Below are 131,220 nucleotides of genomic sequence, written 5' to 3'. Positions count from 1 at the left end.
TATCTCTGTCTAAACATACTCAAATTTACTTTGTGAACTCAACTAGGTCGCTTGTGGGAAATGTGACGAATAACAACATGTACTACTGAAATTCACTATCCCAATACTAAAAAACTCTACAATACCAGAAATTTCATGCTCTAATTTACTTGGATGTCTTTTCTCCTTGCTTACACCCTACTGATCCCTTTGAACCCGGGGGGTTGGATGGTCAAATGGTTAGCACGTGCGCGCTGTATCATAAGATGTGTCATTGAATCAACTGGTAGGGTTTCGATTCCCTGGTTGTACGTGACAAGGAGTAGAGTCGCCTGTCCAACCTCGTGGGTTTTCTCCGAGTCGCTCGGTTTCCTCCCAAGGCAACGCGCAAGCGAATTTTTGAAATAAAATTGAACCATGTTAGTCCCGAAATGACCTAGTATGTGTCGAGTGGACGGTAAACCCCATTCCTTTCTCCCTCTCTCTTTCCAGATGGAGAAGTTAGATTCAGCGTTCGCATCCCTGACTTTGTATGTAAACACGGGGGCTGCTGATTTGCTTCGGTGGTTACAGGTGCCATAATGGCGTTCATCAATCGTCTGGTCCACTCCATGTACAGACGCTGCGCTGCTGTTATTGACACTGCGGTGGACAAACCAGATATTGATGTATGGAATGTGTACAGACTCTAACACTTCTCGTAATGTCTTGGAATTAGGATGAATTAATCACTAATGTGTCAACATACTGTTCACAAAAATTGTTTCATCCATTTAGTAAGTCCTTTACTAGAATGATTTGATTATAGTGCCTCTCAGATTTTGAAATGGTACTGACGTTTGTTTTGATGTTTAGTATATTAATTCGTTTTAAGATTTAATACGTCGTTTAATGATTGCAATGCTTCACACACCCGATTATTAGAAAATAAAATATATATGTTAACCAAAACAAACAATAATGGCCTCTGTCCTTATGAAAACGCTATCGGGCTTTAGGCGGTAACTCTGGATTTGCGACACACAGAGAAATGGGGTTTTACTTCCACAAACTAGGTCATTTCCGGACTAATTCCAACAATTCACTTGCGCGTAGGGTATTTAGCAGTGGGAGGAAACCATGAGACCCGGAGAAAACAAACTAGGTTTCGATTCCCCGCTTATACGTGACAAAGAATGGGGCCGCCTGTCCAACCTCGTGGGTTGTAATTGGGCAGTATGTTAGTCCCGAAAAGACCTAGTTTGTTTCAAGTGGACGAGAACATCTCCCCCCCCCCCTCTCTCTCTCTTTGAAATATAAAAATGTATACTTACACCGACCTTTGTAGACTATTCCGAGTAAAACGTGACATGGCTTAATCAACTAATTACTATTTAACAATTCTCCTTGTTTTGGTTGGCCTATCCGGTTTGGCAGCCACTGAACAGCGCACAACATCAATACTTTACTAATGATAAAGATATTACAAACATCTGTCTTGGGTCCATATAGATATAACTATTTTTCTATGCACAACCTGTTACCATTTGTTTATATATGTTTTCAAATCGTCAAGATAATTATATGCTGCCAATGCAACGAAATGGGGGTTAAAGTCCTACTGCTTTGCAGCAATCGGGCTGATGTAATAGGGTGGTTGGGGGGGGGGGGCAATCTGTCCTGACAGTGTAGGTTCTCTTCAAACTTTACCATGACAATTCGTATATTATTCATTAGCTACAAAATAGAAAACAAATATGTTTCTGTTTTATCCAATAAACAATTTAGTGTCATTGTATGCAGAAGATATGGTATTTTTGTATTACATGGTAGGCCTTAAATTATCATATTTTACAGATCGGGTATTTTACAGCAACAAGAATGTTTCCATTTAAGAGAAAAGTGCAACAGGTGGTAGACAATATTTAAATGCTGTTTAAATGCGTATTTTCATAATGCAGATAAATGTTTATATGGAAGGTCAACTTGGATATAAATAAGATTTTGTGTGAAATAGGCGTCCGGAATACAATGCAACATAGGAGGCTTATGAAATTGGCAGTTTAGTAGTTTATTCATCCCTTGATTCTGTGAAATAGAAACACATTTTGCCACCAAAGCTGATTTGAATACTGTTTGATGCGAAGTGAACGTAACCTTTTCTGCGTGCCTAGTTTGTGATATTTTGGTATGTTTAGGGCAATAACATGTCTTAAAATGTTTATTATAAAGGTAACAATTATTATCGTGATACATATAAATATACATGTTTTATTGACGCTAGGTATATGTTTTTTCTTTTTATTTCGAATCCGGGTGAGAGATTCCGCTCGGTGTATTTCTTCAGTCAGAGAGAAGATACTCCATCTTGTGGTAACTATGTATTGCGACATCACATCTTGTGGTAACTATGCCATATTTGATGACGTCATAGTGGAACAACCTACCACGTGGTGAGTGTCCACCCAAGTTTAAAATACTTACTTCCGACACCCACTAAACATTTCTTCAAAAAGTGTCTCCCTACTCAAACTTTCCTACAGAACCATATAGACTGTGATTTAGCCCCGAAAATCGTTTCATCTCGTCCCAGCAAATTCCGGGTGAAAATCTGACGCTTTGTTACATAATTTAACCAGTAGGCCGTCACTGTCGCATACATTTCTGTTCCGATGCATTGCACAATACGTCTTGCACTCGAATTACGTCTCGAACTATATTTGTCAAGTGTAGCCATAATCGGGTGAAAAAATCAAATTCTAAGCCAATCAGAAACTATAAAAGCATAGATCGTCATTAGGTCAAGGGTCAATAGCCATAAATAGACCGGGGAATACATTTTTTGAGACGGAACACGTTGGATTGTTTACATTTGTCAGAGAGAATTCCTCTGCAAATATGCCGGGATTACTGGATAATACCACCTGTTAAATGTTGCATTGACACGGTCAAGACGACTTACCCCTGATCTGTGGCATAAATATGGCCAATAATTGGGAAATAACACCAATGATTGAATGAATCTTTTATTTTCTGGAAACAAGTATTTCTTCACAACTTTTTGACTGGTGATGCAAGGGCAGAAATAATTCTTCATACATATTTTTTTCAAAAAAAGTAAGTGTACTTGTACCAACTCATCTAATTCGGTTCTAATTTTCTCCATAACATGGGGGTTGGATGGCCGAATTGTTAGCATGTACGCACTGTATCATAAAGCCTGTCATTGAGTCAACAGGTGTGGTTTCGAATCCCCGGTTGTATGTGACAAGGAGTAGGGTCGCCTGTCCAACCTCGTGGGTTTTCCCGGGTCCTCCCACTGCTAAAGACCCCTACGCGGAAGCGAATTATTGAAATAAAAAAAAATAAACCATATGTTAGTCCCGAAACGACATAGTTTGTGTCGAGTGAACGTTAAACCCCATTTCTCTCTCTCCATAACAACTTGGGTATGAGTAGTGCACATTGCATTTCACCTCAATAATGGTGACACCTCTGGATCATATTAACACATTTTTAGATTTTTAAAGTTTTGTTAATTTAGGTGGAAAGGCTATGTCATGCATTTAGGAGAAGATTTTCATCAGCTTGCATTTGCAAGAAAATAGGGAAAATGTTAAGATATGATCTGATCCCCTTAACAAATTAACCAGACCTATTATTTTATCTCTTTCTCTTTTTTTTTGGCTGCTTGTTTCTAAACATCATTTTCTTCAACAAATTTTGGAATCGTGATAATGTTTCATAGTCATACACAGTTTTGTTAACGTTGGTAACGTGGAATGTGAGAAGTAGTAGCCTCTACCATACCCCAGTGAGAGAGTTTTGTCTGCACATTCCTGCCTGGAGTTCTTGTCAAGCAAATAGGCATTTGTCTCCGGCACAACCCTGCCATTTACATCTAATTTGATCCACTGGTTAGCACATACCTTAAATTTTTCCCAGCTTGTCGAAGTGAACGGTTTTAGCTCAGTGTTTTTATACGCCCACATTTTCATGTGGACGTATTATGCCGTCGCCCCTGTCCGTCCGGACGTCCACAATTTGTTTGTGGACACTCTACAGGTCACTATTCTTATCCGATTTTGACGAAACTTGAAATATAGGTTTATCTCCAAAAGATCTCGGTTCCGTTCGATATTGGCATGTATCGGATCGAAACTTCATGGATTATGGCCCCTGTTTGTACGAAAAATCACGTTTTTAGCTTGTGGACACTATAGAGGTCACAATTTTTATCCGATTTTGTTGAAACTTGAAATCTAAGTTGATAATCCAAAGATCTCGGTTCCTTTCGATATTCGCGCATATCGGACCGTAACTTCCTGAATTATGGCCCCTGATTGTACCAAAAATCGTGTTTTTAGCTTGTGGACCCTATAGAGGTCATAATTTTTATCCGATTTAAAAAAAAACGTTCAAGTATATCACCGTTACACCCTAAGGATAGCTGAGTTCGAATTTCGTGAAAATCGGCCCAAAATTGACAGACAAAATGGCCGCCGTTCGTTCTCAAATAGCGTAAAAATATGGTATATCAATGTTGTGGACACTATAGAGGTCGCAATTTTTATCCAATTTTGTTGAAACTTGAAATCTAAGTTGATAATCCAAAGATCTCGGTTCCTTTCGATATTCGTGCACATCGGACCGTAACTTCTTGAATTATTGCCCCTGATTGTACCAAAAATCGTGTTTTTAGCTTGTGAACCCTACAGAGGTCATAATTTTTATCCGATAAAAACGTATAATTATATCACCGTTACACCCTAAGGATGGCTGAGTTCGAATTTCGTGAAAATCGGCCCAAAATTGACAGACAAAATGGCCGCCGTTCGTTCTCAAATAGCGTAAAAGTATGGTATATCAAGGTTGTGGACACTATAGAGGTCACAATTTTTTTCCGATTTTGTTGAAACTTGCAATGTAAGTTTATAACCCAAAGATCTTGGTTCCTTTCGATATTCGCGCATATCGGACCGTAACTTCCTGAATTATGGCCCCTGATTGTACGAAAAATCGCGTTTTTAGCTTGTGGACCCTATAGATGTCATAATTTTTATCCGATTTAAAAAAAACGTATTATTATATCACCGTTACACCCTAAGGACGGCGGAGTTCGAATTTCGTGAAAATCGGCCCAAAATTGACAGACAAAATGGCCGCCGTTCGTTCTCAAATAGCGTAAAAATATGGTATATCAAGGTTGTGGACACTATAGAGGTCACAATTTTTATCCGATTTTGTTGAAACTTGAAATGTAAGTTTATAACCCAAAGATCTCGGTTCCTTTCGATATTCACGCATATCGAATTGTAATTTCCTGAATTATGGCCCTTGATTGTAGGAAAAATCACTTTCTTGTTAGCTTGTTCTCTATCCATCTCTCGAAAATGTGGGCGTATCCTGCCTGGCAGCCGCTGGTTAACAAAATGTTCACGAAGTATGCAGTTTTACTTTAGCTATCCTTCCGTCATGTACCGTTAATAACAAAACGTAAACAAAGAGCAGGTGACCTTTCACCACACGACCTATTGAACTTTTCGTCGTGTATGTTTGATTGGCCAATTATGTCACGTGATCTGTTTAAACTGAGTCACCGCGAAATTCAAATACCATTGCACAATGACAAGTAAGCCGATATTTAACTTACGTTTTCTCTCAAACGTCAAAGAATTGATAAAAGAAAAGTTGTGTGACAATACAAAGTAATACTAGAAGAATTAGTTGATGTATTTTTTTTTCACCCGAAAATGGTCGGGACGGAGAAACAGAAGCAAGCTAGCTAGAAATTTGACACCACGGCCTAATAGTCAGATTCTGGATTATAACCCAAAACAACGCCTTTATAATTGTCCCACGACTTTCGAAGAAAGCAGTGAAATTCACTATACAATACCAGAAATTTCATACTCTAATTTACTTGGATGTCGTTTCTCCTTGCTTACACCCTGCTAATCCCTTTGAACCCAGGGGGCGGGGTGGTGGATGGCCTAATCCTTAGCACGCGCGCGCTATAGCAAAAGGTCTGTCAATGAGTCAACTGGCGTGGTTTCGATTCCCCGGCTGTACGTGACAAGGAGTAGGATCGCCTGTTCTACCTCGTGGGGTTTCTCCGGTTTCCTCCCACTGTTAAAGACCCCTACGCTCAAGCGAATTATTGAAATAACTTGAACCATATGTTAGTCCCAAAATGACCTGGTTTGTGTCGAGTGGACGTTAAACCAATCTCTCTCTCTCCTTTGAACCCCATGTTGGGAAACACGGTTTTCGCGACGTTAATACTTATTAGGTTTTCACACTTTGAAGCTTGTTTGAAACAATATTGTTTTAGTTCAGATTGATATGTTTTTTTCTGTTTCCACCTTGCTTATTTCGCACAAAAATTCTCATTGGATAATTTTGAGTGACTTAAAGATTAAAGCTATTTTGAAAAGTCGGCACATGTCAGAACCATGCGAACTCTCAGAAATAAGTAAATTGTTGTAAAAGGTTAGCCCTTATTTAAATTTGAATAAATATGTCGGATAAAATGATTCCGAATTTTGTTTTCTGGCCCTTTATAGCTCTGATTGAGAGAAACGAGCATTTTTTTTTTACCTTTTCGGAACACTTTTAGGGGTTAAAATTTAGCTGCTGTTGTAAATAAGCAGAGCAAGACTGAAACCAATTTTCGAATTTCGTTTTCCCGCAATTTAGATCTTAAGGCTGAAACACAACTATTTTCAAAGGCATATATAAGTCATATATAAGAGCAAACGAAAATCCATAGATCATTTCAAATTTTTGACATGTCCAGGAAATAAGCAATTTTGTGGGAATCACTTTTCAAATTTTTATGTCCATAAAGGAATAAATAGTTGTTTGATTTTCATAAAAAAAATTGCAGCATTCTGTAAATATTCTTTAGATGTAACCAATTGGTCACTGAAAATGACGTCATTCTGGCAAAAATTATATTTTTGCGAATATATACATAACAGATTTTAATATTCCCCACTGTTCATTACATTATTGATATTCATAGAATTACATTGCAGCTGCAGCAGATTGAATGGTAATCTGATTAAAACACAGATTCTATTTTGCTTTGTTTTTTTAGTTTAAAATTTCGTTTTAATTGTCTTTACTACTCTAGAATCTGGAAGAGTTGTTATTATTGACGTGTTCTGGATGATGTGAGGTATTAGCCATTGAGTTCTTGGCCTTTTGATGTACGGAACTGTGGGTAAACCACTAGAAACGTTAACACTGATTGATTAATCAATGTCTGATGTCATAAGATCAAAAGTCGCGCTGCAGAGGCGGATCCAAGGGGTTGGCCCCTCGCCCCCCCCCCCTAATTTTCGACAGTGATCTTTTTTACTGCTGAAAGTGCCTTTTCTCAGACCCAAATATGTCCGTTTCCAACCTGTTGCAGGGATCCCAAATGGCTCAAACCATCGACTCGAATCAAACACATCAGTCTGGTCTAATTAATGCTTCCACTTTCAAACGAATTCTTGTTGTTTAGCTGACGGTGCCCTAATCCTATAGAGCGACTATACAGACATCAATGATAGCATCTTGTGGAATCACCGGCGTAAACACTAATGCCCATCATCGACGCGCATGAGTTCAACTTGATGTAGTTTACTTAGACAAAAATATCAGCCAAATAGCTCTTGCAGTAGCTACAGATACAAAGAAATGACGGATAATTTTCTTGGCCCCTCCCCCCCCCCCCAAAAAAAAAACTCCTCTCAGCGGCGTGCCCCGTCTCCTCGGTCAGTGCCCTCTTTCAAAATTCCTAGATCCGCCCCTGCACTGTTTACCCCTGATGTGAACTTCCACTATAACTTGTCAGATCTTCAAGTAATGTAGGCCATCGAAAGTATAAAAAACGAAACGAAATATAGATCGGATTGGAATAGTAACCTTTGGGATAAAGTGTAAGATATCTTTAAAAATTTTGGATTTACAATAGTTTCACATACCGGTATTCCTTTTAATATAACCCTTTAGATTTAGGCAGTGAAATGGAGTGAAATGGATAATCGAGAATATTGTTATTATCGTAAAAATGGCAGCAATGGAAATCGAGACTGTGCTTTTCTTATCAAAACTCCCAACATTTATAGCTTCGCTCAGAATTATGTAATTTGACTGAAGTGTCAATATATTCCTTTATCATTATCTGTTTTTAAACTATAATATTTAAACTATCAGCTCTTTATCTTAATCTTTAGATAACAGTCACATATGTCATGTTATTGATTTAATAACTGTCTAAATGATCTTTTATAATAGTATACTATTCAAAAAAAGTAGGGGATATTTGATTTTGGGGGCATAATACTAAAATATGCAAATGACTACGAAAAAAGTCACTATAGAACCTAACAGAAGAAACATTTCCAGTTACATGTGACGCCCAAACGCACCAATAGCTACCGCATGGAATGCAGGTGATGCTTGGGATTATCATGGGGGTCCAACCGAAGATTTGCACGACTCTGACTTTGAATGTTACAGTCATTGTGGCATTGAATTCCAGGGTGGAAACATCAGTTTAATTGTTTTAGTGACCAGAAAACAAATTTTGATATGCGTCGGCTTACCCAAAATGAAAGGTTACGTGCCCTTGGCATGCTACAGATCGGCACAACACAGGCGGTTGTGGCGCGGACGATGAATGTTTCTCAGTCTGGCATAAGCAGGCTATGGTCCAGATACCGTGATACACAATCTGTACAGGACAGACCACGCTCAGGTCGACAACTCAAGCCCAGGATCGATTTATCCGTACCTTGGCCTTGAGAAATCGTGTCATCACAGCAAACCAGATCAGCGCTCGTCTTCAAACAGACACTGGTGTGAGAGTGAGTGGCCAGACGATTCGGAATCGATGCATAGGGGTCACCTTCGCGCCCGACGTCCTCGCGTGATCCCTTGTTTGAGAGATCATCACATTCAGGCAAGACGTCGTTGGTGTAGGGATCGTCAACACTGGGATAATCGACGCTGGAGCAATGTGATGTTTTCAGATGAGTCAAGGTTCACTGTTGATTTTTTGGACAGACGTAGGAGGGTGTGGCGTCGTCGAAACGAGCGCTTCCAAGACGTTAACGTCATCAGACATGATCGATTTGGGGGAGGCATCACTGTTGCTGGAAGAACGGCTTTACATGTTGTTGCAGGGCGTGTTACAGGCCAGTACTACCGGGACAACATCTTGGCAGTCCATGTTGTGCCGTTCGCACGACGTCATGGCCGCCGTTTCATCTTCCAGGATGACAACGCAAGATGTCACAGGGCCAGGATCGTTACAGGTTACCTCCAACAACAGAACATCACCACATTACCTTGGCCAGCACTGAGTCCCGACCTCTCCCCCATTGAGCATGTCTGGGACATGCTTGGACAGAGGTTACGTCAACGTCAACAACGTCCTGCCAATGTCCAAGAACTTGCTGCTGCGTTGCAACGGGAATGGGACAATCTGGACTAAAATGACCATAGACGTCTCATTAGGAGTATGCCACGTCGGATCAATGCTTGTTTGGCAAACAGAGGAGGATTTATCCGTTACTGACTTGGTTGTGATGTTGTGGTAACTTTGCTGTTTGACCCCGGGTATCATTTTACCCTTATAATGGTCAGTCTGTGCCTTACTTAGTCTAACGATTATTTGGAATAAATCGATGAATGTGAACTTCATTTCATTTTGTCATTTGTTTCTTCGTCAGTTTCATTAGGTGACTTTAATAACACTTAAAAATCAAATATCCCCTACTTTTTTTGAATAATTATTATTTTTGTTGTAGGTTTCATTAGGAATTGCACTACATAGAAAATTAGTTGATCACCATGCCAGTCTTAGCTCAAGTTTAAAATTTCCAACAGTTCTCAAGGCAAATTTTAAGCCACTGAATAATGCAAACCGCCATTGCCAATGGACATTGTAGACCGAGTTACGTTTGAGTATGTCTTGCAGCCTCCTTCCACAATTCTATCACATGTCAGCACGGTAGTTTTTTCGATATCAAAAAATTACAACCTTCGGAGGGAGGGCAATTTAATATTCAAGTTAGTGGGACAAACAACCGTGGTCTGGGATTCAGTAAATAACTCTTTGAAAAGAGTTATATTCTACTGGACCGAAACAACCACCAATACATCCAAGTAGGGTGAAACGACTTAAAGCAAACCCAGCACCCCTTGTCCATTTAGGCTCGCCCAGATAACTAGGCCAAACATGGCTGTTTCCAGTAGTAAGATGTCAACATACTTCGATTTTACAAAGGAGAAAGGCTATAAAACTTGACCTGAACTTTGTTCTCACAAGAAAGAAAGCAAGTCGTAGTATTACCTGGAACAGACAGTAGTATGTTTACGGTAATAACATGTCTTACAATGCTTCTATTATAAAGGTAACAATTATTATCGTGACACATATAAATATATATATATAGGTTTTATTGACGCTAGGTATATGTTTGCTAATTTCATTTTGAATTCGTGTGGGAGATTCCGCTCGATGTATTTCTTCACAGTCAGAAGAAACTACATCTTGTGGGAACTATGTATTGTGACATCACATCTTGCGGTAACTATGCTTGACATCATTAATTATAAAAAGACAGAACTTCTTTTTTGAGTGTTATTAAAGTATTCTTATTGTTATAGCATTGTAAATGTGCTAATTCTCTTATATTTTTTTAAAAACTTTTCCACGTTTTCGCTTAAAAATGTGGTATGTGTTTTCTTAAAAATTAATAAAAAAAATTACCAAAAATATGTTCTTCAAATCCGTTCAAATAAATAGCTTCATTCTGGCCTTCATTTCATAGAAATTGACGAAAAACTAGAGCGGGTAGGATAAAAATGATATAATGTCGGCGGCCATATTTGATGACGTCTTTGTGGAATAACCTACCACGTGGTGAGTGTCCACCCAAGTTCAAAATACTTACTTCGGCACCCACTAAACATTTCTTCAAAACAATTCTCCCTACTCAAACTTTCCTACAGAACCATAGTCAGATGCTGGATTAGATACCCTGACGTTGACGATAGCATCAAACGGTACGAGAACGGGTCAGGGCTCTAAGGCCTTGGCAGGTGACTTATAGTTTTAAATTTACCAATTTTCCCAAAAAAAGGTGAACTGACAGAATGCGATTCTAATCTTACCAATGGAACTAGATACCCACATTCAGCAAAGTTACCTGTTTTCTTCTGCTTTACGATCAAGTAACAGTGTATTTATTTATTACTTTATACCAACAAATGTTTTTTTTAAAACCTTACCATTACGCGGCATACCTCCGGGCCCCTGGACAAGTGTCCCAGTTGCCCCCCCCCCTCTCTCTTACGGGCCCTGCTTTATTTCCATCGCACGGCTTAACCTGGTGTTTGACTACCGGAGTAGTACCATTAGCCATGCTCATCAGGAAAAATACATCCCAACAGACTTTCAGCTGAAACGTAAAAAATCGGATAGACCAGTTTTCATATTTTTGAACTCTGTGGTATTGACAACCAGGGGGCGCTTTTCGCATTACAACCCAAATTGTTTTTTTGTAACACATCTCGAATACCCCTGTGTCAAAATATGAATCCTTATGATGATTTTGGGGATTAACCTACTTCTGAGTGGCCCAAATGTGAAAATTGGTCAGCCCCTACCATTCAACCTTTAATGCACTTCTCCAGTAAAAGAACCCTGTGCAGTTGGAATACGATATAATAGTGGTTTTGCGCCACTGCAGGGCAAAATTCCCCTCATACTGATGAAGCCTATTTTTGTCAACAATTGAAATGAATCTGTGTTCCTACGGCTACTGTAATAGTATCACCTTTCGACAATGCAGCAATATTTATATACTTTTAGCTTCCTTCTACGTTATTGTAACACATTGTTCTTGTTTATCAACCCATAGTGGGCAAAGCCTCTTCTCTGAATCAGCATTCGTTTCTACTGCTAACATGCATAAATGGACTAATTTTGGAAGAAATGCGACGTCTGATATGCCGTTGTGACGTCACAGTAACGTCATGACGTCGTAGAGACATAACATCGCCATTTTTTAACTCGCTGGTACCGACTTCCTATCTGTCCGCAATACATTTATGGTATCTAAATCCAATAGCTTTAGAGATATTTGCAATTTTTGATAGACAGCCGCCATCTTGGATTTCGCCACGCCCCCTGTCCTTATTTGGACTCCGATTTTGGTAAACTTTCTTTTCCTTAATAAGGACATTATAATGAGTCAATAGAAAACAAAAACCTTTTGTTGCAATTTGTTCTACGTACGACATCATTTAGCCGTCGTTTGGCCCGCCTATTAGACTAAAACCCCGTAGCTAATCGAACAGATATATTTAAGTGTCGCTCCTCGTTTATTTAACTTAATAAACTTGCTTCAGGCAAATCGTATTAAAATTTATATTAATAATAATATTCGCATAGCCTTCGGGTGGAGGTCAGGGTTTCGATCCAGGTCTTGGCCGAGAGGGTATTCCTTAGGCCTTGTCAAAGTGGTGTCACTTTATCAGTGTGTGTGTGTGGAGGGTGGGGTGGGGTTGGGATAGAACAGCGTCTTGTCGTTCGGGTTGGATGACGCATGGGAACCATTTCACATGAAGCACACTACATTGCGTATGCCCGTCTTCATTGGGACCCTAGAGCCCATTTCATTTTACTTGCGTTGCCTTGGGGGAATCTGGGTCTAAATGCCTAAAATATCTCCCCTTGATTACTGATTTGGGGTCTGAGTGGCCACTGTAGACCATATGGCCTATTGTCAGTGCAAATCATGGCGTGGCCGAGAATACATATTTGGTGATTGTAGAATATAATGTCTATTTTCTGTTTAAGGCAACGTCTCGAACCCACAACAATTTCAGTATCAATTCAAATGTTTTGACTAATCAAAAGGTTTTTAAAAGAACTTCTTTAAAGTACTTAATGGGCGTATTGCTCTATTTTTTGAAACTTTGAAATAGTGGAAAATGGTTGTTAAAGCACAAAGTAATGTAATATGAATGCTGTAAAGTGATTTATATTAAATTTTTTAAAAAGGATATTATAATTTCTAATCAATATGTTCGGTAAATATGTGACAAGTTCAAATTGCTTAGTCCATTCTACACGTTTTTATTATTATTTTTTCGTTTGCAAATCAGTCATTACTAATTACATGTACTTTCACATTGTCTTGTAGGATATGATTTTGTTTGTACATTACAAAATGACACCCGAAATCATAGAATACACGACTAGTGTACCCATAATAATATATTAATTGTGTCTTAAATATTGGATATTAAAGGATCCTATATTTTTACGGCAAGATAACATCACTATTGATTGAAATGGCCCAATATTGAATTCTAATTCTTGTTTTTAATTTTGAATATTTTGGAAAATATTGAGTTCGAGGCTTAGCTCCTTTAAAATAGCCGCGTGTACCATAGCATAATAAAGGTGCACACCATGGACGTTACTAAGTAAACGCGAGTACTTCAATTCAATTGGTGACAGAGTACATCTCATCCTGGTTACGTAGAACATCGCCAAAGGGATAACGCACTTGATTCGGGACTACTATTGCGTTCGAATCCAGTGAACCCCTAGTATGAATTATCATCGTCTGAAACATATATATACAGATATGGAATCAGATCATACGGTCTGTTATACTTCCCCGTGTACTAGTAATTAATATGTCTTTATTTTTTCATTTATTCTAAAAGTACCCACCAGGAGTACAACTTCACAAGATATGAGTTTAACGTCCTACTTTTCTGCGCCGACTCGGCTATCGGCTATGCTATGAGGGACAGTTGTCTGGACAGTGGCGCTACTCTGCCTACTCTTGTTTCGAAATCCATGTTATTTCGGAAATGACCCAGTTCGCCAGTTTGTGTCGAGTGGACGTTAGACCCCCGCCCCACTCTCTCTCTCTCATTTATCAGATATTATTAACAGAAAATAAACTTGTTTAGAATTAATTTCAAAATGACCCTGTATGTATTAAAAGTGTGCTATGTTGTTGGTTCCTCTATCACGTCCTGTGAATTATCTCGATACAAACAGTTTGCAATCTCACCGTGTACTATTACCGGAGTGGGATTTCGTGTAAATGGTTTAAAGATACATTGTGTAAAGAGCGGTATATATAATAAAATGAGGTTTTACGTCCTATTGTTCTGCACCGACTCGGCTAATAAACACTGGCATACGTTAAACAGTGTCTCAAGTGTGCATTTTTGCACGGTCCACCCTTACTTCGAATTCCAACGTGCCCGCCAATGTCTCGTTGTTATCTCCCTTGGCACCCCATTATGTTATTATTTATTAATAAATACGTATGTATTATAGACATGTTATATTCGATGTATCACTGAATAAATTATTATTATTATTATTGTGCAAAGACCTAAATCTGACTTCATATTTAACATAGCTGATTATTTAGACATTGTTTCATATTCCATGGCCATAGTCATCTCTCTGGGCGATCGGATGGCTAAGATACATACGGGATTATTAAATTTCTGCCATATCTCTGTATGTTAAACATTAAAACGAACATCACCCACGGAAACTGCCGACTGAAGTACTGGAAATCGAGTCCGCTGAGTGCTAGTTGACAATCCAGATTATCAAAAATATTCAAAAATTCATAACTTTACTCAGAATAAAGTAATTCGACTGACATTTTCAATATATTCATTTTTATTATCTATTTTTTAACTGCTATAGCAAGAACGGTCAGCCTTTTTTTTATCTAAATCTTTTTACATAGTGTATCTTTAAACATACGCATTCTGGCTTTAATCAACAATATCAGAGATGAAATTTGCAATGTACTTATTTTGCATTTTCTATTTTTGAACTATTATAGCAAGAAATGTCAACTGTCCATACATACTTCTACCACGTAAACATAAGATTTAACTATTTATGTGTTTGGAGTGAACTTATATAGGCCTTTGCCTGTTGTTCGATCCAATTCAGTTTAATGAATAAAACATGGTTCAAACAAATTAAAAAATGTCAACCCTTTATCTGAATCTTACATAATGCATCTTTAAGGTTTGTAACAATGACCTATTGTATGTGTGTCTCCTACGCGTATGTGGCGTTTTCAATGTCTGACAACTAAATCAAAGCAAATTCTTAAATATTTAATATAAAATTTAATTAAGAACGCGTCCGCGAGAGGACCATGCACAAATTGAAAAAAAAAAAACCCGATAACCCCGGGGGGCAGTAATTTTCAATCATACTTTGTCTATGGCGACAGAATTCACGCGATGCAGTGAAATAAAAATTAAATGATAACTTCCGGTATAACTGGAATTTGTTGTTTTTTTGGTCAAAATTTGCCATATTTCGACCAATATTTTGCTCCAATTTCCAAACGCTCCTACTCGAAAATCTGTGACCATAAAAAATTGATATTGGTCAGGTATGATAGAAATTTTTATGGTCACAGAATTTCGAGTAGGAGCGTTTGGAAATTGGAGCAAAATATTGGTCGAAATATGGCAAATTTTGACCAAAAAACAACAAATTCCAGTTATACCGGAAGTTATGGGCTGCCATGACTATCATAAACTTGATATATCTGTTATCCACGTGCGCGTTGTATCATAAGGTCTGTCATTGAATCAACTGGCGTGGTTTCGATTCCCCGATTGTACGTGACAAGTACATGCTTACCATATTGAAATACCTGTGTTTGAGCAGAAGTGTTCACTTACTTAGATTCTGACCTGCCTTCCTATGTTCTTAGTTTTGGGACCCCATTTTTGTAATGATGTTTTTAGCCTATATATGTCATCAGTAGATTTCATTATGTAATGTATGAGGTCTCCTGGTTTTCAATAACTCGCCATGGGAATAAGCGCGGTCTAATTCTTAAAATATGTTTGACCACAAAAACCTATTTGGCACGTTCAGGTAACCAACCATGGAAGAAAAGGTGATAATCAGCGGGTATTTATAGATAGTCGTCAGTGAAGAGACACACCCGTCGAACAATGCCATACTTAACATTCCTATATATGTTTACATATTCAATTCTAACATCCCATCCAATGTTAATTTGAAAAGTTATAACGGTAATCAATTTTAGCATGTGTAGTCATGCTGATCATGTGTGTATGGTTCAATGCCACTGGATCATCTATAATTCCCCCCGTCCTGTTACACGGGCGAACATGTACGTCCCTCAAAAACACTTCAATTTCTTCAAGTCAGGGGCGACGTAACAGATTGTGATTGGTTGTTCGGTTCTCCACCTAACATTTCAAGGCACGCGAACGTACTGGAGATGCTGCTGCGACCCCCCCCCCCCCCCGCAACTATTGACAACCTAGTGATCTTTTACCCGAGAGATGAAATGTGTTTTATTTCATTACTATATACATCATATTTATATACGATTTATTCTAAATTTCATTGGACATTCGTGAAACTTGTCCCTTGGTTAATTCAAAAGTGGTCTAACACATGCGCTTTAGATCATAAGGTATGCCATAAGGTTAAGTGGTGTGGTTTTAATTGCAAGCTTGTAGGTAACATGGTCTAGTGTTGTCTGTCCAATCTCACGGGACGGAGGGCCTGACAAGGACAGCTGTCTAGTCGTTCGGATGGGACGAAAAACCGAGGTCCCGTGTACACATTGGCGTGCACGTAAAAGATCCCTTGGCAGTTGGAATTCGATATAAGAGTAGTCCGTAGCGCCGCTGCCAAGGAAAAATTTCCCTCATAGCACAGTGTATGGCGTATGCCCGTCTTCATTAGCCCAGGTTAGGAGCAGAACAGTAGGACGTTAAACCCCATTTCATTTCATTTCATTTCCAATCTCACGGATTCTCTTTTTTCGCGCACGCGAATTATTGAAAAAAAAATGCATCATTTGTTAATCCGAAAATTACCTAGTTTGTGACGAGTGGACCTTAAACCTCATTTCTCTCTCAAGTCAAAATCATCCTTGATGACGATTGAATGGAATATATAAACTTTGTAAAGATGACCAAACATATGCATCACCATATGTTCGTCGCAAAATGCCCTACTGTCTGTTCCAGGTGATACCTTGACTCTAAATTTGCTTGCCATTTTTTCATTTTTTAATTAAAAAGGCTAAAACTTTGTGATATACCTGGAATTTTCATCCCTTTGGTTTCTTCCCTTAGAATAAATGACTAGACGTCCCATAAAATCCAGTATTCTCTTGAAAATTTCACTTATTTAGACATTGTCACTTTCTTAAAACATAAACATTAAGACTGTGCGTGCGTTAAATGGAACACTTGCATTTCGCATTAGGGTAGACAGGTACTTTACTAATTTGGTGCATTCGGTTAGAAATGTCTAGTGAAGGAGAATTCGCCCGTTTGTTTCGCGACAATAATACTTATTAGGGTTTGACATTTTGGGGCTTGTGTGAAACAATAATGTTTTTGTTCGGATTGATATGTTTTTTTTCTGTTTGACCTTGCTTATTTCGCAAAAAAAAAGAAAAGAAAAAACGCTCATTGGATAATTTGGAGTGGATAAAAGCTATTTTGAAAAGACGGCACATGTCAGAACCATAATCCATAATTCATTTTAAATTTTTGATTTCCATATAAATCTGCACCATTGTGTGAATATTCCTTAGATGTAACCAATTGGTCTCTATAAATGACGTCATTGTGGCAAAAATTGTGTCTTTTCGAACATATATACTTGAGTCATTGCCAAGAAGTAGGCAATTGTTAAAGCGTAACCTTTTACGTTGTTTTTACCACAACCCATTTATTGATAGCTTAATAGACATGCTACCGTTTGATAACTTATACAAACCGCAATTAAATCCAAAATTTCCAGTATTTTGAAAATAAGAAACTATATTTTTTATCCTTTTAAACAAATATTCGTTCTAAAGATTGTTATTCGCTACCCTTTACTAATACTATTTACTAACTTCCTTTAACTAATAGTATGACGATATACGACCATGTTTATATCATAAAATAATTTTTAACTTTGTCCTTTGCCGAGAAATAGACGAATCGTATGCAAATATACGACCAGGCAGATATCACAAAATAATCTCTAACTTTATTCATTGTCGAGAGATGGCCGATTTATCAGTCGCCACTTTGTTAGGTTGTCACACTTCAATATGTGTTGATAGATGGCTATTTCGAGTCCATTTTAACATACATGGGAATCTGTTTAACCGTATCATCATTGCGGTAAGTGACGTCTGCTAAACGATGCGGGCGCCGGTGAAACTCGTCATCACATTTCTGGTTTTCGATTTGTTTCAGAGCTGTTTCTAAATGCAAAATAAATATATTATGTATGTTTACAACAGCACTATTTTTTGATTAACAGTGTTTTAATATTCTTCACTGTTCATTACATCATTGATATTCATAGTATTGCTACCAAAATGTTCCTCATAGAACACTTATTTTCAGCAGCAGATGGAATGATGACCTTTGGGATAAAGTGTAAACATTTTTGGAAGATATCTTATAATTTTTTCGATTTACCTAGTTTCGCATACGGGTATTCCTTTCAAAATGGATCTTTAGATTTAGGCACAAAAGATTTGTTTCTGGTGTTGTAGTAGAAAAGAAAAAAAAACAGCAAACGAATCTTAGGAAAATATAATCCCTTGAATAATGGACTATTGTTATGTACTATTGCTGTGGGTTAAATTCAACTTTGGTCCTAGTCCCTGCCAAGAACGAACTATAGCCTCTCACACTTTGGTTTTCATTAAATTGAAATTTCAGAGCGAGTTGGCAGTAGAAACTTAAACTCTGTGTGTAGGAGGAGCCTGAGTGGTTCTACTAATGCCCGGAATTTCAGCTGTCCAAAAACAATTATTGTCCGAGTAACAGATTATACAAATTTAATTCCAAATTGGCCCATTTTATGAGTATTTTTCTATTACAAAATATTTTTCCAATTTGCCAGGTTGGTATAAACTGAATCAACCTAATATTTTGCGGGGGTGTATTTGGTTACTAACCCATCTCACAGAAAAAATTTGGCTCAATTCCCCGACCCAAGGGTTATCCCCCTCCGTATGGTGCTCTCGTGGACACCCTCTTAATAAGGTCCCAGCCCCGAGTTCTCAGACTTAAGTTAAGAATTTACTCAACTTTTTATCACTGTTTATGGGAGATATCTTTGTTGAGTATTTATTTTGCTTCCATTTAATAAAGTTGAAAAAGTTTATTTAGTCTTTGTGTGTATGACAGATGTGACACCGAGTAGAAACGCATTACAAAAGAATATACTAATTTTTGTATATGGCGGCCATTTAGGTCAGAGATCCCGAATTGTATTGAGTATTTATTCTGCTTCCATTTAATAAAACTGAAACAATTTATTTAGTCTTTGTGTGTATGACAGATGTGAAACGGAGTAGAAACGCATTACAAAACAATACACTAATTTGTGGCAGGAATTTAGGGCAGTGATCTAATCTCGTAGAATTGGGGTGTGACAGAGGCAGGGAACTCTATATCCGAAAAAAGCCACGGGTTGGCAGGAAACTATATCCTGGAAAATCGCTATAAACACAGCGAGGTATAGGCGGGAAACTCTCTATTGGACATAACATTCTTCACATCGAGAAGGCTAGGACAGGAAAAACGCAGATTGGGTTGAGTGGATCGGCAGGAAACTCTTTGGCTAAGTGGGAAGGGTCGCCAGGAAACTAATCAAACAAAGACCAGATCGGTCATTAAATAATTGACACCTTAAGTTTAATTATTGTTTTCCGCTTAATTGTTAAAGGACAGTATTTATGGCAGCCATTATCACATATGAGATAGACCTGATTAAACATATTCCAAATAAAATTTTAACACAGATTTACTGACACTAGATTAGAGAAAACAAAATAAAAATAAAAAATAAAAATATAAAATGTCCGTGCAACACCATGTTTTTATTAAGTATAGAATGAAAAGAAACAGGGGAAAGTAACCAGTATGCCCAGAATCAGATCGTCCAATAACGACTGGAATAGCTATCTTCAACCGTTTGAATTTGAAGTTGAAAATGATATTTTTGCCAATTTCTCAACTTGTCCCTTGGTTAATTCAAAAGTGGTCTAACAGATGCGCTTTAGATCATAAGGTTAAGTGGCGTCGTTTTAATTACAAGCTTGTAGGTAACATGGTCTAGTGTTGTCTGTCCAATCTCACGGATTCTCTCTTTTCGCGCACGCGAATTATTGAAATAAACTGTATCATTTGTAAGTCCGAAAATTACCGAGTTTGTTTCGAGTTGACCTTATATCTCATTTCTCTCTCAAGTCTAAATCATCAATCATTTAATGCTTAAAGGGAATTGATTAAATTTGTAAAGATGTCCATGCATATTCTGCATCTGGGGTATTGATAAACGGTACATTTTATCCCATTTTTTGGTGTTTTCAAAGATACATTATGGGAGATTTTTCTAGAGAGTTGGCCATTCTTGCTATAACAGTTCAAAAGTAGACGATAAAAGAAGAATATATTGAAAATTTCTGTCAAATTACTTTTTTCTGAACAAAGTTATCATCGTTGTAATATTTGACTAGAAATGGTAGTCAAATGTATCTTCACCTTGGCCGATCGTTTGATTGACAGTCGTTAACTCCACCTACATAATCTCGATTATCAAGTAACATTTTCAATGGCTTGAGACGGGGTTGCAGTTCAATTCGTATCACATTTATTTTTACTACAAATTAAAAATAAGACTTTTATTATACACATAAGAAGCGAAAGTTTGAAAGGAATGGACCAAATCAATGAGGCATAATTATAGTCGACTTCTTGTTAGCCTGTGTGTACTCTTGTACTGTAACGTGACTACGTGACTCCCGAAGCAGACAAATAGGAAACACTACAGTGATCCAATGGGGCCGCAATTCAACTACAGACCAATTTCTCTCCTTAGTTCTCTAGGTAAAGTCTTTGAAAGAATCATTTATAATCATATTTATAATTTCATCATCCGTCAAAAGATCATTACCCCCCATCAATCAGGATTTCTGGCTAAAAATTCTGCTACTTACCAACTTCTGGAAATGTACAACTATATTTGTAAGGCTCTCGATGAGGGACACGAAGTAAAATCTGTCTTCTTCGATATTAGTAAAGCTTTTGATAGAGTTTGGCATCGTGGCTTATTACACAAACTAAATAACTATGGTATCCGCCATGACACTCACAAATTAATTACCAGTTATCTACAAGATCGCGAACAATGTGTCGTCCTTAATGGTCAAAAATCATTCTCAAGAAATGTTTCTGCCGGTGTTCCGCAAGGCTCGATAATTGGTCCACTTTTATTTCTCCTATATATAAATGATTTAACAAATAATATTTCATCTAATATACGCCTGTTTGCTGACGACACCTCTTTATTCGTAATAATTGATAACCAAATCTCTACTCAAAATAAATTAAACGCGGACCTCGAAACGATTTTCAAATGGTCATTAAAATGGAAAGTAACTTTCAATCCTTCCAAAACTACCAGCCTTACCTTCTCTAGAAAACTTTCCCCCACCTCTCTCAACTTAAATTTCAACAATGTCCTTCTTACTGATGTTAACACCCATAAACACCTTGGCGTATATTTCAATAACTTCTGTACTTGGGATACCCACATTAACCATATGATAACTAAAATTAGTAAAACCACTAACTGCTTCCGTTCATTAAAATATCGACTTAAACGTAAAACCCTTGAAATCATCTTCAAATCTTTTATCCTACCACTTTTCGACTACGCTGATTGCGTGTGGAATAACTGCACAAAAGAAAAAAGTGACCAGCTGGAATTTCTACATTTAGACGCCATTCGAACCATTACAGGCCTTCCTCGCGGTACTTCGCATAACTTACTTTATTCTGAATCTGGATTCACCAGCCTTATACAAAGACGTTACGAACATAAAATGGTTTTATTCTTCAAAATTATCAATATACAAACACCGTCGTTTCTATTGGATTTAGTACCTCCAACTATAGCGTCAAGCCAACCATATCAACTCAGAAACTCCAACAATCTAATGAGTATTATCTATAAATCCAACCTTTATAAAAATTCGTTTTTTCCATCGTCAGTACTGGAGTGGAATCGTCTAGACGAAAGCATCAAAACTTCTGACTCGATCTCTTCATTCAAATTTAAAATTAGACAAGCATACGGTAAACCTAAACACAACGATCTCTTCAACTTTGGCGACAGGACTCTCCAGATTATTCTCTCCAAATTACGTAATTCGAAATCCGACTTAAATTATCATAAATACCTTATGCATATATCTGACGACCCATCCTGTCTGTGCGGAAACAAATGCGAATCTAGCGAACACTTCTTCTTTCATTGTAGCCTCTTCTTAGAACAACGCAGATCCACTATCGATACATTGGACTACCATTACAAGAACATTAATTCACTTTTATTTGGAAATGACAGTCTTTCTAAAAATAGAAATATCTGTTTACTCTCAGTCGTTCACAAATATATTACTTTGACTAAACGCTTCAATTCTCCGAAATAAAAATTTTAATCGATCATTCTCTACGAGCCACTTTTTAATTACCCTTCAAATTTTATATTGTGAACAACGTTTACTCACTGTCTGAGTACATACAAACTTCCCTGACCTAGCCTCTGTAACCCAGTCAAATGTGAGATATGTGTATACCAGTACCATTAAACTATAGTAGGTTGGTGCGTTTTTTTTTTTTTGTTTTTTTTTTTTTTTTTTTTTTTTTTCTTGGCATCGCGTCCTCAACTTTATTATCCAAATCTGTACTCGGGCACCCGTTCCTTTTCCGATTTTCTCTCTTTTCCTTTGACTATTTTTCTTTTTATTTATATACCTCTGTCATCTCATTGTTAACTAAAACCCTAATATTGATAATCATTCCCATTGTATTACATTACCAGCTGATCATTAAATTTATATTCGTGTCACTCCATTCTGGAAGCAGTTTTATATAAGCATTAAGTTGCTTGTTACTGTATCCAACTTATTCATATTATTCCCTCTATGATTGTATATAAGAATTCTGAATAAATACTTTTTTAAATCAACTGCGGTGATGTTAGCTGCGATGTTTATCAATTTCCATAATTTTTCTGTAAACGAAAGTGACAAAAGAGGGTATAATACCGGCATCTAAACTCTCATTTTACCCACAACTGAACATAATATCAAGACCGTATATATCGAACTTTCAATCAAATTGACTGACATGCGGCATCGCTCAACAGCGGCCTCGCTTCGTGCACTCTTATCATTTTAGCCTCGATCTAACTGATGACGTCCACGGAACGGTTAATAATCTCCGCATGGGGCGCCATTTATGATTTAATCAATCAGTGAAATCCTATTTAAATCCAAGCTGTAGCCCGATCCATCCGTGGGTCTACAGAGTTGATTTTGGGCTTGTTTAAATAAAGATCTAATTTATAATTTCTATAACATCGGAAGCCTAAATTAAGACTTGCAATAATCAGATTTAGCTCTTGCATAATGTATGTGGAGTGAATCAGATGCACCATTGGTAGGGTGACCCACCATAAATAAATATCTCCAAATATCTCGACAATTACGCCACAATATTTATATATATGCCAAGCCTCAAATCAGTTTCACACAATTATAGTCACTAAATAAACGATCATGTTGTACTTAATAAGCTATAACCATTAATCATCTATAAATAATAGACTGAAAACTGGTTCCAAGTTGCGTCCATAACATCCAGACACTTTTGAGTAAAAGATAGGTTACGTGCCCTTGTTTTGAAATTAGTCTCGCTTAACCAGTCTATCGACCATTCTACGTCTGACTGACAGGTCGGGATAATCAAGACTACTTTTTTTACGAAACATAACAGAAAGCTAGAACAAGAAATTGAATTTAGAAATAAGCACTTTAGACAACTCAACAATTGTTTTAAGAAACTTGTAAAAGTAAAATGAAACTACTGCTAGTATCATGTTCCTGCTAAAGAAAGTGATTCAGAGATAATATTTGTACTAAACCAAAAGATGCCGCTCTTAACGGTACAGTTAATGATAAAGCTATTTAAAAAATAAAACAAACGTAATTACTAAAGCTGCTGTAATAACCAAGAAGCTAAATTTTACTGCTATTCAAAATCGTCAACAATAGATTTTTTACGGTTGTAATAGTTGATCTATTTGTAGAGAATTGCACGTGCCATGGCTATTTATCGACTCAAAGCGAGTGCGGGGTAGTCAGAAATCAGTTCGAGACACGCAACTGAAGCGTGCACATTTAGCCGTGTCGAGACCAACTTTCTGTAAAGTGCACGGGTCACCCTACCATTGGGAGGGACTATGTGGCAATGGATGAGGACCTCCTTAAATACGCCATATATTCAAAGACGTTGGTATATATAGCTTTATTCTGTAAGACAAAAATTACAATCATAAGACAATGACAGTTTAGACAATATATAGGCATAGACTTGAAGTACTAAAATGACTAAAGGGAGGTAACCTGTACTTTTAGTATTACAAGCAGTGCGCGAATGACGAAATTCTACAGGCCAGTACAGGTCGAACAATTGACTAAACACAGCGCAAACGAACCGTAAATTTCCAATAAGAACATTGGCTAAACTCACGGGGAAATGTGCATAAAAATATAAGGACTGAACATAAATAATAACAGATGATAACTCAAGAAAATAACGTACACATGAGTCTTCGTGGAAAAATGCTCGTGCGAGAGTTCTAGAACATTAGGACGATATTATGCATAAATAGACTATGGCAGCGGTAAAACAACATGACAATGTATGACAAAGATAAAATGCTACCTGGAATTAGTGATCATCCCGTCCCAAAATGATTGAGGCTCAAATAAATGGACATAATTAAGACGTACCTCCAAGAATGCATAGAACAATGGCGACCATGAAACAAATGACGTTTGACGAGAAAATGCTCTGATTGGCTAAAAATCTAAGTTGGCAGACTAAAGTTAAACGCTCTATAAATATAAATTAAAGGGGCAGTAACAATGGCACAACTTATCAATTCTGCAGTGAATAGCAAAAGAGCTATTCAGAACAGTATGTTTAATTTATTTCTGATTTTCTGATTATGTCTGTGCCGGTCATTTTTATTTTTTATTTTGTTAGTAGGAAGGTTGCTAGTTGTGGGTAATATTCAACTTTGGTCCTAGTCCCTGCCAAGAGGGAACTATAGCCTCTCACCCTTTGGTTTTCATTAAATTGAAATTTCAGAGCGAGTTGGCAGTAGAAACTTAAACTCTGTGTGTAGGAGGAGCCTGAGTAGTTCTACTAATGCCCGGAATTTCAGCTGTCCAAAAACAATTATTGTCCGAGTAACAGATCATACAAATTTAATTCCAAATTGGCCCATTTTATGAGTATTTTTCTATTACAAAATATTTTTCCAATTTGCCAGGTTGGTATAAACTGAATCAACCTAATATTTTGCGGGGGTGTATTTGGTTACTAACCCATCTCACAGAAAAAATTTGGCTCAATTCCCCGACCCAAGGGTTATCCCCCTCCGTATGGTGCTCTCGTGGACACCCTCTTAATAAGGTCCCAGCCCCGAGTTCAGACTTAAGTTAAGAATTTACTCAACTTTTAATCACTGTTTATGAGAGATATCTTTGTTGAGTATTTATTTTGCTTCCATTTAATAAAGTTGAAAAAGTTTATTTAGTCTTTGTGTGTATGACAGATGTGACACCGAGTAGAAACGCATTACAAAAGAATATACTACTTTTTTTATATGGCGACCATTTAGTTCAGAGATCCCGAATTGTATTGAGTATTTATTCTGCTTCCATTTAATAAAACTGAAACAATTTATTTAGTCTTTGTGTGTATGACAAATGTGAAACGGGGTAGAAACGCATTACAAAACAATACACTAATTTTTGGCAGGAATTTAGGGCAGTGATCTAATCTCGTAGAATTGGGGTGTGACAGAGGCAGGGAACTCTATATCCGAAAAAAGCCACGGGTTGGCAGGAAACTATATCCTGGAAAATCGCTATAAACACAGCGAGGTATAGGCGGGAAACTCTCTATTGGACATAACATTCTTCACATCGAGAAGGCTAGGACAGGAAAAACGCAGATTGGGTTGAGTGGATCGGCAGGAAACTCTTTGGCTAAGTGGGAAGGGTCGCCAGGAAACTAATCAAACAAAGACCAGATCGGTCATTAAATAATTGACACCTTAAGTTTAATTATTGTTTTCCGCTTAATTGTTAAAGGACAGTATTTATGGCAGCCATTATCACATATGAGATAGAACTGATTAAACATATTCCAAATAAAATTTTAACACAGACCATTGCTACAACAGATGCCTAACGAAGATTTAAAACGGAAGTGACGAAACCAAAAGAAAAACACGAGTTTTCCTTCGAAAATCAAAAGCTGTTACATGAAACTGTGAGAGGATATTTGAAAATTTATGAAAGGAATTTACTGACACAAGATTAGAGAAAACAAAAAAAAATAAAAAATAAAAATATAAAATGTCCGTGCAACACCATGTTTTTATTAAGTATAGAATGAAAAGAAACAGGGGAAAGTAACCAGTATGCCCAGAATCAGATCGTCCAATAACGACTGGAATAGCTATCTTCAACCGTTTGAATTTGAAGTTGAAAATGATATTTTTGCCAATTTCTCAACTTGTCCCTTGGTTAATTCAAAAGTGGTCTAACAGATGCGCTTTAGATCATAAGGTTAAGTGGCGTCGTTTTAATTACAAGCTTGTAGGTAACATGGTCTAGTGTTGTCTGTCCAATCTCACGGATTCTCTCTTTTCGCGCACGCGAATTATTGAAATAAACTGTATCATTTGTAAGTCCGAAAATTACCGAGTTTGTGTCGAGTTGACCTTATATCTCATTTCTCTCTCAAGTCTAAATCATCAATCATTTAATGCTTAAAGGGAATTGATTAAATTTGTAAAGATGTCCATGCATATTCTGCATCTGGGTTATTGATAAACGGTACATTTTATCCCATTTTTTGGTGTTTTCAAAGATACATTATGGGAGATTTTTCTAGAGAGTTGGCCATTCTTGCTATAACAGTTCAAAAGTAGACGATGAAAGAAGAATATATTGAACATTTCTGTCAAATTACTTTATTCTGAACAAAGTTATCATCGTTGTAATATTTGACTAGAAATGGTAGTCAAATGTATCTTCACCTTGGCCAATCGTTTGATTGACAGTCGTTAACTCCACCTACATAATCTCGATTATCAAGTAACATTTTCAATGGCTTGAGACGGGGTTGCAGTTCAATTCGTATCACATTTATTTTTACTACAAATTAAAAATAAGACTTTTATTATATACATAAGAAGCGAAAGTTTGAAAGGAATGGACCAAATCAATGAGGCATAATTATAGTCGACTTCTTGTTAGCCTGTGTGTACTCTTGTACTGTAACGTGACTACGTGACTCCCGAAGCAGACAAATAGGAAACACTACAGTGATCCAATGGTGCCGCAATTCAACTGCGGTGATGTTAGCTGCGATGTTTATCAATTTCCATAATTTTTCTGTGAACGAAAGTGACAAAAGAGGGTATAATACCGGCATCTAAACTCTCATTTTACCCACAACTGAACATAATATCAAGACCGTATATATCGAACTTTCAATCAAATTGACTGACATGCGGCATCGCTCAACAGCGGCCTCGCTTCGTGCACTCTTATCATTTTAGCCTCGATCTAACTGATGACGTCCACGTAACGGTTAATAATCTCCGCATGGGGCGCCATTTATGATTTAATCAATCAGTGAAATCCTATTTAAATCCAAGCTGTAGCCTGAGCCATCCGTGGGTCTACAGAGTTGATTTTGGGCTTGTTGTTTAAATAAAGATCTAATTTATAATTTCTATAACATCGGAAGCCTAAATTAAGACTTGCAATAATCAGATTTAGCTCTTGCATAATGTATGTGGAGTGAATCAGATGCACCATTGGGAGGGACTATGTGGCAATGGATGAGGACCTCCTTAAATACGCCATATATTCAAAGACGTTGGCATATATAGCTTTATTCTGTAAGACAAAAATTACAATCATAAGACAATGACACTAATGACAGTTTAGACAATATATAGGCATAGACTTGAAGCGCTAAAACGACTAAAGGGAGGTAACCTGTACTATTAGTATTACAAGCAGTGCGCGAATGACGAAATTCTACAGGCCAGTACAGGTCGAACAATTGACTAAGCACAGCGCAAACGAACCGTAAATTCCCAATAAGAACATTGGCTAAACTCACGGGGAAATGTGCATAAAAATATAAGGACTGAACATAAATAATAACAGATGATAACTCAAGAAAATAACGTACACATGAGTATGACTATACTATAACACAAATGACAGTCTTCGTGGAAAAATGCTCGTGCGAGAGTTCTAGAACATTAGGACGATATTATACATAAATAGACTATGGCAGCGGTAAAACAACATGACAATGTATGACAAAGATAAAATGCTACCTGGAATTAGTGATCATCCCGTCCCAAAATGATTGAGGCTCAAATAAATGGACATAATTAAGACGTACCTTCAAGAATGCATAGAACAATGGCGACCATGAAACAATTCCCCGACCCAAGGGTTATCCCCCTCCGTATGGTGCTCTCGCAGACACGCTCCTAATAAGGTCCCAGATGTTGAGTATTTATTTTGCTTCCATTTAATAAAATTGAAAAAGTTTATTTAGTCTTTGTGTGTATGACAGATGTGACACGGAGTAGAAAGCATTACAAAAGAATATACTAATTTTTGTATATGGCGGCCATTTAGGTCAGTGATCTAATCTCGCAGAATGAAGTAGAATTGGGGTGTGACAGGGGCAGGGAACTCTATATCCGAAAAAAGCCACTGGTTGGCAGGAAACTCTATATCCTGGAAAATCGCTATAAACACAGCGAGGGTTAGGCGGGAAACTCTCTATTGGGCATAACGTTCTTCACATCGAGAAAGCTAGGACAGGAAAGACTCAGATTGGGTTGAGTGGATTGGCAGGAAACTCATTGGCAAAGTGGGAAGGGTCGCCATGAAACTAATCAGATCGGCCATTAAATAATTGACACCTTTAGTTTAATTATTGTTTTCCGCTTAATTGTTAAACGTGACAAGGAGTAGGGTCGCCTGTCTAACCTCGTGGGTTTTCTCCGGGTCCTCCCACTGCTAAAGACCCCTATGCGCAAGCGAATTATTGAAAGTAAATTAAACCATATGTTAGTCCCGAAATGACCTAGTTGTGTCGAGTAGACGTTAAACCCCATTTCTCTCTCTCTCTCTATCTCTTAATTGTTAAAGGACAGTATTTATGGCAGTCATTATCACATATGAGATAGAACTGATTAAACATATTCCAAATAAAATTTTAACACAGACCATTGCTACGATAGATGCCTAAACGGAAGTGACGAAACCAAAAGAAAAACACGAATTATCCCTAGGGGATCAAAAGTTGTTATATGAGACTGTGAGAGGGATATTTGAAAATATATGAAAGGAATTTACTGACACTTGATAAGAGAAAACGAAAAAAAAAGTCCGTGCAATACTATGTTTTAATTAAGTATAGAATGAAAAGAAACGGGTAAGTAACCAATATGTGCAGAATCAGATCGTCCAATAACGACTGACGGAACGGGTAAATATGAACTGGTCAGGCATTCCTCAGCTGAGCACTGATAAAATTAATATAGTTAGGGTCGTGCCTGGGAATGGGGCTTCATGTACACTTGTGACAAAATTGGACATTTGGTTCTTTTTGGGGCGGATTGACGGTCGTGTACTTATAATTCACATTAACAAAAACACAATATAATTTAAATATCTTTATATAACTACAATATAATATTGACACAATTCAAAAAAAAGTAGGGGATACTGAAATGCAAATACTTATGCAGGTTTTGATATGATAAATAGTCATAACACTTGACATGCTTTGAGAGTACGTTCACAGATGAAAAACTTATCGCCCCAACAATACCAATAAGCTGCACATGCGACACACAATAGCGACATACACGTGGGAGGGGTTCATTGTCAAATTTGACACTTCAAGGAAGGGTTGATGAAAATTGCCGCGTGCTGGTTTATCTATCCATGTTTGCTTTCCTATCGGTTCTTGCATAAGATTTACTGTTTAGCGTACCTTTGCTTTAGTGTGTTACGGTTAATTTGACCGAGAGACGTGTTCGTCAACGTCAACGTACAACACTGCAAGAATTGGCCGTGACACTGCAAGAGGAGTAGGTCAGATTGCTCCAAATCGTCATTGGACGGTTGATCAGGAGCATGCCAAGACGAACTGCTGAATGTCTGAGGATTGGTGGAGCAATTACTCATTATTAGGACAAAAATAAAAAAACGTCCATTTTCACTTTTAACAGTGTATCTCTTTTGAGGGTGAAATGGGGCCGTCAGATAAGCCGCCCATATGAACTGTTTATGTTCATGTGTAGGCAATTGGCCTGTTATTAAGATACACAGCTGGTTACCTCTAATAAAAACAGCGGTGCGTTCCCGCAGTTTTGTACTGTCATATCATATCACCGATTCAAACAGCACGACGAATCACATTTCTACTTTAATGGGATGACGATGAGTTGGTGGTAAACACGCACACAGCAGTCACTAAACTAAATAGTTGACTCTCCGCACCACATTTAAGAATCACATTTCTACTTTAATGGGATGACGATGAGTTGGTGGTAAACGCGCACACAGCAGTCACTAAACTAAATATTTGACTCTCTTCACCACATTTAAGAAGGTGATTAAGATGATAAGGTTGATGAGTTATTCATGTAGATCTTTTAATCACCTCAAAGTGTAATGATATTGTTGGAATTTTTGCTCTTGAAATTAATGGTGGCAGTATATTTCATTAATTAATATATTTGGCAAATTAATAGTTTCACACATATTCACATATATATTATATATAGTGTGTACTAAATCAACTTAGTCTGTAATTGACAGTTAACACATAAAAAGAGTTATTTAGCCAAAACATGTGTCAATAAAATACCACCAGATTACACGTGAGTGGAATTATTCTAATTTCATCATTTGGCTTAACTTTACCAATCATATCAGAAATTACACAACTTCATCGCCATGAACACGCTTTGTTATGCGTGATTTCCGTGAGTGCTATATAAGATATCTATTTGAACCTTTCAGGCAGACTTCCATTAGATTCCAGAGATGTTCCATCTGAGTTCCTAGACAGCCGCGAGGCTGGCTAGGGTGGAGAAATGGTTTTAGCTAGTATTGTTATATATTATGCTTGTATACATGTATTCGGCTAGATATATATAAAATGTAGAAGCGAACTGTGCTACAAAAGAACAATTCTTGTCCGACTCTGCTGTTTGTTCTAATTGCTCGAAGATTCATATCACTGTTTTTATCTGTCCATATTATAATCAATATAGACTTCATATGTTCGAAATTATTAGCAAAATTATAAATGATCAAAATATTACTAGACATTATTTTACTGGGAGGTGAAAACTTATCATTGGAACCAAATATAGCTGTTCATCTTTTTTTTATCAAACAAAGTCACAGACTTTAAAATCAGTTCAAAATACACTTCCACACAACCTCTGTATACATGTTCATTAAATCTAATGTTGGTTCACTCTTTAAACATATAATTTTGTGAATTAATAACATATTCATCTTTATTACCTTTGTATTTATGGAATGAGCTGATGATACAGGTTTCAAGCCTCTTGCTCAATCCCATTCGTTTGTGAATAATATATTGTTTAAATAAATAAAATAAATAAACACATCTTTTCAATCTAGTACGTTAATTTTTAGCGACAGATCAATTCCTAAACGAGTGCGATCGGGCCAGCAACCGAACACGACGTCATCGCATCCATCTGAAATAGTGACGTCATATCAAAAATTGAAGTCCGCAAATCGATGCGCAGTTGTCCAACAAACAAGTATACAAGTTCCATAATGATTGTACTAGAATTGCCGGAGCATAAGGTTATCTTGAGAACAACGCTCGGGAACAAGAACAATAAGTGTGAGATATCTAAGTTCCTGCTTCAATATTATATGCCATTTGTTTCTTGGTTTATTAAGGTAGAAGGGATTGGGTTAGGTGGGTTTTAGACTATGGGGTATGTTATTGAGTCAAATGACGTGACAAGGACTAGGGTCGACTCTCCTATTATATCCCACCGGTAAAGCCCCCATATGTTAGTCCCGAAATGACCTAGGTTGTTTCCAGTGGGTGGCCCCTCTATCTTTTACGTGTACGCGAATATGTACACTGGTGTTGGTCCAATCTAACGACTATATACTCTCCTGGCCAGACTCTCCGCCCCGTACCACTGATAAGGGGTCACCATGCCGGGAAAATCCAGAGGAACTTTCTCGTCCAACCCAAAACCTAGATATAAAACACAAATTTATATGGAAAACAATCATTGGGTTTATTTCACACTACGTTTCAACAAGAACACTACGTTTCAACAAGTGTGAAATAATGCCAGTGATTGTTTTCCATATAAATTTCTGTTTTATATCTTATGTTCAGTTACTAAATGCCGTATAAGGATTTCATCACCTAGATAGCAAGTCAATTGTGTCACTCATTGACCTACCACGACTCCCTGTTATCAATAGTCATCATACTAAAGTATTCATATCACATCTATTCTTATCTGACACATTTAACATATTTTACTTAATCATGGTCACAAACTTGACCGTGTTTATATTGTATAAAATAACAGGGAGGTTTAAATCATTTTAAATCAGAAAGCTGGCGGCGTAACACGTGTCAGTCATTCTGCACAAAGACATCCATCTACTTTATTCTTCGAGAATAGATCTCTGTCCTAAATGGCCGCCATTTCCAAAACTTAGTATACTGTTTTGTAATGAGTTTCTACTCCGCTTCACATCAGCCATACACACACAGACTAAATAAACTTTACTTTATTAAATGGAAACAGAATAAATCTTCTCGAAGTATACTTAGTGTTTTCGACTAAAATCGTCGATTTAGAACTTAAAATATCGGCCAACTAGCTTAATGTGTATTCTCAAGCGGAGCTAACTAGGCAGACAGACTAAGTATGGTATGCCATGTCAGTATTACTACTTTTTGGACCAGCATCTCTTACTCAAGCGCTACTCTCTTTGTTGTTATTATTCCTCGTCTTAGTTTCTAAGCTCTTCTAAAAAAGAGCTACTATTCAAGTATGAATAACATGAAAGTGAGCATGTGTGTTCCTCGGTCAATTACACATTGATTGATATCAGCTAGTTGTTGTACTTTGCATTGAAGACTCTTCTCTCTTAAACCTCGATATTAAATAGATGGTGTCCTTTGCATTAGGATAGCCTATGCTCTTCCCTTCCCCAATCATTGTTACCTATCTTATGTGGGATCTGGGCGTCACGGTGGCTAAGTGGGCGAGACGCTGGCTCGCTAGCCTGGGGGTCGTGGTTCACCCCCAGTGTTGGACGAGAAAGTTCATCGGGTTTTTTGGACGTGGTTTCTGCTTGTCGGTGGCGCAGGACGGAGGGTCTGACAAGGACAGCTGTCTAGTTGTTCGGATGGGACGAAAAACCGAAGTCTCTTGTACACATTGGCGTACACGTAAAAGATCCCTTGGCAGTTGGAATCTGATAAATGGATAGACCTTAGCGAACTGTATAGCGTATGCTCGTCTTCATTAACCCAGTCAGAGTAGAACAGTACGACGTTAAATCACATCTCATTTCATTTACGATGCCCGGGTGGACAAATTTATATCCAGAAGGCACAGTAGCACACTAAAGTGTGTGTTCGGATTCGATCCCGTTTGTTTGCATATCATTAACAGCGCCTTAAAGATCTCCCGCATAGCACTGTACAGAAACTTAAATATAAAACAGAGACTAGAATTGTTGCTTTAAATGAATAGGAATCGTGGTAAAACTCCTAAATAAAAGAAAATTGACGAAAATCGGACATTCCGTTATCGATATATTTAGATTGGAAAACCCCCTTTGCACCTGTCTGGTAAAATCCAATTATCGTACGAGTCGATATCCGGTAATTCCCTGAAATATTATGTTATGCCGTCATCTAGACCAGTGTAAACGAAATGGCTACTACATGTTGCGATTTAGATAGCGCATCAAATATAGAGTTCTAGACGAGTTAAATTTGAATGACATATATATTGTGTGTGAAAGAGGGAACCATTAGAGACATTAGATTCAGAAAAAAAAACACGGGGTTGGTACAGAAAAATAGAATTTAAAACACCATTTAGGAGAGCCACCCTTGCCAAGTGAGTACGGCACTGGCCCACTAATCGAAAGGTTTTGGGTTCGAATACGGCTGAGAAAGTTCCTTGGAATTTTCCGGCCTGGTTTCCCTTTCAACAGAGAGAGAGAAATGGCGTTTAACGTCCACTCGACACAAACTAGGTCATTTCTGGACTAACATATGGTTCAATTTTATTTCAATAATTCGCTTGTGCGTAGGGGTCTTTAGCAGTGGGAGGACCCGGAGAAAACCCACGAGGTTGGACAGGCGACCCTACTCCTTGTCACGTACAACCGGGGAATCGAAACCACGCCAGTTGACCCAATGACAGTCCTTATGATACAGCTAACCATTCGGCCATCCAACCCCCCTTTTAGGAGAGAGAGAGAGCGCGCCTTTCAAAGAATAACACCTACCCTTCTCTTTAAAGGACACGTACGGTGATTATCGTCGCAACTCGAGAAGCTCCCTCATTTTATTGCACGTAACATAGTAAATACAAGTCGTATAGTACAGTATTTGGATATCTTCCTATGGAATAGGGCAATCAGATGAGATGGATTTGAATACTCTAAAGACCATTGCTTCTGATGCAGTCGACAAACATAAAGACGAATTAAATGAATTAAGTCAAGCTATATGGTCTGTACCAGAGCTTAACTTCAATGAACATTCTGCTCACAGAGTTTTAACAAAGTTTCTAGAGAAGGCGGGATTTAAAGTTGAGAGAAATTTTATCCTAGAGACGGGATTCAGAGCAACTTATGGTGATAATGATTCGTCTAAACCTAATATTTGTGTGATATGTGAGTATGATGCTTTACCGGAAATAGGACATGCTTGTGGACATAATCTAATAGCTGAAGTTGGTGTTGCTACAGGATTAGCTATTAAAGCTGCCATGGACGCTTCGCCGGTTCCACTCGGGAAGGTTTGTATAGATTAACTTGGTTCGTGTATTCAGAATTTTTATTTTATTTGGGAACCCATTTGCTTTCATATTTTATGGAGTCACGGTACCGAGAATATTCCATGCAGATTTTCCGACCTGGGAACAGCGTTGGATTGAATCCTGGCGTGGAGTTCGTGGGTTCGATCCAGGTGTTGGTATAGGTCGGAGGAGGGCCAAGCACTAGCAACAAACATCGTCTAGTCGTTCGAATGGGACGAAACACCACGTAAAATAACCCTTGGAAGATGCAATTCTACGAAAAGTAGGCGGACAAGGCGCTGACAGACCAAATTTCCCCTCATAGTACAAAGCATGGGGTAGATCAGTTTGCATTATCCCAGTCGGTGAAGAAAAGTAATGCGTTAAAGATATTTAGTTTCATTTTTGGACCAAATTTATCTTTATTCCAGAGGCTTTTTTTTTTGGGGGGGGGGGGTCGAATGGTTACCGCGTGCGCGCTGTATCATAATGTCTATCATTAAATCAACTGGCATGGTTTCGATTCCCTGGTTGTTTGTGACATGGAGTAGGGTTTTCTCCAGTTCCTTCGGTTTCATGCCACTGCTAAAGACCCCTATGCGCAAGCGAAGTATTGAAATAATATTGAACCATATGTTAGTCCCGAAATGACCTAGTTTGTGTCGAGTGGGCGTTATAGACCCCCTCCTCTCTCTCTGTCTCCCTCTGACTCTGTCTGTCCAAAATTCATCAGCAGGAAAACCTGTTCACTGAAAATATATACTTCAATTACACTTCAGGTAACTGTTCTGGGGACACCTGCCGAGGAAGGTGGTGGTGGAAAAATCGATTTAATCAATGCGTATGTATTTGACGATATCGACATAGCAATGATGTCACACCCGGCGCCATTTGACCAATCAAGACCAACGTTACTGTCTTACGTCAGGTACGCGTATGTTTATCGTTATATGTCAGTGAAATCAGCAACTGAGTCCACCAAGTGAATTCATCCAGTAATTACCCCCTAAATACCACGAAACTCATTAGCCTATTAAAACCTATTTACACACCAAGCCACCGTGGCCCCGGAAATCAAAGTTGCTATACTGATTGTGGAATCAACTCCGGCTATAAGTATCATCTGTGTTTAGTTTTTTAAAAAAAAAACGAGGCCCGTGTACATATTTGCGTGCTCGTAAAATATCCCGAGGCAGTGGGAATTTGATATAAGCGTGTGTTGTAGTGCCGCTGTCCGGGCAAAATTTCTTTTGTAGCTCATATGGCGTATGTCTGTCTTTATTAGCCAAGTCGGAACAGAGCAGTAAGATGTTAAACCTCATTTCATTTCATCTTTGTTACAAAATTGCTTCTTTTGCAATTTATGGTGGATGGAGCGTTAAAATTAGGACCGTTTCAAAAGTACTATAGGTCCGTAGCCAATCGGTGCACTGGGGTCGCCTGCTTACCATGCCACTCATGGGAATAAAAATGCAAATGATCGATAAAACTAAACATATATTTATTGTATTGGTACTTCCAACAAAATTAGTGTTGAACCTTTAAAACAAGTCACAGCATAGCCTACAACGATTAACATTAGGTCACCTCTGCCCGTGGGACCCCGGGACATGTGTATTTATTTATCATCTTCGTGAATCAGTAAGTGGTCAAATACTTGAAAAAATCTTGCATTTGGAGAGAGAAAGAGGGAGACAGATACTTTTGTAACATAATGTGAGGGACAGTGATAGGTAAAAGATTAGAATCACCATATGACAGCTTGTGTGATACAATCTCCGATGTCCTTTAATTGACCATACTATTGTTTAATTTAAAGCTCCAATTTCATATTTTCTAAGAAAGTCAAAACATAATTATTTCTATTTCTTTAGCTCAATAGGTTGTCAACTCACTATTATTCGATCATAGTTATCATTCTCACACCCAAATAATAAAACAATTACCTCCCCTGTTTTTCTATTCCCCACCATAGCTATCTTCGAACGTTTGAATTTGAAGTTGAAAATGATATTTTTGCCAATTTCTCAACTGGCAATAGTGATTAATAGGATTATTCTTTATCAAGGCAGGACTGTTTATACATAACACCGATTTTAAGGCTTTATTTTAATACATTTTAAAAATATAACTTAAAAATATGAAATTGTGGCTTTAACAAAGGCCCAGCGGCTGGCATTTCTATAGTGGTCAAGTTAGATAATACGCTGACAGCTGGTTGCGTTTACTACAATGTGTTCATTTTTCACACATCAATTGTTCTGTAACCTGCTATGTGATTATCGTAAGATAATCTTAAGTTCTTTTGTTCAGAATCATTAATGAATGTACCATTTGAGTATAAACTTATGGCGGGGTATCGGGTTCAAAATGCAATTGAGAGTAAAAAGCAGTGATGCAGTACGGAGGGCCTGGCAAGGACAGTTGTCTAGTCGTTCGGATGGGACAAAAAACGGGGTCCCGTGTACACATTGGCGTGCACGTAAAAGATCCCTTGGCAGTTGGAATTCGATATAAGAGTAGGCCGTAACGTCGCTGCCCGGGCAAAATTTCCCTCATAGCACACTGTATGGTAGATGCCTGTCTTTATTAGCCCAGGTTAGGAGCAGAACAGTAGGACGTTAAACCCCATTTCATTTCATTTACGAAGTAATCTTTATTCATAAACACTGTTACTAAGAAATCGTTATTCGTTAATACTGTGATTATTAATAACGTCCAATTTTCTTCGTAAACATCGTGTTATTGGGTAATCGTACATAATGTCGTGCTTTCATTCGTAAATAGTGCAGTTATCAATAAAGTATTAACGAGCAAACCTGTGATTATTAAATAAAAGTTTTTCGTGGTTTCACGATAATCTTTATTCATTATTACACAAACACTGGTTCCGGGGTAATATTTATTGTAAACACGCTGGTTCCGTGGCAATCCTTTTTCGTAAACACTGTGGTTATGAATAACGTCTTCCAATCTTTCTTCGTAGACACGGTGGTTACCAGATATCTTTCATTGTAAACACCGTGGTTACCAAAAACGATATCCTATTTTTTTTAATCTAGTTGTAAAGTCGTGTATAATGGACGAGCTTCACATGCGGCTGGTTTTCCATGGGAAGGTGTGAACGCCCTAGATGCCGCTGTTCTGTGTTACCAGAATGTATCCTGTTTAAGACAACACTTTAAACCACTATGGAGAGTTCATGGTAAGCCTCGCAGTAATACGATATACCCCAAGTAGAGTTCATGATAAGCTTCTTTGAAACACGATTCACCACCGGTTCATGATAAGATTTATTCCCAGTTCTAACAGAATTCACGATAAGCTTCTCAGTAACACGATTTACTTCCAGTTCAAACAGAGTTCATCGTACGATTTGATTATCTGAAATACAATTTACTCTCAGTTCTAAAGAGTTCACGATAATACTCTGTAACACGATTTACTCCAAGTTGTAACAAAGTTCATTGTACAATTATCTGAAATACGATTTACTCCCAGTTCTAAAGAGTTCACGATAAGACTCTCAGAAATCCGATCTACTCCCATTTCATCTTACGATTATCTGAAATACCATCTACTCCCAGTTCTAACAGAGTTTATGGTATATATATGTTGTCAATCATATGTTCTTTAATGATAGGGAATACAATCTTGCTGTATAACCTAAAACCCCGGAGAATTTCGCATGCCCAGTAACTAATGGGGTCTTGGGTTTAATCCCGATATTGTTCCTGGGAATTGTCATCCTGCAACCCCCACCCACCTTTTCAGTGATAAATGATATAGGGGGTCGTGTCTGGCAACAAAACAAAGTATCTTGTCATTTCAGGTGTCATAACAAAAGGTGGATCTAAACCAAACATTATACCAGATTTAACGGAATTAGAATATTATTGTCGAGCACCAACTGATACTGAACTAGATGTATTGAAAAATAAGATCAGTAAATGTTTTGAAAGCGCTGCTGTGGCTACGGGTTGTACGGTAGGTCAACAAAAGAACAAAGGACTTTATACGCTAGGTCATCAAGGAGCGGATAACCAGGGAATCGGGGGCCTAATAATCACCCCTTCTGCACAGAGACCTAATCTCTTCCCTGAATTGCCACCATATCTATAAATTAGTACACTCTTGTTATGTGTCACATAATCACAGATGTTATAGACTCTTTCTGCCACTTTGACACATGAAAGTGATTTTAATATCAACATATATCAACCTTTCCGACCCCTGGAGTTCTTGGTAGCCTTTCTTATGTGATTATGTAATCGTAACTTGTTGTTGGCATGTTTTATTTAAACTTTCTTTGTCTGATTAGCATGTATCGAATGTTAAACCTGATATGATATATGATACATTAGCCAGATGCCTAATAAGATCCTTTGTTTGGAAGGATTTATAAACCCAGATAACAAACGAATCGACAGTCAGGACACGAGAGCGGAGGCTAGGCGAGGGCGTCTAGAAATTAACTCCACGCAGGTTTGGAGTTAAGAGCGGACAACGGCCATGTAATATAAGTTAGTTGGGAGTTGGCACACTCGTGCCTAGTCAAGCTAGGGCCATGGCTCCCTCAACACATGCTAATTACGGAGTCGTAAGGTTTGTATATAATATGTTAGAAGAAGAATAAACGTATTATAAGATGCTAAACTAGTAATTGTTCCAACAATCCTCAGACATTCATCAATTCGTCGTGGTATGCTCCTAATCAACCCTCCAATCACGATTTGGGGCAATCTGACCCACTCCTGGTGCCGTGCCACTACCAATTCTTGTAGTATTGTCCGTTGACGTCGACGAACACGTCTCCCGTTCAAATTAAACGTAACACGATAAAGCAAAAATACGCTAAACAGTAAGGTTTGTATATAATATGTTAGAAGAAGAATAAACGTATTATAAGATGCTAAACTAGTAATTGTTCCAACAATCCTCAGACATTCATCAATTCGTCGTGGTATGCTCCTAATCAACCGTCCAATCACGATTTGGGGCAATCTGACCCACTCCTGGTGCCGTGCCACTACCAATTCTTGTAGTATTGTCCGTTGACGTCGACGAACACGTCTCCCGTTCAAATTAAACGTAACACGATAAAGCAAAAATACGCTAAACAGTAAATCTTATGGAAGAACCGATAGGAAAGCAAACATGGATAAATAAACCAGCACGCTTCAGTTTTCGTAAACTCTTCCTTGAAGTGTCAAATTTGACAATGAACCCCTCCCACGTGCAAGGCACTATTGCGTGTCGCATGTGCACCTCAGTGGTTCTTCATCTGTGAGCATACTCTCAAAGCATGTCAAGTGTCCATGACTATTTATCATATCACAACCTGCATAGGTATTTGCATTTCAATATCCCCTACTTTTTTTGAAGATTATATATAGAAATTAAACTATCGTTCAACTAGCTTAGCGTCTGTTCTCAAGCGGAGTTAGTTGTGCACAGACAACTTAAGTTTAGTATGATAATCACCCACAAGAGCGCGTTTTTGTCAGTAACGACAAAGACATGTTACAGATGCAGACAGATGCATATAGCACAACGTAATAACTAAGCTATAGCCCAGGGCCGTTTCAATTACTAAATCAGAAAAAAAGATTTTAACTAAAATCAAAATGAAATTTTAAATCTTATGCGTTTCACGAAGATCGATTGTAACTTAAAATTGAATTTTAATAGATTTAAGTTAAAATTGATTGCACCTGTTCAGTCATGTTTTTCAACAGCTGACATACAAATATAAAGAATTACGCTACGGAAACGAAAACTGTTGATAATTTGAACAAGCTGTTAACATAACATTGATAATAGCGTCTTTGGTTACAGCAATGAGTTAATTGCAGATTACTCCTTTCGAACTCTTATCATTGGGTTGGCCCTGAACTTACATTTCCTCACATACTTTAATGGAAATATGCGTATCGGTGATCTAATTCGCTTGTATTTCGTAGTTTTATGCTATTTTGGATAACATAAACTGTCTGGGGTGCCTTACCATAAATAAATATCTCCAAATATCTCGACAATTGTACCACAATATTTATATATATATATACCATGCCTAAAATCAGTTTTGCACATTCAAAGTCACTAAATAAACAGTTATGATGTTCTAAATAAGATATGGCCATTTATCCAACAATAATTATTAGACTAAAAAATGGTTACGAGTGTCGGCCATAACATCCGGGCACTTTTGAGTAAAGAATAGGTTACGTGCCCTTGTTTTGAATTGACAGGCCGGGATGATCAAGAATACTTTTTTTACTAAACATAACAGAAAGCTTGAACAAGAAATTGAATTTAGAAACACGCACGTTAGGCAACTCAACAATTGTTTTAAGAACCTTGCAAAAATAAAATGAAACTACTTCTAGTATCATGTTCTTGCCTAACCCGAGTGTTTCAGATATATTATATGTACTATTAAACCAAAAGATGTCGCTCCTAACGTTATAGTTAAATTTAAAAAATAAAACTGACTTAATTTCTAAAGCTGCCGTAATAACCCAAAAAACTAAATATTACAAATATTACTGCTATTCAGAATCGTGAACAATAGATTTTTTACGGCTGTAATAGATCTGTAGTGAATTTCAAATGCCATGGTTATTTTCATACCCATAGTTTATTGTGCCGAGTGTTATTGCACCGCGTGACTAGCCAGAAATCACTTCGAGACAAACCATTGTAGCATGCACATTCGCCGTGTCAAGTTTAGTTTTCAGTAGGGAATATTTATATTTTAAAAAGATGAATAAACAGAGCATAGCCATGTAAGGGCCTACTCAAACGACTAATCCGAATGTAAATTATTGTCGAAGTTTAAACGTATTTAACAACTTTGGAACTAATCCACCAAATAGCCAATGTTCCTATGCCCACATTGGAAATATCATCCCCATATACCTTTTCACTGATACATTGGAAATGCCAAAGTGCCACACTTTGGATAATGTCTATCTATTTTACTGACTTTTTCCCCAAGATATAATAACATTGGCTCCTAAAACTTCTCTGATTTATGTTATGTTATTAGCGTAAGCTTTCATTAAGAAATAACAATAAATTTAAGATTTGGATTCCCCGGTTGTACGTGACAAGGAATAGGGTCGCCTGTCCAACCCTGTGGGGTTTCTCTTGGTCCTCCGGTTCCAAACCCACTGCTAAAGAACCCTACGCGCAAGTGAATTATTGAAATAAAATTGAACCATATGCTAGACCTGAAATGACCTAGTTTGTGTCGAGTAGACGTTAACCCCCCCCCCTCTCTCTCTCTCTCTCTGTGGTGTTTGCAAGCGTACGAGACTTTATGATCTCCTTATATTATAGCAGTAAGTAGAGGGGCCCTACTACATGCGAAAGACAAACCCGTGGACAAAACAAACTACACAGACATTAATATCAAATCAAGTAAATGGATCCGAATGCCAGTTGTTAACATCCACTGTAGTCCAATTACTATCTACTCCATGAGATTAGATAAACGTTCATAGACCAATTATGTAATCTGACTATAATAAAACTTTCATTAATTTAATTTACATAGTCTTCCCGTTATAGTTCGACAATAGCCAAAACAGGAAAAATGAGATTAAATAAACGTTTTTTGAGCAATTATGTCATCTGGCTACAATAAAACTTAACCTTTCATTAATTTACATAGTCTTCCTGGTATAATCTGACAATAGAACAATACAGGGCCCGATTCCTAGAAAATTCGTAAGCACATTTTTTGCATAGATTTTAATTAGACTTTGCATTTAAGTAAACATATCTTATTTTGTGTTCCCAGAAAATTGCTAAGAACGTCCTTGTGCTTAGATTTTAAGTAAAAGCACGTTATTATGTGTTCCAAGAAAAAACTTAACCACTACTTCGTTTTTAAACATTGTCAATCTAAGCATAAGTCCAAAGCAAGGTATACGGCTGGCTTACCAACCTTAAGCATGTTGTTGCGTCAAACAAGATGGCTAACCGTAGAGTTATTTGGCGGCATTTCCTACCAAAGGGACAATTGAAAGACAGAGAAAATCTTTTAGAAACACATTTTCGAGAAGAATGCTAAAGAAAATTTCGCTTCTCCTGTGAAACCATTTTATTTATTTACCAATTAGTAAACAACACAAATACACGGGCTACTTTAAGATCAGGGGCTTTCAAAATTATACAGTCTGTTTGCATGTGCTTGCGTTTTTTGTGGCACATTTTATATGACATTGTGTATAGGGGTCATGTCACATGCATCTACATGTAAATCGACCATTTGCTGGGAAGCAACCGATCAATTTATGACGTAATTCGCATAACAAAATTGTTTTATGACGTTAGAGAGCATTGTAGTCTCAGTTTACCAGTTACAATGTGCTTAAACCCATACTTGACCTGTGCTTACTTAACGGTCTTGAGGATTTCGGCCATTCGCTCGATTAGTTTTAGCATCCAAGATTTCCAAAAGTTTTCATCATCATTTTTTCAACATTCAAGACAGCGTTTCTCCGTTACTATTTGAGGTGTCAAGTTGAAACTTGATAGGAATAAGGAACACATCGATGCCTTCAAAATGCCATATTAAAAAGAATTGTGAATGCTTCCGGAAACTACCGGACATTTCCGAGGCCTTCCGATTTTTCCCCAGCGTAAATAATTCTCTCTACCTTAAAAATAACTAAAATGACATAATATAGTGATCCCCAGATATTGTCTTTCATTTTCAGAAACCCTGTTCGATAACATTTCCAACCGTGTGGTCGCCATATTGGATTTACAAAAAGCCTTCAAATCGATATTCTGCCGCCATTTTTATTCTGATTTTCGAAAACTTTTTTTTGTTGTTTTAAACCTAGTCCAGGTGGCAACAATTCTTAGGGTGCCGATTATGAATTTCGACGTCGTTTACTTTCGGTTTTTCGACTTTTTACCTACTACTATCTGGTGAACTAGCCGTTCAATGGCCCTTGACCTTTGCATATTTGATGACTCTGGCGTCTACAAATCAAAAATATTGAAAATGAATCAGGTTTTTAGTTGTAAACGCAAATACGGTGCTCTCTCTGACGTCTGTGATTAGTATGCTGTATGCGATGTGTATCTTTGTTTATTAACCTTACTCCTATTTTAATTATCTAAATACTTATTCACGAATGTAGCAGGTATATAGCCCATGGTGTTTTCTGGGTACCTTATTATCAACTGTCTCTGCACATATGCAAATTGTGTATGCTTGATAACGACTATTGAAATCTTGTCAAAACGTCATGTGTAAATACTAGTAATATTCTATTATTATTCTTAATCCCTTATTATCCATTTTGTAACTTAAGTAAAAAATAATTACAATATAGGGCAATTATAGGCGGCATTTATCATTCTTTATACAGGTCTTACTTTTAAAGCAATGATTTGAAAGTTTCTGGGCGTATTTGTGGATGTGGGCCTCAAACTTTGTAATCCAAGAATATCGAGTCTTACTAGGATAGTGGGAAAATTAGCACAGTAGGATTGAATCCATGTATTGGGGTGGGAGGATGTGTGTCGCAGAATGATGTGCGTTAGATCATAAGGTCTGTCATTAAGTCAAGTGATGTGGTTTGAGTTTCCCGCCTACACATAACAAAGAGTGAGGTCGCCAGTCCAGCCTAGTGCGTTTCCTCCAAATCCTCATATTCTCTCCCACAGCTAAAGACTGTGCGAGCAAAATAATCATTATACAAAACTGAACCATATGTTAGTAACGAAATGACCTAGGTTGTGTTCAATGGACGTTAAACTCCATTTCTCGCCTGTTCAACCTCGTGGGTTTTCTCCGAATCCCCCGGTTTCCTACCACCGCTAAAGACTCCGTGCGAGCAAAAGAATTCTTAAATAAAATTGAACCATATGTTAGCCTCTCCCCATTCTCTCTCTCGTCTGACTGGGTTACACAGAATTACTCCCACTTTAATTGACGGTGACGGCCAGGTTAATAACCTAATTATATAACAAGTAGTTTATATCTCTACAGGTAGACGTTCGTTTCGGCGAAAGAGGTTACTCAAGTTTAATAAGTAATAACATCATATCAGAAATATTTGAACAGAACGCTGCCGAGATGGGGATTGTTCTTTCAACTAAGTCAGAAGAACCAACAGGATCAACTGATATGGGAAATGTGACTCATGTTGTTCCGGGTATTCAACCATTGTTCTGTATCGGAGGAATCGCTGCAACACACACGAAGGACTTTCAAGTGGAAGCGGGTAGGTTATCTTGGTTACCTTTGTTAGTAAATTCTCTTTCCTGCACCAACTGTTCTAATGAATTAATGTAGCTATTAAAGATACATTATGCAAGATTAGATGATATTATGGGAATATGCTGAAAATGTCAGTCAAATTGCTTCATGCTAAGTGGAGAAATACTAATTTTAATAACACTGTAACTTCGATTGTCATTGTTAACGTTGCAACGATATTAAACGAAATCTCGATTGTCTATTTTTGCGGGTAATCATCCATGGATGCTGAACGTCAGATCGGATTAAAATCTAATGAAATTCGGAAGCATCATATTGCATGTAGGGTTGATTATGTTCCTGTCATGTTCACAAATATCTAATTAATAGTTTATATAACATTTCCGGGCTAAAGAAATACCTGCATTATGCAGATTTAGCTATTGCATAATGTATATAAATGAAATGAAATGGGGTTTAACGTCCTAATTCTCTTCAAAAATCGGACATGCGGTTTTCTTTGGTCAAAAGTTTGCCAGGACAGCGACCCTACAGCCTAGTATTATTTTGAATTTCAACTGTTAATTGTTCTACACGAGACCTTAATTTTACTTACAATCCGAACCACTGACAAGGTGAAATCCTGGTGATCTAGTGAGTAAAGCTAGATCGGAGGATTTTGCCCGGACAGTAAAATACCCACAGAAGACACGCCTTGTCACATCAACATTCAAGTTACACCATAAATTATTGACTATAGTAACATACAATACCTAATAAAGGGGAAACCCCTGTCATTTTGAAACCTTAATCAAACCGGAATTTATACTTCCTGACCGAACAGGATTGGTGGAATTAAGAGTAGGTTCAATACAAAAAAACAATTTTCGAAAATCGGAATTAAAATGGCGGCTGAATATCGATTTGAATGTTTTTTGTAAAATCCAATATGGCGGCCAAGCGGTTGAAAATATTATAGGACAAGGTCTTTGAAAATGAAAGATAATATCTGGGGCTAACACCACCATATGTCATTTTTTATGTCTGTTTTTAAAATGGAGAGGACTATTCATGTTCGGGAAAAAACGGAAGGCCTCGGTAATTTCCGGAAGCTATCACAATTTTTTTTGATATGCAATTTTGAAGGCATCGATATGTTCCTTATTCATACCAAGTTTCAACTTGATACCTCAAACACTGATGGAGATGTGCCATCTTGAATGTCGAAAAAATGATAAAGAAAACTTTTGCAAATCTTTGGTTCTAATATTAATGATCGAACTTCCGAATTTCGAAAAACCGTCAGTCACAGCCCATATGGGATTCGTACAAAGAATCCAAAAATGAAAACCTGAAGAAGAAACGTTGAGAAAAAAAATCAAGATATGGACAATCTGATACTATTTTTGTCCCATCCGTAAAACACTTCCTGGTCGTCAAAAATGACAATATTTATATTTAATAAATAGATCCATTGTGGCCAACCACATCTACGCTGGCAGAATATTTGCACCATTTACAGTTTTGGCTTGCAAAACTGACTACCCCCCCCCCCCCACCAAGAAAAAAAATAATAAAAACACTTACAAAAACATAAATAAAAACACTTACAGAAACAATAACAACTAGATCTGCATAGCAGATATCAAAGCTTTCATATAAACTTCAAAAGGGGTTATTAGAATCTATGAATCATCAACCACTCTGACGGATGTAGAAAGGAATATATTGTTACTAAATCTGTTGTACTGTTTCTTGTTATGGTAAAGAAAACATGAATACAACTATGAGATTTGTATAGAATTGGCATTAATCAATATATTTATTGTTTAATACTACATGTATATTATAGATACAAAGTGAATTAAATGAACCCAATTACATGTACTTTATATAAGCAATGTTTTTTTATTCATCGTTACTTTGAAATCACATTATTTTCATTGATGATAAAAAGGTTGTATTTGTACCGAATCCAAAAAGTATGTTGTATGACATTGCATTATCTGTACCAATTATTTATTTACAAACCAATATACAATGTTTATTTCTACTCCAATATATTTGTTTCAACCCATGATAGTTTATTCACTCTTCTCACTTAAATACAAGAATAACACACGATTAAATTACTGAAACAAGTAATGCTGGTAGATTATAATTTGATATTGTATACCATTTACTCTCTGTTAGATAAGGCGACGTGGTAATCTGTTAGATAAACATACATGGAAGTATATGTTAGATAACTACAATTTATGATATATTTTAAACCAAGGAAGTGGCCTTTCTAAAAATAAAAAAAAATAAAGGAAAATATATTTCATACAATTGTTATACTGTTACTGTTATCGTGAAGAAACATGATTGTTTATTTAATGTTGTTTATGACAAACATGTAATCATGTACATTTTTTAAATAAGAACAATTATGCTACATGTATGAATAACTCTCAAAAATTATGTTTTCATCAATCCAAGTATTTTTTTATTTGTATTACTTGATTTATACTGAATAAAGATTACACAAACATACAAAATGGTGTTGGCTGTGTGACTGAATTCCTCGTTGAGAAGTGGTATCGGGTGTCCCATAGAGAAGAAGCAAACCCTCCTTGTGATACACTTGTGAACATTTTAAAAGACCCATTTCGCTGTGTTCCAGAAAAATCCCATTATAGCTAGTGCATTACATGGTTGTTGTTGGGGGAAAGGTGGGTCTTTTCTATTGGCAATGATTTACTTTTTATAGGCCCACATTGAAATGTGGTCGTATATTGTCGTCGCCCCCCTTTTGCTGTTAATATCCGATTGACTTTAAATTTATACGCAGTGTTTAAGGTCATAAGACGAAGAAGCCTTTGATTTGCTCTGCCCAGGCAACGTTCCTGTGCTCCGATTGCCTTCAAATATGCACAGAATGTACCTTGGGATTCTAGCTATCACATATTAAAAATAGAAGAGTGTTGGATTCCGAGAACGTTCAAAATAAATTCAAAACCCGCCCCCAACAATCAAAGGTTTTTTGCTTAAAAAATTGCCGTATTTTATCGAATTTTTATTGTTCTTGATATCTGAGGATTTTTCTCAATTTAGTATGTGATAAATATCATCGCGGCGCAGCCAACCGCTAGAAATTCCAGAGATTTGGACCACCGGAATGATGCCTCAGCAGTCAAAAAAGGTCAAAATAGGCGATTTCGGTTTCTAGTGTCGATACATCGTTACGGTCATTTTAAAAAATTGTCTTTTAAGGATAATGTGTATAGTACCAGTACCTATCACATACGGAAGAGGCGATAAAATCTCTTTGCATTTGCAATTTCAAAATTAATTAAAACCAATATTAAATTCCGAAAATCGTTTTTTTGCTAAAACTTTTTTTTTTTTAATCGGATCAAAATGGGAGTAAGGCACAGAGTCCGGGGTGGTAATGGGCGTATTGTGTCCAAATTTCATGGTTTTCGGACAATCGGTGCCGGTGTCACGGCGAAATTCCACTTTTTTCCCCTCATGGAAGCCGTAAATTGACTTGAAGCCAGGGTCCTTGAAGTTGTACAGCTGCACCCGGTGACCGATATTTATTTAACGGGGAATAAGTGATAATTCATATTATAGCAGTAAATAATTAAAATATTTCATAGGGATTATAATAATATCTATATCTTGTCTGGGTACAGGGTTAAAACCAATATTAAATTCCGAAAATCGTTTTTTTGCTAAAACTCTTTTTTTTTAATGGGATCAAAATGGGGGTAAGGCACAGAGTCCGGGGTGGTAATGGACGTATTGTGTCCAAATTTCATGGTTTTCGGACAATCGGTGCCGGTGTCACGGCGAAATTCCACTTTTTTCCCCTCATGGAAGCCGTAAATTGACTTAGAAAAAAAACGACGAAAGGCAGGTGACAAGAACAAACGACTTGAACGAATGCAGGTATCACCTTGAAATTTTCAGGGTACCTAGGTACCAACGTGAAAAGTTGCTCGCCGGAATTTAGTACTCATGGTACCTTTGGTTCCAGCGTAGCGCATGCACGAAGTCAAATCCAGCTAAACTCGAAAACAACCTTGTCGGCACGGAAAACATCAAAGGAGAAATTCGAATAAAAAATGATACAATGATTTCACACAACAGGCCAGCTATTAGCCTCTCGATTGACAAGAGTTTCATCGCCCTCCATTCATTATAACCAATGTCATCGTGCCCTAAAGAATCAACAAATCAGCTTGCTTATCTCTGCTTACCCTAGGCAAAAAATGCTCATCTTTGAATTCAATCATGACATTGACCTAGTGAACGCCTACACCAAGTTTGAACATTCTAGCTTAATTAGAAGGAGAGTTCTTGTGTTCCAAAGTCCCGGCCCTTCAAATTGCTTCTATTTTTCATTTTCAATTCAAAATGGTGACCATCACGTGACCGAAATCAAAATTCTGATCCGATAGATTTTTAGGTATTCCTTCCAGGATTCCGAAAATATGACGCCCGAGTCTGTAAGTAAAATAGCAAAAAAGCCTTTTTGATTTTTCACGTTTAAAGATGGTGGCACTTCCGGTTCGATCGACAAACTCCATATTTTGTGTACGAATCAGTAATTACTTGTCTAGTATCGAATTTTTTTTTTAGGTCATTCTAACCTATATTTCGACGTTTTTTTTGAAAACTTTGATCCTTAATTTCACCAAGGGGAGATAATTTAGAAAATTTCCAAGGACATCATTGAAGTCGCATTGGCAAGATCTACTAACATTCTAAATTTCACGAAAATCGCACAACTATTAAAGAAGTTGTCAAATTGGTAATAACTTCCGGTTCGAAATGACAGCGACGAATTTTCGAAATTCCAAAATTCGAAATTGCAGATTTGAAGTAAATGTTTCAAGATACTCAAAGAAAAAAGAATTAGTAAAATAGGTCAAATAGTCACAAAGTTACAGCATTGTAGGTCAAATGCATTCCTTCGTAAAATTCGGTGATTTCGGATTCGTAAAACGTTTTGAAAATATATTTAATCAACAGCCACCACCCATTTTTGGGGGGATAGGTAAAAGTTTCAGAACGATCCTATGGTTAGATTCTGAGAAATCCGATTTGTGGACAAAACACAAAAAAAAAATAACAATAATAATCTTAACAGAAACAATAAGCTTTCATATGTAATATGAAAGCTTAATAATAAAATCACTTACAGAAACAATACGCGTTTCGGACATTCGGTCGAAACACGTAATAAAGGAACGTGGAGAAATGGAGTTTAATACTCGAAAACCGGATAATTCTTTCATTTTGCGAATAGGATACGTTAAATTGACTTTTCTGCGCAAACTTAGAATGGAGACAGAACGTGTATTTTAATTCTTCTTTAAGTTCATCGGATCTGGAAGAGAATTGAGAGAGGGCGCACCGCCTCTCTCGCCGGCATTGTTAACGGCGGTTTGTTACATGAGAATTTGTTATTTATTACAGGTTCATCAGTTGCTCAGATGTTTACTTTAAGACAAGCCCGAGTCCTTGCGATGACTGTCTTAGATATATTCGCTAAACCAGAATTATTAACTAAAATAAAAGAAGAATTTATCAATGACACAATGTAAAGTATGTAATTAATTTAATAATACTATTAAAAATATTATACAACCTGTTTATCTTATTAAATTCAAATATACATTTCAAGAACATTCCTAAAATTTATCCTCCAAACGGCGCACTATTAAAGTTGCTAGTAATTTTTATCTAGAAAGCTGTGTTTGTGTTATTTCAATGTTTTCCTATCACTTAATGCCTTATAAACAATATGTCCTCCAAACCCGATCCTTGTTAAGCGCAAGCTTAAGTTCTAAACTACGCCAGTTCGAGACTATGCGTAAGATTACCCCCCCCCCTCCTCCTATCAAGGCCAAGATAGTCGAGGACCTGGGTTACTAGTTATCTAACTAGCATGGGAGAACCACCCCTGAGGCCAATCCAGTTACTACCAGTTACCTAGCTAACATGGGAGAACAATCCCGCAAGGCCAAGCATGCCATGGACCTGGGTTACGAGTACACAACATATCCAATGAAAAATATTTTATTTTGATACCTTTTGACCACTTTCCGAGTTTTCCGTTTTCGTATAGGCCAAAGTACAAAACTCGGAAAACTCGGATATTCGATTATAACTGCCATATTGCATTATTTTGGTTAAAATATAACTGAAAAGTTACAGATTATGTCCAACTTATTAAATAGATGTATTACTACAACTACTTTCGCCAATTTAAAAAAAATAATATTTTTGATAATTTTCCAACTTTTTCTCTTTCCGAGTTTTATGATTTGACTCGATTGAAAACACAAAACTCGGAAAGGTCGGAAAAAATTGTCCGACTTTTTTGTTTGAATAGAAAACTTCGAAAATATTTTCCGACTTTTCAGTTTGAAACAAAAAGTCGGACAATTTTTTCCGAGTTTTGTGTTTTCAATCGAGTCAAAGATAATATCAACATTGTTGGCATTTTTAAGGAAATTTTAAGACAATCAAAGGTACAATACTCTCGGAGTCCTGCTGTTAAGAGGAAGCGAATTTCAATACCAGCCATTCTGTTTAGCAAAAAGAATGCACCAACACAACGCAAGAGACACACATGGTTGCTTATTTAATATGAAAACTTGAAACTGTCCCAGGCGACTACAAAAAATCTAGTTCTATATTCCGTGCTGTGTAACAGTACAAACAAACAGTGTCCAAAACATTAGTTTTTTATTGAACGATATCAATATGTTTTTTTTTTGTGAAACTGTGAATTCTGTTTGTGATATATATTTTTATCATTGTCAGCAGATATCTAATCTATTTTAATATTTTAATTAAATTCTTTCACTAATTTAATTCTTGTATTATTATCATTTAATTTGCCTTTAGTTCGATTTGCTTGTTGTCTATATATTGGTGTTTCCGGTATAGATTTTTGTATAGTGGGATGACAATTTAAAAATGTATTTTTGTAAAATAAAACTATCGAATATATTATTTTTAAAAAGTTGTTTGAGATTTCTAGTTTATTTTAAATTGCCTGTGTATATATTGGTGTTTCCAGTATAGATTTTTGTATAATGGGATGACAATTTAAAAATGTATTTTTGTAAAATAAAACTATCATTTTTAAATTACCTGTGTTCAGATAATTGCTCGGGTGAACTATCAGTAGTTGGTGGATGTGGTACATGAGGCAGGGTATGTGCTTACTCTATTTTAGAACATCAGGTACCACTTCTCCTAATTTGATTTCTATGCGCACATAAAAATGACATGAAATGAAATGGGGTTTAACGTCCTACCGTTCTGCTCACACTGGGCTTATGTAGACAGGCATACGTCATACAGCTCACTATGAAGAAACTTTTGTTCGGACAGCGGCGCTACGGCCTACTCTTCTATCGAATTCCAACTGCGAAGGGATATTTTACGTGTACGTCAATGTGTACACGTGGCATGCGTACGTGTACACTTCTGGGGGCGGGGTAGTCCTATGGGTCCGACAAGGAGAGTTGGTCTAGTTTTTTCGGATCAGACGACAAACCGAAGTCCTTGTTTTTTCGCGTAATCCGAACTAGTTCCCCCATCCTGCACAACTGACAATGGGACACCAACTGAAACAAAACCCGCGAAATCTTCTTGGTCAACACTGGTATAATACTACGGACAATATGTAAGTCCCGAAATGCTCGTAGCAGATTATACTACCCGAAAAATGCTTTCTGAAATTCTAAAGCTAGTGAATTGATGATGGCACAAGTAGTTATAGGAAATGTAATAAACAAGGGAAAACTAACATTAAAAAAAAGAAAAAATGTTGTTGTCAAGGTACTATTTTGGAAAATGTATGAATAATGTGTAAACATGCTGACGTCGGTTAAACTGGGTCATTTCGGGACTAACATATGGTTCAATTTTATTTCCATAATTCGCTTGCGCGTAGGGGTCTTTAGCGCCAAGTCTGCTTTAGATCTTCCCATATCTCAATTTTTAATACCTTTCAATTATTTTAAATTTTCTATAAATTCTTTTATATATGACCGCTGGCAACGGTCTTGGGATCTTGCAGACACAAATAAACTTCATCACATTAAACATCTCATAGGAGACTGGCCAAACTCCTATAGAACCAACAGGAGGGATGAAGTTGTTTTGTGTCGCTCTCGTATTGGTCATACTTTTTAAACTCACATTTTCATTTTGAAGCGAGAGCCGCAACCAGAATGTGTTCACTGTCATGTTCCTTTCTTTGACAGTTAAGCACATTTTGATTGAGTGCAATCATCTCAAGAATGTAAGATCAAACTATTACCGTTGCCAGTCACTACATCAATTATTTGCTCAACCGGAGTTGTATGGGAAATTGTTAAACTTTTTAAAAGAGACAAACTTTTATTACAAATTTTAATTGTATATATATATATCCGTATTTTTGTTTTTAATTATTTATATACATAAAGGACTTATATTTATTTATATTTATTTTTAACAACATTGTCTGTGATACTTGTTTTTATTTATGTATATACCGGTAAATATATTTATGTGATATTGATTTAATTTGTCTCGTCAAAGTCACCATGTGTTTGGCACCATATAGCCCGGTTGGAGCTGACGTGCCATAAAACTCCATTTCATTTCATTTCGTTAGCAGTGGGAGGAAACCGGAGGACCCGGAGAAAACCCACGGGGCTGGTCAGGCGACCCTACTCCTTGTCACGTTCAACCGGGGATCGAAACCACGCCAGTTGACTCAATGACAGACTTTATGATACAACGCGCACGTGCTAACCATTCAGCCATCCGACCCCCCAACCAAGGTTGTACTGTTACGCCCAACAAACAGGATCATACCATGGCCCCCAACAACCAGGGATTGTACTGTTACCCCCAACAATCAGGGTTGTACTGTTACCACCAACAAACAGGAGAGAGAGAAATGGGGTTTAAAGTCCACTCGACACAATCTAGGTCATTTCGGGACTTACATGTGGTTCAATTTTATTTCAATAATTCTCTTGCGCGTAGGGGTCTTAGCGAACCATTTGGCAACCCGTCCCCCAGCCCCCAAGAACCAGGATTATCCAACGGTCCCCAACAACTAGGGTTGCACCTTTTGCCCCTCAACATTAAAGATCATGCTTCAGAGTTGTCAGATTTATGCCCTGATGACAACAGCATGGAAGAAAGCATAACCTACGCTTAAGGAAGTAAAGATGATAAACAATGTCAAGCCGGGGATCAACGTAATAAGGAAACAATTACAGGTTAAGTTTTTTTATTATAAATGTTTCACACGTGTGCTTTAGTTAGCCAATTAAATATCCGAGTTTTCCGAGTTTTGTATTTTGGCCTATACGAAAATACAAAACTCGGAAAACTCGGAAAGTGGCAAAAAGATATCAAAATAAACTATTTTCCATTGGATAATTATGATTATTATACAGCGGATGTATCCTTAACGGGAATAACTTGATATTTAATGTAGCCCACTCAAGTTTTTGTTGCATCGAGACAGACATCACAGGCAGTAGGCCTACTACGTGTCGAGAATATCTAATTGGATAATTAAGTGATAGTAACACATCTATTTAATAATTTGGACATGATCTATAACCTTATCAGTTAGATTTTAACCAAAATAATAACTACACAGACATTAATATCAAATAAAGTAAATGAATCCGAATGCCAGTTGTTAGCATCCACTGTAGTCCAATTACTATCTACTCCATTGTGTGGTATCTTTTGTTTTTAATTCAGTGAAAAATGAGATTAAATAAACGTTCATAGACCAATTATGTAATCTGACTATAATGAATGAAATGGGGTTTAACGTCCTACTGTTCTGCTCCTAACCTGGGCTAATGAAGACGGGCATACGCCATACAGTGTGCTATGAGGGAAAGTTTGCCCGGGCAGCGGCGCTACGGCCTACTCTTATATCGAATTCTAACTGCCAAGGGATCGTTTACGTGCACGCCAATATGTACACGGGACCTTGGTTTTTCGTACCATCCGAACGACTAGACAGCTGTCCTTGTCAGGCCCTCCGTCCTGCATCACTGACAAGGGGAAACCGTGGTTTATCCTTCAGCTTGGGTCTATTGTTCTTGGCCACTCATTCCCATAACGTCGACCAAAATTTTTCCCCTAAAACTCGGTGAGTCGGCGATATGGGAATGAACCCAATTAAATGCCCATGTGGACAAATTGCGACCACGTCACACCTGCTAATCAACTGTAATCAATTAAACAAAGAACGTCAATCCGTAATTAAGAATCTAGAAGAGAGGGGAAAAACTCTCTGTCTCAAATCTCTCCTTTCCCCACAACCTGACGATAGATACTGGACATCACAACTTGTCTGGGATTTTATTGAGAATATAGGGATGACCAAATATATAAAATAATAAAATTAATCAATTAAACAGTAGGGCGGAACGTAAAAATGTCCTCTAGAAGGAAGCGTAAACCGCCCTACACTAATAATAAATATAGGCAAGACCAAATACATAAAATAATAAAATTAATCAATTAACAGTAGGGCGGAACGTAAAAATGTCCTCTAGAAGGAAGCGTAAACCGCCCTACACTACTAATAAAACTCCGATAAAATTAATAAATCAAATTATACAATGTAGGATGAAGCGAAAAATCGTCCCCTAGAGGGAATCGCCACCTGTCCTACACCACAAATAAAACTATTAATTAATAAATCAGGGTGATAGCGCAAAAATGTCCCCATAAGAGGGAAACGCTACACACCCTGAAATATTCTTTACACTTTTATTTATTTGACTAAATAAGTATTGATTGTAGATCATATTAAGCCACCATATATGTATTATTGTATTTATTAACTCCTAATAAATTTTGATTGAATGTATATCATACTAACTTGCCATAAACGCATTTTTTTCCCTCCTAACCCAGCCCCCCCCCCCCCGAAGCCTTACTAGACGAAATAAAAACAAGACCAGCTACTCTTTTTTCTCTAGCTTTCTCTTTCCAGGCGTTGGATTCTTCCTTCAGAGAACCAACAACAAAGGAATGAACAACAGGAATAATGACGAAATCAACCACGATACCGGACAACAAAACCAAATGGAAGGAAGAATGGTCCAGGCCTTACACTCACCAACAAGCCCCAAGGAAGAGTTGCACCGCCCTGCCATTCAACCGGACAAATCGACCAGACCGACGAAAATGACCTAAATATATAAAGGATATTGGTCGTTTGACAAAACGACAAATGTTCTATTTATTTTATGATTTTACAATCATTTTAGGTAAAAACAACATGGACTACTGCTAGCCAGTGGAATAACACTTTTATTTCACTGATAAAACGCAGTATTCCACTACTGATCATAAAATAAATATATATATATATGTACATACTATGTCTAAATGTTTGTCTCTGTCCAAATGTTCGTCAACATTCATGTCTGTTTTGTTACAAATTCGTCTGTTTTGTAAACGGCCACTGGCACCTCTTTATTCTTTGCACCCGCTATCTCATGTCTCTTGCTGTTATCTATAGTCTTCTGTACATATATATATAAACCTAATTATCCTCTTTTTCACTAATCACATTGTAAATTATTGCACCTTGTATACATAACATGTTATTGTCTGCGATATCACCTCGGTGGAAGCGGACGTAAAATACAACTACCTAACAACAACAACTGAACTTGCCGCCAAAGAAACAAACAATATGCAATTAGCAGTTAAAACGAAAACTTGTGGCCACCCCAGATGTCAAACATGCAAAATCATAAACACATCCGACCAGTTCCATAACAAAACATCTGGCACACAATTCCCAATATTAGACCAACTTTCATGCAGCAGTTTATTTACATCTCAGCGACCTTGCCAAAAATTGAGCTGACCTTAACAAAATAGATTAGTCTACACTGGATGTTTCCCACCCCCACTCTCTGTGTTCATTGACAAGAGAAAAGAATTTACGGTTTACTAGTGTAAGGGAGATAACACCATTATCAAACTCAACAACAGGATGCAGTTTGTTTACACTACAAAGAACAGGATCCAATATTATACAGAAAGAAGAAGAGCAATGAAATAATAAAATAACTAAAACAGCTTAGATAAAAAAAAGGGAGCAAAGATAACACAACTATTAAGTGATGTACATGTAGTTTCTAAAGCTAGTAAGAAATTATACATGAATAAAGATATATTGCCTGTTACAGCTAGGTAACAATAAACCATACACATGTTACATATAATAATGAAATAGATAAGAAACATATCCTGGAAAAGACTATATATCGTCCGAAAACCATATATTACAAAGAATAAAGATGCGCAACACTAAAAGATAAACAAACTAAATTAGACAATATACATTTTAAAATATAACTTAAATTTATTACTTGGCTATTTTTATTATATTATCTTATTTGTAATTGATATAAAAATAAAACAGAATTTAGATTAGAAAGGTATTGTCATATTTAATATTGTCATGTCAAGTGAAAAAAATATAAACCTACCTGGGTTAATAAAATGGGTGCTTTGACAGGGGCAGAGAAACTCATGATACATTCAACACAGACATGTAGGAAAAAGTGACCAGTTGAAACGGGACGTTTAGGATAGTAGTATCCAAGTTACCGATTTCTACTTACTCTGAATAAGGTAGAAACGTAAGACGACATAGAAAATCAAGACTCTATATGAAGTGTCTTGGCCCACGAAGCTTATTTGAAGGCTATTCTCTTAGATTCGGTATCAGAATATGACGATTTTGACTCCGGTATCAAAGCTTTGAAGGCTATTCTCTTAGCTTGGGTATCAGAATATGACGATTTTGAAGTAATAATTAGTAATAATTCTTCTGGTATAATCGTAAATGGGGGGGGGGGGGGAGGGGCCCAGGTGAGCAGAGCACAAGTGTGAAACGACCCACGAAATATCAAACTAGAAAAGGCGTTGAATATGTAGCTGATATATAGACTTGGAAATAATGAAAATAACAATGCAAATATACCTTGTTGGATCGAGTATCCTATGCACGATGATTATATCCCAGACAGGTTGCCAAACGTTGTTCGGGGTAGAGCTGATAAAATATTTATTGGTAAAGTAAAAATACCTCTTGATTATTTTCAGCTGATGAGTTTAACTGACAGCCGTTGAGACCAACATATATGCTAATACGGTCTTCGATACGAGAATGATTTACCGGAATATTCACGATATCGCAGATGGATTCCGACTAATATTTCAGAAGTGGAAGCGTACACGACTCTTCAAGTCTGAACTGCATGGGACTTTGCAGCAAATTCTCCCTGAATGATTACTGGCTTATATTTTCGCCAAGACAAGAGACAGATATTTGTTAATGTCATCATTCTTTCAGTTGTCGAATAATTTAATCTATATCCACAGGGGGCAACATGGTTATGATCCTATACACAAGGTGCCGTCACTATTTGGCATAGACGAGTGCATCATAAAATTCAACGGCCGGATACATTTTCGGCAATATATGCTAGCAAAGTCAACGAAGTGGGGTTTGAAGGAATTTGTATTGTGTGATGCGAAGGCGGGCTACCAAAGCAAATCGATTTTGTATACAGGAAAAGACTCTTTCATTCGCGACAAAAATGTCCCACTCACACAAGAGGTTGTAATGAAACTTCTAGATGGATTTGATAATAAAGGGCCACGTTGTATATATGGATAAATCCTAATCGAATAGGTATGCCACAAGACTAAAGAAAGCTGAAGTTGATCTATTGAAAGGTGATGACCCAGTATTTATGCGCAAGAACAATTTAGTAGCTTCCGCATGGCATGATACAAAGCAGGTATCCTTGTTATCTACTGTCCACACAGACAATACAGAGTGGGAGTTGGTGGTTTCCAACTGAAAAGAACAGTAATTGCAGAAGATTATATTAATCAAATGGCCGGAGTGGCGAGAGAGAGAGAAGGGCAGACTTGGCCAAACTTCTAAGTGGTATCACCCTCTATGTCACAGAATGGGAGAGGTTGCATTTGTCAATGGGTACATTTTATATAAACAGTATGACCCCAAAAATACTCTAACTCCTGTTCACTTTCGTAGGGCTGTGATAGAAGGTTTTGAACAATCAACCACAAGGTGGTGAGGTGGGGGGGAAGCTGAAAATTCACAATGAACTTGGAGCCACAGTGGCCCAGTGCGTAAGACACTGGCTCACTAACCTGGGGGTCGCGGGTGCGAGTCTGGTGTTGGTCGGGTAAGTTCATTGAGTTTTCCGCCGTGGTTTCCTATTGGTAGTTTTGCAGGACGAAGGGCTTGACAAAGGACGACAAGCCGATGTCCTGGGTACACACTAGTGTACACGTAAAAGATCCCATTGCAATTGGAATTGGATATAAGAGTAGTAGGCCGTAGCGCCCCTGTCCGAGTCAAATTTCCCTCTTGGCACACTGTATAGCGTATACACGTTTTCATTAGCCCATAGATGAAACAGAAACGTAGGACGTTTAACCCCATTTCATTTTATTTCATGTATATTTAAATAACAGAATACTTCACTTCCTTCTCGAACAATATATCAAAATAGCCACAACGCGCACAAGGAAAGAAAAGTGAAATCGTCCCTTATGTGAAAATATGAATGAAAAGTTAACCAATAACTAATTCTCATTCTTTACCAGAAACAAGGACGAAAATAAGATGGGTAACTTTTTCTATATGAGAAGATATCACGTAAGATTCTACTTTTTTACATTTTAGTAAAAAACGAGATAGGAACAAAATTGTTATTAATTTAAATACGAAAAATTCAAAACCACGTTCACCAGCCTGAAACTGGTTTACACAGATTCATCTGCTAAACTGCTAAATTGTTCTATGCATCAATCCTACCGTGAGTCCGTGACTACGAATCTCATCGAATCAACCAACTGACCGATCCCCGCCCCTATATGGCTTGTGTCGTGCCTATCTCATAAAAATATAACTTTTACAGAAATATCATTATAGTTCCAAATAAATTGCTTAAAAAAGCAGATGATTACTATAAATTATAACGAAATCCTTAACAGTAACTTAATTGAAATCACATTGCAGATCGAATCTTAATTTATAGAACTTTAATATGTAAAATTATCTATCTTATAATTGTATTATACGACACAAACTACTGTCTATTCCATTATATGCATATTTACCAGCATAGAATATCTATTCAAACGGCATATAATTGATCTTAGATTCAATGAAAATATGTTTATATTAAAATGAGTACAATTCTATATTAAGAATGCATTCATAGAATGTAGGTCTATGTCTATTTGATTTTTGTATTCACTATTCAACACCTTATAATATTTAACAAATGTTCATACCCGTCCATTCAATATTATTTGGCTTAATTGCTTTGTTATGTCGTAATATCATGAGTTACACTGAGCTTATTCAAGCTAGGGTCTATGATTTATTCTAAAGCAAGGTGTCATATGCACATTTTCTGACTTCTTGCAGGAAGACGCAAATTATATTAATACACCATGTGTGTGTTCTCTAAAGTTTAAGCTCTTCTGTCCCAGACTTCAAGGGCTCAAGTGGTGCCTTGTGTATAGAAATCAGTACCAATCTTTGGTAAATAAAAGACCGCCGCAAAGAAGCATGCGTATATAAGATAGAACGGGGCTGTTTATTATGGAACCCAAGGGATCCAAGAGATCTAACTGGATGAATTTATATCGTTTACGGCGTTCCTACGCTAGTTAGCCCTTCTCTTTCGTTCCATCTGATAATCGAGAACTCCAGAAACCGATAAGACTTTGATATCTGACAATCTAACAGTGGATATTTAAAACATTCAAGATATACGGTCCAAGTAAACAGCCGCCGATTGGATACATTACTAGCGATTATCACACATCGTATTTCAATTGCACAAATGTAAATGGTCTGGGGTAGGATTGAAAATCTTCGGTTTTTCAGTTATTAATTTTCATGTTACAGGTTCATTAAAAATCTGAATTGTCAAAAGAGAAATATGATTAGGCGTTCCAATACATGCCTTAATTATCACAGTTTTTTTTTCAGAGCAGAAATGATACATAAGCACCTGGGAAGTTTTTTTCTTACTATAGTGTGTGTTCCATTCTCTATAGGTTAGTATTCAGACAATTGTGTTATTAAAAAAAATCTGGTTAAATTTTAAAGCAAAATGTCAGGATTAGTATTCATTTGATTATTCTAACCACATAACTATTTCAACTGATTTGCCTCTTGCGACAGAGGAATTAGATCGGAGGGAGGGAGGGGGTCTCACTCTCTATAATGTTTGTTGGAACCTTAAGATCGAGGATATACCACAAGCTGTATTCTCTCCGAATGCGAATACTGGACCCTTTAGATCGAGAACTACCCCTGGATGAAACTTCTTTGTATGTCAGCAACGTATAGGATGAAGCCTATAATATGTAAGTTGGAACCTTAAGATTGCGAAATTACCTAAAAGTTGAATGTTGGAACCTTGTAACTGAGGAAGTCCCACAGAGGTAACCTCTCTGTTTATCGGACAGGGAAGCCTCTGTGTATGTTGGAATCGTAAGATCTAAAGTACTTCAAGGGGAAGCCTCGGTGTACGTTGGAATCTTAACATTTTACTATGTTTATGCTGCTAGGGCATAGTTGCCATCCGTCGTCATTCTTACTATAGTATTTACTTAACTGTAACGCATCCTCGTCAAGTGTATCCTAGCAACATAAACATGTTAAATGACTTATAGCCAGTAATTGTAATAGTGTACATTTGCAGTTGTACATAACATCTTCATTAGAGACGAATAACGAGGCGATCGATATAAGAGGTTCTTAACTTTTATTTTTCTAGAACTTATAAGATACGCATAAAAAGGATCAGATAACGTAGATTGCACCCAGAATAAACTTAAATGCAGAAACAGGCAAACGATTGATAGTGATTTCGCTTTTTATGTCTTCAAATATTTATCTATTGCATGCAGCACTATTAACTGTACGATTCATCTGTGGAATTCGTGTAATGCTAGTATATGCCGAGTACAATTTAGTTCAGTTGACCAGTTACAGTTAGATGACCAGTGTAGAGGGAAAATGACCTGTGATTTGCTTTCACCGCTCTTGTTGAACTCTACGTATTGCAGTCAAACGACTACGAGAACGGCATGTTTTAATGGATCATCGTTCCAGCAGATCGGTTATTTCATTCAGTACGACTGCAATCCAGGTACTGTAATATTTTCTGTATTTATCATTCTAGCCAATGAACCTAGAGGATTAAAAGGATTATATCCAGACCACCGTACGTTTTGTGTGTTTCATTCAATGTTTCGTGGTGTTTCCCAATTTGGTAGCATATCTTTTAGTCATACAAAAATTAAAGTGATTCAACCATTATATCTGTGGTGTAGTAACTATTATAATAAAGATTTTATTTTATCCAACTTACCAGCAGAAACGAAAAAAAAATTAATGTACAAATCCTGCTGAGCAACTTTTCAAAAATCGTATGCATGAACAGTTACTAGGTCTAGTTTATTGTCTAGTCATTAACGCTGTTTAGCTGAATAAAATCAAAGTATTTTACTTCTTTAAAGTAACTATAGTAAGTTTACATTTTACTTCTTCAAAGTAACTAGTCACATTTTACTTCTTTAAAGTAACCTTGGCAGTTGGAATTCGATATAAGAGTAGGCGGTAGTGCCGCTGCCCGGGCAAAATTTCCCTCATAGCACGCTGTATGGTGTATGCCCGTCTTCATTAGCCCAGTATAGGAGCAGAACAGTAGGACGTTAAACTCCATTTCATTTCTTTAAAGTAACTAGTAAGTTCACATCTAATTGTTTACTCAAATTGCAGTGTCCAGTACACCCGCGCAACCCTTTGTCGAACCAACAGTACAGGGGCCGTCGGTAACAGACATCCCATTAAATAGCCCCTTTTCTTCTACGCCAAAGGTCAATGAAGAGCCAAGACCTGACAGAGATACCTTAGGTATTAATACTATTTAGATAATATTTTCAGTTTGTTTTAGTACATTAGTATACATGTTCTGTATTAACATGAATTGCTTCTGTCAATCAACATTACGGTGCTTACATCAGGGAAGAATTGTGCTGGGGACCTCGGGTGAGACGAATATCATAAAATCCCGCACGAGAATAAGTGGTTGATTATCTTTGAATTCTGCATTTCTAATAAAGTGTATTCATCAATTCAGATACGTCAATAATTATTGGAAGTGTTGTAGGAAGTCTTCTACTAATGGTATTAGTGATTATCAGCGTTATCATTATCGTCAGACGATAAGAAGTTACAATTATAAACCGAACGTAAGTGTTTCAATTTAAAACAACATCACTGTAGAAGGCAGATATATATATGTACAACCATTCAATTACGCCCGTCTTCAGAGAAAAACTAACATCCAATGTAAAATTGGTTGATGAGCACTTTTTGATTCCAGTAAACGCGACCTCATGGTCAGTGACTGGATCGGGTTACACAACTATCTTAATACAAGATTTCAATTTTCTGTTTACAGTATAAAACTGGATGTCACCGAAAATGTATTTATGTATGTTTTCCGGTGTGGACGGTAATTAAGATCACGTCATGTCCAATGCTGATGACGCAACAATCAGACAAAATGACGACTGAACCCACCTGTACGATAAAAATGAGAGTGGTGGGGGGGGGGAATAAGACAGGATGTGTGCTAGTAATTGGCGACTTTAACCGTGGACAAAGGGAGAGTACTCGTATACATGTACAGGATTCAGTTGGACTCAGAGTAGCAATTATTTGCCCATTGACTTCAATGTTAAACGTCTGTAACATCACAGGCTATAGCTTTTGGCTCAACATTCCGTTGGTTCCAATCTTTATAGGCACAATGGGGACCACATTTGGCAATCTCCTCATCATAATTGTGTAGGGGGTTGACCATTTAGATTTTTTGCTACGGGGATTTGAAGTCATGACTGGGGTGAAAATCTCACTTCCGACACAATGATTGCTCTGCAGAAAGACACTTTACACCCCCTATCCCTCCGCTGTAATATCATCAGTATTACCCAAAACTACTATGAAATTGCAAATTTGATACCTTTTTTCCAATTTTAGACCAAAAGCCAACCCAAATAAAGGGAAATAATTACTAGTCTTAGTCCAATTGACGCATCCAATAGCATTGGCAATGTGGACCATGATCAATACAATCATCGAAGGATTCACATTCATTAATTTACTTATTAGTTAACTTCAAGTTTTACGTTATTTTAGTTTTTGTTAAATAATATTTATGATGACCCTAAATAAAAAATTGCTGTTACTTAACACATAATTATTAATATAAATTGTGAGTTTGAATATTTGTATAGACATTTCAATCGGGGTATACTCTATGTACAGTACAGTGGTTTTAATGGTATACGTAATATTGTCATGTGAATACTTTAAATCACAAAATAATAAATAGTACCCCCGTTTCTAAAACCCTTAAAGACGAATTCTTGTAATACTATGTGTAGATTATCGCTGTAATAGCACCAAAACCATCTTGATCTCCCACATCTTTGCAGTAGCCCGGGTGAATCAGGGAATAAAGTGTTGGTCAGGAAAGTTTCACGGGTGGTTTCCCATTGTCTGTGATACATGACGGAGGGCCGTACAAGGACAAGTGGCTAGTCGTTCGGATATGACAAAAAACGAGACCCCGTGTACAGATTGGTGTGAATGTAACAGAACGACTGAAAGTTGTAATTCGAAATAAAAGTAATGGACCTTTAAAAAGTAATCATGGTGAAAGGAAGTACAAAATTAATGATCTCATTATTTATTGACTCTCCAATAATTTAACCTTCGCCAGTGTGAAAGCCAGTGTGAGCCTTGATTGCACGTGTTCATGTGCGTCACACATGTGCGGGGGGGGGGGGGGGAGGCGAATATACTTGGACCCCCCCCCCCGAAAATTTACACAGTAGGCCTTAACTCCTATTTATTTACAACAATTATTAGGATTGGTTAAGATTCTATCTGTATAAAACTTGCACATATCCCAATATGTTGGTGTGATGTTTTAGTTTAACACCGTAAAATATGCCCCCAAAAAATCTGATAAAAACTGTAGCCTCTTTCGCGTTCACGTGGTTTTCGGCAAAGGGGGGATAACTCCTGAATGGAAAGACGCAGAACACTGAATATCGATAGGGTTCATCCTCTCATAACCCCAATGCTTCACACCAAATTTGAAAAAAGTCCATTAAAAACTATAGCCTCCATTGCGTTCACAAGGTTTTCGACAAAGGGGGATAACTCCAGAACGGAAAGTCGCGGAATGCTGAATATTAATAGGGTTCATCCTCTCATGACCACAATGCTTTACACCAAATTTTTAAAAAATCTGATAAAAACTGTAGCCTCTTTCGCGTTTACAAGGTTTTCAGCAAAGGGGGGATAACTCCTGAACGGAAAGAAGCAGAACGCTGAATATCGATAGGGTTCATCCTATCATAACCCCAATGTTTCACACAAATTTGAAAAAGTCCATTAAAAACTATAGCCTCCATTGCGTTCACAAGGTTTTCGATAAAGGGTGATAACTCCTAAACGGAAAGACGCAGAACGCTGAATATCGATAGGGTTCATCCTATCATGACCCCAATGCTTCACACCACATTTTCGACACAGGGAGGATAACTCCTGAACGGAAAGACACAGAATGCTAAATATCGATAGGGCTTGCCCTCTCATGATCACAATGCTTCACACCAAATTTGAAAAAGATCTGTCAAACACTGTAGCCTCTATCGCGTTCACAAGCCAATTGTTGACGGACCGACAGGGTGACGACTATATACGTCCACATGAAAATGTACGAAGCTGAAAGGGTTCATCCCTGTACTTTCCGGGAGGAGGTAAAAATAAGGAACGATGGTGTTGTAGCTTGATACAGTTTTATTTAGAAAACAAATTCTCGTTCTCTCAAATTCTCTCGTTCACTGAAACATGAACAAAATACGACTATTATCACATTATGTACATCAAATTAACAAACTTTTATAATAATATTTATAATAATAGCATTTATTATATTATAGCAGATATATATATATATTGTTACATTCGTTTAAACTAAATATAAAAATATAAGGATAATTCAGATAGATTGACTACTTACAAGCTTTGGCACCATAAAATAAGACGCTCCCAAGAAAGTTGAAAATCGAGCGATAACTAATCGATCGTTAAAAACGGATCGATAAAAACTGGAGAACGTCAAGTTGAAAACTTGACTATATAAAACGTAAACAGAGGGTCCAAGTTAAAAACTTGGTATCAATAGCTCAAGTGTTAACGCTCATGTGTGTGCGTGTGTGTGAAAAACACTCACGTTCCAGTAGTAACGCGTCTCACGTGATATACACATTCGTTGTTAAGTAGACTCTATTAAACAGACACTTAAATATAGAAATACATGAAAACGAATAAACCTATAAACATAATAATAAATGTATATTAAATACTGCGTATTAGCATAAAACAATATATACAACGAACGGGAAAAACACTACCCCACCCTGAGCCAACTAGCTCAGAATGTACGACATAAGGAATAACCAATTGTACATACCGATATTAATCTACATAAAATACATTATTTTGGAATATTCAACTAAGCTAGAACTCCAAATTCAAACGTCTGAAAAAGACTAAATGACGAATTAACAACCCAGCATAAAAACAACATAAACAAAAAGTTCTAGTAAATAATTTTGTTCATCAATCAGCTCCTTCTAAAAGAACAAGTTTATTAATAGGTCGAATAAATTCAGAAGACCTGGTTTTAACCGTTGATGACCTTACCCTGCCGTCCCTACCTACCTTGATCTCTTTTACTAATGCCATGGGCTAAAGTGATCGGGGTAAAGACTCATCAAGCAGCAATACTAAGTCACCAATCCTTAAATCGCGCGTAGTAGTTTGCCATTTATAACTAACTTAAGAGTTGGCAAATATAACTTCAACCATTTTTTCCAAAATAAATCAGCTAAATGCTGAACATATTTCCAGCGTCGATGATAAAAATCATTGACAGAGGTGACTGCAAGAGGTTTACAGGAACCGCTATTAAGAAGCAAGATTTGGTTGGGAGTAAGAGCTTTAAGATCCGTGACATCATCACTTACCTTAGTTATTGGACGAGAATTCACAATGCTTTCAATTTCCGTGAACAGGGTAACTAAAGAATCATGAGAAAGGTCCTTTGAAAGAGACATGGAAGTGAACACACACCAATGAGGCTTTCCCAAGCGCCTCCAAAATTTGACGCTTTGGGAGGATTAAACATCCATTCAACATTTTCCAACGTGAAAAAAGATGACAACCATTTGTTAACATTCCAACCATTCACTGCAGATCTAAGTTCATTATTAGCACCTATCAAATTCGAACCGTTATCTGAAATAATTTTGGAAGGCTTGCCTCTACGAGATTGAAATCTAACGTAAGCATTAATCAGGCTATTTGTGTCGAGAGAGTCAAGTACTTCAATGTGAACCGCTCTAGACACTAAACATGTAAAAATACACCCATAATTTTTTAAGTATTTCCTACCAAATTTCGTATAAAATGGCCCAAAACAATCAATGCCTACTCTACTAAAGGGGGGTTCACATGGTGTAATCCTGTCCAGTATTGCTGAAGCAAGTTAAGTCTGGTTAAAGGGTCATCAGTAAAGTTTTCAACAGATTGTTTGAATTGATTGATAAACTTATAATATTTACTAGGTGAGCCATCAAATATTTGGAGTTCTACCTTTGGCAATTGTAACAATTTTAATAATTCAGTTACAATTTTATTAATTCAGTTTAACTGCTATCTAAACTAGCTGATTTATTAACAGATTCACTAACATGTACTATCACTAGCCTTTGGTTTAGTAGACTCAGAATTTTCATCATGCGTGTATACGATGATATACATGTACATCACGTTTGGACAAGATTCGTAAAATTGTCTGGCCTGTATCGTGTTAACAAGGCAACTAAAATGACTATTGAACTCGGTCTAAAATATTTCAAAGTTCCATTTAGAATTGTATAGAGCCATACCATCTCAGAGACACGCAGTGATTATGAGACAGTTTTAACTATCTACATTTATACCAGACACTTTTACATTTCCAAAACCATATGAACCTACAATTATAAACAGAAAAGATTCTTCAAACTTTTTTAAAATCTTGAATCAACCCTGTATTTGAAAAACAAACTAAAGGTGCACATGTATTGGCACTTGGGAGATCACTTGATTTATGGTCAAAAACAATTAGCCCACATTCATGTCTCTTGGCAATCTTGGACTTCCAACCGAGGCTTGTAACACATGCCCAGTGTTTAGAATAACTTCCTCTTCAGTTCCACAATTAGGATCTATCCATGTAGTAGTATATTTGAAAAAATATATAAACGTTCTTGTTATAAATGAGGTTTTTAAGACACATGATATTGTTTTAGACCACATAGATTTAAGCAATAAAATGTTTTAACAGACTAAAAACAGCAGTAGATCTGAAATGAAATTTATTGTCCACTCAAAACCTACATGTTGGTGTGTAATATTGAGACAAATGCTGGTTTATTTTTATGTTTAGCTGTGCAATGTAGAAAATTTTGCCTTGGCATCTACAGTCTGTTCTACCAATTTGCACACAGGAAATTGCTTAGCCGTAGCGAAAAATGTTAATCATTGAATTCAGTCAAGACATTCACCTATTAAATACGTACATGTACACCAAGTTTGAACATCCTACCTCAATTAGAAGGCGAGTTAATGTGTTCCAAAGTCTTGACCAATCAGATTGAAGTCTCTACTTAGCCCAAGCAGAAAATGCTCATCATCGTACTTAGTGAAGGTATTGGGGTAATGAAAGCATACACCAAGTTTCACCACTCTCACTTAAATAGAATCGAAGTTATCAAGCTCCAAATGTGCGGCCAATCAAATTGCTTATTGCTCTGCTTACACTGATCAGAAAATGCTCATTATCGAACTTAGTCAACGTATTGATGTGAGGAAAATTTACACCAAGTTTTATCATTCTCACTTAATTAGAATCAAAGTTAATCTGTCCAAAAGGATCGATCAATCAAATTGCTTATCTCCACTTAGCCTTAAAAGAATATGCTCATCTTCGAACTCCATCAAGGCATTCACCTAATAAACACCCACACCAAGTTTGAACATTCTAGCTCAATTAGAAGTAGAGTTATTATGGCCAAAAGCATCGACCAATCAAATTGCTTATCTCCGCTTAGCCTAAGCAGAGTATGCTCATCTTAGAACTCCTTCAAGGCTTTCACCTAATAAACACCTACACCAAGTTTGAACATTTTAGATCAATTAGAACAAGAGTTATTGTGTCCCAAACAGTGTGACGGACAGACAGACAGACGGACGGACAGACCCATTTAATAGGCAGGGGACAATAAATAGATTTGTATAGATATAACACATTGCTTACTTTCAAGTCTATTCAAGAACTTCTTAAAATTATAGACTATGATTTCTTCAATAGCGTTCTCTCTGTCATCAGTTGAATAAGAAGGTAGAAAAAAGGTATCTGTCATCTGCAGAAGGATAGATATCCATTTGAAGATATGATTTAGCTTCTAATGGATATTTTTGAAGAATTTCCAAAATATTATGAAGTTTCAATCCTTGAAAATATAAAAAGTATGATGGGGGGATTAAAAATATAGATGTTTGAAATTAACATTTTACAATAAAGAAATACCTCTACATTGTCTAAATTTAGAAATTACATGGTGGAAATTAGAATGGACTTTTGATGATAATATTCCTCCCATAAATCACCAACTAAATTATGAACATATGTTATTTACTATATCAAAAATTTAGGCATACTAGCTTAGAATTAATTCATCATAAAATTAAAGCATTTAGCAAACAGAATTTACCTTCCATAAACTGGAGAATAGCTGCCATAATACGAAATAATATAAAGTGCGCTTTTGTGGCAGAAATTACTTCTCTTTTATTCCCTTCAGATAGTACTTTGCTATATCCTGTAACAAGCAGTACATCAATATTTCTGTTAAATACATCAGTGATATTTTCTTGTGTAGCATTTTCAATCTGAAAAAAACAAAACCATACAAAGAAATTATCAAACAAAATCTCTCAAAAATATTGTAGATTCAAAATAATCAATATAATTTCTATTCTGAACAAATAGTGATTAATTTCTTAATGAACAAGGGCAACAGTTGCTAAGTATTCTTGCAATGGCTGGAAATATAAATATTCATGTATAAGTAACTATTTATTCTGGTTGAAACTGCATTCTTTGTCCACAGAGTACAGTAAAAAAGGGACTTGCCCCCACCTTATACTGAAACAGGGCCTATATGCTAACTAGGATATCCCTGAAGGAAATGGGCTAATCTTGATTCCCATAGTGGAAATAATGAGGAAATGAGTGGCAATACTGTAGATGAAAGGAAAGGTTCTAAGAACACACTGGCAGCTATAGCTGCAACAATTCATCAGTGAATTAAGATATATAAATATTATATATGGTACATTAGTACTTTGCATCGTGATATATTGTACATCTAATTAATTACCCATAGTAAGTTTTCAACATTGCAAGGCAAACACTAGAAAAGAGATTGGATATATGTTTGTTCTAATATAACCCAAGTTTATAACCAAAATTCACTTTTAAGGTGATTTGAATGTCATTTGTTGTGTATTTAGGGTAACAATGCTGCCAAGTCTTCCATCACCCAATCTGAACGACAGACTCACCCTACCTGCAGAGAAGTGACTCTGGAACAGTGAATAGCCATGATATCCATATGCCGTTATCTAAACGTCACAGGTCATGGGGTCACATCAACAAACAAATGTAAACACCATCATTATGATCATTATCAACATTACAAGACACAATGTTACATTGTAAACAATAGCCTTTTTGCAGCCTTTAGGACTGGATAATCCGTACAGAACGTCTTATCGCTTCTTCCAATGATTTTTCACAAAAATAGCATCATCTACAACTCTAGATTTGACGTCGGCATATTGACACTATTTTGTGCTTCGGTCGTGTCTATTTCAGATATACACAATCAATTCTGTTAATGTTTTTAGCGTGGGGATTGACTAAAAGTTAATTTATTTCAGTTCTAAACAAAAATTTAAAACTTTAACGCAATTTTAAAAAAAATAGCCAAATTCTGGCTGGGATTACTGAGCAAAATGGCCATTCACTGTGTACGTGCGAAAAAAAAAGCCAGCTACCATTTAATTTTCGTACGTTAGTTACGTACGTTCCATCACCATGTGCAACAAAGATTGAAAGCGGAAGTGCGGTTAAGAGTTTATTTCTATGGGATCGTTTATTTTTCCGGGAAAAAGCAGAAAATCTCGAGTAGAAAATCTGAAGTCGAATTTCAAAAGTTGATTATTGGAAGTAGAAATTCTGTTGTTGAAAGTAGAATATTTACGACTTAAAGTTGAAAAGGTGGACGTATTAGGTTGAAAAGCACGAGCGGTATATGTTTCCCACACAAAAATGTCCATTTCGGAAAAGAATTTTCTCTTTTGCTTTTTATTTTCTACTTTCTACTGCAGATCGCATTTTGAACCCGATACCCCGCCATAATCTCAGGTTTAAGTGGGTAGATTGAAAGGGGGATTAGACCTGTAAAATAATAAATATACCCCGATTTTAAAACAAAATAAAAATAATTTTGTGGTCATAATATCCACGTTTACCACTGCAGAAGTGAGTTGTTCTTTCCTTAATTCCAGTCATCACTTGGAAGATAATATTGGCAAAGTCACCTCAGCGTGGGTTTGATAATCGTTTTAGCGTTGGGGACGAACTTCTCCGAGGAAGGTGGCAATGTTACGGTCCAGGCGATTCCAGTCCTTTGCTCGTCGATTCCGACTGAGAGTGTTAAATAACGAGACCGGCTCCCTTGTAGAGTTCACGCCCAAAACACGCCGAAATAACGATGTCATACATTACCATGTATCACAATATAATGCCCGGGTACCCACCTTGTCCTGGTCACATAATTATATTTATTACATTCCTGTTAGGCCAATGAATTGACGCAAACCAGTCGGCGAAACAAGAAATTTTGCACAAGGGAGAATTTTTAGCGACACTGCTAGAGTTAGGGTTAGGGTTGGGTTTGATCCAGAAATTCGGGTTTGGTCCAAATATTCTGACGTCATGTGCAATTCAAAGTGATTGATTCCGTGAGGAATGTCTCTTCGGCGACCAAGCTTGAAACAAGCGATATCAAACAGTCGGCGGCCATGACACTTTGGCGCGGTCAAGGCTATAACGTCGTCATTTCTAGTAACGCTCGTGTTCATTGGTCGACAACTGACGTCATCGGAATCCCCTTATAAATAGAAGCAGACGACGAGGAAATCCTTAGTGTCATTCACTTCACTCATTAAAGCTCCTATCAAAACTGACAGCTATTTGGATTTTTAGGATTGGAGGCTATTTAAAGGCTCATAGGTTTGGTTGAACCTTGATTGCGGTTTGATCCAAGTTAGGCCTAGATTAGTTGTGGGCAAACCATTTCCCCAACTTTCACCATTTCCTTATGTCACCAAATTTCCAATATATTCCTGTTGGTGGCTCACCCAAATTATCTCCCCTTAATGCGATGTATCTAATTATAAATAGATCCAAATAAAGATACTTATTTTTGTCTACACCCGAGTTTCTTAGTTCTTCCGATTGAAGTGCTAGGCTGGAACGAACCCCTAAAAAGTCTCTAATAAATAGTCGAGACGCAACATTTTCACCCAAGAAACTAGATTATTTCGGATAAATCATCACATGATTGTATCTTTAATTCAAGCAGTGGTGCTCGAGCAGTGGACTGGGACTGTAGACCCCGAAGAAACCCACTAGATTTGGCAACATAACGACTCCATATGACCTTATATGGATGATTACTAAGTGGAAGTGTCCCAATTCCAAATTTGGTTGATGTTCGTACTAAACATGTAAAGCCCCAATGAAGAGTGCTTTGTTTCATTTTAAAACAATAAAAATACGATGAAATAGAATAAAAATTGACGCTGAAAAAAACCCCGATGATTATTAAGTGTCTTAAATTAGAAATTACACGAATAAAAGTTAGATGATAGCACGACATTAAGAAATTTAGAATCTAATATAACGCCATAAGCTAATAGGTAAAATAGATAATACATTGAAAAGACATGCTATCGAAAACATTCTGTCTACGGGGTGGGATAGTGAAGTCCTTCGTGGGCATTGTTTATTATCAACATGCATAAAATTGAAGGGGTGTATAGTTTTGAAAGTTAAAGGGGCTATAATTTATTGAGACAAAAGCCTCGAAAGAAAACTGTGATTATTTCTGGTACTACACGAATATTAAGAAAGCGTTTGCGAACCCCGTGGAGTGTACTAGCCAGTTTGATATACGTCATTCTTCTTTCAAGTAACCCTTTGGATGACATTTTGTGAACCTCCATTTTCCTACATATTATTCAAGTGCCACCCTCTTAAGACGGGGGGGGGGGGCTAAGTGGGTAGCCTGGAGGTCGGGTTTTCGATCCCTGCATTGGCTGAGAAAGTACATCCAGATTTTCCGGCGTGGTTCCCCTTTGTCAGTGATGCAGGGCGGAGGGCCTGACAAGGACAGCTGTCTATTCGTTCGGATGAGACGAACAACGAGGTCCCGTGTACACATTGGCGTCCACGTAAAAGATCCCCTGACAGTTGGAATTCGATACAAGAGTAGGCCGTAGTGCTGCTGTCCGGGCAAAATTTCCCTCATAGCACACTTTCTGGCGTATGTCCGTCTTCATTATATCCCAGTCGGAACAGAACAGTAGGACGTTAAACCCTATTCCATTTCATTTCTTAAATCTTTACTTTGTCTAAGTATATCCCTGTCTGTCGGCGTAGGGCGTATGCGCTGGGTGTCCGTACAATAGCCTGCATGGATATTGCAACTCGTTGGTGGTTAGAGAACAGTCAGCGAGGAATCTTTATAATTACACGCATGGCTTCCCAATCCAAAAAGACTCGTTCATTAAAACGTATGTCGATCGAGCTAGGAATTGGAACCTAACAATATACCAAATAAATCATTCCGAACCTGGCCCAAATTTCTGCTTATAAAAATAATACTAATGTAGCAAAATACCCTCCTTTCTTAATTGGTTAAGGTCTAGCTGTTAGTGGAATGTGCTATAGAATCTCATGCTTCATCATTACTAAAATCAACGACTTTAAGCAACATTCCGATCAAAGTTGCACCGCATAGTTAAAAGGTGTAATGAATCCAAATGTAAAACGTGTTAAATCATAATTGAGGCTTCATCCATTATAACTATTACGGACAATTTTACATTTCATGCACAACAACGAATGGCTTGTACATCCGATTACATTATATATTTTATAATTTGTCCGGGCTGTAAGGGTAGATATATCGGAAAGACCAAACATATGCTTAGATTAAGAATGAACCTCCATCGGCAACATATTCTTAATCCGCTATACAGGATGATACCCTTGAGCTGACACCTCGATGTTTGTGGCAAATTCATTTTCAAAAACCCAGGTCCCGTGTATACATTGGCGTGCAAGTAAAATATTCCTTGGCAGTTGTAATTCGATATAAGAGTAGGCCGTAGTGCCGCTGCCCGGGCAAAATTTCCCGCATAGCACACTGTATGGCGTATCCCCGTCTTCATTAGCCCAGCCGGAGCAGAACAGTAGGACGTTAAACCCCATTTCATTTCATTTTTCATTTATTTCTAATATCTAACACCTGAGAGTAGCTTTAACTATACTATAACCTTTTAATATATTTAAATATTTATACGCATACAAATTTATTTATATTTAATTTTACTTACTGTGATATTATTTTTATTTATGCATATAATTTTTTCTGTGATATAATTTATCCTGTCTCGAAATAATCACCATAATATGTTTAATTTGAAAAGATTTTTTGTCAACATCCTGTAATAAAAGCAAACCACGTGAATTCACTGAATGGGGAACATTAATACCGATGGTTATATTAAAGCGACGATAGGTCTATTCACGCCAAAATAATTTCTTAAAATTAATCAGTTTTTAATCATGCTAATTTTTGAATTTTTATGTATTGATTAATATATTCCAACAGTTTCAACTCTGCTACTTTGTAATATTCTTGAAAGAACTCCTGATCTTTATCATTCGATAACGTCACTTACTGTACATACACGTTATATTGGTAGAAACCAATTGAAGAATTGGAGTTTTCACATGCTGTATTTGAGAAATGTAGAAGTTTGTAAGGTGACCATAATATAGACAATATAGTATGTTTGTATAAATTAATAATAATATTGTTACCGTAACAGTTCATCGTGATTTTCCGACGTGGTTTCCCCTTGTCAGTGGTGCAGTACGGAGGACCTGACAAGGACAGTTGTCCAGTCATTGGGATGAGACGAAAACCCGAGGTCCCGTGTATACATTGACGTGCTCATAAAAAAAACCTTGACAGTTGGAATTCGAAATAAGAGTAGGCCATAGCGCCGCTGCCCGGGCAAAATTTCTCTCATAACACACTGTATGGCGTTATGCCCGTCTTCTTTAGCCCAGTCGAGGTAGAACAGTAGGACCTTAAACCTCATTTCATTTCGTTACTTTAACATTAAATCACCTGTCCATCCTATATGTGTAATTTACATCCTGGTTAAAAGACCTGCGTAACTCAAGCTATAAATAAACAGGCTGTTAAACATGAACAGTTCACAATAACATAGCCGATCTTTGCATATCTAATAGATTTAATGTGTTACAGGCTATACATTCGAGTCAGTATTATTAATAGTTTGCTGTGTAATATATAAATTGAACATGTTGGAGGATCAAGAATTTATGAAAACCATATTTGCTGTGTTTCTTCTCATACCTTTGACTGCAGGTTTGTTAATATTGATATAATGTTTATATTGGTTACACAAACGCTATAGAGTTTACAGTTATTTAATAAAGATAAACGGATAGAAGAACTATTATATTATTATCGACAATATCAATTGTGCATTTGTGTTTGGGTTGGTACTCTTTAAGAGTTGATATACATAAAAATTGTTTTTGTCTCTGTATTTCGAGGAGTAATTCAAAACTGAAATTAGCCGGTGAATAGACGATTATTTTCGTCTCATGAGTAACTTAACTATTAAAACCTTACTTTAACAGGATTGAAGAGTTATGCTTGTAATGGGCCAAAAAATGGATATTGTACGGAGCACAAAATATTGTGTGATGATAAAGACAAACGGATTCATAATATTTCCGGTTACTATGGCTTCACATATTATTATGTTCCTGATCACTCTTGCTGTTTAATAGATGATTATGACCCAGATGACTGTCTTCCTGGATTTAATGCCACAGTCCATTCGAATCTTATAGATTCATGTAATGGGAAGAAGACATGTAACTTTCAAACACCAATTCCAGATTTTAAATATTGCTCTATAGAAAACGATGATGATGGGAGAAGAAATAACTTCGGTTCTAATATATCCTCTTGCCATACTTATGATTTTTATACATATTCCTACATACAGTTTGAATGCTTGCCAGGTAATCAATGATATTGTTATATCATATAAATCAATAATTTTACGCTGATAACAAAACACAAATAAATAATACATCAGTGTCTCGTAATCGGGTCAGTCACACCCGTAGTCAGTCTTGGGCGGAGGGTAGTTTGATGGACAGCACACCCGTTAAGCTAATAGTGAGCTATATCGTGATACTTGTTTGAGTTATATATAACTTTTTGGGGCATTGTGATTTATTTTTTGCAAATAAAAATGAAATGAAATGGGGTTTAACGTCCTACTTGATCAGTTTTTATGACGACTATCACAACCTTAATCTGTATTCAAATGATTTTCAGTCACAACTGCCTTGTCGACCAGAAGCACAATCCCTACAAGAGAACACCGGGCGTATACTGTTAGAAGTACAATAAGGTCGACTGATCTAGACAGTTCCAAACCTGAAAAATCCACAGAAACCGACGGGCCTGAACATGTATCTGGAAGAACAGAATATATAATCTTAAATACTATAGCCATGGCCCTGGTTACAGCAGGTGACTATTACATTTTTATAATATCTATGTCGAAAAACGAGTAATATCTCTATAAAATAGTTTCTTTTTATTAAATAATAATGTGCGGCACACACGTTACTTCTATGGGGAATCTCATCAGCACGAGTGAAATAAAAACTGAAATAAAATTTATCAACAAGGCCATAATGAAGGAAACACATATCTTAGTTTACAATAAACATATTGATACTCATCGCGGGCATGTTCTATTTATTGTCAGACTATGTTAGTTATACTGATTTCCCATTCAAAAATATTAGTCTCAAATATGGAATCTATGGAAAAGGTGATCACCCTGTAAACCCAGCTGAAATATATATCATTCTTGCACAAGATAGTTTTGGGGTTACTTTGTGATTTATAAACCAACTTAACAATAAAATGTTGTAATATTGATTATACAGACATATTTATTACAGATACGACTGATATTGCTGATTATATTAATATATGTATTATAGATATTGATATATTGATTATAGATATTGATATAATGATTATAGATATTGATATATTATTATTATAGATATTATATATTTATATATTTATTATAGATACCCCAACTAGAACTGATTATATTGATATATTTATTATAGATACCCCACTTATTACCGATTATATATTGATATATTGATTATAGATACGGCTGATATTGCTGATTATATTGATATTTATATTGATTTTAGCCAAGTCGAAGCAGAACAGTTGGGTATTAAACCCATTTCATTTCATTTCAGATATATGTATTATAGATACCCCAGTTATTACTCATTATATTAATATATATATATATTATTGATAGCCCTGGTAATGCTGATTATATTGACATAATATGTATTATTGATAGCCCTGTTATTGCTGATGATATTGATATATTTATTATAGATACGGCTGTTATTGTTGGAAGCGTCGTTGGATGTTTTCTTCTGGTCATATTAGTTATCATTTTTGTAGTCATTATATTAAAACGGTAAGGTCGATATCATTATACATAGACATTTTGTTTTTCTCAAAAAGACCAAAATATCAAGTTGAATAGAAACTAAACTCAATGGTATATGAACTTGACTGACCATTTTTTGCAACATTTCCCTAGTTGACCGTATGATCTCGCTGACCCCATTTTTAGATTTCTGTCCATCCCCATGAATACTGTAATAATATACTATTATATCATTATTTATCAATCCCTCTCATAATATATAATTAATTGACCTACTGCTATCTAATTAGTATATAGAGATCTTTGAAAAATATGGCGTGACGTCACATGCACATGATCTGGGCAATTCTCAGATGGCACAGAAGATGATACAGACCTACGTTACCGCGGATAACATTTATATTTCTAAACAAAACAGTTGATTAAAATAGTGTCTGTGATTTTCCTAACACGGCGAATGGAGAACGCTAAAAATAAAAAAAAAAGATAGAGATAATGCGATATGATGATCGGAATTCCTTTATTTCCACGTACTTGCTATAAAAATTAGAACTACCGGATATTCACAGCGAAACGAAGATATTTTAAAGTCAATTTGACGAGAATAAACAATAACAGAATCCATATAAACTTTTAGGCGAGTAAATAACGTTATCTTAAGAAGTGTTACTGCTTTACAAATTATATGTTGATATAGATAAATATATATTTCAGAAAGAAGGACACATGTTATAAAGACGGTGGTATCTCCATCACAGTGTACGAAACACGTAACTTGGTTCAATAAGGACGCTTCGCTCTACACTGATTTAACAGTGAGTAACCACAGTGAAATCGGAGACCAGCCTGATTATGAAAATTCTCCCGTTAAAGTTAGCAAGATCATAATGACTTTGTTTTAAAGAATGCAACCGTTGGAATTACATTGCCCCTGTCCATGCAATACAATATGTATTAAATGCATTATGATGGGTTTGCGATGACTGACAATAATAAACTTCAAACGGAAAGGAATTAAACGGGATTTAACGTCCTGTCCCAACTGGGCTAATGAAGACGATCATACTTCTGGATCATACATTGTGCTATAAGGGAGATTTGATGGCACACCAGCGCTGATTTATAGCTGTATTTCGACAAATATATGATGAATAGTACGAGAAAAACTATATGTAATCATTGAATGTATATATGTACATGAATAAACCAAATATTACTGAATATCAAATAATTAAAAATAAAATAAAAAAAAACACTAGCTAACTAAAGCACGTGTGCTCATTTATAAATAGAACACCCAACCTGTAATTATTTCCTTATCACGTTGTCCACCGGCTTGACATTGTTTATCATCTATACTTCCTTGAGGGTAGGTATAATATATGCTTTCTTCCATGCTGTTGTCACCAGGGCATAAATCTGAAAACTCTGAAGCATTATCTTTAATGTTGAGGGGCAAAAGGTGCAACCCTAGTTGTTGGGGACCATGGCATGATCCTGGTTGTTGGGGGATGGGTTGCCAAATGGTTCGCAGGTGTGCGCTGCATCATAAGGTCTGTCATTAAGTCAATTACTGACGTGGTTTCGAGTCCCCGCGTGTACGTGATAAGGAGTAGGGAGGCCTGTCCGACCTCGTGGGTTTTCTCCAGGTCCTCCCACTGCTAAGACCTCTACGCGCAAGAGAATTATTGGAATAAAATTTAACCACATGTAAGTCCCAAAATGACCTAGATTGTGTCGAGTGGACGTTAAACCATATTTCTATTTCTCTCTCTCTCCTGTTTGTTGGCGGTAACAGTACAACCCTAATTGTTGGGGGCAACAGTACAACCCTGATTGTTGGGGGTAACAGTATAATCCCTGGATGTTGGGGGCCATGGTATGATCCTGGTTGTTGGTGGTAACAGTACAACCTTGGTTGTTGGGGCCAAATGTATGATCCTTACTGTTGGAGACAATATTGTTATAAAAGAGTAATGAAAATGATAGCACCAAATGAATATTTAGTAGTCTCATTACAATAGTGCACACGTTTGACCCAGCCCCCCCCCCCCCATACACCCGTCTTGAATTTTGTACCATTTGTGATTATATGAAAATAACTCGTTAAATTAATGAATTGTTCGTTTATTACAGCACAAAACGTAGGATATGTATACAATCGTCTTGATATACTAGTTTAATTTCGAACATTTTCAGTTTATTATTTAAGGTATTTGAAATGAGCGGTAAATATCATTTAGCACAGTCTAATATTACTGTCTTAGGATTTGTCTTATACAAACCACCAACCCAGTTTGCTACCGTGGATAGTGTATAATAATGATATATGAGTTTTACCTGTCACGTTGCATTTACACACTCTATATTTAACACCTATTTAGTTATTTATATTAAACAGATATTTATAATTGTACAATAATAACAGCAGGTATTACACAGACTGTATTTAACACCTATTTAGTTATTTATATCAAACGGATATTTTTAATTGGACAATAAAATAACAGCAGGTTGATTTGTTGAGTGGGAAATCAGTAAATATAAATGAAATGAAATGGGGTTCAATGTCCTACTGTTCTGCTCCTAAACTGGGCTAATGAAGACAGGCATACGCCATACAGTGTGCTATGAGGGAAATTTTGCCCGGACAGCAGCACTACGGCCTACTCTTATATCGAAGACCAACTGTCAAGGGATCTTTTACGTGCACGCCAATGTGTACACAGGACCTCGGTTGTTCTTCCCATCCGAACGACTAGACAGCTGTCCTTGTTAGGCCCTCCGTTCTGTATCACTGACAACGGGATCCACGCAGGAAAATCTAGATGAGCTTTCTCAGCTTTCTCGGCGAATACAGGAATCGAACACCCGACCCCAGGCTAGCGGGCCAGCGTCTTACCCACTTAGCCACCGTGGCCCCTTATCTAATAGGAATATCAGTCCAAAAATGATTCAATTCCGTTCAGTGAATACAAAATTAAGTTAAATTGAAATTTCATTGATCTATGCTACTGGCTATGTAATAATCCGGTCTCCCATTTGTTGTAAACGAACAGAAATAATAGGCTTTTTTTAAAATCCCATTGAATCAAAGCCTTGGGGGGGGGGGGGTGTATTTTTATTACGTTTTATATATTTTAGCGAAAAATGCGCATGATGTATTGTTACTTTAAATAATATTAGTCCGGTTTGCATTATAGTACATATTTAAGTTATATTTTTGTAAAGCCAGGCTGACACTTGCACGACTTTTGGCCACGATTTTGTCGTGGCAAGTCGTGCACTTTTGGGGCACGAACTGGGAGGCTCGCGCACTGTTCACGACTATAGTTAACGCATAGTTCACGACGAGTTCACGAATGCGTGCCTATCAGTGACCCCATTGACACGAACTGGCAAAACGAGTTCACGCATAGTTTGCGCATTGTTTACGCACTTCCCGCATTGGCACGACGAGTTTGCGCAATTCGGACGGTGTCGTGCCGACTTTGGCATGCCATATTCGTGAACTAGTCGTGGCAGTTCGTGACAGTCGTGGCATGGCGCGCACTGGCACGCATCCTCCCGACGAGTTCACGAACAGTTAGCGCATAGTTCACGACCCGGTCGCTAAATTTTTTCGTGAACATTTCAAAATTCTTGTCCCGACATGGCACACAGTCACGACGGGTTTACGCACACTTCACGCCAGTTTACGACTCGAGTCGTGCCAATGCGTGCCACGGAATCGTGCAAGTGTCAGCCTTGCTTAAGGTGTTGATAAAGCGTTGATAAACTATGTCAACGTTGTACAAGGAAGTTCAGATAAATTTGATATTAATTGTGTAGGTATTCACACACCGAAACACTATCAGACAGGACATATAACTAACAATGTAAGTATACATTTTTACATTACTGTAAAGTTATACAAAAGATAAACGAACTAAGACTGTTCAATCAATTAACCGGACGAAGAACTCTGAATGCAGGAGTCGCCTATATCTATGTAAGGTGCCCACGCATTAAATTAGTTACGCAGTTGTAACACGAAACGACCTTATAAAGATCATTGCTAGGTTGAGGTGTCACAATTCTAAATTTGTTCAATGTTCGAGCTAAAGTAGAGTGGCCCACGCTTCTATTATCTGTACTATATAAACTGACCTGTTTTAACAGCATGTTGTCACGCGGATCAAAACTTCGTTTATGAGAAAAGTATGGAAGCCTATTGCGGCCATTTCAGAATCTCGTCCCCTCGCCGCGAGAAGTCGAGGGCGAGAACACGAGAAGACGAGAAGTCGAGGGCGAGGGAGCGAGAACGCGAGGGAGCGAGAAGTCGAGGGCGAGGGAGCGAGAGAGCGAGAACGCGAGGAAAAAGGGCGAGAATACGAGGATCTCGCCTCGAGAACACGAGATTACTTTCACCTCGACTTCTCGTCTTCTCGTCCCTCGACTTCTCGCTCCCTCGTGTTCTCGCCTTTGAAAAACCTCGACTTCTCGCTCCCTCGCCCTCGACTTCTCGCTCCCTCGCGTTCTCGCCCTCGACTTCTCGCCCTCGACTTCTCGCTCCCTCGTGTTCTCGCCTTTGAAAAACCTCGACTTCTCGCTCCCTCGCTCCCTCGCCTTTGGGTCAATCTCGTCCTCTCGTGTTCTCGCTCCCTCGCTTCGTCACAATCTCGACTTCTCGTCCTCTCGTGTTCTCGCCTCGGAAGTGCAGTTTATAACGCATGTCCACTGACTACCGTATCGGCATTTGTATTCAGTCTGGTATTTTCATTCAAAGTCAAAGCCGATGGAAGCTCTAGCGATCAACAAAATTCTCAATGATTTGGGCTTAATCCATCTCTTAGATGTATTTACTGACAATTCCGTAAGTACTAAAGTAGCCTATCCTGTAGATAGATACGACTACAAGTTTTGTTTGGATTGTTAAGTTTAAATTTTTTCTCAGAATTGAATTACCCTTTTGTGTAGTCTCAATCAATATTATTATTAAGCGAAAACGCACATCTTTAGGCCCGTGACGTGTAGCCTGTATTTACTTCATTTTATTTAAATGTTAGGCCTAGATATTGGATATTTTCACAGGTTACCGATACCAGTTTAAATATGTTTTTTGTTAATATACCATAGGTAAACTATTTATTAAATTCATTTCATAAACCTAAGCCTAGTCCGGGATGGGATATCGTATTCTATTTATAAATTCAATACGTGACAAATCGGTCGTTTGCTGGGTTAATTTGGCAAGGTTGCATAACTTGCACGTGCTAATTCCATTGGCATTGATCATACAATTTGGTTGCTTAAAGCCCCAATAACACTCTTGTTGTAATTGAATAATATGTCCCAATTTTTATTCTGGTCAACAAAGTGTATTATTTTACAATATTCAAATAAATTGATGATACAAATTTCATCGTAACACACCTAATTTAAAAAATTGGAAAAATGCAACTACATGATTTGAAAAGGTTAACGTAGACCTTTTCAAATGTGACTTGGATTTTAAAATATTTTCGAACCCTCTGGACAAGTTAAATAGGTTGTAATGGATAATTTACACAACAGGTAGGACACATTAACATCTGGTACTTAGAATAAGACTATTAATTATTTTCTAGAGCTGCCAAGCCAGCAAGAGTGTTATTGTCCCTTTAACAGTAACAGCTAGGTCACTCGGTACAGTTAGGTGCCCTATAGATTTCCGTGTTCTGGAGGCGTAGTCCTATAATTGACCGAACGTTGCCATATTACTGTTTTATAATTATTGGATGTGGATGTGATTAAATGCGGCTCTAATATTTTAATTGGATGTGAATATAATTATAATACATTATTATCATTCCGGGGAAATTTAGGTCTTGTCATTAGAACTAGGCCTATTACAATAATATTTGGTTGTGAAAACTTCGTTTCTATTCGTCCACATGCCCATCTTATATTGTCATTTGAAAAACTATAACAACTATAAAACAAGTAGCCTATTTATAAAGTCCTATAAAACTTCCAGTAAGTCTGTATGTACATTTTTCTACTTTCTATTCTAGTAGCTGTTGATCGTCAGTGACCAGGGTTTAAGCCACCTGTGCAGATGTCATCAAGGTCACTTTAAGATGTAAACAGCGTTAATTATAATTAGGCTTTTAATTAGGGCATGTGATTGTTGTGGAGGATTTGTGGGGTTAGGGCTAGTAGCACTAGTTCCCTAGCATCTCATGTTGAAAAACTATGATAAATATGGCCCATGATGCTTGATCACCTTTGAAAAGTTGTGTTGATGCTCAAGATCTAGAGGTTAAAGTTAATATTGAATTGACTTTAAATTTACACACAGTTTAAAGGTCATGAGATGAAGAATCCTATTGATTTTCAACATTTTCCAATAGTTACTGCCAGAGTTATGGCCCTTGATCTCTTTAAGATATCTTGTTGACGCTGTATAGACAATATTTATAAACTTAATATCAATTGACTTTTAAATTTAAAATAGCATTATGCAAGAGAAAAATCTGCTTATTACAGGTCTTTCTTTAGGCCTGAAATGTTATCTAAATAATCAATTAGACATTAATTAACATATCCAGACCATAATAAACTCTTTATGTCAAGGCTAGCCTTCGATGTTGGCGGATTAAATTCCTATATGCAGCTTAATGGCCGTTGATAATTAAATCAATCAAGTGGATAATCGAGACTATACTGTTTATATTAATGATTTGAGTAATGATGACCAAGGCTATGTGAATATTGGAAACACTTTTTTCTCGGCTAATAGTTGATCAATTTGACTGAAATTTTCAGCAAATTACCTTTACACTATCTAGTTTTTAACTATTATAGTGAGAACTGCCATCTCTTTATCTTATCTCCCATTATGTAACTTTAAAGAGTGTTTTAGGCCACAAGACACATTAGCCTATTTCCAATAATTACTGCTAGAGTTATGGCCCTTTATCGCTTCAAAATATCTGGTTGACATTCTAGACGCTAAAGTTAATAAACATCTGATTGATTTTAGATTTATATGCACTGTTTAAATTCACGAGACACAGAAGATTATTGATTTCAACAATTACTGCCATACTGTAGCGCGTGACCTCTTTCAAAAATTTTGTAGACTCTTGTGGCTAAAGTTAATATCTGATTGACTTTAAATAGAGATTACTATCATGAGACAAAGAATCCTATTCATTTTCAAAGATTTCTGATAATTACTGCCAGATTTAAGGTGGAGTGTGGACGCATTCATTCACTCTAAAGGCCAAAGTTGATATAAATTGTTTAAGGTCATGAGACAAGAAATCAAAACAAATGGTTTCTGATGATTTATACTTCATGGGTTATTACTTGTAATCAGATTTTCATGTGTTGTAAATGTTCTCATTACTGACTAAAGAAAAAATATGCTTTGGGCGTATGGTGTATGTTTTGTTGCCTGGCAAGAGTGGCAACCTATCTTCTATTTTTTTTACAAAGGTTTTGTTAAAGGCACTGAGGGACCCATGGTGGCTCGCTAACTGTCCTGTGTTTGATCCCTACATTGGCTGAGAAAGTTCATTGGAATTTTCCCGTCTGGTTCGTAGTTCCCCCTGTCAGTGATGTAGGATGGAGGGACAATGCATAGCGGTAGTCGTTCAGATGGGATGAAAAACAGGGATCCTGTATATACATTGGTGTGCACGGAAATGATCCCTTGACAGTTGGAATTTTGTAATAACATACTGCATGTCAAGCCCATCTTCATTTTGCCCGGTCGGAGCAAGACTGTAGGATGTTAAACCCCAATTTATTTTATTTCATTATAATCCGTATGTGTGGGCGTATGTTTTGTTGCCTGGCAACCTAATTTTTGATTTAAAAAGTATATCACCATTACACCCTAATGATGTTTGAATTTTGTGAAAATCGGACCAAAACTGTCAGACAAAATGGCCGCTCTTTGTCTGCAAATTGTGTATATAAGTAATACAAAGGTTATGGATACCCTCTAGGGGTCACAATTTTGATCCGATTTTAATTAAGCTTAGACCATATCTTCATATATTAAAAAAATCTTAGTCCCTTTTGATATTTGTGTATTTCAGAGTGTTACTTTTTGGATTATGGCCCCTGATTGTACCAAAATTTTTTGTTTTTTTTAGCTTATTCTCTTTTTATCCCTTGCAAAATGTGGAAGTTTCCTGCCTGGCAGCTGCTGATTATCCGATTTTAACGAAACTTAAAATATATCTTTATATCACAAAGATGTCAGTCCCTTTTGATATTTGCGCAATTCAGATCATAACTTTCTGGATTATAGCCCCTGATCGCATGGAAAATCACTTTTGTTCCAGCTTGTTCTCTAACCATCTCTTGCAAAATGTGGGCATATCGTGTCTAGCAGCCGCTGGTTTTCTTAATTAATATATGTTTATTTAACAGGTTGGCCCTCCAGAAGTTCTAACATTAACCGATTCAGAATTTAATTTCCTTGGTGTGAGTGCTATTGGGGACCATGCTAGGTTGAGACAGAGATGTAGAACATATTTGAATGGTAAGTAGCATGTGCAAAGTCTGGGGATAGCGATAGTAGATGTTGGCAAAACCGAAATACTGTTAAAAGTATGGATTGTAGTTAACTCATGTGTACAAACAAGAAATGTCAATGACAGACGGAATTTTAACCCCCAGAGTTAACTACAATCCATATTTTTTTTAAATCGAAATAAGCGCCGTTTATTTTCGATAAAGACCACTAGAGTTATGCCCCAGAGTTAGAACTTTATAATTTATATGCTGCATTTATTAACTTATTTTTATATGCCCACATATGAAATACGTTGTCACCAATGTCTGTCTGTCGGTCCGCCTGTCAATAATTGACTTGTTAATGCTATTGTGGATACAGTTTTTAACAGATTTTTTTTTCAAATTTGTTTTCTGGAATATGATAACTGCTACAGTGTTTTTTCAAATTGGGTGTGATGAATTGGGGTCATGAGAGGATGAACCCTATTTCTGCATCCTTCTGTTTCAGATGTGCTGCTGTCGAGGCAGAGCTGCTGTGTAGGCGTAATTACACACTTTGCAAGGCTATGTTTATAATATTTCAGTAATATATGCAATTGTCATATATCTGCAGTTTAATTATGTCTTTTTGAAATTTTTATCCTGTTAGCTGAATAACTGCTGGTAAATTTAGCTGCGCATGAGAACATGTTTGGTTAACTGCTTTTCACCCCAACTAGCATGTATGTTCTCATTGAAACTAGAACTTAACTTTAAGGAATATTGGGTATTAATTCCTTGTGTTTAGTTAAATTTCGTGGTCTAGATTTGTCTTTGAAATGGCTGCAGATCTTTCATATATAATGCATACCTCAATATGCTCAGTTTATCATTTTGAAGATTTTCAAAATCAGATACAGGTATTTTTAAAATCAAATAAGTGTTCTGACTGTACTATGAATGCTATATATGGATGACTGGCATATTGCCCTTGCTTGGCAGATTTAATCTGGCTGATTTAATCTGGTTCTTGTATGGCAAATGCATTTTCCATTCATTGGTTTTGACTTCACAAATTCAAATTTTCTAGGTCAGTGTGAATCGCCATCTTTAAAGAAATTCAAAGAGCTATCAGAAAAGAAAAAAACACAGAATAACAACAAGTTCAAGTCCAATCGTAGATTATATACTGGGTGGAAGTTATCTACAGGATAGAGTTTTAAACTAGTTCCACTATCTCAAGGAGGGGGATCTATAATTATGGATCTTCCCAAAGAGTATTCTCTTCCAGACCTTCAAAAAAAAATGATTGCAACTTTCTTCCCAGATGGTCAAGCAGTCCATAAAAACATAAAACTTTCACATTGTGAAACATTCATCGGAAATTTTGCTGGTGAACGTGTGCCATCAAGACTGTTGAATGGTGATCTTTTTTCCCTTGATGGATATTTTTCTGAGATAAAATCTAATCCTGTGAGATTATATTTGTATGCAAAAACCACAACGGTTAATCAACCACCATCACCATCAACTTCAACTACCACATTAAATCAACAAACTTCAGCTACATTAAATCAACCACCATCTCCATCAACTTCATCTACCACATTAAATCAACAACCTTCAGCTACATGTACTCAACCACCATCATCATCAACTTCATCTACCACATTAAATCAACAAACTTCAGCCACATGTACTCAACCACCATCATCATCAACTTCATCTACCACATTAAATCAACAAACTTCAGCTACTTGTACTCAACCACAACTAGCAATTAATGCTGTAAATTATGCAACAAATATCATCAATGATGACACAGATGATGAACTACCGGATATCTCATTTTATTCAGGAACACCAACTGTAAGTATATAAATAGAATAATTTATAATCAAGATGCAATTTAAAATGATGTTGAGGGTACAAAAAATACAAAAAAGACTATTGAAAATTTAGGACAAAGTTGGGCCTTTAACTCTATTCAGTTGAGCCCTCACTCACCAAAGGACCTTGGCCAATATTTTAAAGTCCATTAATCATAGAATGGCTACCGATTTATTTTGAAGAATAAGACGCAACCACCTACAGTCTGCTCCAGTAATCAGACTGATATCAAATCCCAAAGTAAAAGTTAAATTTGTCAGAAATACTCAATTTTTTAGCCCTCTTTTCAGCCCACCCAATGATCTTTCTTTATTATTTAAAATTGGCACAGCAGTCTTCATTATTGTGTGTACGTGTATGCCATCTTATGAAATAAGCGATCTTTTTACTTGCAGATAACCTTCAAGAAAAGTAAAAAGTAAGTAAATTGTCTTTAATAAATGATACTTTTGTTGGGCATATGCTCCATATTTTGAAATGATCCTCACAAAACTTTTAGGCTAGATTAAAACACTCACCCAGAAGGGGACAAATTTATATCATCATATTCATAGGCATATCTTTAATTCAGGCTTTAGATAAGGCCTGGTAAACCAGAGTCAATTGGTTTTAAAGGGTAAATGACTCTCATCAGCAAAGATTTTGCCCATTTGATTAGATTAATGCTTTCTTCACATGCATGGAAGTGGTGTGACTGTAGTTGATTCATTCTGGTATGAACTGATAATTTTTATGTGATGTGTTCGTAATGACAGACTGTTCTTTATGCAATTGTTATGAGCATAAGGTATACCGGTAGATCAAATTTCATTTGAGTGATTTAACAAGCATGTATTCTAGAGTTATCGTCCAAGTCTAATATCCAGTTTACCAAATGCATATATTTAGATTTATGCCTTACTCTTAAGCACTGATATCTAGGCCAATAAAGGCAAGAAAAAATTTAGACGGGCACAATATATCAGGTAGTTAAAACTATCTTAATTTTATTTTCAGAGCTGAGAGCTTGGAAGAGATTCTAGTTCGCTTGAATAGTCAGATAAAAAATGAGAAAAATATCATCAATGTAAGCCGAGGTGATGTTTTGTCTGGAACAAGGAGAGCGTTTTCCAGAAAAACCTTCAGGCCCGAATTCGGTTTAAGCGTCAAATTTTCAGGGGAAAATGGTATCGATGATGGGGGACCATCCAGAGAACTTTTACAACTTCTAATGAGCTCTATAAAAGATTCACAAGTGTTTCAAGGGTCAGAGTGTAAAATGCTCTGTCCTGATATCCCCAGTAAGTATCAAATGCACAGGTGAATCATACTAATAAAATCAGCATTGTCAACTGAAATCAACCTTTGTGACCATGCTTCCACTTGCTCCCAAGTAACCAGTCAGACTTACTGACATTATCTTGTTATATGCTCACATTTTAGTATGGTTATATATTGTCATTATTCCGGTTTGTCATAATATCTTGTTAACACCATGGAGGTTTTTAGTTTTGATTATATCTGAGCCAATTTGGTTGCCTATTCGATTGAAGGGAAAAATGCTATTTTACGGATATCTTCAAGTTATTTTCTTTTGCTATATATATCTTGTGGTCTTAGTGGCTTTATAGTCTGGGGTTTTAATGTTCTATTGTTCGGCGCTGAACTGAACTAATGAAGATGGGAATACGCTTACTGACTTATATGCGCATGCCAATGTTGTCATCAGACATTGGTTTTCCATCCGATCCGAACAACTAGACAGCTGTCCTTGTCGGGCCCTCGGTCCGGCATCACTGACAAGGGGGAACCACACCGGTAAATCTGGATGCACTTTCTCAACCAATGCAGGGATCGAACACCTGAGCTCCAGACTAGCGAGCCAGCGTCTTACCCACTGGAGGCTCAGTGCGGGGATATCTATTAGCTTAACTGCACGATTTAAATTATTTTTCAGGTGAAGAAAGAGATGATTACAGACTGTTTGGAAAAATCATATCATATTCAGTAATTCACCGTGGTAAGTATTTTGATATTCATTCCTTTTAACATTAAGTATATAGTGATGCAGGTAGCTGCAGTTACAATTGAATTTCTGGATGTTATCAACTTGGATGTCTGTAGTATGTCTGGGCATAAAAATGTCATTAGACACCACTTAAGATGAATTTTGAACAATAATCTATCGCTTTATCTACATTTAAGCCTAGAGAGATTTTGAAATTAACAAACAGCATAGGTATCTGCAGTTATTGTTGAACTTTTGAAAGCAATATTGTATCATTATAGTAATACAGTGTCATTTCAAGTATATATAGATATTTAACTGATATTATGCATATACCAGCTACCTATATTCTGTCTTGATATTTATCCTTATCATACAAACAAATTTCTGAGTGATTTTCCTTCCAGATTGATGTAAATTAAAACTAAAAACCTAAAACAAAATTATTAAATTTCTTTTATTATGTTTCTACAGATTTAATCAATCTGTTTTATTTAGCTTACTTTATTAGACTGCAGATGTTTGCAACCTTTAATTGGTGTTTTAATTTTAAACAACCTTTAAAGATACATTATATAAGAGCTAAATCTGCCTAATGTGGGTTTTTATTTAGGCCTCAAATGTTATAAAAACTATTATTTAGATATTTACTTATTACTTGACAAGCCTATAATCAACTCTCCAGCAGATGTAAATGGATGCAATACGATTGCCATTTAATGATTTAATTCAAACGTGGAGACGTGAGAGAGTCTTGATAAACAAGACAAGTAATGTTGCAGTGATAATAAAAAATTTGTCAGAACTTCAAACAGTGACAACATCTCTAAGAATAACTTAATTTGAGGAAATTTTCAATATATTACTTTTCAAATATAGTTATTTTTGAACTATTATAGCAGAAGCCAGCTCTTTATCTGATTCTTACATAATTGATCTGGAGCAGAAAAGAAGGATTTTAAACTCCATTTCATAATTTATATTTAAGGATCAAAGATAAATTGACTCATTTAATCTTAACATAATTGTTTCTATTTTTTCAATGTAAAGGTCCAGTGCCAAGATTCTTTTCTGGAATCCTTTATGATCTGATAGCTTTTGGCTCTTGTGAACCAAAATTGGATGACATAGTAGATTATCAAATCAGAGAACAAATTAAAGAGGTATTTCGAATGCTAGTGTATTAGATATAGATTTGTTCAGTAGTAAAATTCAAATGCAGGATCTTTTCTGTTTGTCAAACTGATTGTATCATACGGTGGGTGCCGAATCTGGTTCCAATTTAATTGTATTAGAAAATGCATATAAAAGCTGGTGTTTTGTTGTATGATTATATTGATGAATATTTTTTTTTTTTTCGTTTTTTAACAGTTGTCAAGGGCAGATGATGTAATAATGTTACAAGAGGCTGCTCAGCCTCTTATTGGCCATATAGACTTTTTAGGAGCTATACCTCTTATATTCGATGTAAAAAATAAAGAAAGTCTTGTCACATTATTAACACGGTATTTTGTTGTGGACAGGGTAAAAGGAGTACTGAATCAGTAAGTGAATGTTTTTTGATCACTGTTTATCTGAAAAATTGGTGTTCCTGGACGTAGAAAAGCTACAAGTTTATAATGGGGAGATAAAAAAAAGTGATGTCCTCCATAAGTCAATGCATGTTAATCCATAGGCAATTAATATCAGGAAAAAAAGTAGAAGGAAATGCGGTTTGCCTGAGAAATTTGTTAAACTTCCACATTGAATGACTTATTATAGAAATATGAACATATTTCATCAATAAATATCCCTAAACAACTAATTTTAACTTTATTTTAGGTTCTGTGAAGGGATGGATTCTTTAGGTTTGAGAAAGGAAATAATTAAAAATCCAGAAGTCATGAGAGAACTTTTTGTTTTCTCGTATGAAAAATTGTCGTCCATTAATATTGATCACCTGTTTACTCTGGTTTTTAGCGAAAACAGCTTTTCGCTTGAACAGGAATTAAACAGCCATGCTCATTGGAGAGATTTTCTTCTGGATCTTGAAGGTAATCATCCTCAAGTATATTTTTCTGTTTTTCATTGTCTATTAGTTCTGTCCCACCTTTATCATGTTAGATTAGTGAACCACACAACAGTACAGTGTAAATTTTTAATAATACCATGGGACAAATGGTATGGTTGCCCATGTCCATCTGACAGTCCATAGGTATTTCTTGTCTCCAAATATTGTTCCATTGCGAGCAAAGATATTAACTTTTAAAGGTTGGATAGGATATTTGCATTATTTGCAACCACCGTTCTTATCTACTTTTAAGTAAAATATATAAATATCCAATGGCATCCAGAGTTGATAAAGGCAGATTTAGCGCTTTCATAATGTACTTTTAATTTCTTGACAACTGCAGGCTTACAATAGATGTGGATGAAACTCAATTTTTATTTATCCTCTTAAATTTCAGAAACAGATGAACTGGGTAGTTTGTTATCTTTTGTGACTGGTTTAAAGGACATACCTCCACTGGGATTCAACCCACCACTAAAGCTACTGTTTAGACACCCATCCTTTGAATGGGACATTGCCCCGTTTGCAAATACTTGTGCTAATACCCTTAACATTCCAGTGTTAAAAGATTATGATGCATTCAAAACTGCAATGGCCATGTCTTTAAGAATTGGCAATATTTTTACTGACGCTTAAAATATTAACTTGCCTTTTTCTGTTTTACCCAGTCAGTTTGAAAGTTTTTAAGATAGTTATATTTAAAAACACTTTTTGGTCATACAACGTAGTCTGTTTTATCCAATCAATTTGATAGTTTTTAAGATAGTTAATTTAAAATTGCCCTTTTTGTGATACAACTTAAATCTGTTTTATCCAATCAGTTTGATAGTTCTTAAGATAGTTATATTTAAAAACGCTTTTTTGTGATACAACTTAGTCTGTTTTATCCAATCAATTTGATAATTTTTAAGATAGTTACATTTAAAAACACTTTTTTGTGATACAACTTAGTCTGTTTTATCCAATCAATTTGATAGTTTTTAAGATAGTTAAATTTAAAGTATTGCTTATGTTTGTTTGTGTAATAATTTCTTATTTACCTTTGGGGGTAACCCGTTTTAAATTTATTTCTTTGTGATATATTTTATGTTCTTTGATTCAGTTTTTATTTATTTCTGTGTAAAGCTGCAACAATCTAAGAAAATATGCAATGTATAAATTTTGCATTATCAATTTTTGCAGTCTGAGTTATTTATAATTTTTAACATAAAATTTTATGTTAAAAGATGTATAGTAGTAATGAAGCAGTATTTTTTACACCTGCAAACAGATAAAGTCCGACAAATATTACCTTTATATTTTTTTATCGTTTACCTATTAAATATGCTCTTTGTAACTTAATTTCTTTGTTGTCAGAATTGCAGTACCGGTATCAGTAAAACACAAACTACTTCCCTTTGCAAGACTTTTTGTACCAAATCCTATGCCTGAACATTTTGTACATGTAAATTTCCTACAAGAAACTGGTTTTCTATTATTTGAAAAGGAGAATTAAATTGTTTTAATTTCATAGGGAATTTCTTATTTGACAATGGGTAGAAATAATGATTAATATACAGGCTTTTGCATATAAAGTTAATTTGAATGTCTTCATTGCAATCACAACAAACCTTTTTAAGATTAAAATTCTTACATTAATTTTTATACTCCCACATTGAAATGTGGTTGTAAATTTTGTCGTTACCTTGGTTAGCTCTGTTAATATCTGATTGACTTAAGATTTATACACAGTGTTTAAGGTCATCAGACTGATTTTCAACCATTTCTAATATTTACTGCCACAGTCATGGCCTTTAATCACTTTGAAAAACATTGCAGATGCTCTTGAGGCTAAAGTCAATATCCGATTCACATTAAATTTATTAAGTGTTTAAGGTCATTAATGATTTTCGATGTTTACTGCCACAGTCATGGCCTATGATTACTTTGAAAATTCTTGTGGATGCTCTAGTGGCTAAAGTTAATATCCAATTGACTTTAAATTTATACACAGTGTTTAAGGTCATCAGTTAAAGACGCATCAACAGAACACAATTTTTATGGGAAACAATCACCGGTTTTATTCTAAAAGCACCACGTTTCGATAAGAGGATAGTTGTCGAAACATCAAATAAAACCAGTGATTGTTCCCCATAAAAATTTTGTTCTGTTAATTTGTTTCCCAATCAATAAATGCCACTTAAAGATTAAGTTAAAGACACTTTTTGATTTTCAACAATTACTGATAATTACTGTCAACATTATGGCCCTTGATCACTTTTAAAATCCTGTGGATGCTCCGACCAAATTTATCGTCTGATTTGATATTATATTCACTAAAACAGAGTTGAAGGTTATGAGATCTTATTGATTTTCAATGATTTTTGATGAACTTAAACAGCTAAATCCATGATATTAAATGTTTTGTATATTAAACTTTAGCATGAGCCAAACAAATTCTAATGATTTTCTGTTAATTACTTAATGAGTTGTTACTCTTAATCCGATTTATGTGCATTATAAATGTTTCATTAACGACAAAAAAAAATATGCAACTGTCCAGTCGATTTAGCTGCTGTGGGGGATTTTTTTGTTGAGAGGCAACCTATCCTTAAATATGGATTAGTGTACTGCCATGTGTTTTATTATTGTTGATGAATATGTTTAATGATGTTGCCTTAATTAGGTTCCATATTAAATTGGTTAAGTTTGATGATCAACTGTTCCATGTAAATTTTGGGTTAAACATGATTTTGTACCTTTAGGCATAGTTAATGTCATAATTTTAATTTCTTAAAAAATCCTTTTATTAAGAAACTGTTATTGTATCTTGTTAAGTTATTAAATATTCATAAATTTTTTCTGTGTATGTACTGACTACATCCCATAAAGACTAGGCCTTCTACCATTTTAAGATTCTAGATTTATTGCTGTTTTTAAAATGTAGGCTAGATACAGGATTTTTGAAAGGGACGGGATAGGGTGGTCAAAGGAAAGTCTTGAAGATTTTTCATTGATGGGTAGAAACCGCTTACACATTTGACTAAAAAACAACAGTGTAAGACAAATATGTATTTAATACATCTACAAGATCATTCCATGTCCGGATGGGCAATAACTAAAACCCTTTCACCCTTCCCCTATTTACGAAGTCCCACTGTTCAGACATACTGTCATGATTTTTTTGGGAGGGTTAAATATTACAGGATCCTAGACCTGGTTAAATTAATAAGTAAGATTGTATTTAATATTGAAATTTGAGGCCAATAGCTTAATTGCACCAGGTATCATGAAGGTGCTGACAATACAGTACCACCACCCCCACCACCTCACTGGTGCTCCTTAACTGTTTAGCTTATGCCTTCGATGGATTACAGTGCTTATCCCGAGAGGTGATTGTGACAAATAGAAGAGAAAATAACATACTTTGCATTTCAGGCCTATATCTGTTAATAAGGCCTTATAGGTAAAGCCTTTCCCAGCAACTAATCAAACACCATTTAGGGTATTCTGGCAAAACCTTATAGAGAGAGAGAGAGAAATGGGGTTTAACGTCCACTTGACACAAACTAGGTCCTTTCGGGACTAACATATGGTTTAATTGTATTTCCATAATTCGCTTGAGCGTAGGGGTCTTTAGCAGTGGGAGAAAACCCATGAGGTTGGACAGACGACCCTGCTCCTTGTCACGTACAACTGGGGATTTGAAACCATGCCAGTTGACTCAATAGCAGGCTGAACAATACAGTGTGCGCACGCTAACCATTCGACCATCCAACCCCCCTCAAAACCTTAGTTCAGGCTGATGAATAATAGGTTAATATACACCCTTGGCCTTCAATAAAAGCTTTGTCTTCCAAACTGTTTGACCAGCGGTTGCCAGGCAAGATACACCCACATTTTGCAAGAGATGGACAGATAACAAGCTAATATAAGATGTGTTTTAAGGAATATCAAGAGCCATAATCGGGCAAGTTACGATTCGATACGCTCAAGTATCAATATGAAAGCATATCTATAGGAAATAAAATTAAGTTTCACTGAAATTGGATCGGATAAAAAGAAAATTGTGACATCTACAGGGTCATAACCTTATTGCGTACGGGGAGTGGCTAGTTTGTCAAGCAGTTTCAGTCCGATTTTTATGAAATTCAAAATCAGCTGACATTATTGTGTAACGGTGATAAATTTAAACATTTATTCCAAATCAGGCAAAAAGTCTATCCTCTAGATGAACAACAATTGGCCAACACGGATTTTCAGACATTCAGGGGTCATAATCCAGGAAATTACCATTCCGATATATCAAAAGGAACCAAGATCTATAGGATAAAAACATATTTTTATTTTCATCAAAATTTGATAAAAAAATTGTGACCTCCAGATGATTAACAACCATGGTATTACATAACCTACTTTTACACTATCAGTCCAATTTTTATGAAATTCGAGCTCAACCATCATAACTATGTAACAGTGAAATATACAGTGGAACGGTTTTGTAAATCGGATAATAATTGTGACCTCTAGAGGGACCACATCGAAAGAAATCAAGATCTTTGGGTTATATTCTATAACCATACATTTCAAGTTTCATCAAAATCATATAAAAATTGTACCCTCTAGAGGGTCCACAAACACTGTATGTTTAATTAGTCACTTCTCATTTTTAGCCAACTATATAATTCTAATGCCTCTTCTGGATCATTTGGCATCTCTTTTCCGGCCTGCACTAACAATTCTGAGCATACATTTTCAAATTCTCTTAAACAACCGTTGGGTCCATAAAATTTACAAAACTGACTAAAACTATCAAGATCTTCAACAGCAACTTCGGTCTTGTAATCAACTGTATCTGAATATTAAAATGAAAAAAAAAATCACACAAAAATATCTGATATATGACATAAAAGCAGCTTAGTTTTCATTTAATGATCAAATAATGACCAAATAGTTTCTACCCCCATATGGTGAAAATAATTTCTCATATTAAATCTTGTGATTGTCGCCTTACCAAACAATTGTGGAGTAAAATATAACAAGTCTGGTTTGCCTGCAGGACACTCTGCCCCTTTAGTTGGTCTCATCTTATGTTGATTCCAGTCTTTACGGATTTGGTCTAAGTCTTTTTGAATGAGATTTGTGAAGCAAAACCTGAAACATTCTCTGTAAGACATAATGATACCAATACTGCATTATCAATATGAAAACTAATATGTATGCTTGTTAACTTTGCTGTAAACATATTATATTATATTAGTATTAGTTAATTCAAGCATATCAAAAAAGGTAAACAATACCAATACCTATAGAATGTATTACATTGTAGGGACCTTAATAATGGAGGCTCTATCATAAATATATGCCAAGTAGCCTTTCTTTATAACTTGGCACCTAAGTTTGACTACCGATAATCTAACTATAAACATTACATAAACAAGGCCCCAAGAAGTCATCTAAATGAATGAATGAATGAATGAATGAATGAATGGGTGTCACTTAAATACTACCCCTTAAGAACAATTAAAAATTATCCCTTAAGAACAATTAAAAGTTAAGTCAAGAATATAATTATTCTGTATTGCTTATTGTTACCTCAAGTAACCTCTAGTATATTAGAGGAAAGTTTGTAGATTTAATTATAGATAGTGACAATGGGTAGGCAAGAAGACATTCATAATGTCGCTCATAATAAAGTAATTTGACCGACATTTTCGATATATTCATTTTGCATTATCTATTTTTAAACTATTATAGACAGGCGAGATCTTTATCTAAATCTTACATATTGCATATTTAAATTTCATTCAGATTCAATTTAAAGTTTATTTCGATACAGTATTTTGGGGTAACAAAACAACCCTTTTGTATAAAATTGTCAATATTCATCATCCAATATCATATCAAAATAACCACACATATCATCACTTGCTAGAGTGGTGGTCACTATGATGACAACACATGTCCACATAACAGTATATGGATCTAAAAATGTTGAAATGATGTATACACACTTGTTTTGGCCATTTTCGGTATTAATCTCTCCTGAAGCTTCTAAATCCTTAAATAAATCCATCCAGAACTGACAACCACCCTGTTTTGCAGACCGCCAGAATCTTTCTATCCGCTACAAGAGACGATCATTGGTATATACTAAACATGTAACAACTTCAACAAAGATAAATTGCTAGACAACGAAACATACACCCACAGCATACAATTCACCCGAGCAGTCCACAGAGGGTGTCACATTTATTCATTCTTTCAAAGGTAATGATAGCATTCACAAGACACTACTAGTTCGGTGGTTAAAGGGGGAGGGGGAATCGTCACCCGACCTGTGAATTTATGAGACCGAGTTTTTCTCAACAAGTTTTTTGCGTAGATCCGAATTTGTGGTGTGGCCCCATTTTTTGCGGTCAGATTTTGCATTTTAAGATTCAGACATAGCATCGCAACATTTCAAAACTATTTCTGATCGTATTACTTATATAGTAATTGCAGGGGGATTACACCACACATAATTTACATAAAAACAAATATATGGACAAGACATCATACCCAGAAACCACAATTAAACAAACAATTCAAAAAAAGTGAATGGATTCGATGTCAATTTTGACATTTTTGTAGGCGTGGCAGATTGGGCAGATTAGGGATGTACCCCACTGAAACCAGTCTTCGAAGTGATAAATGGCAATAACTCTGAAAGTAATTATCAGCCACTTCATCTCATGTACATAAATACTATAGTCAATCGGTTAATCACTTACGCTTGTAAAGAGTCCACAAGAGGTTCAGATTGATTAAGGGTGATCAATGATCGTAAATTTCAAGAGAATCGGATAACAACTTTAGCAACCACAAAATTTTAAAAAGTGACCATGGGTCATAACTCTAGAGCATTTACACGCATATGTGGATGCCAGACTGTCTGAGGAAAGGCGGACAGACAAAGGGCGAATAAAAGGGACTAAATTGAAAATGTATTTGGTATTCTAAAGTTTGAATTTTTTTAATAAAAGAAAATTACCTGATTTGCCGGTGATGGTCCATACAAAAAGCTTTTTTCACCAGCCATGTCATCTCCATGATACCATCTTAGTGACTTCTGGATATTCTCAATTATTGAACTCCTATAAGTTTAAAATGGGTATTATTATATGCTAATAAATAGATGGGACATATTAATTAATTGCATTTACTTACATCGGTGCATACATTGTTTCTTGTGTGTGTGTGCTTTCATAAAGCATCGTGCAAGGCGAGGGGCAATATAATCATATGCGATTAACAACCTACGATTATGTACGCATCATTTTGCCATTGAAAGGGACAGATCTCTTAAGATACCACGTGGTTCGCCCTCGTCAATAATACCATACGAAAAAACTGGAATGCTACAATATTTGGGAACACAATAACAACAGCGTAGTACAATAGCCACAAGTGTCGCATTCTATGCCTCCCTCTCTCTCTGTATCGATGCACATTTCAATGTTTCGTGAGAAATTTCACATTATGCTTCTACTCTCACCTTCAATTCCAAGCAAATATTCTAAAAAATAGCCTGCAACCACCTCTGGATCATTGTTGGTTCTACCAACACGAAGCCATAAAATTCGTTTAGAATATTTGAAAATAGTTAATCTTAATCTGTAATACAACTTATTGTGATATGCTGAGCTGTTAACAATATTTTCAATCTCTCAGAAACTGAAAACAGGCAAAATAAACTTATTAGTGAAGCTGTAAGGTTCATTATTTCAAGTTGACATTATTCTCTTTTTGTTAAAGCTTTATAAAACTTGTTTTATTATTGAGTGGTCCAAACAAATGTAAATAAAACTAATAAAAGCGCAGGCGAAGCGCTCCTGGTTGCTTCTTGTTAGCTCTACAGTTTTCTGTAAATTAGCTTTTAAGTCCAATTAATCTTTCTATAGATATTATTTATTTTTTACTGATTTTATAGATTTATATTTTCTACATTTATTGTAGCGCACCGGAACACTCATGTGAAATATAGCTCTATATAAATGTTGTATAATAATAATAGAGCGACAGAAAAATATGGTTTATCGTCCATTCAACACAAACTAAATCATTTCGGGACTAACATAATAATTTTCAATTTCATTTCAATAATTTCCTTGTGCGGAGAGATCTTTAGCAGTGCGAGGAAATCTGAGGACACAGAGAAATATAACATTAAAATAAAAACTAATAATAATCTATTAAGTAAACTTTATTTAATTCTGGCAGGTGGTTTCATTAGGATAAAAGGGCATATCATAATAACACTAGCTACAATTTCATGGAATCATAATTATTGAGTTTAATACTAAGCATCCATAAAATTGTACCTTGTGTTAATATGTTCCATAACTATAAGTGCCTATCAAAGAAGTCATATTATAATACAGTTTTTCTTACCCACATATTCCACCATGTATCGCAAAGCCATAGGCTTTCAACTTGTCATACCCATCTATGTGGATTAAATAGTTTGGACCTTTGTTGACATATATTCTCCTTGACAGTTGGTGTTTCTTGCGAAGGTTCACCCCTTCGGGGTCCATTAACTTTAATAAAGTGTAAACCTTGTCCCTGTAAGTAATACATGCGTATTACTAGAAACAAAATAGATATTTTATCAATCCTTCCACATTCCACTCAGAAATATTTCATTTTTCATAATATAACATGTAATTGTCTGCAATATCACTTTAAATAAAGCTATTTCATACACACACAAGAAACAATGTATGCACCGATGTAAGTAAATGCTATCATAAAGGACTTTTTGTGTGTGTGTGTGTGTAGTGGTGCGGGGAGGGGGCGGGGCACATAGCCCCCCACTCTTTCATAAGCAGCCGTGAATTGTCAGGGACTACCTGAATCACATGCTTACTTAATTGTTTCCTGGTGATACTAACTAGAGCTGGCAATGTGGTCAAGCTTTTAAGTACTATGCTGTCCAGGAAGTTGCGAAACAAGTTATACACTGGAATGTAAAAGTTAAATAGTTTAACATTTAAATTTATTTTCGTTTGAGGACATGTATACCAAGTGTTATTGTTATCAGTTCAAATCTGTAGGGGTGAGGCTGCTTTCAAATGTTTGCGACAAATGTAATCAACTTTCGATGAAATTGCCTAACTCTGCTTGACCTTCATTTTATGATTAAGACACTACTAAGTTCAAGAATGCCAAGTTTCATTAACACGCAGTTGCATTGCAGAACATGATAGAAATACCTAGCAACACGTAGGCCATGTTTTGACAGGAGTCTTTTCGCTAAAGCCCTGTAACCAAGGCACCGTCCACTTCCAGTCAATTCCTCCTGAAATAAAAGAAATTTTTTTTCATTTCCATGCCAAACCATTAAAGTAGTTGGATTTAGAGAGAGAGAGAGAAATGGGGTTTAACGTCCACTCGACACAAACTAGGTCATTTCAGGACTAACATATGGTTTCAATTTAATTTCAATAATTCGCTTGCGCGTAGGGGTCTTTAGCAGTGGGAGGAAACCGGAGTGCCCGGAGGAAACCCACGAGGTTGAGAAGGCGCCCCTATCTCCATGCCACATACGCTCACACCAGGGATCGAAACCACAGCCGCAAGCCAGAGGTGACCGGCCAGCTAGGGGTCGAAGCGCGGCACTCCAGACCTCTAGGCCATCCCAACCCCCCCGTTGGATTTAGAAGCCTATATCTAAAGCATTGGTCATTATCAAGGCATGGTTAACCATTAGGCTAATAAGGCTATAACGCAAGCCCTTTAAAAATATTTAGGCCTACAGATCTGGCTGGGGGTCGACTAAATTTTCTAAAGATACCATTGAAAATATCAGCAAATGTTGAATAGTCTTAGCTATCTGACACAACTAAAATCGCCATGGATATCTCAATCATTGTCTAAAAACTCTGTTGTTAATATTTTCATTGCAAAAGCCATCGAAAAACGCAACGTGCTACATAATAACTGTCTTATGACTATGTATTGTCATTTTGTTCCCAAAATTGGGTACTTCTTCAGTAAGCGACCATAAGTCTAAAGTAGGGGAGAGCGGGGCTCAGTGGGCTATGGGGCACAGTAAGCCAGGCTTTGTAATTTTACACTGTTTTGGCAAAATTCAATTGTGACATCACTGAGGAATTGCCCTTTATAGCCCCCATTTGTCCTCCTAAATTCAATAAATTCATGTAAACTGATTGATATTTATCAGCCATTAACCGTTTTTGTGACGCAAAAGTGAATTTTTAGTGGACTGGTTAAACTGCTTGGCTACTCCAGATTTTGTTAGAGTCCACAAACTTGATATTCCAGGTGAAGTAGACAGTGATTGACTCTCATTAGAAATATTTTGTTTCATAATACTATCACATGTCTTCCTGCCATTTTCGATTTTCTGTCATGGTTGATGACGGGGCACAGTGGGACACACTTCAGAGGGGCACACTGGGCATAAGCATTTCGAGTTTAGCTAAATATCATCTGTCCATTTTAGAAAGAATCTGGGTATTTGAGCTGTTTTTAAAGAAATATTGGACCTAGGATACGAATCGTTACTGACTTACAAGTCATAGGAATTTTTCGCATAAAGGATTTTTTTTTCTTCTGTTAAAGAATTTTTTATTCAATGTTATGTTGGGATTTTTTAATTTTCAGATGCGCATCTGTGTTCAAGTCTTAAAACAAATTCATATTTTGAACTAAAAGATTAGTTTTTACAGTCCTTATGAGTTTCAGTCAATTCAGTGTGTTTTCTATGCATTTTTTTTTAAGAAACATACTTGATGGCCAACTGTGTCCCATAGTGTGACCCAGTGTACCCCACATACGGGGCACATTGGGTCAAAAAAAATTTTGGTTTTACAATGATCTACACAGAAATAGTTTCAATTTATTAACTTTTTAACAGCACTATTAAATCAAACATATGACTGGCTTCAACTGAGTACATAGTTTGATTCTCTGTAGGATTTCAATTCTGGTCAATTTACTAAAAAAAAGAAATCATGCCCACTGTGCTCCGCTCTCCCCTACCCTTAATACGACCCTAGTGATTATATAACAGTAACTACAGACTGTACCGTGGGGTGTGGGATATTGCTGTTGATTCTCGTTATTCCCACTTTCTGTAAACCGGGGTCATTTCTTCACAAGATATGTAAGGTTTCGGATGGAAAAATTTAGCCTATTACGTAGGCTTCACACCTACTCTTATAGCAGCTGTTATAGACTCTTCGTCATTTCCACCTCTTCGCCTATGACCATATTTTTTAAGAATTCTTCTTATTTGCCTTTCACTGAATTAATAATAAACAAACGAAAATAAATGTTTTTAGTCATTTTCTAGAAGAACATATTTCTTTGCTTTTGTGATTCAATATTCATTATAAATTTCCATAAAATCAATGACACACACCATACCACACACACCATACCACACAATCACACCAAGAAAGGCCTACCTTATTGATATAGTGTGTCTTAGAAATAATAATATAGAGACTTCAATATTGGTGTATCCGCCAAAAATTCACGAATGAGCTCATCACCTGTAATAATAATAAGCATAGATAGGAAAATCAAATGTCTGCTCGTGGCTCAAAAACACACGTTTTGACTAAAATGTAAAACATGATTAATATAAAAATGAGATTAAACAATTAAAATACAAGTTTTGCGACTTTATAACCAGTGACAAAAATGTAGGCCTACGTGTTGGATGAACCCCATTCCGACTATACGACCAAGATGCATTGTTTAATAATTACTCTCAAAACTTTCCTTTTTTTCAAATTTTTTTATCCTATAATTAGTTAATTTCGTGTGTAACAAATAGTTATTCAAAAATCTGGACAAACGTAAATTTCATATGCCGAAATTGATCAAATGAAATTTGCATTTTGATAGATATTGTTGAAAGATTTTTTGTTGCGCACGAAAATTAATACTTGCACTTCCGAGGCGAGAACACGAGAAGACGAGATTGTGACGAAGCGAGGGAGCGAGAACACGAGAGGACGAGATTGACCCAAAGGCGAGGGAGCGAGGGAGCGAGAAGTCGAGGTTTTTCAAAGGCGAGAACACGAGGGAGCGAGAAGTCGAGGGCGAGAACGCGAGGGAGCGAGAAGTCGAGGGCGAGGGAGCGAGAAGTCGAGGGCGAGGGAGCGAGAACACGAGGTTTTTCAAAGGCGAGAACACGAGGGAGCGAGAAGTCGAGGGACGAGAAGACGAGAAGTCGAGGTGAAAGTAATCTCGTGTTCTCGAGGCGAGATCCTCGTATTCTCGCCCTTTTTCCTCGCGTTCTCGCTCTCTCGCTCCCTCGCCCTCGACTTCTCGCTCCCTCGCGTTCTCGCGTTCTCGCTCCCTCGCCCTCGACTTCTCGTCTTCTCGTGTTCTCGCCCTCGACTTCTCGCGGCGAGGGGACGAGATTCTGAAATGGCCGCAATAGGCTTCCATAGAAAAGTGCTCTCACGGGCTCGCTCGTGCAGCAAACAGTCGCCCAAAATAGATATTCATGTGACAATATCCATTCACTTATTTATCAATGAGGCCATGTAAAAAATTGTTTTTTACTCGTTGGACTTTTAAAAATAAGTAGTTACGAACTGGATTAAAATTTTGGCTAAAACTCGGCGATTTAATTTCTAAGTTAGTTGATTGTAACCAATGACGTATATTATTATTGTAACGGTTCTCGGTTCAGAGTCAACTCGCGTAGTTTCGCCCTTTTTCTATCTTTTAAATCCACTCTCGTGGCAACATACCGACACTGCAAGACTGTGATAGTTACTTTTATTTAACCGTAAAACTCTGTTGTTAGTGGGCGCTTTAGTTACTTTAGAAGTTACATTGTTGCTAGCTCTAAATACGCAGAAAAAATTTGAGACTGGAAATTAATTGAACGAAATTATTTTCCCTAGTCTCGATTAACCAGACTTGTATGATTAAAATAAAATTACTTCACTGGTCACAAGACTCGGATTCTAATCATTTTAGGGCGTTGCGAATTTGGCCTCCGGTTTTGTGTCAAATTTAATAGGATGATGTGCCATTATGGCCATGCCGTTTTTTGTGTTTAGTATCTTTATGCTTTCGCGAGTAAAAACTGCATTTGCAATTTCTAACATGGTGGTTACAAAACATTTCAATTATTATAAATCCTGCAACAACGCACTTTTCTAGAACTGAAATATAACTAAAAAGACGCGCATTGACTGTTTCATAATTATTAAAAATATGAAAACGCGACACGATGCATAAATTGTGCGTCTTACTTTCAAGAACAATAGCTATAAAACAGAAATTAGCTCATGGTAACTGATAAATACAGACAACCCCCTCTCTCTCTCTCTCTCTCTCTTTCTCTCTCTCACTAAGGACAGCGCGCGCGTACAAATGTTAAATTCAATCGTTAATTGTATGTACGTAAAACAATGAATTCCGACTGCGGAAAGTAAGAATTCGTTTTTCAGAGCAAAAATTGAAACTTTGATGTGACCAAGAAACGCCACTTGGTCGATCAACTTTTCCACATATTAGAAAGTCCCATTCAAATGGTTAAATCACACAAATATCCAAATTAGCAATAGTTTAATTGTTAATGAATGATGATTTTATGGTGAGTCTTATCATTTTTGTTAAAATAAGCCCCAAATATAGCTCGTTTATTGGATTTTTAGTTCTATGCATGAACCACTCTAGCTAAAGCGTCAATGAAAAGTACATTTTTTTGATTTAATAATATTAATAATAGAAATAAGAAGAAATAGAATACATATTGACGCTGAACAAATAAAGATATTGGATTATACATAATCTTAATTTAGAAACTAGAATTGCGATGCAGTAATGACGGGTTTCACCGGTGCCCCGTTACCCTTGAACATATGTCACTTCCGGTACCGATGAAACCATTAAACAGGTTTCCATTTAAGCATTGCACACATCACGTACTATGTACGCAGAATCAACCAAATCCGGCAATATCAATTCATTGTATACATTCATTACATGTAAGTGATCCTGACAACATTACATTACTTCCGGTGATAATGAAATTGTTAAATTAGTTTCATGAAATCAGAAATAGCATAAGGCATCACATGGTGAAAATCTTATGTAAATCGAATAATATTTGCCACTTTTATAGACCAAAATCCTTGAAAAGTAACTTGTAGAAAATCGTCTATTTCTCTGCAACCGTACAAGTTAGAAACCATTTTTTGGTATTTGTATGATCGTGTGGGTTCAATCTATTTGTTGATTGGAATCAAATATCATAATTTTAAAAACAATACAAATCAGACTCATTTGAATAAAATATCTGTTTTGAAGGCTAAAAATACAGTTTTTGCCACAATGACGTTACTTCCGGTAACAGTAAAAGTGTTAAATTACTTGTATGAAATCGTAAATGGCATTAGGTATCAAACACGAAAATTTTATGAAAATCGAATAATAATTGACACTTTTATGGACCAAAAACCTTGAAAAGTTACCTGTTGAAAATCGTCTATTTCTCCGCAACTGAACAAGTTAGAAACCATTTTGTGATATCTATATGATCGTTTGGGGTTCATTCTATTAGTTGGTTGGAATCAAATATAAAAATTTTAAACAAATAACAAATAAGACTCATTTGAATAAATTACTGGTTTTGAAGGTTATAAATACAATTTTTGCCCAAATTACGTCATTTCCGGTGACATTGAAAATGTTAAATTGGTTTGACCTTCTTAAAATTTACATTACGCATCAAATGGTGTCACTTTTATGAAAATCGAATAATAATTGACTCTTATACAGGCAACCTAGCGTAAAAAGTGACTCATACAAAATTGCCCATTTCTCGGCAACTGTTCATATTACAAATTAATTTTCACATACATTCTCTTTGTATGGATTATTGCTACTAGTTTATGAAAGTTGTTAAGAAATATTTTAAAATATGAAAAGCCTGAATGGGTTGTGAATAGCTCATTTTTTCACCTTTTTTCACCTTTAAATCAAAATGATCCGAAAACGAAATAAAAATTAAAAAAACTGAGCGCGATGATTTCTGCGCATTAACAAGACAAACTCTTTCAGTCATACCAGATTTGAAAAAAAATATTTGCTTTCAAAAAGTGGTACCGAACTCTCAAAATTGCAGTTTTTGCTAAAGTTGTTACTTCCGTTGCCGAAAGGAAAATGTACCGGTAACAAAAGAAAAATGACATTTTGGACCGCGGAACATATGAACTTTGTTTTATACAAATCGAACAATAAATAATTAATCCAGGACTGAAAAACTGAATTAGCCAATGGGGGTTAAGGAAAGATACGGTGACAAAAAATGTTGACATTTTTTGTCAAATCAGATGACCCTTTAACCCTTGGTAAAATACCACACAAAAATATTCATTAATAAAAAAGTTTTTCGTAAAAATTTAAATTTTCAAAATTTGGCGCCTAATATCTTCGAAGATTCGTCGAAAATAAAAAAATCCAAAGAACCTTGGCTATGTGCCTTGTCTCTGGCTATGTCAAAATGTATCAAATATTACAATCCGACAATTATTGATAACATTACGGCAAAATATCGAAAAACGACAACTTCGGTGATTTCAGACATTTCGCATTGTCGCAGAACGTTGGAAATAGATTTAAAATTTAAGTCAAACCCACTTTCCCAGTAAAACCAAAGACATCGAATCGATCCAACAAGTAGTTTCTTAGATATGCTCAAATGGAAAAATAATAATAATAATAATAAGAATAGTAATCCGAACAAAAACAATAGTGTTTCACACTGGCTACGCAGTGTGAAACCCTAATTACATGAATAGAGGTTAGAATTTAATATACCGCCATAAGTTAAAGCGGCATTATGAAAGATTAGATAAAAAGCTGGTAGTTCTCGCTATAATAGTTAAAAAGTATATAATGTAAAAGGAATCTGCTGGATATTTCTTCAAATTACTTCATTCTGAGCAGAGAAATCTTTATTTTAAACCCCCTGTAGTCTGGATTGTCATTGTTACCGTTGTTACGATAATAAACAAAGCCTTAGCCGTCGAATCTGTTGACAATAGGACCCATCAGTTGGCATCGAGAGTTGATTATGGTCTTGTCATGTTAATAAATGTCTAATTTATAGTGTATATAACATTTAAAGGAGCTAAATCTCTAACACTACATTGTCCATATTATTCGAAATTAAAAATACGAATCGGAATTCAATATTGATGCTGTTATCCTGTTATGAAATTATGGGATCCTACTATCTAATATTTATGACACAAAGGACGTTTTAATATCAGTACTAGAGTTGTGTAATCTATTGTTTCGGGCGCCATTTGTAATGAACAAAGACACACATATCCAACCAGACAATACGACAAAATAATAATAATGAAAAAAAATACCGTGTAGAATGGAGTAAGAAGACGTAAAAGAGTATTTCTCCAAACATAACTGATTAGAAATTACAATATTTTTTTTATTTTTTTAAATGAATCTAAATCACTTTATATACATTAATTTTACATGTGTGCGTTTAGACACCCATTTTCGTATATTTTAAGGCCCAAAAGAATGCAACCATACGCCGTTTAAGGCCTAAAGAAAGACCTGCAATAGGCAGATTTAGCTATTGGATAATGCATGTCTAATAGATAAAATCGCTAATACATTGAAACGAAATGCAATTGAACACATTCAGTATACAGGGCGGGGAAATTGAATTCCTTTATCAACATGTTTAGACGAGACACATTAAATTAATGGGATGTGTATGTTTTTAAGTTTAAAAAATAAAGCTATAATGGGTGAAGTATTACGTGACAAAAAGCCACGAGGGAAACCCGGTAGTATTAACAAAGTACTGCAGAAAGATACGAATGAGTTAAGGATATGCCGAATTCATTTACGAATACACACGCTCTCCACGAATGATGCCGATAAAGCTACGAAAAGTTTACGAATCGAATAGGAAGCTGTTATGGACGATACATCTAAGAATTTCAAAATTTGTAAACCGTCGACGACGAAATTTTTTGTTTTTCAAAAACGTTCGTGGTCGAACTGCTTTAAACAACACGAATGTGTAAGAACAAAATAAGAATCTATTAAGAACTTCAAGAACCGTCTACGATTGATCTGCGAACCGGACAAAGATTGGATTCGGGACGATCCGTAGCCCACATAAAAAGAGTCACGAAAGATTTTGTTTCAAAAATCACTTGCGAACTTCAAGAACTGTCTACGATTTATCTACGAATTGGTAATTAGGAGGTTTCGTGACAGTATTGGCCCACGTGAAAACCGGGTGTTACTCGGCGTGCTCATTTAGGATATACGACATTCATCTTTCAAATAACCTTTTGTATGACATGTGTGAATCCCCATTTTCCTACGTATTATTCAAGTGCAGTCACCCACTTAAGACGGAGAGTATTATATTTTATAAATCTTCCTTAGTATTATTCAACTGGAATAGATCAAAGTTTGCGGATATATTTACTGTCTGTTATATAGCAGAGATAATTCAACAAATCAGCTGATTAGGTATAGCCAAATGATAGAGGGGTATAGATTTAAAGATTAAATTAAAACATAACCTGTATAGACGAATAAATACTTGGCTAATGATAGCAAATTGTAGATTTAAAAAAAAAAAACAAATTAAAAAGAAAATTAAATAATTTGAAAATATTTGTTTGTCAGTAGCCTGTAATAAACCCACACTACTTGAATGAACTGGCTCGCTAACCTGAAGGCCCCGTGTTCGATGCCTGCGTTGGCGGAGAAAATTCATCGATTTTCCGGTGTTGTTCCTCCATGTCAGTGCATGGTGTAGGAAGGTAAGGGACAATATATAATCGTTCGGATGGACCGATAAACTGAGGTCCCGTGTACACATTTGACAGTTGGAATTCGAAATAGCGCCGCTGCCCGGGAAAAATTTCCCCATAGCACAATGTATGGCGTATGCCCGTCTTCATTAGCCCAGTAGGAGCAGAACAGTAGGATGTTAAACCACATTTCATTTTAAATCAACTGAATGAGGAACATGTTTAAGCGACGATACGTCTATTCAAGACAGAATAATTTCTTTTCATTCATCAGTCTATTCATACTAATTGTTCAGTATATATTATCTTATAAATTCTAACAGTTTTGGGGTGTTGGGTGGCCGAATGGTTAGCACGTGCGCACTGTATCATAAGGTCTGCCATCGAGTCAACTGGCGTGGTTTAGATTCCCCGGTTGTACATGGCAATGCGTAGGATCGCCTGTCCAACCTCGAGGGTTATCTCCGGGTCCCCCGATTTCCTCGCAAGCGAATTATTGAAATAAAATTGAACCATGTGCTAGTCCCAAAATGACCTAGTTTGTGTCGAGTTGACGTTAAACAATAATAATATTGTTACTTTAACATTATTTCATCTGTTAATTCTATATGTGTAATTTATATCCTGTTTGATATACCTGTGTAACTCAAACTATAACAAAACAGTTTGTATACACGAAAAGTTCACAATAACATACCTGTATATTTAAAGTCATGAGACCACTTGTGTTTGCAAATAGAATAGTTATTGTGTTAACAGATTATAACTTCGAGTCAGTATTATTAATATTTTGCTATGTCATATACAGATTGAATTTGTTTCAGAAGCAAGACTATGGAGACCATATTATTTGCTGTGTTTCTTCTGCTACCATCGACTACAGGTTTGTTAATATTAGTTTTGTGTCAAAGCTAATATTTATTTCATTTACAAATAACGTGCATTTGTCATATACACACAGAGAAAGTTCGATAATTATTATTTAATTCAATCTCTTTTAACAGGATTAACAAGTCGTGGTTGTAGTGGACCGAGTGACGAAGAGGAATATGAGCACGAACTGTCTTGTGACGATGAACTAAAGATAAATATTGTTTCGGCCCACTATGGCTTCAAATATTCGTACAAAAGGTGCAGTGGCGATTGCGGGTATAAATCTTATTCTTGTGATTGTCTTCTTGATTTTAACGCCACGGTCGAATCGAACCTTATGAATTCTTGTAATGGGCTTCAAACGTGTAACTTTCAAACACCCATACCACACGTTAAAAGTTGCCTTGGTGAAACTACGGCCTATAAAGCCTATGGTCGAGATCTTTATACATATTCCTATATCTATTATGTGTGTTTGCCAGGTAAGTTTTAACATTTTTATGTATAATAGAATAATGAAAACATTACTTTTGTTTTACGTTGCTATCAAAACATAAATAAATAATGTCTTATTCAGTACACCAAAGTGATACACTTATTAAAAACATTTACCGACACAAGCAAATGAACTACACGAAGGACGTAGCAACGAGGAGTACAATATTAGAACGGTGTGTCTATCGCAAAAAGACACACACATACACACACACCATGTCGCCGCATGGAGACGATCATGTATGTAGGATCCTTCTCCGCCTCATGGCAATGCTGCTTCGTGTGGCTCTGGTGCTAGTGCCCATCTGAAATAAGGCAATGTCAACCTTGACATATCGTTTCTTCATCCACAAACCTGTACTAACGTATCTTTGTAAAGCCAAATCCCACACGAATTGGTCACTGGTAACTTTTTGATCGTTTTTCTGGTAAGAAATGGAATGCAATGTGGTTTAAAGGACAATATTGGTGTCAGTCATAATTACATATGTGATAGAACTGGTTAAATACATCCCAAATATAATTTTAACACAGAAATCATTGCTATGGGAGATGTGTAACAAGCACGTGAAGAAACGGGAAGTGACGCCAACTATGACAAACACGAGTTATCCTACTATATAACTGATTTTAGCAACGAGCGATAACAGACACGCGATCGAATTTCATTTCACTGATAATTCAGTTAAAGATGAAAAACTATTTTATGAGACGGTGAGAGGATATCTGACAATTCAAAAATAGAATTGGCTGTCACTTGATAAGGGAACACGAGAAAAATAGAAAAATCACGTGCATTCCCCCGTTTTTATTCATTCTGTTCTTAATAAAAACATGGTAATGCACGGACTTTTTCTAATTTGTTCGTTATCTTTTATCTAATGACAGCCAATTCTTTTTTTTGAATTGTCAGATATCCTCTCACCGTCTCATAAAATAGTTTTTCATCTTCAACTGAATTATCAGTGAAATGAAATTCGATCGCGTGTCTGTTATCGCTCGTTGCTAAAATCAGTTATATAGTAGGATAACTCGTGTTTGTCATGTTTGTCGTCACTTCCCGTTTCTTCACGTGCTTGTTACACATCTCCCATAGCAATGATCTCTGCGTTACAAGTTATATTTGGGATGTATTTAACCAGTTCTATCACATATTTTATAATGACTGACACCAATATTGTCCTTTAACTTCCTACTGTTCTGTTTCGACTGGTCTAATGAAGACAGACATACGCCATACAGTGTACTATCAGGCAAATTTTGACCGGGCAGCGGCACTACGGCCAACTCTTATGTCGAATTCACGTGCACGCCACTGTTTACACGGGGCCTCGGTTCTCGTCCCATCCGAACGACTAGACAGCTGACAAGGGGAAACCACGTCGGAAAATACCAATGAACTTTCCCGGTCAATGCAGGGATCGAACACGCATCCTCCACTTAGCCACAGTGGCTCCCTCATTATGCTGGTAAGGAATGTTGCAATAACAATCCACAGGTGAATAGTGTCAAATGTTAATAACAGCCCAGAGGATAAACTTTCTTTGTTGGGAATGTTGATTTCCCTAGGAAATAGTCTCAGAAGAGATATAGATCTGTGTGCGTAACATGCATTTTAACATAAATTAACGGTTATAATTATATCCTTGATACTTCTTATTACATCATTCACTGAAAACCGGGAGACCATCATATTTGTTTTAAATTTTCCCGACAGCTAATACATTACTGTTTAAATCTTTCTTTTATAGGAATCGGGAGTTATGCTTGTGGTGAACCGAGTTCGGGGCACATTCTGTCTTGTGATGCTGATAAAAGGATTCATATAATGTCGGCGCACTATGGCTTCAAATATTCACCTGATCCGTGCAGCAGCTATTGTGGAAAGTACTATAATGATTTTTGTGATTGTCTTCTTGACTTTAATGTCACAGTCGCATCGAATCTTACGGATCATTGTAATGGGATGCAGAGATGTACCTTTCAAACTCCCAAACCAGATATTCAAAGTTGTCATAGAATAATTACTTACTGGGTTGGAACATACAATGAATCGTTTGATCGTTATACATATTCCTACATACTATATGAATGTTTGACAGGTAATGTTTAACATTATACACTATATATCATCTAGTCAATATATATACTTATTAAGAGTATGGTTAAATATTATATAACGTGGAATAACTTAATATTTACTTAGAATAACAATACTCTGTATCAAATTGATTTTCAGCCACAACTACATTACCCACCAAAAGCACAATCAATACAAGACAAGAAGTCACAAGTATTGTAACACGCCAGATATATACGGATAAAAGTACAATCCAGTCCACTGAACTAGACAATTCCAAACTTGCAAAACCCACAGAATCATATACGCCTGAAGATAGATCTGGAAGAACAGAAGAAATCTTAAATACTATGTCCATGGTTTTACATAAAGATACACCAGGTAATCTATGTCGAAAAACGAGAAATATCTGTATACTTTCTTTTAATTAAATACTAATAATAACAATGGTAACGCCTCCAAGCGCGGCATATGTTATGATGAAGGAAACCCATATCTTATTTTACATTAAAAAATATACATATTGATATTCATCGCGGAGTCTGTATAAAATGGCATGTTATATTTATTTGTCAGATTATATATGCTGATTTCCAATTCAACATATCAGTCTCAAATATGGACATGTTCTATTTATTAATACTGATTTCCATATACCGACATATTATACATTATAGATATTGATACTGATTATATTGATATATTTATTACAGTAGATACGGCTGCTATTGCTGGAAGCGTCGTGGGATGTATTCTTCTGATCATATTAGTTATCATTGTTGTAGTCGTCATACTAAAACGGTAAGGATAGCAGAGATTGAAAATAAATTGCTGTGTGTGTAATTCAAGTAATGTTATACTAGTTATCAAATCGTCGACTGCAATTTCCATGTACAATAAGCCCACGAATTATTATGGGCAAGTCACTTAAAAGTGTTAAACACAAAATTAAATCCTCATCACAACCTCGTCTCCTTGGATTTTGGTGTTAAAGGTCACATGATTTTGTTAATTACATGTTGAATTTATATTCACTTCCCATCCACACAATAAATCTTGCAATCGTGTAGCTTATCAAGAATTAAACTTACTACTTACTATAATTGTATATTCCACGCCTGCCTTACCTAATGTAAAGCTAATTTATCTAGTAGATAACGTTGTCAGTTGGTGTAGTATTTATCTGAAATGTATTTTGGGATGCCGGATGAGTAGTACCGCTAGCTTCTGGAATCCAACTCTGCCGTTACGCAGTGGCCTATGTCTTAACCGTATGGTTAATTAGTTCAAACACCTCACATTTCTTTTAAGGAAGTCACATTTCAGATAAATATAGATTGTCGAAGTTTAGGTTTAATTGACAATAGAAACGGTGATGTGTAATTTGTATATATTAGGTCCAGTAATGGATACAAATTCTATAAATACACGTGCTCTATATATACATGATTTGTAAGAACGTTTAATATGTCGGGTGGGAAATGAAACAAATAAAATATCTAAAATAAAGATCATCTAATTTTAGCTTTAGAGGACAAATCGAATTGGTGCAAGTAGAACAGTTAAAATGTCTTTAAGAATGGAAGCATATACTTCCATCAACATATGCATTATACTTGCAATCAGTTCGTCTTATGAATATTCAGTTTCGATCTATCTTTTAGTATAATAACTAAAGAATTATTCTTCATGCACCAATTCAAAATCCGTCCACCTCTTTATTTACTAAACTCGGTTGGCTTACCCTCACACAGAGGATTCTTTATAATAAAATTGTCTTATCATTTAAAATTATTACATTTAATACTCCACTTTATCTAAATTCCTATTTTATTGCTCCGTTCACAGACCAGTAAATCTCTTTTTCTTCAAAATGCAAAACGGAATCCATGAAACGTACTTTTCATTATTCTTCATGTCTTTTATGGAACAATCTGCCTTTTGATATAAAGATGTGTAAAAATGTTGAAAATTTTAAGATTAAACTGAAAACTCATTTATATTGAGCACTGAAGAAACCATAATATTCAACTGATGACATACTTATTATTTTAACTTGCAGCTGCATTCTATCTTATTTTGGTGTAATTATAGTGTTCTTCCTATATTCTACTTGTATAATGTATATGTTTTGTAGTTTAGGAGTGACTTCCCAAACTTTCAACTTTAAAATGCTATTGCATTTCAAATGATTTTACATGTATATATCATTATGTCTTTGTAGTTTAGGAGGGACTTATGGAAGATTAGTTTTTTTCAAACTAAATACGTTGCCTCATTAAATAAAGTTTTTATTATTATTATTATTATTATTATTATTGAACAGTCTCTTCACAAATTCACTTTATGTCTTTGTAGAAAAACAATGCGGACTTTTATTGACAGTCGCTTCAAAGGCAGCCCAAGAGTCTCCAATCCAGTATACGAAGCACCAAGCGATGGATACAATAATGTTATTTTCAAGAACGATAATTCTCCATCTGTAAACGTGATTAAATTAGCGGACGATTACAATCATTTACACGATGCCAAGAACAATAACTCAATGACAACTGGTAACACGTGCAACTATCTGGGGCAAATGGGTGGTGATTATAACCATCTACATGATAATAACAACAGACTACCTGTCGATGATCAGTCAGGTGGAGCCTATAATCATCTTGGTATGGTAAATACTAAGACACAGAATTCAGAAGAACTTCACAATGCCAACTATAACCATATTTCTGGGTCGAAGGTTGACAAACCTGACGTTGACTATAACCATCTTCATGGTGACAAGAATGATATTCCAAAAACTGATTATAACCACTTGTACGAAAACAGGAAGACAGAAATTCCAAATGACTACAACCATATTGGGGGCATAACCAACGGGAAGACTGGTGATGTCCAGGGAGAGCATACACAGGAAGATGTTCAATACGAGATAGCCGACGATGAAAGGGGAGATTACTCCAATATTTCTGAACGGCAATCTAACTATGAAAATTTTCCCATTTCGGGTCATCAAACTTGTGGGTAGTTTCAGAACTGATGTTCGTACAATTACAAACAAACACGATAGTAGTATTATTCTGTATAGGGTAGTAAACTATTTTAACAAATTATATTTATAGTTTGTTCCTTGTACGTCATGTGTGTATGCCTACAAGTGAAAGCTCCGGCTGTAATGCGAACCACAACAGATGGTAAATGAAATTAGAATTTAAGACACTTTATTATTTTAATATAGTCTCTTGTTTATGCAGATAATTGAAGACATGGATTTGTGTTTAAGTTACAATTTGTTTATTTTATATGTTCATTTCATTTTTCGAAAATGCTTTATTTTGCAGATACATGATGACATAGATTTGTATTTTAGTATGTTTAAAGATACATTAGTTAAGAGTTTTATAAAGAGTTGGTCATTCTTGCTATAATAATTCAAAAATAGATGATAAAAAAAGAAAATGTTGAAAATTTAAGTCAGATTACTTCGTTCTGAACGGAAAGGACACTGTTGGAAATTTGGACTAGAAATAGGTATCAATTGTGTCTGCACCGTCTATGAGAATTGGCGATCGTTTGATTGACAGACGATAACTCCACCCATATATTCTCGATTATCAAGTAACATGCTTAATGTCTATGGTAGCCTCACTTGGCAGGCCTTTCATCACAAGTTTACGGTAGTGACATCAGCGACTAACGGTAAACGTTAGCTTGGTCCGCCATTTATTGATTTAATTTTAAATGGACGACTGTTTAAATCCAAACTGTATCCAAGTCATCCGTGGGTAACCAGAGTTGATTTTGAGCTTGTCGTGTAAATAAAGGTCTAATTAATAATTTCTATAACATCTGATGCCTAAATAAAGACTTGCAATAGGCAGATTTAGCTCTTGCATAATGTATGTGTAAGTTACAATTTGTTTATTTTATATGTTCATTTCATTTTTATAATTGATAACATGCTTTATTTTGTATTTTAATGTATTGAAATTATAGTTTGTTGATTTCATATTTTTTATGTCGATATAACGTAATCGAAATCGGGAGTGATAGTGACAAGCAACCCGACGCATCCTGCTTCCCTTACACGCCTAATGTCTGCTCCGGGAAGTCCTAGTGTAGCCGGAAATCATATATCGCCCACACATGGGCGTCACACATGGGGCGGGGCTGGGGGCCGACCCCCCCCCCCCCCAATTGTTTTTCGGGGGGGGGGGGGTCTGAATATACTTGGACCCCCCAAAAAATTTACATAGTAGGCCCAAACTCCTATTTATTTACAACAATTATTAGGATTAGTTAAGATTCTATCTGTATAAAACCTGTACATATCCCAATATGGTTTACATTGCTAAAATAAAACACAGAGAGAATCATCCGGAAACATGTGTGAAGTGAAAAGTAACTGTGTTCCATAAAATTGTGTCTAGTTAGCCTGTCAGTATTTTGTTAATTTTTTTTCTGCCACTTATCAGAGTTAATCGCATGTAGGTCCCCAAAAAACGTTATCGCCTAAACCAAATATTTATCGCCCGCTCAGCCAGCAACGTAACCATATTTCTTTGCACGCGGTGTCTTGGTAGACAGCATGGCCACATGGTGTTTGTTTATATTTTTAGGGTTTTAAAAAATGGGTTAGGGTTAGGGATGCGGACCCCCCCCCCAATATATATTTCACGGCTACGCCCACATAGTTTATTAGGAGGAATTAACAAATAACTTTCAATCTTTGCCCGCTCGCCTTACATGCGGCGTGCCTCAAAGATCGATGCTCGCTCTAATATTGTTTCCACTCTACTGCCGTAATTTAGCTGGTATTGTCGCTAAACATGATCTTTATCACCATATTATTATTTATCATATATTGTCCACATAGTTTATTACAGTTATAGTTTGTTAATTTTTATATGGCGATAGTTAAGCAAAAAAATAAAATGCCTTTTAATGTTAATATTTTGATGCAGTGAGAATTGAAAGTAAAGTATAAAATGCTGTTTTACATTGGCGTGTACATATAGTTATTGTTTGTTCATTTTAATACACCTATATTTCCATGTGGTCGCAATATGTTGTCGCCCCTGTCCTTCTGGACGTCCGTTCACATTTGTTTGTGGACATTCTACCTGTCACACTTAAATCAACTGAATGAGGAACATTAATACCAACAACATTTATATTAAAGCGACGATACGTCTATTCAAGCCAGAATAAAATGTTTTCATTAATTGTATATAAGTTTAGATATTCTAATAGTTAAAGCTATGCTATCTTGTAATATTCTTGAACAATGTCTATTGTGTATCACCTACTATAAATAAACGTTATATTGGTAGTAACCAATTAAAAAAATAATGTTTTCACACGTTATTTTTGATAAATGTGGAGGTTTGTAAGATGACCATAATACAGTTTGTATAAATTAATAATAATATTGTTACCTTAACAGTTCATTGTGATTTTCTGACGTGGTTTCACCTTGTCAGTGGTGCAGTACGGAGGATCTGACAAGGACAGTTGTCCAGTCATTCGAATGAGACGAAAAAACGAGTTCCCGTGTATACATTGACGTGCACGTAAAAGATCCCTTTGCGGTTGGAATTCGATATAAGAGTGGGCCATAGTGCCACTGCCCGGGCCAAATTTCCCTCATAGCACACTGTATGGCGTATGCCCGTCTTCTTTAGCCCAGTCGGAGCAGAACAGTAGGACGTTAAACCTCATTTAATTTCATTTCGTTACTTTAACATTAGGTCATCTGTCCGTCCTATATGTGCAATTTACATCCTGGAGACCTGTGTAACTCAAACTTTAAATAGACAGGTTGTCATACATCAGTGCACAATAACATAGACGTTTAACCGCATATATCATGTGTTATCATGTATTATTAATAGTTTGCTACGTAATATACACATTGTACATGTTGAAGTATCAAGAATTATGAAAACCATATTTGCTTTGTTTCTTATCATACCTATGAGTACAGGTTAGTTCAAATTGATATAATATTTATATTGGTTAGAGTAAAGTTATTTAACAAAGATAAGAGAATAGGGGAACTATTAAATTCTGATACTTTATTTTCCAATGATCGACAATATCAATTGCGCATTTGTATTTGTATGGGTACTCTTTAAGAGTTGATATACATACAAATAGTTTATGTTTGTACTGTGAGGAGTAATTCATAACTGAAATTCGCCGGTGAATAGACTATTATTTTTGTGTTCTTTATCTGCCAGGTCATGAATAACTAACTATTTAAACCTTACTTTAACAGGATTGAAGAGTTATGCTTGTAATGGGTCAAAAAATGGATATTGTACGGAGCACAAAATATTGTGTGATGATAAAGACAAACGGATTCATAATATTTCCGGTTACTATGGCTTCACATATTATTATGTTCCTGATCATTCTTGCTGTTTAATAGATGATTATGACCCAGATGACTGTCTTCCTGGATTTAATGCCACAATCCATTCGAATCTTATAGATTCATGTAATGGGGAGAAGACATGTAACTTTCAAACACCAATTCCAGATTTTAAATATTGCTCTATAGAAAACGATGATGATGGCAGAAGAAATAACTTCGGTTCTAATATATCCTCTTGCCATACTTATGATTTTTATACATATTCCTACATACAGTATGAATGCTTGCCAGGTAATCAATGATATTGTTATATCATATAAATCAATAATTTTACGCTGATAACAAAACACAAATAAATAATACATCAGTGTCTCGTAATCGGGTCAGTCACACCCGTAGTCAGTCTTGGGCGGAAGGTAGTTTGATGGACAGCACACCCGTTAAGCTAATAGTGAGCTATATCGTGATACTTGTTTGAGTTATATATAACTTTTTTGGGCATTGTGAGTTATTTTTTGCAAATAAAAATGAAATGAAATAGGGTTTAACGTCCTACTTGATCAGTTTTTATGACGACTATCACAACCTTAATCTGTATTCAAATGATTTTCAGTCACAACTGCCTTGTCGACCAGAAGCACAATCCCTACAAGAGAACACCGGGCGTATACTGTTAGAAGTACAATAAAGTCGACTGATCTAGACAGTTCCAAACCTGAAAAATCCACAGAAACCGACGGGCCTGAACATGTATCTGGAAGAACAGAATATATAATCTTAAATATTATAGCCATGGCCCTGGTTTTAAATAAAGTTACAGCAGGTGACTATTACATTTTTATAATATCTATGTCGAAAAACGAGTAATATCTCTATAAAATAGTTTCTTTTTATTAAATAATAATGTGCGGCACACACGTTACTTCTATGGGGAATCTCATTAGCACGAGTGAAATAAAAACTGAAATAAAATTTATCAACAAGGCCATAATGAAGGAAACACATATCTTAGTTTACAATAAACAATATACATATTGATACTCATCGCGGGCATGTTCTATTTATTGTCAGACTATGTTAGTTATACTGATTTCCCATTCAAAAATATTAGTCTCAAATATGGAATCTATGGAAAAGGTGATCACCCTGTAAACCCAGCTGAAATATATATCATTCTTGCACAAGATAGTTTTGGGGTTACTTTGTGATTTATAAACCAACTTAACAATAAAATGTTGTAATATTGATTATACAGACATATTTATTACAGATACGACTGATATTGCTGATTATATTAATATATGTATTATAGATATTGATATATTGATTATAGATATTGATATATTATTATTATAGATATTATATATTTATATATTTATTATAGATACCCCAACTAGAACTGATTATATTGATATATTTATTATAGATACCCCACTCATTACCGATTATATATTGATTATAGATACGGCTGATATTGCTGATTATATTGATATTTATATTGATTTTAGCCAAGTCGAAGCAGAACAGTTGGGTATTAAACCCATTTCATTTCATTTCAGATATATGTATTATAGATACCCCAGTTATTACTCATTATATTAATATATATATATATTGTTGATAGCCCTGGTAATGCTGATTATATTGACATAATATGTATTATTGATAGCCCTGTTATTGCTGATGATATTGATATATTTATTATAGATACGGCTGTTATTGTTGGAAGCGTTGTTGGATGTTTTCTTCTGGTCATATTAGTTTTTGTAGTCATTATATTAAAACGGTAAGGTCGATATCATTATAAATAGACATATATTTAAAACCAACTTGTATCCAATATCACTGTAATTCAGACGTTCGGCTCCAATTAGCACGCCTACTTAACGTTGATTGTTAAATATCGCGTGGTTTACTTTGCAGTAAATTTTGTTACGGTTTTGTCAACTGTTATTTGACACCTTGGACACGTTTGTTGCAGACTTAATTGATTTTTTTGTAAGAGGAAATTTCTACTTTGCACTACATGCGTAACCATAGTAATCATAATTACATTTTGTTTTTCTCAAAAAGACCAAAATATCAAGTTGAATAGAAACTAAACTCAATGGTATATGAACTTGACTGACCATTTTTTGCAACATTTCCCTAGTTGACCGTATGATCTCGCTGACCCCATTTTTAGATTTCTGTCCATCCCCATGAATACTGTAATAATATACTATTATATCATTATTTATCAATACAGGCCTACGTTACCGCGGATAACATTTATATTTCTAAACAAAACAGTTGATTAAAATAGTGTCAGTGATTTTCCTAACACGGCGAATGGAGAACGCTAAAAATAAAAAAAAAAGATAGGGATAATGCGATATGATGATCGGAATTCCTTTATTTCCACGTACTTGCTATAAAAATTAGAACTACCGGATATTCACAGCGAAACGAAGATATTTTAAAGTCAATTTGACGAGAATAAACAATAACAGAATCCATATAAACTTTTAGGCGAGTAAATAACGTTATCTTAAGAAGTGTTACTGCTTTATGTTGATATAGATAAATATATATTTCAGAAAGAAGGACACATGTTATAAAGACGGTGGTATCTCCAGCACAGTGTACGAAACACGTAACTTGGTTCAATAAGGACGCTTCGCTCTACACTGATTTAACAGTGAGTAACCACAGTGAAATCGGAGACCAGCCTGATTATGAAAATTCTCCCGTTTAAGTTAGCAAGATCATAATGACTTTGTTCAAAAAGAATGCAACCGTTGGAAGTACATTGCCCCTGTCCATGCAATACAATATGTATTAAATGGATTATGATGGGTTTGCGATGACTGACAATAATAAACTTCAAACGGAAAGGAATTAAACGGGATTTAACGTCCTGTCCCAACTGGGCTAATGAAGACGATCATACTTCTGGATCATACATTGTGCTATAAGGGAGATTTGATGGCACACCAGCGCTGATTTATAGCTGTATTTCGACAAATATATGATGAATAGTACGAGAAAAACTATATGTAATCATTGAATGTATTTATGTACATAAATAAAAACCAAATATCACTGAATATTAAATAATTGAAAAAAAAAACCACTGACTAACTAAAGCATATGTGCGCCACATTTATAAATAAAAAACTCAACCTGTAATTGTTTCCTTATCACGTTGTTCACCGACTTGACGTTGTTTATCATCTATACTTCCTTGACGGTAGGTATAATATATGCTTTCTTCCATGTTGTTGTCACCAGGGCACAAATCTGATAACTCTCAAGCATTATCTTTAATGTTGAGGGGCAAAAGGTGCAACCCTAGTTGTTGGGGACCATGGTATGATCCTGGTTGTTGGGGACTGTGCGCTACATTGAGTCAACTGACGTGGTTTCGATTCCCCGCGTGTACGTGACAAGAAGTAGGGTGGCCTGCCCGACCTCGTGGGTTTTCTCCAGGTCCTTCCACTGCTAAGACCCATACGCGCAAGAGAATTATTGAAATAAAATTGAACCATATGTAAGTCCCGAAATGACCTAGTTTGTGTCGAGTGGACGTTAAAGCACATTTCTCTCTTTCCTGGTTGTTGGTGGTTAGCACGTATCATAAAGTCTGTCATTGAGTCAAGTGGCGTGGTTTCGATCCCCGGTTGAACGTGACAAGGAGTTGGGTCGCCTGTTCAGCCCCGTGGGTTTTCCTCCGGGTCCTCCGGTTTCCACCCACTGCTAAAGACCCCTACGCGCTAGCGAATTATGGAAATAAAATTGAACCATATGTTAATCCCGAAATGGCCCAGTATGTGTCGAGTGGACGCTGAACCCCATTCTCTCTCCCTCTCTCTCTCTCTCTCTCTCTCTCTCTCACAACCTTGGTTGTTGGGCCAAATTATTGGGGCTACAAGAAGATTTTGTTTGTTACGAGTTTATTGTATAATCCTTACTGTTGGAGACTATAAATTATTATTAAAGTGTAATTGTGCTTAAATGTACCATATAGCCAATCAATATCCCTCATCCTTCATGTTTTCGTTATCTTAAGGCACACTGAAAAATGATAGCACCAAATAAATATTTAGTAGTCTCATTAAAATACATTATTGTAGCTCCGTAGATTCAACATACAAATATGAAATCGTTTCTGAAATGGCGGTTATAACAAAATTTTCCAATGGAAAAATATTGACCACATTATGAAATATAGACGGAACTACTCTTAAATAATAATAGCAATGATATTTGTATTGCTCACATGCACTATTCAATCCACCATTGGATAGATGGCTTCTTCATATACCTTCATCAGCAGCCAATCACGAAAGTGTGCTTGGTAGATTGTAAAATTTACACATTATAGTCGTAAACATATATAAAATCAATCATGTCAATGACTCTGGAATGCAAGCCAAAAAATAATTAGAAAGAAATGTGTTGCAAAGCTCATGCGCTTCGAATGAATGAAATGTCCTACTTTTATGTGCCTACAGGGCTGATGAAGATGCCCAAACGGCGAAGAGTTTGCTATTAGGGAAATTTTGCCCATAGTGTACACAGGACCTTAGTTTGTGTCCCATCAGAATGCCTAGGGGCTGTTCTTGCCAGGCTCATGTCGCTTGCGACTAAGGACAACATGCCTAAGGACAACCAGTTGTCTCCAGTCGTAGGGGTAGAACATGAGCGACTCCGAGAAACTGGTCGTAAAAGCTCTCAGGTCGCCCAGACAGTCACGACTGATCAGTTCGTCTGATTATAAAACAGTCGCCGATTTCGAATCGACGTCAGTTTTGTCGCGTCGTAGGGCGACGTAAGCTAGGCTTCACACTGTTTGAGTACAGGAAACCGCTATTTTCATGAAATTCAAACTAAACTTTCATTATGGTGTAATGGTGGTATACATGAACGTGTTTTAAAATCAAATAAAAAACGACATGGCCCCTAAATGGCCCGTAAGCTAAAAACACGATTTTTCGTACAGTCAGGGGCCATGTTACATGAATTCGGTCCGATACATGCCAAGATCCTTGGAATATAAACCTATATTCCAAGTTTCGTCAAAATCACGTTTTTAGCTTATGGGCCATCTATCCGATTTAGGTGAGACTTGAAATGTATGTTTGTAACCAAAATGTCTCGATTCCTTTCGATATTCGCGCACATCGGACCGTAACCACTTGGAATATGACTCCTGGTTTTACAAATGTGGTCCATCAAGAGGTGACGATTTTTATCCGATTTAAAATAAAACGTTTGAATGTATCACCGTTGCACCATAATGATGGATGAGATTGAATTCCGTGAAAATCGGACGGAAACTGCCCAACAAAATGACCTCTCCCTATACCCAAATAGTCTTAAAGTATGTAATATCAAGGTTGTGGACCCTCTAGAGGTCACAATATTTATCCGATTTTGATATTTTTATATCCCAAGGATCTAGCTTACTTTCGATATTCGCGCACACCAGACCGTAAATTCCTGGATTACGGTCCCTGGTTGTGCGAAAATTGCGTTTCTAGCTTTTGGACAACCAAGAGGTCACAATTTTCATCAGATTTTAAAAACGTTTAAATATATCACCGTTCCACTATAAAGATGATTGAGGTCGGATTTCGTGAAAATCGGAACCGACCTGTCCGACAAACTGGCGGTTCCTGGTACCCTCTAGGGGTCACATTTTTCATCTGATGTTTATATCCCAAGGCTCGCGGTTCCTGTCGATATTCGCAAAAAATCAAACCGTAACTTCCTGGATAATGGCCCCAGGTTTTACGAAAGATCGCTTTATTTTTTTAGCTTGTGCTTTGTCCATCTCTTGCAAAATTTGAGCGTATTTTGCACAGCAACCACTTGTTTCAATTAATTGCCATATATGAGTGTTTTATTATATGAATTATAAATATTGACATATATATTCCAGAAATAAGGAAATTAATCACCGTATCACATAGAATCCAATCGTTTACTTATGCTTGAAAGATTTTGATTGAATTAATGAGTGAGTGTTTGACATATATTAAGAATATACAAGTTGACGTGTATGTAACAGAGACTGAAACATACTATACCACGCAAAATCTCATTAGAAATGTAGATAGTGTGGTAAATATGGCTATTCATAAAATTAACGCGAAATTTAGACCCATACGAATCTTACGGATCATTGTAATGGGATGCAGAAATGTACCTTTCAAACTCCCAAACCATATATTCAAAGTTGCCATAGAATAATTACTGGAACATACAATCATAATGCATCGTTTGATCGTTATACATATTCCTACATAATATATGAATGTTTGACAGGTAATGTTTAACATTATACACTATATATCATCTAGTCAATATATATACTTATTAAAAGTAAGGTTAAATATTATATAACGTGGAATAACGTAATATTTACTTAGAATAACATTACTCTGTATCAAATTGATTTTCAGCCACAACTACATTACCCACCAAAAGCACAATCAATACAACAGAAGAAATCGCAAGTATTGTAACACGCCAGATATATACGGATAAAAGTACAATCCAGTCCACTGAACTAGACAATTCCAAACTTGCAAAACCCACAGAATCATATACGCCTGAAGATAGATCTGGAAGAACAGAAGAAATCTTAAATACTATGTCCATGGTTTTACATAAAGATACACCAGGTAATCTATGTCGAAAAACGAGAAATATCTGTATACTTTCTTTTAATTAAATACTAATAATAACAATGGTAACGCCTCCAAGCGCGGCATATGTTATGATGAAGGAAACCCATATCTTATTTTACAATAAAAAATATACATATTGATATTCATCGCGGAGTCTGTATAAAATGGCATGTTCTATTTATTTGTCTGATTATATATGCTGATTTCCAATTCAACATATCAGTCTCAAATATGGACATGTTCTATTTATTAATACTGATTTCCATTCTACATATTAGTCTCAAATATGGAATCTAATGAAAAGGTTATCACCCTGTAATATATATCATTCTTGCACAAGGTAGTTTTGAGGTTGATTTGTGTTTTATATTCCATATTAACAATAAATGTTGTAATATACCGACATATTATACATTATAGATATTGATACTGATTAAATTGATATATTTATTGCAGTAGATACTGGTGTTATTGCTGGAAGCGTCGTGGGATGTATTCTAGTGGTCATATTAGTTATCATTGTCGTAGTCGTCATACTAAAACGGTAAGGATAACATTTTTGTCCCCCGCCTTTCGAAGAAAGCAGGGGACTATTAAAATGGATTCGCCCGTCCGTGTGTCTATCTGTCTATCCGTCACGCTTTTTGGGACACAATAACTCTCCTTCTAATTGAGCTAGACTGTTAAAACTTGATGTAGGTGTTTATTAGATCAATGCCTCGATGGAGTTCGAAGATGGGCATTTTCTACTTATATTAGGGTAAGCAGAGATCAGCAATTGAGGTAGAATGTTCAAACTTGGTGTAGGCGTTCATTAGGCGAATGCATTGATGGAGTTCGATGATAAACATTTTCTGCTTACGGTAAGCAGAGATAACCAATCTGACTGGTTGGTACTTTGGGGCATGATAACTTTGGTTTTAATTACGTTTGAGTGACGAGTATAGATGCATTATATCATTACCTTGACTATGTTTGATGATGAGAATTTTCTGCTTCGGCTAAGGAGCGATAAGCAATTTGATTGGTCAAGACTTTGGAACATTACAACTCTGCTTTTAATTAAGGTAGAATGTTTAAACTTGAGGTAGATGTTCATTAGGTGAATGTCTTGACTGAGTTCAATGATTAACATTTGGAGCTAAAGCTAAGCACAGCTAATCAATTTCATTGATCGATGCTTTGGAACAAGATAATCTTGATTCTATCTTATAGAGAGAGATGAAACTTATTGTATAGTTTGATTGCTCGATACTTTTGAAAAAAAAATAAATGAACGATTAATTAATTCTTGTCATCTATTTAATTTGGGATTTCGGCGGAGACACCAGCCTCACTGTTGGCTTGTTTTTCTCAAAAAGAACAAAATATCGTGACCATTTTTGAAACATTTCCATACCCGACTTAGTCTAACCCTAGTTACCGAATGATCTCGACGACCCCATTTTTAGATTTCTGTCCTGGATCCCCAAGGATTATGAATATACTCTAATATCATTATTTATCACAGTCCCTATTATAAAATATATTTAATTGACCTACTGCTATCTAATTAGTATTTAGAGATCTTTGAAAAATATGGCGTGACATATTCTAAGCGGCACATAAGATGATACACCCTATTTTACCGTGGATAATATTTATATTTCTAGACAAAACAGCGGTACAGAAGATGATACAGGCCTATGAACGTTGGATAATATTTCTATTTCTATACAAAAACAGCTGATTATAATGGTTCACCAATCCGGTGTCTGGGATTCTCATAAAACGGCGAATGGCGAACGCCAAACATTGGGATCGTTATAATATGTAGATTTCAAAAGGGTGCCACGATGGCTAAGTGGGCAAGACACTGACTCGCTAGCCTTTAGGTCGCGGGTTCGATCCCTGCATTGGCCGAGGAAGCTCGTCGAGAACGGAGGGCCTGATAGCACCTCTGTCTAGCCGTGTATACATTGGCGTGCACGTAAAAGATCCATTGACAGTTGGAATTCGATATACGAGTAGGCAAAATTTCCCTCAGAGAACACTGTATGGCTTATGCCCGTCTTCATTAGCCCAGTCGGAGCAGGACATTAAATCCCATTTCATTTCATATATTTCAGAAAGAAGGGTATATGTTATAAAGAAGGTGGTACCTCCAATACAGTGTACGACACACCAACTAGTTTTAACCAGGACGCTTCGCCCTACACTGATTTAACAGTGAGTAACCACTGTAGAAGTGGACACCAGCCCTATCATGAAAATTCGCCCGTTTAGGTTAGCAAAATCATGATGACTTTGTTCAAAAAGAATGCAACGGTTTGAAGTACATTGTCCCTGTCCATGCAATATGTATTAAATGGATTATGATGGGTTTACGATGACTGACAATAATAAACTTCAAATGGAACGAAATTAAATGGGGTTTGACGTCCTGCCCCAACTGGGCTAATAAAGACGGTCATACTTCGTGATCATGCATTGTGCTATAAGGGAGATTTTATGGCACACCAGCTCCGACCTGGCTATATATAGACAATTATATGGTGAACAGTACGAGACAAACTATATGTAATCATTGAATGTATATATGTACATGAATAAAAACCAAATATTACTGAATATCAAATAATTGAAAATAAACAAAAAATAAAAACACTGACTAACTTAAGCACGTGTGCTCATTTATAAATAGAACACCCAACCTGTAATTATTTCCTTATCACGTTGTTCACCGGCTTGACATTATTTATCATCTATACTTCCTTGACGGTAGGTTTAACCCTTGTGGGTTCACGTTGTGAGAATCACATAGCAGGTATCATGGGGTCCATATGGACCCCAGTTATAATTTAAGTTTTTACGTACAGATATATTTGAATTAAAAGGCAGCGGTTTGGTTTTTATTTGCATTCATATTTGACATCTGAAAAACAACTAAATTATTATCCAAAACCATTTTAGTGGCATATCGAAAATTGCTACTTTGTGTACTATGTGATAAAGAGGTTAAATGGCAATTCAAGCTTGATACAAAAACCATTCAATATTTGGAATTCATCATTTAATTTTTGGTATTTGTAACACGCAGATGCTAAAAGAGGGAATACTCTGACATACGCAATATGGTTTCAGGCAGCAAACACATTAGAAAAATCACTACTGTGAGTTATAAGTTAGGGGTCCGGTTGGACCCCTTGTTCCCTTCAAGCGTTGGGCCTGATTTGCATGTGATATAACTCTGTATGTGGGAAGCATATGAATACCGATCTCTTTGCTACGTGTAAAAATGTATTGGAGACAAAGTCACTAAATTTCAGAAAGTTGTACCCAGTAGTTGTCACAAAACACTATAAAACATGTGCATGGGGTCCACGGAGAACCCACGTGAACCGACAAGGGATAATATATGCTTTCTTCCATGCTGTTGTCACCAGGGCATAAATCTGGCAACTCTGAATCATTATCTTTAATGTTGAGGGGCAAAAGGTGCAACCCTAGTTGTTGGGGACCATGGTTTGATCCTTGTTGATGGGGGTTGGGGGATGGGTTGCCAAATGGTTTGCCGGTGTGCGGTCTGTCTGTCATTGAGTTAACTGACGTGGTTTCGAGTCCCCGCGTGTACGTGATAAGGAGTAGGGTGGCCTGCCCGACCTCGTGGGTTTTCCCCAGGTCCTTCCACTGCTAAGACCTCTTCGCGCAAGAGAATTATTGAAATAAAATTGAACCACATGTAAATCCGGAAATC

General features: G+C 36.3%; 3 protein-coding genes, 7 long non-coding RNA genes and 1 pseudogene across 16 annotated transcripts; 7 read left to right on the top strand and 4 right to left on the bottom strand.

The window, feature by feature from the left end:
- Nucleotides 1-34,904: 34,904 nt before the first annotated feature.
- LOC126809928 (xaa-Arg dipeptidase) lies at nucleotides 34,905-51,820 on the top strand. Its single transcript, XM_056098424.1, has 6 exons — nucleotides 34,905-35,299; nucleotides 36,079-36,227; nucleotides 38,362-38,504; nucleotides 39,132-39,290; nucleotides 45,319-45,549; nucleotides 50,994-51,820. The coding sequence occupies exons 1-6, from the start codon at nucleotides 34,925-34,927 to the stop codon at nucleotides 51,119-51,121; spliced, it is 1,185 nt and encodes a 394-aa protein (XP_055954399.1). The 5' UTR covers nucleotides 34,905-34,924; the 3' UTR covers nucleotides 51,122-51,820.
- A 10,752-nt stretch (nucleotides 51,821-62,572) lies between these two features.
- Nucleotides 62,573-64,141, top strand: LOC130010686 (uncharacterized). The gene is made up of 3 exons (XR_008785962.1): nucleotides 62,573-62,797; nucleotides 63,430-63,564; nucleotides 63,791-64,141. It is a non-coding gene; the product is annotated as an uncharacterized LOC130010686 (long non-coding RNA).
- Nucleotides 64,142-66,510: 2,369 nt separating this feature from the next.
- LOC126809946 (uncharacterized) lies at nucleotides 66,511-67,817 on the bottom strand. Its single transcript, XR_007675009.2, has 2 exons — nucleotides 66,752-67,817; nucleotides 66,511-66,572 (listed from the first exon to the last, which is right to left on the bottom strand). It is a non-coding gene; the product is annotated as an uncharacterized LOC126809946 (long non-coding RNA).
- A 731-nt stretch (nucleotides 67,818-68,548) lies between these two features.
- LOC126812497 (uncharacterized) lies at nucleotides 68,549-73,223 on the bottom strand (annotated as a pseudogene).
- A 3,172-nt stretch (nucleotides 73,224-76,395) lies between these two features.
- LOC126809940 (uncharacterized) lies at nucleotides 76,396-80,018 on the top strand. The gene is made up of 5 exons (XR_008786117.1): nucleotides 76,396-76,598; nucleotides 76,877-77,266; nucleotides 77,589-77,786; nucleotides 78,693-78,777; nucleotides 79,465-80,018. It is a non-coding gene; the product is annotated as an uncharacterized LOC126809940 (long non-coding RNA).
- A 2,536-nt stretch (nucleotides 80,019-82,554) lies between these two features.
- LOC126812498 (uncharacterized) lies at nucleotides 82,555-119,769 on the top strand. 3 transcript variants are annotated; one of them, XM_056098932.1, is made up of 7 exons: nucleotides 110,860-110,989; nucleotides 111,805-111,863; nucleotides 111,985-112,335; nucleotides 114,100-114,450; nucleotides 114,588-114,809; nucleotides 115,142-115,229; nucleotides 116,787-119,769. In XM_056098932.1, exons 1-7 carry the CDS (start codon nucleotides 110,967-110,969, stop codon nucleotides 117,454-117,456), a joined length of 1,764 nt encoding a protein of 587 aa, XP_055954907.1. In that variant the 5' UTR covers nucleotides 110,860-110,966; the 3' UTR covers nucleotides 117,457-119,769. The 3 variants fall into 3 exon arrangements, with proteins under 3 accessions (XP_055954910.1, XP_055954907.1, XP_055954908.1); XM_056098935.1 differs by lacking the exons at nucleotides 110,860-110,989; nucleotides 111,805-111,863 and adding an exon at nucleotides 82,555-82,628; XM_056098933.1 differs by lacking the exon at nucleotides 110,860-110,989 and having other exon boundaries at nucleotides 111,309-111,863.
- Nucleotides 87,234-95,990, top strand: LOC130010836 (G2/M phase-specific E3 ubiquitin-protein ligase-like). 2 transcript variants are annotated; one of them, XM_056098936.1, is made up of 9 exons: nucleotides 87,234-87,271; nucleotides 88,316-89,094; nucleotides 89,511-89,533; nucleotides 90,112-90,395; nucleotides 91,052-91,114; nucleotides 92,153-92,265; nucleotides 92,474-92,646; nucleotides 92,924-93,135; nucleotides 93,550-95,990. In XM_056098936.1, exons 2-9 carry the CDS (start codon nucleotides 88,486-88,488, stop codon nucleotides 93,786-93,788), a joined length of 1,716 nt encoding a protein of 571 aa, XP_055954911.1. In that variant the 5' UTR covers nucleotides 87,234-87,271; nucleotides 88,316-88,485; the 3' UTR covers nucleotides 93,789-95,990. The 2 variants fall into 2 exon arrangements, with proteins under 2 accessions (XP_055954911.1, XP_055954912.1); XM_056098937.1 differs by lacking the exon at nucleotides 92,924-93,135 and having other exon boundaries at nucleotides 93,550-93,649.
- Nucleotides 97,504-100,736, bottom strand: LOC130010837 (uncharacterized). Of its 2 annotated transcripts, XR_008786105.1 has the most exons (5): nucleotides 100,669-100,683; nucleotides 100,165-100,267; nucleotides 99,146-99,258; nucleotides 98,146-98,297; nucleotides 97,504-97,986 (listed from the first exon to the last, which is right to left on the bottom strand). It is a non-coding gene; the product is annotated as an uncharacterized LOC130010837 (long non-coding RNA). The 2 variants fall into 2 exon arrangements; XR_008786106.1 differs by lacking the exon at nucleotides 100,165-100,267 and having other exon boundaries at nucleotides 100,669-100,736.
- Nucleotides 101,586-105,493, bottom strand: LOC130010838 (uncharacterized). Of its 3 annotated transcripts, none has more exons than XR_008786109.1 (5): nucleotides 105,095-105,493; nucleotides 104,609-104,695; nucleotides 104,356-104,443; nucleotides 102,389-102,474; nucleotides 101,586-101,738 (listed from the first exon to the last, which is right to left on the bottom strand). It is a non-coding gene; the product is annotated as an uncharacterized LOC130010838 (long non-coding RNA). The 3 variants fall into 3 exon arrangements; XR_008786107.1 differs by lacking the exon at nucleotides 105,095-105,493 and adding an exon at nucleotides 104,859-105,088; XR_008786108.1 differs by lacking the exon at nucleotides 105,095-105,493 and adding an exon at nucleotides 104,915-105,088.
- A 506-nt stretch (nucleotides 119,770-120,275) lies between the features above and the next one.
- Nucleotides 120,276-123,972, top strand: LOC126809942 (uncharacterized). The gene is made up of 5 exons (XR_008786104.1): nucleotides 120,276-120,414; nucleotides 120,709-121,098; nucleotides 121,421-121,630; nucleotides 122,515-122,593; nucleotides 123,387-123,972. It is a non-coding gene; the product is annotated as an uncharacterized LOC126809942 (long non-coding RNA).
- Nucleotides 123,973-127,252: 3,280 nt separating this feature from the next.
- LOC126809945 (uncharacterized) lies at nucleotides 127,253-130,115 on the top strand. Its single transcript, XR_008786110.1, has 3 exons — nucleotides 127,253-127,478; nucleotides 127,941-128,028; nucleotides 129,593-130,115. It is a non-coding gene; the product is annotated as an uncharacterized LOC126809945 (long non-coding RNA).
- Nucleotides 130,116-131,220: the final 1,105 nt, after the last annotated feature.

This window comes from Patella vulgata, chromosome 2 (assembly GCF_932274485.2).
Source record: "Patella vulgata chromosome 2, xgPatVulg1.2, whole genome shotgun sequence".
NCBI classification, from domain to species: Eukaryota; Metazoa; Mollusca; class Gastropoda; family Patellidae; genus Patella; species Patella vulgata.
This window is presented reverse-complemented; position numbering and strand designations above follow the sequence as displayed.

What these genes read in the sequence shown, in the direction of transcription:
- LOC126809928 (XM_056098424.1), top strand. Translation starts at nt 34,925, where the DNA reads ATGGATTTGAATACTCTAAAGACCATTGCTTCTGATGCAGTCGACAAA. An exon ending in CGCCGGTTCCACTCGGGAAG is followed by an intron (nt 35,300 to 36,078) that starts GTTTGTATAGAT and finishes ATTACACTTCAG; the next exon opens with GTAACTGTTCTGGGGACACC. An exon ending in ACCACTATGGAGAGTTCATG is followed by an intron (nt 38,505 to 39,131) that starts GTAAGCCTCGCA and finishes TTGTCATTTCAG; the next exon opens with GTGTCATAACAAAAGGTGGA.
- LOC130010836 (XM_056098936.1), top strand. Translation starts at nt 88,486, where the DNA reads ATGGATCTTCCCAAAGAGTATTCTCTTCCAGACCTTCAAAAAAAAATG. An exon ending in ACCTTCAAGAAAAGTAAAAA is followed by an intron (nt 89,534 to 90,111) that starts GTAAGTAAATTG and finishes TTTTATTTTCAG; the next exon opens with AGCTGAGAGCTTGGAAGAGA. An exon ending in ATATTCAGTAATTCACCGTG is followed by an intron (nt 91,115 to 92,152) that starts GTAAGTATTTTG and finishes TTCAATGTAAAG; the next exon opens with GTCCAGTGCCAAGATTCTTT.
- LOC126812498 (XM_056098932.1), top strand. Translation starts at nt 110,967, where the DNA reads ATGTCAGTGCATGGTGTAGGAAG. An exon ending in TCTGCTACCATCGACTACAG is followed by an intron (nt 111,864 to 111,984) that starts GTTTGTTAATAT and finishes CTCTTTTAACAG; the next exon opens with GATTAACAAGTCGTGGTTGT. An exon ending in GTAGTCGTCATACTAAAACG is followed by an intron (nt 115,230 to 116,786) that starts GTAAGGATAGCA and finishes ATGTCTTTGTAG; the next exon opens with AAAAACAATGCGGACTTTTA.